Source organism: Mytilus californianus, unplaced genomic scaffold (assembly GCF_021869535.1).
Source record: "Mytilus californianus isolate M0D057914Y unplaced genomic scaffold, xbMytCali1.0.p SCAF_19, whole genome shotgun sequence".
NCBI lineage: Eukaryota > Metazoa > Mollusca > Bivalvia > Mytilida > Mytilidae > Mytilus > Mytilus californianus.
In genome coordinates this window covers 4,996,946-5,141,124 of record NW_026262667.1, presented here as the reverse complement: position 1 = coordinate 5,141,124, position 144,179 = coordinate 4,996,946, and the positions used below count along the sequence as shown (strand labels likewise).

Genomic DNA, 144,179 nt, shown 5'->3' with positions numbered 1-144,179 from the left:
CAACCGTTTAGGAATTAAGGGCCCAAAACAAGCATTTATCTAGTTTCAGGACAATAACTTGTATATAAGTATTTCAATTGCTCTGAAATTGTACCACAATGTTTAATACCACAAGTAGAAGGTTGGGATTAATTTTATGGGTTATGGGGCAAACAGTTTAGGAATTAAGGGCCAAAAAGGGGCCAAAAACAAGCATTTTTCTACTTTCTGGACAATAACTTGTGTGTAAGTGTATGGATCTCTCAGACATTGTACCACAAATGCAAGGTTCCATATAACAAAGGGAAGGCTGGGATTGAGTTTGGGGTTAATTGTCCCAAACATGTATGAATTAGGGGCCAAAAAGAAGCATTTTTCTAGTTTCGAGACAATAACTTGTGTTTAAGTGTATGGATCTCTCTGAAATTATACTACAAGATTCCATACTACAAAGGAAAGGCTGAGATTGAGTTTTGGGGTTATTGCTCCAAGGGGGTTTCAATAAATTGGGGGGGATTTTTTGTTTACAATTTTTTTAAAGGATTCATATTTTTTTTTCAAAATTTTTCAAATTTCGAATTTTTGAAGTTTCAAGAAGAAATCTTCGATTGCACAGTATTGCGCAATAGATTTGTAAGATCTTTGACCACAGTTATCTTCCTTTGGCCATGATTATAGTTGAATCAACTACAATCAATGCTTTATACAATGCAATGTTTAATTTTGACTTCCACTGATAAAACACAGATCAAGTTGAATTTGGGCAATGTCACTTTAACCATTATTGAGTTATGCCCCTTTATAAGTCGAAAGATTGCCAAATTTTTAGTTTCCATATTCTGTAACTTAAGTTTGCCCCAACCAAACATTATGAAACCTATACACAATATTCATTACCACAAAACTAAGATCAAGTACAAATTTTTTGTTTCCGTTTTCTAACTTTGGTTTGCATCAACCAAATGTTATGAAACTTATACACAATGCTTATTACTACATAATACAGATTAAGTACAAAATTTGGTGGCGACACTTTTACCATTCTTGAGTTATGTCCCTTTATAAACATAAAAATTGCTGAATTTTTCGTTTCCGTTCTCTAGTTTGTCTCAACCAAATGTTATAAAACTTATACACAACCGTTCCAGAGTTATGCATGTTTACAAATAGAAAAATTGCTGAATTTTTAGTTTCTGTTCTCTACTGAAGTTAGCCTCAACCAAATGTTATGAGACTTACACACAATGCTTATTACCACAAAACTCAGATCAAGTTAAAATTTGGGTAGCGTCACTTTTACCGTTCTTCAGTTATTTCCCTTTATAACTATATGATATGCAAGCGGGGGCATAATCTGTGTCCACATGTGGACACTATCCACATTTATTTTTCTAAATATACAAATGATCCACTTTTCGTCTATAATTTTTATGTTGTGTTTTTTTTTTTACTGTTGTTTCTCTTTTGGTCTTTTTCTTTTTTTGCCATGGCGTTGTCAGTTTATTTTCGACTTATGACCTCGAATGTCCCTTTTGGTATCTTTCACCACTGTTTTCCACATTCCGACTGAATTCAATGTAAAAAGTGACCGTCTTTAATGAGACATTTATTAGAATGTCTGACCGTAATCATCATCCCTTTGTGTTTGGCATTATTGTATTGCTTTTGTCTCAGAATGTGACAAAATTGTCCTGCTATTATGCTTTCATACAAACCCTAAGTTTTCTTAAAGGGAAGTATGAAGGGCCATGAGTACCATGTAAGCTAATGTTTTAATTTCATACTTTGAGCATTGGAGGATAAACTGCTAAAAAGCAAGATAAAAAGTAATATTAAAAGTCAAATAAAAACAGCACAAAATGAGTTTTATATCAAAACTAATACTAGAATAATATTTTAAAAAGGAAAAAAAACACTTTGGAGGTTTGAAATGTTTGACGTCTATGGTAGATCCCTCAGATAATGGGTTAGTAGGTAAACACCCACCTGACACCAACAATTTTATTATCATGAATATCAAGAGTGTAAGAAGATGAAAAATGGACATGTATGCATTAAATGTGATATCATCCCAATACAATAATATTCTATTATATATACAAATCAATAAATTAATCTATAAATCTATATATATCTTCTATATATACTGTATTTTCAGATTGGATGGTACAATGACAAAGTGGATAAAAGATTTATACTACCAGAGACCTATGATACAATTGGTTATCTGATCATTAGTACCCCTTCAATGTTTGAGAATGCTTTCTTACCATTCATCTGTAGACAAGAATGTACTGGTGTCAAAGATCCATTGGATCAGTGTGTCGCTCACTATTTTCAACAAATTAAACAGGTTAATTATATATACTTAAAACTTCTGCTTTTATTTTGCGTAACAACAATATGAACAATCAGCATGATTAAAATTTATGTGCACTGTCAAAGTTATTACCTGTAATAAAAAGCTGTTGCATACATGTAAGGTTGGGGTTGTCTTTGTTGTTCTACTGTGGGTGATACTACATCCACCAAAAAGCTGTTGCATACATGTAAGGTTGGGGTTGTCTTTGTTGTCCTACTGTTGGTGATACTACATCCACCAAAAAGTTGTTGTATACATGTAAGGTTGGGGTTGACTTTGTTGTCCTACTGTTGGCGATACTACATCCACCAAAAAGCTGCTGCATACATATAAGGTTGGGGTTGTCTTTGTTGTTCTACTGTTGGCATTACTACATCCACCAAAAAGTTGTTGCATACATGTAAGGTTGGGGTTGTCTTTGTTGTTCTACTGTGGGCGATACTACATCCACCAAAAAGCTGTTGTGTACATGTAAGGTTGGGGTTGTCTTTGTTGTTCTACTGTGGGTGATACTACATCTACCAAAAAGCTGTTGCATACATGTAAGGTTGGGGTTGTCTTTGTTGTTCTACTGTGGGTGATACTACGTCCACCAAAAAGCTGTTGTATACATGTAAGGTTGGGGTTGTCTTTGTTGTTCTAGTTGTCTGTTAGTATTTGTCTCCTATGTTATTGACATAAACTGTTTGTATTTGTCCCCTATGTTATTGATATAAATCGTTTTAGTATCAAAGATATCAGTAATTCTTGTTGTTTTATTTATTCAATAAATTTGAACATTTGGGAAACTGTTTAACGTCTGCACTTGTAAATACAATTTTTTTTTGACAATTGAACCAATTACACAAGGAAAAGCAGTTTTATTTTGAAATGGATGAGCAACAATACGACAGCAATCCAATGACAAATAAACACCTCAAAAAGTCATCTATGCTAATAATAACTGTACAGTTATATAATAGTTTAAAACAAATAGTAATCCATAAATAAGTTGTAAGAACTCATTCAAGATGTAAGAAACTGTTTTACCTTACTGTTAAAGGGTTACATTTGGAACAATATCAAACAAAACTAATTTTATTTTTATTAAATTGTTTGTGTACCCGTATGTTCTGTTTAAATAAAGGCTATTGTTGTTAATAAGATAAAGTTAATCTTATTTTTCATTATATTTGTTTTCACTTATTTTTTACAGAAATTTCCAGATTATAACATAGAGTCAATACATGACTATGAGCTTCATCCAAACCACAGACCAAAAGTTTTGGTACAGACTGTAGCCCATGTGTCTGGTGCAGCTTATTTTTATCAAAGATCAGATGTTTCTGAAGATCCATGGGACACAAAAAAGGTAATCTTTTATATCCTACCTTCTATTGATTTTAAAGAGTTCAACTGGTTGTGCGATGTCATGTAATGATTGTGTATATTCAATACACAGCGTTTACCAGAGTTATTGTTCTTGATATAAGATGGCATCAGTTAAATGTTCAAAGTAAGGAATAGATACCGATACTTATGTTTTTCTGGAAGTATCAGATATTGGGTAGGATATAAATATAACATAATTCATCAGTGGCCTATATTATCTTTTTAAACGTTAACTGAAAAGTTATTAAATCTTCATGGTATGGTCTTCGTCAAGTTTCAAAACCTATGTATGTTGTGTGCAGTTACAATTGCCAAAGACCTTTTACTGATTTAACTGGTTGGTTGTGTCAAGCAAACTGCAATTTTGAATAGATGTACAGTAACACAATTTTTAAATGGTGCAGGCCTAACAGCTAAAACTGATGAAGGCTTAACAGCTTAAACTGGTGAAGGCCTAACAGGTTAAATTTCTTTTATAATTGGCTATTCAAGATAAAAAAAAACTTTTAAGAAATAACCCCAAAGTATCTTAGTTCAAATACTATCCATTTTAATTCAAAATTGATGTTCTACAATGTGAATCAAATCAAAATAAACATAGGCAATTTACTATATATAGAGTTGTAGATTTATAGTTAAATTCTTCAATAAAAATAGGATTAAAGAATTACAATTCCTTTAAGTTTGCATACTTTTGGTCTAGATTGATGTTTATTTTCAAACCAACTTATTTTTTGTTATTACAGAAGATGTGTGGAGTTTGTATTCATCCACAATATGGAGGCTGGTTTGCTCTACGAGGTGTTCTTATATTTAAAAACATTGAATGCCCAAGTCTCATTCAAGAAAACCCAATAGATGTCATTCCAACTTGTGAAAAGAGAATAGAACTTTTGGAAAGGTTTAACTATAGTTGGCAAGACTGGACTTACAGAGATTTAACAGAAACTGTTGAAAAATACTCTGATGACCAAAAACAGTATTTTGCAACTCCTCCAAAAGATAGAAAAGAACTAATTTTATCACTGAAGAATAAAATAAAACTACAAAGTGAAGAAATTAGAGGATCATAAATAATTTTCTATTATAAACAGTCTGTGATTAAACTATTATATTTTGTTTCCCCTTATTAAAGGGGTTATTCTTGCTTGTTAAATTGTTAGAGGATTTTATTTGTTGCTGTTTATCTTTTTATAATTGTTTATTTGGTTTAATTTTGCGACATATTGATATGGCTTATATTTTTTTACATTAGACATTAATATTGTTTTGGAATAGAACTTTTTTTGATAGCTCTTTCAAAATACATCTAGTGTTTTTTGCTTATCGCAAAACATCTTGTACTGGTTATAAAAATTTGTTTAATGTTAGAGGAATTTGTCATACTTATTTTTTTCATCCATAAAATACCACTAATTTATTTATTATCAGAAATTGAAATAAATATATATATTTGATATCACACTTTGTTTGTTTAATATTTCATTTATGTTTTCAAAATAGAATTTAATCATTGTCGTGCAACCACTTTCTATATTTAAAGTACAAATAAACCTATAAAATACCTATTTAGCTCTAAAATAAGGTCAGGAAGAACACATAAGTACCTGTTTTTGCACTTCTGAAATTTCTGGAACCAGTGCTCTCTTATATATAAATAAAGGTATGTTGAATTTTTCAGCACAAGCAAGGCTAAGGTATTGTTTTAACTTGAAATGACTGTCACTTTAATTGAACCAAAGACGAAATGGCTATGAAATATGGACAGAATTTAACATATAAAGCAATAGAGCCATGAATTAGCGGTTTTATTCTGTGGAAAATAATAAAATTTCAACAAGAGGACATATAAGTATAAATAGAGAGAAAACATAAAGAGGTCTCTAAACACAAATGCTCAATAATGGATTTAAGTAACTGGTTGTTTATCACTTACAATAAATATCCTGTCTGATGTTGTGACTTATGATAATGATCTATGTTGGATAAGGGAGCTACCATTTGATTTTTATGGGGGGGCTAGGATGAAAATTATTGTCCTGCATTTTTTTTAGTTGTAATCTCTGTCCTGCCTTTTTATTTTTTCACTCTATTCAGTCCTGCCTTTTTTTTATTAGTTTATCCTGACTTTTTTTTACATAAATTGTCATCCTGCCTTTTTTTTTTTTGCAAAGTGTCTCATCCTGCCTTTCTTTTACTCAAAACTCCTGTCCTGCCTTTTTTTCAAATTTCATCCTAGCCCCCCCCCCCCCCTAAAAATCAAATGGTAGCTCCCTAATTGATGATGCAGTTATAAATCCATTTGAAGTAATTATCTCAGCCTGAAAAATTGAATGATGATTGTGATTGAGAAGAAATTTGACACATTTCCTGTGATTCAGCTTAACACTTCAGGTCCATTTCCATTTTTATAGATATAATATGAAAAAGATAATTTAACATTTACAAATTCCTTCTTCACATATAGAGAGAAAGCTTGGTTAAAATGTCCTGTAACCAGTGCTGCCTAGTTAAATCACTGCATATCACATTTCAATTAGATCCTTAATGATATGAGTATAGACAACTTTTGTTGAGCCGTTGCAGAAAGCGAAACATTGGGATAGTGATCTGGCGGTGGCTCCGTAAACTAACTACTTAAAAGCCTAATATTTCAGAAGGTAGAAGACCTGGATGCTTCATACTTTGTAAATAGATGCCTTATGTTATGAAGTTTCCGTCTGTCATATTGCCATTGTCCTTGACCTCATTTTCATGGTTCAGTGATTGAAGTTAAGTTTTTGTGTTTTGGTCTGTTTTTCTAATCCTGTATGCAATAGGTCAACTATATTTTGTGTATGGAAATATCTTAATGTCAGTCTGGCAACTTTTAATTGACCTTGACCTCATTTTTACGGTTCATTGCTCAATGTTCAGTTTTGTGTTTTGGTCTGTTTTTCTTAAACAGCAGGCAGGTATCATCTGACCTTGACCTCATTTTCATGGTTCATTGGTCAATGTTAAGTTTTCCTAGTAAATTTGTTTCTTAGATACTATATGCTGCATGCAATAGGTCAACTACACGGTATATTTGATCCATGGAATGATTGTGAGGTGTACAATAACTGTACATGTCTGTATGGGCAGTTCATCTGACCTTGACCTCATTTTCATGGTTCATTGGTCAATATAGTTTTCATGGCGCGACACGTGAAAGTCAAATTATTTTGCGTGAAAATGTTCGAGCGGGACACATGAAATAACAAGCGCTATTATTACAATGATAAGCGGGATCCAGGATCAGACCCCCCCCCCCCCCAACCCAATGAGACCCCTTAGATGTATGGAACTATTTTATGGTGTACATGTATTTCTGGCTTGGTTTATCTGATCTTGACCTCATTTTCTTGGATCATGTAAAGTTTATGTGAAACTTTATATTTCGGACTATCAACATAAAATCAATGGTCAGTAAAGCAGGCGAGACATTTCAGCATGTGCACTCATGTTAGAGCAAATTGAGTATGCTTCAACTAAATTATTTATGCTAGTATGTTCTGAAACACTTGACACAATAAAAGAAGAATGTGTCTGAGGACATGAATGCCCCCACTCAAGCTTTGCAATTTTCCAAGTTAAAAATGGGCATAACTCTAGAACGGTAAGTGACTTACTGCCCAAATTCGAACTTATCTGCTAGTTTTGGTTTTTAGCATTGTGTATGAGTTCATAAAATTTGCATGAGGCAAACTTAAGTTAAGAGTGTGGAAACGAAAATTGGATGGACAGAAGGACGGTCAAGGGTAACACTTAATGCCACTGTTGCCTACAGCGGGGTCATAAAAAGGAGATGTGTAATTATTTCCAATGTGACAATTATTCATTACAGACAAAGATGTGATCAATGACAGATCACCGTAGAGCCTTTAAACAATGAGCAAAGCCCATACTGTATAGTAAGATAAAAGTTTGTTTGTTTTTTCACATTTGTTATTGTTTGGAAGAGCCCAATTTTGTTCTGCTATCATTTGACATTTTTACACGATGATCCATAAGTACATGTCATATTTCACAGCTTTGGATCTCTTGAGATTATTCATGAAAATGTACAAATAACCAAATTTGAGTCTTCCCATCATACAGGAATGCTTCAACTAAATGATTTGATATTTTATTAAAAACCAAGGCCAAAATCTATCAAACACATTTCATATTTGTGGCATGATTGAGCAGTGCACTGGATAATAGATAAATTTGATGTTTCTGACCAATAACTATTGCATGCTTTGAGAGAATTATTTGAAATTTTAGAACAATATAAAGTAGCACGAATTCAGGTGGAGTTTACATATTTCAAATTTGTTAATCATGAGTTATGCCCCTTATCAAAGAAGAAAATAATCAAATTTAGGGTTTCAGCTGCCTACAAAATCATTTCTAATTTTAACAAATTGATTGCTTGATGGCTCCAGTGGCAATTAATACCGGTACCAAGTCAGGCCATCTGGACCAGGTGTGTGTTGATGTTTGAATAATTTTTTCAGAATTTTGGTTGTTGATAATGTGGGATGTACTGCCCAGTATCTATGGTGATTCTTGTTATACCCATGATATGATATATTCAGGGTCACTATGGTGATTCTTGTTATACCCTTGGTATGATATATTCAGGAATGTAATGTCTCAATGGGATAAAAATGTGAGTTCACAAGATAACATAATGCAGGAAGACAAGTCATCCTACTAAGACGCATTATTTTGACTCCATGACTTCCTATCTTTCCTCTCATTACTAAATGTGTTGTGCTTGGCAAAGGAGCAGCAAATACAAATGTAAGTCTTTGATTTGACTTGTCCTTTACAGTAATAAAAAGAACTATTACACATATGTCAGATTCAACTAATATTAGACACATATAGATGTGATCTAAGTAATGGGAAAACGGACAAATCGTGAATTAAGTCTATATTTGACACATTTCTTGTTTTCATTTTCACAAATGAAATGATTTGCCCAAAACTCTCATCTATTGGGAATAAAGGCACCTGTTTCAAAGGACACATTCCTCTTCTTTGGTTGGTTATTTTCTTCTTCAAATTTTGGTCATTTTATAGCGAATTGGATTTGATACAAGTCTTATAGGTTCTGAGGTAAAATAGCATATATTTCTCAAACATGTTTGACCTAGTTCTTCTGTTTTTTCCAGACTAGAGAAGTATTAAAGAGCTAAGTGGCAGTATTTGTATTTTTGCTCTTTGCAAAATGTCAAACAAATATGTTATAGGTAAGAAACTGAAAGGAGTGAAATGAATTTGTATTTAGCTATATACAAATGTGCACAGCTATATCTATGCTTTCATGCTAGCTTCCTGCTTTGTGTACTTACCATCATCCATATGCCATAGTATTTTTTTATGAATTCTGAAATTATATGCAATATGGCCAAGATAATTACAGAACCTTTGTGAGTATGCTCACATACCCAACGCCCCCACATTGTCAAACAAAATCTCATCAGATTCCTAGGTTCAAAGACTCATAACTACTACAACAGTTAACTGATAAAAATTTCTTGTAGATATGCACATCTATACTTATGTCCTTATAAACTACAAAATTTCTTGAAATTCTGTAGTGTGGTTTCAGAGGAGTTGCGATGACAAACTGTTGCAGTAGTATAATTTAGGCTAAAATTCTAAGTTCAAAGTGGCTCAACTCCTAGAAAAAGTTTGAATCATAATTTCCTGTCGATATGCACATTTACATAGTATGTCCTTATTATCTACAAAGTTTCACAAAATTATTTTGTGTGGTTTCAGAGGAGTTGCAATGACAAACTGTTGCAGTAGCATATTTTGGCCAAAATTCTATGTTCAAAGGAGTACCACTCCTAGAAAAAAAATTGAATCATAATTTTCTGTTGATATGCACATCTTCAGAGTATGTCCTAATTAACTACAAAGTTTCATGAAATTCTGTTGTGTGGATTCAGAGGAGTTGTGAAGACAAACTGCTGCAGTAGTATATTTAGGCCAAAATTCTGTCGGGTATAATTCTTTAAGTCACATGAATTTTGTGCACATAAAACTGGTTTAAACCCACCAAATGTTGTACTCTGTTAGGCTATCTTGTGTTGTTGTTTGTTAGTTTGAGGTTGGTGTGATTTATTGTATTGTTCAATATTTTGGTTATTCCTGTTCTTGTTTTTATGAAGTAAAAGTAGTGATAGAAATACAATGGAATACAGACACTTAAAATTTATTATTTTATAACAGGTAATTATCACAGAATTATGCACAATGTAATGACTGATATTTTTGCTTTATTCACATATTTTTTTAATATAATTTTTATATTGTACTAATTATTTGGTCAAACATCGAAAATTGTAAGACGAAAAGCATGTTTGACCAAATTTCTCAAGTGAATTATCTCCCTTCATAATCACATTACTTCTTCAAAACAACAAAACAAAAAAAAGCAGAACAATAAAACTATTACAAAGCTACTACAAACATTTTATAAAATGTACAATTACACCTAATTGTCCTTTTTGAGACATTCAGAACTACCACCATTTAAATGTAAACTTCTCATTGACATGTATAGGAAAGGATAAATTGTATATAACATACATTAACATTATGAAAAAAATATAAATTCATTGTAAAGATATAATTTATAAAAAAAATAGTAAAATTTCTTATCACATTTCAACAATAATAAAGTCTTTTAAAACAGAAAAATAAATAAATACCTGAAACAAATTATACAACAATTTTCATTGAAAGGCTTTTCAAGTCAGCATATATTTTTTGAGCTAATTGCACAAGATCTGTTTTCATATTGCTTCTGAATAATTTTTCATCAATCAATGATCATATAAAGAAATTTGACTACTGAAGCTTGCAACTAGGTTTCAAAAGCTGACAAGAAATTTTTCCTGCTTTTATTATTTTTCACATTCATTTCAAATCTCATTAAGCTACGTAAACAGTTACACAGCTGTAAAAAAAATATTCCTAATTGGTACAAAATTTTGAAGCAAGTACATAAAGTGTGATCATCTTAAACAACATAACTAATTTGTCTATCAAATTATCGCTTTTCAAAATAAACATCTCTCATTTCTCTGTCTCGTTGGGAACTTCTATCAGCAATTCTTCGTATTAGAGGTGATCTTCTAGCCTCATGGTCAAGGAATGGCAGATTGATGTTATCTGAATGTCGTGTGGACATTATTACACTGTTAAAAATAAAAAAAGATTATTTTAGCATTTTTTTTTTAAATATGCATATAATGAATTTAGAATAGACTATATCCCTACAAGTATTACACCATATGTTTTTATGTCATTATAATGTCTGCTTCAGATTTATACAATTTTTACCTCTATCAATTTATTGCACAAATAATTAAATAAAAATAAAATAAAAGAACAGAGTTCCAATGTCCCCCGCGTTGCACATATTTTATATTTCCAAGGGGCATAACTCTTTTAAAAAAAGTCGATCATCCACCATTATAGAACTTGTTCAAGATATTGCTGATATTAACCTATAGTATAATTTTTTATAAAAACCTGGCAAGAATTGAAACTGTGAGAGCGCTAATGAGGCCATTTTCCATAAATTTAATATTTCCAAGGGCATAACTCTTTTAAAAAAAGTCGATCCTCCACCATTATAGAACTTGTCCGAGATATTGCCGATATTTACCTATAGTATTATAAGTTTTATAAAAATCTGGCAAGAATTGAAACTGTGAGAGCGCTAACGAGGCCATTTTCCATAAATTTAATATTTCCAAGGGGCATAACTCTTTGAAAAAAGTCGATCGTCCACCATTATATAACTTGTACGAGATATTGCTGATATTAACCTATAGTATAAGTTTTATAAAAATCTGGTAAGAATTGTACCTGTGAGAGCGCTAACAAGACAGGACGGATAGACGCCTGGTATTTCCATGTCCCTTGCAACACTTACACGGGGGACAAATATGTATAAAGCTTTTTACTTAGGTGTAATATTTTAGTCCACATATATTACATTGGGTGATATTTTTTATGTAAATGTTTGTTTTTGTGTCAAAAATATCTTGTTCTTTCAAGTATTATACACATCAGCAAAAGTTTGCATGATATCAAATAAAAAAGCTGTCTTTGTGTCAAAGGACAGTAAATTAACAAGAGCAACAGGAGGCAGATTCATTCTATAGTTTAGATACACTTTCATAAACAAATGATGAAGCAATCCACTGTTGGAGGCTTTGCATTTACTGTAGAACATTAGTACACCCAGAGACATATAATACAGTTTACACAGTAAAAATTGACCTTATACATGTGCTTACAGAGTTACTGACCATGTACAATCATATTTGTGACCTGTTTCTGTAGAGTTTTATCTTTGAATCATCTTTGACTACACAAAATAGTGCACATATATGCAATTTTTAAGTTGTCTGCTTCAAATTCAAAATTATTGATTTCTTCCCAAATTATTTTATTTTGAACACTTTCTGAGTTGCAGTACAAAGAGAACATAGCTGACTGTGCGGAATGGGCTTTGCTCATTGTTGAAGGCCGTATGGTGACCTATAGTTGTTAATTTCTGTGTCAGTTGGTCTCTTGTAGAGAGTTGTCTCATTGGCAATCATACCACATCTTCTTTTTTATATAAACATTAATTTTCTTAAAAGTTCAAAACATAAATTTTATTTTTACTTGGCATGAGACAGGATAGGAATGCTCTGAACAGCCTTGCATTCTTCCTGTTTCTAACATTATGCAAAAAAAATTCCGGGCGATAATGTAGTCTATATTTACTCCCAATATGTTGAAAGGCAGGGTACATGTGAATCCCCCCCTAAAAAATAAAATAAAAAGTACACAACTGGACAGGAGTTAAGTAATTCTGTTCTATTCCAATGCAATTTGTTGTACATTTTGTGTTTTCTCAATATATAGAAATGGCAAAGCAATTGTCTTGTAATGTGAAACTCCCAACAAATCTATTTCTTCAAATTTTTTTTCAAAAAGTGGATGTGATGCAAACAAATTATACACTAAGTAACAAAATGAAGTCAATTCCTATGTATGTTTTTTGCATAAGATTCTGTATTGATACACTTTTGTGACAGACTGAAAAAATATGTTGATGGTCCTGTGGTGGTCTGAGTGCTCATTTTGAGTGCTGGAGGTGATGAGTTAGGTCACAACATTATAAAACAAAAGTTAAAACAATGGTATTTGGTTGGCTCAGTATAAGAATAATATATATACACAGAAACTCTCAAAATTGTGCAAGAATTAGAAAAAAATCCCTCTTTTATCAATTTTATCTGATTAGTTTTTATCTAATCCCTTAGTTTAAATGTAAGTTTGATATTTGAACAATAAAAGACTTTGAATTGAATTGAAAGGTAGGAATTTATAAACAGCTGATTCAAGAATACAGTTAATTTTCAATTTCTGTCGATCTGCCACCTCATGACAGACAAGAAAGCTAATTGGGACTCAGCACAATAATGAGTATTATTTACCAGAAGCCTGACCTGTATTTTATTTCATTCAAGGTTGTTATTTAATTCTATTACAGTCCAAATCAATTAAGGTACTGTTACTGATGAAATATTATATATTCTACTACATCTATACTTTAAAATCGGATAGATAATGGATTTTTAATAACTTTAGCATAAAAAATCAGGACATGTATATAATGGTTGACACTATTCAATCAGATGTGTTTTTTAGTTTGAAGACAAACTTGTAACATGTAATATATTTAATACATTGTAACTGTCCATTTTATTTTAACAAAGAAGATAGAGTAGAAGAACAGAGCAAAGATCTGTGTCAGACATTGTACTCACCATGTGTGAACTGTTATCTCTTTAGACCATTACCACACACCACACGATCAAATCAGCGTGCAAACTCAAAATCACACACAGATGGTTAGCAAATAACAAATTACTCTTTGTGTTTTATAAATTAAAAGTTGTTTCCAGTGCTTTTGCAATGCCACACACAATGTGAATTCTTAATAAAAATTCATTGCATGTCAAATGCTCTTGCTAAAAATGTGCCATAAATGAAATATTTTGAAAAAAGCAAAAATTTGTGTGACATACTGACATATAATCATTTCCCACTTATTATCATGATACATGTTTTAGTAGCTATTTTTTAACACTTAAAATTCAGACTAAAATGAAAAATTTTTTCAACAAATTTTTGTTTAATTGTATGGGTGTACATTTGACTACATCTATAAACTAGGCATGCATACATGTTATATGATGTACATTTAGATTATATATATACCAAATTGTCCAAATTCTCTACTCTACTTTAAAGCGATTTTTCAAATTATTTTCTAAGCAGACACAAGAATAGTATATTATTTTTTTTTTACAAAACAATTAATTGAAAATAACTAGAAAGAGAAGGTCATTTCTCCTAAGAGTCTAAAATATTAGTGCAGAAATATGCACAGAAAACTAATTCTGCATTTTATATTAGTAACGTTTTAAGAGAATTTAGCTATATCATTGTATATTGGTCAAATTTAATTTTAACTTAAGTGCGGACAAAAAGCTACATACTACAGACTATTAAGGCTAAACGTAATAGAAAATATAAATAAACTCTAGAAAACTTAACAAATAATTGCACCAACAGCAAAAATTTCAACAACGAAAAAGAGAGAAAGACTGAATAGAACTAAAGCAAACAAAACATTAACAAAGTACTATATATTAATAAACATTAGCAAATCTAAACTGTCTACTGTTTGCCTTATTGAATTACCGTCTGACTTATCAAGTTGTTGTGTAGGATGTTAAACACACCAACTTACTAACTACTTTTTGCTAAAACAATAAGTATACACATGGTATCTCATTTCTGAAGAGTTCTTAAATATCAAAGTAATTTTATATAGAAAGCATCCAACTACAAATAACAGTCATACATAGAAATTTCCCACAACTTTTATAATACATTATTGTAATAGTCCATGTTTTGTCCTAATTTTTTTTAAAATCTTTTAGCTTTGCAATTTCCAACAGTCCTGTAAATATTTTTACTCATTCCTCAACTGTAATATAATATTTTATCATATTCCAAAAAGAAATAACACAAGAGAAAAGAAACCATGCAAGGTAAAGGTTATTATGTGATCAATATTAAGACATATAAGCTAAAGCTTTGTGCAGTTAATAAGCATACATTTATAAAACAAAGACAGCTATATCAATCAAGCAGTTTGTACACCCATAACTTACAACTTAACATTTCTACGTAATTGATCTTCAGCATCACTAGGTAAATTAAAGTGTGCAGTTCTTTTCACTGTTCCTGATTTGTCAACGTAATGTTCCCTATGTCTCTGTGCAAGCTGAAAAACAAGGAAAACTTAATAAGATATTTGCCAAACAGTATTTATTGTTATCATCAAACAATATTCATGTTTGTCCAGTTCTGAAGTTACAAATGTTACTTTATACATTTAATACTTAATTGTTAATAAAGATATGTCATAACATAATGTAAGTGGATGAATTAATCCCTCCCATCCCAAAAAGGTTATTTAAATCTGTCAACAACCTACAATGTACATGTATCTTTGTGCATTAATTTTATAACATAATGTCTTTTAATGCAAATTTTTTTAATGAAGATATAAAATAATTTTGTTTATATTGTATTCAAAAAGAATTATACCCTGTCATATGATTTCAATTCTTCTTTTCTATCAAAATCTACATTTGTTAAGGAATATTTAGGGGTTAATAGCCATCTGTCTCTTGTTCTTGATCTATTGCTAATGACTGTTTCTGGTCTGTGTGTGTAGTATGTAGGGAAGTCACCACCGCGACAGTAAGGGTCAGCTGATGCACTTAAAACTCGGGAACGGTAATCTTGAAAATGCTTTGTAGTCGCTTCTCCATATGTTTCACCATAATCATATTTTGTTGTTGGACAGTGGCCTTGGTACCTGTAAAAACATACAACAGTTTAAACATTATAAGGTATATTATTGGACTCTATATTGAATATCTGGGTCAAAGACATTGATAGAATCCATGTCCAACTCAACTCACTTATCTTGGTTTCACCCGGATTAAAACTTATATTAAAGCTGTACAAATATGTAAACTGCATGTGATGTGAAAAATAAATACAATGAGTGAAATTAACTTAATATAACCAAAAACTAAAAAATATTTTCAAGAATATAATTTTATTAGAACTATGTACCTTTTTTTAGTTGATATTTAAATACCTGTGAGGCTGTGTATGTAACGATAAAACATAACAGCTGCTAATATATTCAACCCTTTAAGTCTTGAAAAAAAAAGTAGAGCTTATTATAAATTATAGTCTGTGCAAAATTAGAATTTTAATTTTGGCCATTATAAAAAATATTCCATTGAAAATGCAGATCAACCTTCGTCGGTATAGTTTAACATAAAACAGAATCTCTAATTTAAAAGGTGTAGTACTGATGATTGATCCTCGATTATTGATGAAGATGTTAATCATCTTTCAAATGTATTTTAAAACGTAAAGAAAGAAATATCTGAATGTTTGCTTACCCAGGCATGAACCGTGGGGGTATAAAGGTTGCATTGTTTGTTGTAATCAGTGTACCAGCCGCCCTCGACATGATGACTTTTTAGATAGCGAAATTACAATGTGCAAGTTGTTTACATGCCGATGTACTGACACGTGCTAATATTACGCGTGTAAAGTAGTGCATTTTCATTTTCAGATAATCCTGTATATTTCATTTGAGGGGGTATTTTATAGCATTTTTTTCACTCATAACAATATTTTTAATTATTAATTTTTCAATTTACAATCTAATACGTTCATATAGGTTATATATTCATCCATTGCAATTTATGAACTACTTTCTTCGTCGCTAATAACAACATTGATTGTCGAATTATCCGTTTTCCTCATTGCACAAGGGAGAAAACTTCATAACAATATGCTTAATACCCAAACGTTTTCATGTACAATGAAGTACGTAAATTATTGGGGATTAGTGACAACCACATGAAGGGACTTGATACTTATAGAAGTTTTAGATTTTTTCATAGTGGACACAGGAGCTAGTTATTGACCTGTTAATTGATCTCCCATACATACAAACTGAGACTACTGTGTTATAGAAGACTCAGATAGAAATATTCTCAATGTAACTTGAGTTTTCCGAATAGAAAATAAACTCATTATACGGTACCAGGATGAAAAAATAAAATCTGTATACAATAAAAAAAAATGCAAGTTGGGTCTATTTTACTTGTTTAACCAGGAACATATGTATTAGATATACTGTTCTCAGGTTCAACATTAACTGCTTAACTATCTGGTCACTAAAGTCAGCAAAATTTTATTATCACTGTGCTTAAACGGCTGTGGGTAACTTAAGCCAAGTTACCCACAGCCCAAGATGGAGCCGCCTGGCTTCGGTAAGAAACTTCTATCCTATATAATAACCGGCAATACAATGAAACAACACAAATGTTTAGTAATTAAAAAGTTGTATCAATCTTTTAGGGAAACCCCTAAACATAAAAGGTGATAAAATACTGCAAAATAAACGATCACATTACGATTTTCGAAAACACTTAGGATGTCCGTAACTTGAAAACAACTTGTCCGTAACTTTTTTCAATATACCAATAGGGATGTCCGTAACTTTAACATAATGTCCGTAACTTTAACATAATGTCCGTAACCTTGAACATAATATATTATAGTATAATAGTCCCAGCTGTAACTTTCAAAGAATCGATATTCGTGGATGGATTTGATAATTAAACATGTTATAGAAATTGCATCAAATATATAATCAGAAAGAAAGTAGATTTCTAGTTTGATATAATTCTTTTGTGAATACCATGTTTTCTGGTATTGTACCCAGCTAATAAACTCGAATCTTTTTTTAAAATTACATGTGTTAGTTTATATAGTGACATAGGTACCATGTTCATAACTCAATCAGCCAACACAGTGGAACTTCGAAATTTAGCATAAGGAAACAATTTTGGGACGAAAAATCAGGACATGCAGCTTATAAATCTCACCACTTCCCACTGCAGATATCACAAATTTCAGATCAAATTACTCGAGGCTTAAAAACAGACATTAAAAGTAAACAAACGAAAATCATCTTTAAGAGAACAAGTTCAGATGTCAATCCTGAGCGGAAATACATAGACGGAGATGTCCAGACCCCTGAAGAATATATTTACGCTTTGATACCAAGTGTTATTGAATCCCTGAGGTCAATGAAACGTTTAGAAGATTTTAAATCTACCTTAATTGCTGTTATAAACGGACACATGTTCAACAATATAGCCTTCCATTTACTCTAAGATGTTGGCATTTTTTTTTTCATAACACTAGGTATAGTGGTGACCATACTTTTTTGGCTAACAATTCGGAAATTATTAAAGGAAAAGGTATCAATTTTGCCCGCGGCTAAAGGGCCAAGGACTCAACAGTGAACAATCTATAAAGCCAAAAGAATGTAAGATAAATTTCGCTGTACCATCAGATCCTGTTTTATGTAAACACTCTGCAAAGTATACTTTGGATGCTGCTTACCAAGTTTACTGGATTTATCTATCAACATATTATCCGAAAATCGGGAATAAATTGAAAAAAAAACAACGGTAAATCCGTAAATCTCGGGTCTGATTTTTTACAGCTATGTTCTCTTTTCTCTTGGTTATTTTGACGCATATCGTAATAGTATAAAACTAGGTAATAAATACGGGATTTGATAGTGTTTCTTGTCCTTTAATTGTTGAAATTATCAATCTTACAATTTTGAAAACAAAAGTTACCCACATTCGAAAATAAAGTTACGGACAGTCTGATTAGTTTTGACCATAAAGTTACGGACATCTTATGCATTTTTTAAAGTTGGCCTTGCGCTAAAATGAACTTAAAATTGACAAATTTATGGTAATGCTAAGTGTTTCTTTATTCAAGAATCTTATAAATATTTACATAGTGCATGAAAAACGTCGCAAAAAGAAGATTTTGTATCAATCATATATCAACGAGTTTAGAGCCCGCCATCTTGGGCTGTGGGTAACTTAAGTTACCCACAGCCGTTTAAGCACAGTGATTATGTTTATTCCCCGGCGATCGATTGCCGAAAATCAAAATATTTGCCTTAAGAAACAAAAATCCAACTTTAAACACAACAATAGCAACTTTATAATAGATTAATTGAATTGAAACAACCCGATGTCACCCTACAATCGGTCATCTTCAATGTTACATAATTTCTATCAAACCAAGGATTTGTATAGTAAGATCCTTGTTAAATCATATCCGGAAATCCGTGTGGCCTCTGTGGTTAAAAATAAAAGAGATGTCAGCATATGTTTTTGGTTTTGGCTCCGATCAGAATATATTCTATTTGTTTTGAATTGGTTATCTTGGAAACTATAATACATAGAAAACTATTTCAGCATAAAAAATTATCAGAAAGACAAAACCCTACAAATAAGTCAATGACCGAAATCGTCAGTCGACTTCTAGGAATTATTGTCCTTAAATGACGATGTCTCATGATCGGTTTTGGGGCTTTAACCTTGGAGTATTGCCGTTATAAGACTATTTAGTTATTGCCGTTATATGACTGTTTCTACCAATTTGTGCCGTTTGGATTTTATCTTGAAATCTTTATTAAATAAAAAGAAAAAGTTATCAATAAATATGCATGATCCCCAAACCGCAAAACATTTGAGTTAACAAGTCATCAAACTGAAATTGTAATGGACTCCTTATTGGAGCGCACTTGTTTGGGCTATGTGAGCTTTCCTCATCATCCGTCGTCGTCCTTTAATTTTACAAAAATCTTCTCTTTGGCATTGCCAATTGAAACCAAGCTTTATCATGTTAAACTGGTCCGCCATTCCATCTAAAATCTCCGCTCCGTTAGTGTAGCGTTAAATGAGCGAACACAACAGATGTCAACTTAAACAAAACTAGACCACAATCATTCTTGGGGTATATAGTTTAACAAAAATATGTACGATCATATATATAATAGCCATGGCTTTTATATCTATGGTACGATGATCCCACCTGCGGTCCGTGTAACACTTAATACAATTCAAAATTCTAAAAAGTTTTGAAATTTTAGTTTTTTGGATTTTTGGTCAAAGTTTTAAAATATAAACATTCTAAATTTTTGAAATTTTGAAAATTTCACCAAAAAATTAAAATTCGTTTTAAAATTTAATAGTTTAGATATTTAATCAGACTTTAAAAATACTAAACATAACGTGCAGTTTTGATCATTTCGCTTTTTAACAGTTTGAATTTTTAGATTTTTTATTAAAATATAACGGAATGGACTAAAAAGTGGGTACCTGTTACGGAAAGAAACGAAACGAAACAAAACGAAACAAAACGAAAAGAATATTTTTTGAAAAACTAGATTTAATACAAAACAAGAGGCTAACTTGTTTGATCTACAGGGTAAACATGAGAAAATATGTTTCTTTAAATCGGGGGGCTGGGGGGGGGGGGGGGGGGGGGGGGTGTAATATTTTGTAAAAAAAGAAATGATCGATTAGTTGTGGTTTGCTTTATGTCCAGTGTCAAATATCTCATGCATATTTCAGAAGAGAACAAAATCAATAAATTTAATAGGCACGTTGTAGGTCCTGCGCTAGTCTACTGACCAAAGTTTAATTAAAGGTAATAATTTGATACAATTCAACACAATAAAAAATAGAACAAAAAGAGTCAGACGTTGATCCTCTAAATAAATGATAATTGACCATCTAACCTTTCTTTCTATAAAGGAAAAAATACCTATATTATGAGCTGTTTATTTTTCTTATTCATTCTTAAACTCAATGTTGAAATGGCAAAGTATGTATAGCTATACGTTTTGAATAATATTGTATTATTGGATGATGAGTATCTACATGAAGATCATTTTTGAGGTGAAGTTGAAAAAATAGACAATTTCAAAAAGGTCCTACAATAGGGGTAGGCTGGGATGAAGGCAGACAATTTGAATTGGACAAAGACAGAAATTTCAATAGGTCAAAAGAATTAGCAAACAAAGGGCATAACCAGCAAGGTCGGGTACGGTCGGCCGTCGACCCGATGGTCCCTGCTATCCATCCGACACATTCCTTGTTTGCCATTCTGGCAGGGGAGGAATTTTCGAGATTTTCCAAAAAGTTCCGTTTCCCTTCGAGGACCCGCGGAAAATCTGTCAGCGTCTGGGTGCGGGTCTAACAACGAGCAGCGGGGGAAAATATACCATCTAGACAATTTTAATATAAGGGGTCCCACAAACTGCCTTAAGAGATGGCCCGCTACATTCATGCTTTAGTAATTCCATATGTAATCAACCAAATGTTTCACATGAAAGGAGGGGGCGGGCCCTTAGGGCCCCTGGATCCGCCTATGGTAGCACTATCTTAACATTAGTAATAGGCATTGGATTATTGAAATTTGAGAAAATAACAATTATCTTTATGGATTTTTAGCAGCAAATTAAAAAATATTGACAATATGATAACTCTTTACACAGGGTAACTTTAAAAGAATTATATACATGTATATATAATTTTATTTTCACTGAAAGCCCATTACAGAAAGATGTTTCTCAAAATAAGTATATTGTCTTTCTTTTAACAAAATTTAGATTTTACTTTGAAACAGGACTCAATGTTTATAACATATTATACATGTGACTTTTTGTCCGTGACTTTTTGTATGTGACTTTTTGTCTGTGACTTTCTGTCCTACATTCTGACCGTTATCATGACCAGGAAAAATGACTTTATACCTATTTATATGTAACAGGCTTTGCATCAAATTTAAAGAAACATTTCGATTGAACCATTAATCTTATCAAATAAGAAAATATAAAATGCTTTTCAAATATATTAGCAAACGATAAATGTATTGACTTTTCGGAACATTTAAAACTAAGACAAAGCTCTGGCATACTTCAAGTTAAGTCCGCGAATATGTTTACTTATATTTTATGAAAATATTTTAAACTACCAAGATATCGTGCATGTGGTTTTCTTTTTCAAATTATGTTAAATTGGACTGGGCAACAGGCTACGCATCTGAAAAGAGAGAAAACATCGCCTTCATAATCTTATGACAACACAAACAACATTATTTCATTACCAAAACTACCTTACCATCGAATCGTTAAAATGATTAACATTGTGTTGCTCCTGTAATTAAAACTGATAGCACGAATTATTCAAAATGCCCACTGCTACATATGGATAGAAGGGCGCTCAATGTACAGCGGCAACTATTACATAGATATTCAGGCTAAAAAAATTGTATGTGATATGTTTATGTAGTATGAATGTATTTATCTTTCACAAGACTATCACGCTGAGATGGACATTTCGGGTTTAACTCTTAAAATTATCCTGACTCCAAACTACTACTATTCGGTCTAACTCTTAAAGGTAGTGTGTATAGTGGATAAGCAGTGTAAAGCAGATACTTATACAAAAAAAAAATATTTGATCCGATTGGAATCCAATCCACAACCTCCCACATTCGAGGCGAGCACAACATTCATTGCGACACCACTGATTCAGTATTTCATCTACCGTTCCAATATGAATAAGAATATGTGGTATGAGTGCCAATGAGACAATTCTCCATCAAAGTCACAATGTATAAAGAGTCAACAATTATAGGTCAAAGTACGGCCTTCAACACGGAACCTTGGCTCACGCCGAACAGCAAGCTATAAAGGACCCCACAATGACTAGTGTAAAATACTTGGACTTGAAATCAATATCAAAAGGCATGCAATCGGGAAAAGACTAAAGATGATCATTCAAAATGTACATTCAAGATAGTAAGAAGCCGAAAAGCAAAATAAATAATCTGAATTCAATTTTGATGGAATACACGTGTTATTATTGAACCATTTGGTTGATTGAGTATTGCTTAACATACAGTTAAAACGTTTAAACCCGCTGCATTTGCTTGCACCTGTCTTTAGTCAGGAACCTGTTGTTCAGTGGTTGTCGTTTGTTGATGTGGCTCATAAGTGTTTCTCGTTTCTCGTTTTTTATACATTTGATTAGACCGTTGGTTTTCCTGTTTGAATTGTTTTACACTAGTCATTTTGGGGTCCTTTATAGCTTGCTGTTCGGTGTGAGCTAAGGCTCTGTGTTGAAGGCCGTACTTTGACCTATAACGGTTTACTTTTTACACATTGTGACTTGGATGGAGAATTGTCTCATTGGCACTCATACCACATCTTCTTATTTCTATATAAAAGTAGCGAATATTTACATAATCAATCTTACCACACTATTCGGCTTACTGCAAGTTGTTGGTCAGTTTTGACTGTTCTCCTAAATGACGAGCGCTTTATCAAGCAAGTGAAGTTTGGGCCAAAAGTGTAGAACAAACACAATTATAAAATGGGAGTAAACAATCCAACCTAGAATTACTTTTGTCCGTTACGACCAATAAATTCGAAATTCGCTGTTATCTTTTGATTAAGTGTGAAAACAAAATATTTCTGAATAAATTATCTGAAACGCTTATCTTCTATTAGAATTCTTTTGTAAAAAAAAATAATCTGTTTAACGCAGCCGTTCAAAATATGTTCAGAAATTGTGGTTTTATTTTTAATAGACCTATGTAAAACCTTAAAAATTTTCAGGATACGGATACCTCATGTGATGTCCGATTTGTTTAAAGAAATAAAGCCTCTTCTTTAAAAATTTTTTTTTTTGAAATTAAAAATGATTCAATTCGTTTTGTTCTTTTTATTCATACTGAAGAAGGATCATAATCAAACTGTTCTTTTTTTTTAAATTAAGTCTCCGCTTTTGAGAAATATTTACTTTTTTATTCATTTTTTCTCCGCTTTGATCCCCGTCTGCCTCTTGTTTTATTTTTTACATTGATTGTTGATTACAAATTTTCATTTCGTTTCGTTTCGTGATATTTCGTTTTGTTTCGTTTCGTGTCTTTCCGTTTTATTTCGCACTTTACAGGTACTCCAAACGCGACAATGATACAAATGTTCTCTTTTTGTCCTTTTTCTATTTTTAATATTGTAATCAAAATTTCGAAAATTCAAACTTTTAAAAAGCGAAATGATCAAAACTGCACGTCAAGTTTAGTATTTTAAAGTTTGGTTAAATATCTAAACTATTAAATTTTAAAAAGAATTTTAGAATTTTAAAATTTTAAATATTTGGTGGAATTTTAAAATTTACATTTAAAAAAAAAAATGGAATGTTGATATTTTAAAACTTCGAAAAAAAATCCAAAAAACAAAAAATTTGTAAACTTTTAAAAATTTTGAATTGTTAAGTGTTACACTATTATCTATTAGTCCCAGGAACAACAAGATCTTCTTATAGTGTTCATTTTTACCAAACATGTCGGGCAACTCCTAATTGGAGTCATTGTCCTTAAACGGCGATTTTCATCAATTTGTTTGCAATTTTGGCTTTTACTTTTATACGTGACTATAGTAGATAAAGTGAAACAATAAAAGGCAAACATGACCAGCAGGACAAGATCTTCAAATAAAACACTATGGCCGAAACTGTCAGTCAACTCTTTTAAAGAGTTATTGCCCTTAAAAGACGAATTTTCCCCATTTCTTTGTTTTTTTTGTAGGAACTGTAGTAGATGACAGAAACTGTAAACATAAAAAAACGACCAACAAGACAATATCTAAAAATAAGTAAACATGGTCAAAACCGTAATTCGAAAAACGATTTTATACAGAAATCATAGTAGGTACAGAAATCATAGTAGGTACAGAGAAACTGTAAGCAACAAACATGATCAGCAGGACAACATCTACAATCAACATGGTCGAAATTTTCATTCGTATCCTTGCAGGAGTTATTGCCATTGAAAGATGATTTCAACAAATGTTCGTGTTTTTGCAGAAACTATAGTAGAAAGAGAGAAAATGTGAACAGCAAACTTGATAATCTTTGATTAGTATATAGTTTATTGCATTGTGTTGTTTGTATTGTTCATAAGCATTAAGCTCCGTGTATAAATGTGCATTTCTTATTAAATAGATATAATGAGAGAAACTGTCAACAGTAAAAATGATCAGCAAATCAATTTTACAAATAAGTCAACATCACCTAAATCGTCGATGGACTCCTTATGGAAGTTATTGCCATTAATTTTTTTTTGGAAGGTTTAATCGATAGAGATTTTGAGAAACTATAAACGGCAAATATGATCTGCAAAATAAGATAAGATAAGATAAGAAAAAATTATTTTGATTCGGCATAAGTCCAATATACAACACAAGCTCTAAGGAGCTTTTGACCGAATATAAAAACATATGGGCGCATTGCATTTGCGCCACAAGGTTATATTTCAATTGCGCCAAAAAATAAAAACTACATTTGCGCCATTTTACAGGTAACATATAACGGAAAAGTTTAAAATATTTATTGCTACCAAGGACGGATCCAGGATTTTAAGTTAGGGGGGCGCAAACTTAAATTTTCACCGAGCAGAGCGAGGCGAAAATTTGTTTGAGGTAAAATTATTGAAATATTCTTTATTAAGCTGAGGACAAACCATGCTTTGCAAATTTAAGGGGGGGGGGGGGGGGCGCACGCCCGCCATGCCCCCACATGAATCCGCCCCTTGCTACATCGTGAATATTTTTTTTTAGTGTATTCCCCCTGGGTAACTAAGCAAGTTCATACTCATTTCTAATATAAAACTGAGTCACTTAGGTTTAAAACTATACAGTGTTCACTTGTTTGAGGTGTCAAGATGGACATTGTCAATTCTGAGACAATTAGGTCGTTAGTTTTCTCAATTGGATTGTTTCATATTTTTCATGTCGGGGCTGTTTATAGCCGACTATACGGCATGGGTTTTCCTCATTTTTGAAGGCCGTGCGGTTGCCTATAATTGCTTTCATCCACTTTATTTGAACTTTGGTGGATAGTTGTCTCATTGACAATCATACCACATCTCCTTATTTTTATATAGAGGAAATAAGTTTATTTTTTATGACCACACATATAGGTTATCCAGTGTACATGAGTACATCCCAGCCGTTGTAACTGTGTTTTAACATTTTTATTAAAAGTCTCTTATTAGGAACGTACTAGTGTATATATAGTGCTTTCATTATGGTTACGGTGACTGATTTCGGAGGAATATGTGTTTTAAAGTTATTATCAAAAGTCTCTTTTGAATAAAACTACTTTTTATACTATTTACCTGTATTTACCATAGGTACTTGTGGACAGGACAATTTTATTTTTTTTGGTGCTCTCTATATAATATATCAGTGACCGCTGTGGATAGTAAACTTTGAAATTGATATAAAAAAATAGCAAATACAAGTTATTTGTAGTATATTTATGTTCTTATAATACAGAAAAACGCGAAAATAATTGAAATTAATAGAAAACGAAAAAATAACGGATTTTAGAAAAAAAAGGGGGGGAGGGCCCAAAAAAAAAATTGTCCTGTCCCCAAGTACCTATGGTAATTACCTGTATTATTGGCGCAATTGAAATGTTTTATTGTGGCGCAAATGAAATGCCAATTGCCGCAAAAGCAAAGCACCGAAACATATACATAACATAAAAACAGTCTAAGATATAAACAACCTGTAATACAAAGTTGAATCTCACACATAGCATGCAATACAAATTTAGCAGCAAATTTAGAAGGAAGTAAAGCATGGTTTACCTATTTAAAAGTTTAAAATTTAGATTAAAATATGGTAACTATTTAAATAAATAGATTACTTTTATAAAAATAAAATAAAATAAATCATGGATAGTGTCCACATGTGGACACAGATGACACAACAAATGGAAGTTTTTAACGACCTTGACTGGATATACATCCCTCGCACGGTCGGCTCGGTGCCCGAAGGCGTTTGGTGAGCGTTTAAATAATTTTGTGCCATCGGTCAGGAACAGGTGGAGGACGCCATTTTGGTAGGCCGCCATCTTGGTTTTGTGAGTTGTTTTGGTTTTTCTTTTGTTGACTATTTTGATGTTATGTCTTCACAACGGCTGCTTTCAGGGCCAGATTGGTCAGCTTGGCAGCCCGCTAACCTCGATGATGGAGTACTGGTAGATGAGTCTCGGACGTAGTATTAACGATGACAGGAAGCATTATCAGGACCAAAGTCGTGAGACAGTGAGATGGTGGTCCATCATCTAACACCTAGGATACGGCCCTCGGACGTCACTCGGCATACCACTCCCCCATCCATAATGGGTTTTGGAGTGTATGTTGACGCGGGAATTAGCCCTACGCGGATTATAGCCTAACGTAGTCTGTACAGCGTTGGATTGGTTTCTGTCATCGAAAGTAGTAAGTCGTTGATCCATCTAACAGTAAACCCTCATCGAAGATAGCGGGTAAAGGAGAGCTGACCCAGCACGTCCGTTCAGTTGTAATGACTGAGACGTGATGACACAGATGATGCCCCCGCTTGCATGTCATATAGTTATAAGGACATAACTGAAGAACGGTATAAGTGACGCTACCAAAATTTGAACTTGATCTGAGTTTTGTGGTAATAAGCATTGTGTGTAAGTCTCATAACATTTGGTTGAGGCTAACTTAAGTAGAGAACAGAAACTAAAAATTCAGCAATGTTTTCTATTTGTAAACACGCATAACTCTAGAACGGTTGTGTATAAGTTTTATAACATTTGGTTGAGACAAACTAAAGTTAGAGAACGGAAACGAAAAATTCAGCAATTTTTATGTTTATAAAGGGACATAACTCAAGAATGGTAAAAGTGTCGCCACAAAATTTCGTACTTAATCTGCATCATGTAGTAATAAGCATTGTGTTTCATAACATTTGGTTGAGGCAAACTAAAGTTAGAAAACGGAAACAAAAAATTTGTACTTGATCTTAGTTTTGTGGTAATGAATATTGTGTATAGGTTTCATAATGTTTGGTTGGGGCAAACTTAAGTTACAGAATGGAAACTAAAATTTTGCAATCTTTCGAACTATAACTATAAGGGGCATAACTCAATAATGGTTAAAGTGACACTACCCAAATTCAACTTGATCTGTGTTTTATCAGTGGAAGTCAAAATCAAACATTGCATTGTATAAAGCATTGATTGTAGTTGATTCAACTATAATCATGGACGAAGGAAGATAACTCCAATTTTAAAAAAATACTTGATATTTAGAAGAAAATAAAAAATTTGCAATTTTTCCATTTATAAAGGGGCATAACTCTAGAACATTTAAAGTGACGCCACCATAATTCAAACTTAATCTGTGGTTTGTGGTAATAAGCATTGTGTATAACTTTCATAACATTTGGTTGAGGCAAACTAAAATTAGAGAACGGAAACGAAAAATTCAGCAATTTTTCCATTTGTAAAGGGGCATAACTCTCGAACGGTAAAAGTGACGCCACCAAAATTCAAACTAGATCTGTGTTTTGTGGTAATAAGCATTGTGTATCAGTTTCATAACATTTGGTTGAGGCAAACTAAAGTTAGAGAACGGAAACGATAAATTCAGCAATTTTTCCATTTGTAAAGGAGCATAACTCTAGAACGGTAAAAGTGACGCCACCAAAATTCAAAGTTGATCTGTGTTTTGTGGTAATAAGCATTATGTATAAGTTTCATAACATTTGGTTGAGGCAAACTAAAGTTAGAGAACGGAAACCAATTTTGGAACGGACGTACGTATGTACGTACAGACGGACATAAAACTTAATGCCCCCTCCGCTACGACCGGCGCATTAAAAGTTTGGAACTATAGTATATGCTTTGAGATCTCGAAATTTCAAAGAACAAAATATTTTCAACATTCATTGATCACCCAATTTCTGGAAATATGTGTCAGAAACTAAAATTTAAACATATGAAAATTCTTGAAGAAATACATCAATACTAGTCAAAAGCAACAAAAAGCAACATGAATAATAAACTGCTCAAGAGTTATCTGCAAGCAGAACAGCGACATTCCAAAGCAGAACAGCGACATTCCAAACCGTTCCAGAACTGAATAAAACTTTTAAAATGTGAAAAACTATTTTTGCAAGGCTGTTCCATAAAGTTGCGGCAGCAAATTTGAAAGATTTTTTACTGCAACGGGTTGACATTACCTGTGGAACATCCAGAATATTTACATACCTGAAAGAATACTTAGATTTTTAACACTCACCAAATTTTGTAAGCTCACAAGAGCTATATTGTTCATAATCTTGGAGAGTTTCTAGAGCCATTGTTCTCATCCGTCTGATCTGCAAGGAGGGTAGCATAGCTTTATGTAAGAGGTCCTCGTTGGAGCTACTAAAATCCTCGCACAGAAAACGGAGCGCTCTTTCTTGCACCTTTTCTAGCTTTTTTGAATTTTTCTTGGTGCAAAACTAGTTCTACCCAAATTGTTAATAATCTCCTTATACATGTAGGAGGTATTGTTTTTAAAACGACCATTTTTACCTTTTATCAATTTCGGGGATTTCCATGAAAACTATAATAGAGATAAACTGTAGACAGCAAAGATGATCAGTAAGACAAGACCTACAAGAAAATCTAGGTGAGTAATTTAGGTTCCTGGAGGCTGATGGTTTTCTATTCAACATTTTTGATCTGCCACTAATGAATATGAAAATATCTTATCTTTTTTATCTTCTTTAGACTGATGATAATGTTTTGCTGTTTCTATCCTTGTTGTTAACTTAGTACTACTCAATTTTCAGCAGCCAATATTTGCTTCCAGCAAGAGATAACATAGTTTTTGTTTCAGCTATTAAACATTTTATTTTTTCAGTGTTAGTCACCCTTCATCCCAGTCAACCTACTTTGCAGAACCTAACTTATATTTTAATTATTAATTTGTTCTCGTCCTTGAAATGCATGGATTATTTGCCATTTGACATTAAGCAAAAATTAATGAATCAACATTAGACAAAATATTTTTTTTCTAGAAGAACTGGGGTTTTATTAAAAAAATCTTTGAACCATGCCCTTCAGATATTGAAAAAGGGTGCTGCCTTACACATGGACATCTACACTGAGGGTCATTTGAGAGATGATTTCAATTTCTTATTTTGAAATTTCTATTTAATACTACAACATTCCAGAAGCAGCTGCATAGTTTATGTTCCCTATTGATACTGTATTCCAGAGCTTGAAGGTTACAACTAACAAGGAAGCTACTAAACCAGGGGTTCTTATTAGTAAAATTCAAGTTATTTCTTTGAAAGTTTAACAGGCACCACAAAGGATATGTTCTATTTGTTGTTGCCTCAATCTGGTCTTTCTGAAAGACTTGCATAACTTAATTTCACTTATCACCAGATTTCAACTTGTCATTAACAATGCGTTGGGTGTCAATTAGGTAGCAAGAACTGCTGAACTTCTGTGATTTTAGTTCCCACAAACAATTTTTGGTGTGGGTTATTATGTTTAATCTTTGGTGTTTTGCATACTGTTTACTGTGAGTTTTTATTTTACCTCAATGTTGTCTTTCTTCCAACATATTTTGTATTGTCCTTTAATATCTTCACATAGTATCTAAGAAACAGACCTTACCACAAAAACTTTACCTTGACCACTGAATCGTGGAAATGAGGTCAGTCAGATGGTCCCTGCCAGACAGAAATGTACACCTTAAAAACATTTTATACACCCAACATAGTTGATTTTTTCTTAAAGTTCCAATTAAGAAACTGATCTCATCATGAAACTGCATGGTTTTATACTATCTAAAACTGACCTTATCACAAAAACTGTGGTTTCATAGTATCTAAAAAAACTGACCTCATCAAGAAAACCTCATGGTTTTATAATATCTAAGAAACTGACCTCATCATGAGAACATGATAGTTGATCTTTGAAACTGAAAAATGAGGTCAAGGTCAGATTAACCCTATCAGATGGACATGTGTATCTTACAACATGCAAGAGATAAAACATGATTATCCTATTATTAATGTTCACTGTCTGAAAGAGTTAACAGGGCTTACAATAATCCTATTATTAATGTAAACTGACCAACAGGGTTCGTAAAGGTTTCCTTCACTCTATAATACTGTCATAAAAGAATAAAATAAAATTTCAAAGAATGCTTACAGAAACTGAAAGGAAAGGTTTGGATATCCATAACTACTTTCTTATAATTTGATAAAATTATGCAATTTAAAACAAATGATTGTTTATTTTTCTTTCTTTCAAGAAAACAGTATGATGAATACAGTACATATTGAATACAAACATTATACAAAAATTTACATGCAAAAAAGACATGTCATTCCCTTCCTTGGCAGTCTTGCAGTAGTTGTTAAAGAACTGTCTGAAAAAGGGTTATTCAACTTATAAGTAGAGCCTATTTGAGTCCTCTGTAATTAATATAATAGATTTGAATTTCTGTACTGTGGATCTATTATTATTTAAGGAATGACTGTAATTTTTTTTCTGTCTATGAAGAAATAACATCAAAAATGTGGTGCACACTGAATAACCCGCATAGCGGGTTATTTTAAAGTGTGCACCACATTTTTTATGTTATTTCGATTGATGACGTCACGGTCACATGACAAAAGTATGTCTATGAGCTGATAAACAAAACAACGTCAGCCAATCAGAAGACGTGTTACATCCAAAATTAAATTATTCATTATTGGTAAAGGTTAACCAGGAATTTCAGTGATAAAAAAAATAGGAATTTCCTTTAGACTTGTATTGAGAATTTGTCAAAACCAGAGAATCAAGTATCCATGACAACAGAATCTCTCCTTAATCCACAGAGTTTGGTACAGATGAAGATAAATAAATCCACAGTATCTGCATTAATTATTTTATAAAAGATTTCAAAGAAGTATTACAATGTCTTCAAATGTGTTTCATTTATATATGAAGAATCTTTAATATTCTGTAGTATAAACCATAAAGGTTACTATTACCTCTTTATTTTTACAACCTTGTGGCTATGAAGCCATAGAATAAATATACATTTTATATAAATATAACATATAATAAAATTAAACATAGTACATATGGAATTCAACAAGTAACAATTTGTAATATATAAACCAAATTCTAATGTAAAATGATAAAAATATTTCCAAATAAAATGCTAAAATTAGGAAGTAAAACATTTCTATCTGTGAAAGAAAACTATTTTCAAGCAAAAAAGAACACATAGCATAATTAGCTAGAACAAAAATTGTCATTTACTTACAACTACAGAATCAAAAACATTCCCATTTATGTTTTGAACCAAATGAAAAGTTTCAAACAGTCAATCCTCAACAAATTATATTACATAATTTACATTGACTGAACAACAGTAATATCATTACCGTAATAGGAAAACAGCATTGATCATTGAAAATTATATTTATAACTGTTAAGACAAAATACAGTAGACTCCACCTAATCGGATATCAGCTAAACGAATATATCGGCTATTGTAATATTATTTCAAAACACCAAACCCTTCCCTATATGTTTAATGTTAATTTTATCGTGTAATCGAATATCGGATATAAGAATATATCGGCAAATCGGATAAGAATATTCAGGTCATTTTGTTCAAAACCATGCACAATCGGATATTTCCAATGTTTTTCTGACAGGAAATGGACCTGGAAGTTACGAATTTACAATCTTGCAGACAAGAAGATTTTGTTTTTACTAAATAAAAGGAACTATTTCTTAATAAATTGTTGTCTTTAATCATTGTCTTCCTATGTCATGTGAATTAGATGCCCTTTTACTTCAAATGGTTTGAATTTATTTATAAAATATGCAAGACTCAGTTGACAAGTTGACGTTGCTGTTTGGAGAATTTTGATTAACTCTAAATGTTCACAGAATCAGAAATATAATCTAAACTGAATGTACCTCCTTCTGAATAATTTATTGCAATATAAATATAAATCCCTTTTGACAAGAGAAATCTGACTTTTGTCAGATATATTTTTTTCACATGTGCAAAAGTAACCACATGTCATGGATGCCATTTTGGATGTTTACAAATTTGTGAGAAAGCCTCTAGAACTATGACCTAAATATAAATAGTCTTAAGAAAACATAAACTTTATGCAATAATATTTTATCAATCATGATTATTTTCATAAATTTAAATTTGATTATTTAAAGAAATAAAATTATAACAAATACGATTTTAGTTTGGAGATTCTACACAGACATGCTTAGATTTATTTATAGCCAAATTAGTTTACCTGTGTGATAATGTAAATAATGGATATTTATAATTATTTGCTTACAAAACAAATAAAGACAAACTATGGATGGTAGATAATAATTCACATAAATATTTCAAGACATTTGATTTATTTTAATAAATAAAGGATTTAAAAACTGCAAACAAATTTAATCATTACATAATCAGCTGATAATTTTTTACACAAACATCGTGGTGATGTAACTGATAAAAATCACTCCATCAATCCTCCAGCCCTTTCCCATATTTAGCAATTGTCAGGGTTAGTAACATCTCAGGACTATATCTACTCATTATTGCAGAATATTCAATGAATATACATTCATCGTCTAATTGAATATATCGGGTAATCGGATATTTTTAGCTGACATTTTGGGTATCCGATTTGCCGGAGTCTACTGTAATACAAAAAGGAAATTTAGTACATTGTAGTATATTACATGTAGAGATTTTATATCTCTGCATTAATCCAAATTCAGTTCCTGATAGAACCATATTAAAAATTATAGCATCAAGGTTCCATGATGCTAAAATTCCTCAAACTTATTCTGATGTATCAATATTCCGTGAAACTGTTATAAAATCAAACAATTTATACAAATAAAAATGTCCAAATAAAATGTCGAAGAATACAGTTTTCCTTTTCATGTGACTACAACTGAATAAAAAACTTGTATCTATATATAAAGAAAAATCCAGGAAAAAACCTGAGAACACACAAACTATTGCATAGAATATATACATATAATGCTATAATAAATGAATCCATTCTTAGTTTGAATGTAACATGGTCAGACAACATATAAGAAGAAAATGTGTCTACAAGATACCTATGCCCTCAACAACAACATGAGTTTTTGTATAAATAAATATCAACTAAATGTAGGTTATAGTGACCTAAACATTGCTGACTATTTTGTACTATAGAAGATTGAAGAATTGCAATGAAACTGAAAAAAAAACAAGAATGGTATACTTGAGAAATTGAACTAATTTGCTGATAAAGACAGTAAATTCAAAATATCAAAGGTGACATTACATATAATTACTGAATAATTTTCAATATTAAAATTTAAATTTTGAGGATGCATTTTCTGGATTAAAAAAAAATGAATACCATTATCTTGTTAGACCATTAACTGTGATTATAAACATGTTAAAAGAATGAGTCTTATTGACAAGTTTGTATAAAAATATTGTATATTACATTTCTGTTAGTAATAATAAAGATAACATTGTATAACTATTAAATGCTACAGAGTCTATACAGAGAACACTATTACAGTTGTCTGATGGATTGATTGTCACTTCTATCACAGATCTTTTTCTGATCATCAATCGATTCTACAGCCGAATTCTAAAGGAGCTGAAATGAGGAAGAAATAACCAATATAATAGTTATCTTAACAAAAAATTATAGCTCTGAAAACAATCTCATTCTGTTAAACCAAATCTTAGGCCAATCTAGATCAGTTTCTTTTTAGCCAAAGATAATGTTAGATACATTTAAAGGAACATATTCAGTGGTTGTTATGTCATATCTTTTAATAATTTGATGTTTATGGCAGTTTTTTTTTTTTAAAGTTTCTTTAATTTATTCCCTACTTTTTTTAGACTTGAGACCTTTTGAAACATGACATATATTGCAGACACATAATGCCTGTAATTTTTTGAAGGCTGTATGTTGCCGACTAGATGTCTTTTGGGTATTGTTATGAGGTTGTTGTCTCATTGACATATATATTTCGTCCGGAAAAGGCATGAAATATTTGCCACTGGATATTAAGCAAACATCAATCCTTCAACCATTGTCAGACATATAACCCAATATATATATTTTCTTTAATTATACATAACCATTTCATATGCATTCCTATAAAATGCATTAGGTGAAGTCACGTACAGATATATATTCATGATTACAGAGTAAGCATTATTTATAAGGTTACATATATTGACTTTAAAACAAAGTCATATAAACTCACTTCACAAAATCTGGTGCCTTTGATATCACATGTTCAAACTCAGCAAAAGACAGGGAATCATCATCATCCAAGTCAGCTTCTTCAAGAATCTAGAAAAGTACATGTCATTTATTATAAGGCAATCATGAACTGTCAAAATAGAGATACCAATGATAAATCAAAGTGCTTGTGACCACTGAAGGGCAAAGATTGCTTCATTTTGCATTTTTCTGAATTTTTAAATAAAACTTTGAATTTTATTTTGCTAGGCAAATAAGAAATTTGAGTTGGAGTCATATTCCTTTGTTCATGATTGTACATTAATAGTTTAACCTTTTTTTATAATAGATTCATACACCATGCATTACTTATGTAATTTTTAATGAATAAATGTTTTCTTGACAAGTATGGTAATTCAAATACACATCATATTGTAACTTAAATATCAAAGAATAACATATCATCATTAAACTTCATGACATTGACTGGATAGGATCTAAATAATGATCACTTCACTGCACTATTTTGTTTGAACTAAGGTAGTGATCAACCTTGGAACATATAGATATCAAGCCAGTACCATAGGGTTTTGATTGCATTTCATGCAATCATTATCCAAAAATAATCCATGATTCCATGGCCTGTTCTGTCAAGTTTTAACAATACTGTTTAAGAATCCTGTATAACCAACATGCTGAAAAGGGCCTGCTTTACTCCCTTATAATTTGATATTAATTTTAATATAAAATTCTGCTTCGACAGGTTTTCAATTTAGAATGAGTACAGTTAATTTTCCATCCATAAATTTTGACATTATTAAGAAATACGGTTTCAACTCCCTTGAACAAACTTGACCTTAGCTAGATTTGGCTATCCTTAGTTTGTCATCTTATAGCTCCCCATCTTTTTGGAGTACTTATGCATCCTAGGCTAAATTATTTGTCTTTGAGGGTTCCTGATGAAGGTCAATCCAGAAAAGCACTTTGAATACAACTAATTTATATTTATTTTTTTAAGACAGGTTTCAGTGTATAACAACATGATTAACCATATGCCAATGTTTAGAAAAAATATGCACACTGGTCATTTGTATCTGTAGTATTTGTTTATAATTTACATGGTATACATACATTGTCAATCAGTTGTTGCATCTCATCTTTACTCAGGTTTTGTTCACCTGTCAATCTGTCTACAACTACTTTCAAGTCTTCACTGGAAATCATGTCATCTTCATCAAAATCTGAAATAGTCAACTCATTTAGCCCAAATTGTCTTTGTGTAATTAAAGGAGTATAGTGTGTTGATTTATCATTAAAAAACTGTATCCTATATGATGTTATATTCCACTTACCAAATGTATAGTAAAAATTAATAAGTCTCTTCTTCTTAAAATGGCTTTCATTACAGTAAAAGAATTAATTGCAAATCTTTGCACCTTCCAAATCTACAATTGCACTGATATACAATATTACATGAGTGAAGTGAATGGTAAGTAGATGTATTATTGCTATTATGACTATATACCAAAAATCAGCAATTTACCATAATTACATGTACTTACACTAAAGTGAATCTTTAAAAAAACTAAACATTATGTGCTTACAAAGAACCATCAATGATATTGATACAAAATTTACACCTTTGTCTTGCTTTGTGATATCATCACAGACCGAAACAAGAATGTGTCCATCGTACACGGATGCCCCACTTGCACTATCATTTTCTATGTTCAGTGGACCGTGAAATTGGGGTCAAAACTCGTTTGGCATTAAATTAGAAAGATCATATCATAGGGAACATGTGTACTAAGTTTCAAGTTGATTGGACTTCAACTTCATCAAAACCTACCTTGACCAAAAACTTTAACCTGAAGCGGAACAGACGGACGAACGGATGCCCAAAAACATAATGCCCCTATGTGGGGCATAAAAACATTATTCCTTTTTCAAAAATCCTTTGCATTTGTAGCAATTGTCAAAATCTTTTCTTGAGGTTTTTTAAATTGAGACGAGTATTGAGTATATAAGAATGATAAAGTTATTATTTCATAACTCAGGCCGTTCTTGGATTTGCACACAAATTTAACCATACACTATCACATAATATGTGTATGTATAATGATTGAGGTAATTGTTAAGTGTGTTAAAAGAGAGATGGAAGATACCAAAAGGATATTAAAGTTATGACAAACCGACAAGGCCATGGCACTAAACTCCTAAGTTTATGACAAACCGACAAGGCCATGGCACTAAACTCCTAAGTTTATGACAAACCGACAAGGCCATGGCACTAAACTCCTAAGTTTATGACAAACCGACAAGGCCATGGCACTAAACTCCTAAGTTTATGACAAACCGACAAGGCCATGGCACTAAACTCCTAAGTTTATGGCAAACCGACAAGGCCATGGCACTTAACTCCTTAGTTTATGACAAACCGACAAGGCCATGGCACTAAACTCCTAAGTTTATGACAAACTGACAAGGCCATGGCACTAAACTCCTAAGTTTATTACAAACTGACAAGGCCATGGCACTAAACTCCTAAGTTTATCACAAACCGACAAGGCCATGGCACTAAACTCCTAAGTTTATGACAAACTGATAAGGCCATGGCAAAAAACCAATAACAACCAAAAGATGAATAACAATAAACAAAACAAAACATAGAAAACTAAAGACTGAGCAACACAAACTCCACCAAAACCAGGCTTTATCTCAATTGGTTAGCAGATCCTGCTCAACATGTTCCTCATGTAAGCAAAAACTTGGGGGATAATTCTAATCAGTGATGTCTAATTAGAAGAAAAGAGGACCAGGTTGTGGTTAAGACAATAGGAACATATTCCATGTCATCTGTGAAACAGATATTCCATAACTGTCAACCAACTTGTGATGGCATTTGTAAAATTTTCAAAGGGATGACTTCAACATCACCACTTGGAACCCTTGCTTTAATAGTTTCCTTGTTAGCAAAAACCCTTTATCAAGGAAATATGATAGGAAATGCAAGCTCTGGAATGTTGTGTTAACTGGGAGATATACTAGTATACCATACTCAATATGCAGGTGCTGCTGGAATGTTGCTACATAGAAATAGAGAGTTCAAAATTAAGAAGCTGAAATCATCTCTGTTGTCGTTTTCATTTTTCATTGTCAATTTTTAGATGTAATTCTTATTTTTCAAAATATGAAGCAAACTTGACTGTATCTGTTGTATCTTTTATTTCAAGTTCAATGGGATAGATGCGTTCAACATAGTCACCAAACTTTGAATGATTTAGTGAGAGGACATCATCTACATACCAGAACATGAAGTTAAAGGATAATGCTAGCTTCTTTTCATTCTTCCTAAGAAGCTCCTGTATGGAGTCTGCCTGATATGAATAAAGGAACAAGTCGACAAGAAGAGGAGCACAGTTGGTTCCCATGGGAATACTGATTGTTTGTTGAAAAACATGTCCTCCAAACATAACAAATAAGTTGTCCATCAAGAAATCAAGCATCTTGATAATGTCAGTTCAGAGTTTTTTGGTTTGAATCACAGTGGTTTTTTAGTATGATTTGTCCTTCCTTGTTAAATATGCCAATTAAATATATATACCAGATTTTTTTTATCATAATATGTATATACAGTAAGACAGAAATGTATTGTTGCCATACCATAAATTCTGAATGCATATTCAACCTTTACATTCTTGGGTGCACCATCACTGAACACAGACATCATATCCAGGAAATCTTCAAATTTCATGTTTCCATCTCCGCTTGAGGAGAAAACTTTTACAATTCTGTCACTGAAAGGGTTAACCTAAAAGAATATTGATACATTTTATTGGACTGGTTTAAACACTGTATGAAACTTATAAAACAAAGGAAAATATGTAAGCACCTTATTGCCAAATGCAATATAAAAAAGGGATGTGGTATAATTGCCAATGAGACAACAGTTACTATCCACTACAGTCCAAATGATGTGGATTTAAGCAACTATAAGTCACTGACATTGTAGTCTTCATCAATGAGCAAAACAAATGTTATTAAACTGACAAAAATTGTCTAAATATAATAATTCCACAAGCAGAATAGACATTATGTCATACCCGATAAATAAAACAACTAAATGAATGAACATTTACTATATGTATAAATAATAGGAGCTATAGCTGTTTAACAATCAGACACTATACAATATTTAAAAATTGAAATATATCAGTGTATTCATTTATTGAACATATTGTTACAATGCATCTATCATTATTACTAATAAAACAATTTGTCACAAACATCATTCACTGGTTATCTATTACAAATGACGATTGCATTTATGGTAATTCACCTTTAACGCCCTTGATATATATTTAATAAAAAAATCACTAACAAAAAGTCATCAGAAATTGTCCTGATTTTTAACACAAATGGCAATTCTCAACAAATAAATCTTGTGTATACTGCATATCCATAGATTATTTCATTTCATTATTTTATATCAATGCAATACATAATATAAAGATATGTCTAACTTTACTCCATTTGTTGAAGGTTTTAAATATTGAGTTGAGGAATAACTTTCAGGAAGAACCAGTGTTTGCCAAAAAATTAAAATAAAATATGTGATAATGTTCAGTACAAATTTTCAGGGCAAACTTTTTGCCAAACCTATTGTACATTAAAAGCTGTATATATGAAGTTGAACAGCAGCTGCACTGAATTTGAAAGCTACATATTCTTGTCATTTTGTAGAACGACAGTATATTTATACTGTTACCTTTAATTCTGGTAGTTTTAAAATCTTCTCTTTATCCAGAATTGATGTCTTTTTAGTATTTTCATCAGCGCTGTTCTCATATAAATCCTTGTATCTCTTAAAAACACTGGGGAACAAAAAAAAAAGTATATATAACTTATAAATAGAATTAATGAAAATTTGTATCTGATGCATGTCCTACTTATTTCAGAAATTGATTTTTAATGAAAAATGAACATTTGCTACAGTTAGGTTTAAGATTTGTATATCATGTATATTTTTTCTTCTGCACATATCTTCAAATTTTGAGACAACATCACAAACTAATGTGGTTTGTGCTAACATATTCAATTATCTTATCAAAACTAAAACAAACAGAAATGAAATGTGCTAATACAACTACATACCAAATATCATTGACTTACCATAAGTGCTTCCCCATATTCACAAACTTAAACAAATTGTTGAAGACACCCCCAAATCAGGTATGATTATAAAAATAAGAAGATGTGGTATGATTGCCATTGAGACAACTCTCCACCCGAGACCAAATGACATAGAACATGTAGAAGTTAACAACAATAGGTCACCATACAGCCTTCAACAATAAGTAAAACCCAAACCCATGTCCTTTTTAATTATAAATTCAGTGTTAATATAAGTAGTCTTTCTGATTTACAACTTTCCTGAATAACTTAGATACAATTTGCTTATCACTGAAGACCATTTACATGTATCTCTTAGACATTGTTATATTGCTGTCTCCTTGACATTAGGTATCACACATATCTTTCCATCTAAGGTATTTATAAGAAAATCTTGAGATGATGAACATGTAAGGTTGCAATCTAACTGTGAATTTAAAGATAAAGAACAGAAATAAAAGTACTGTCCCTTTTCTTTTGGACTTTTACATGTGAGCATATTGATTTTGTGTCATAAATTGTTTCATCAATAACATTATATCCATTTTTTTTATTGCAATCTGCATCAATAGAATGAAGTTTAATATTTTCAAACAGCTAACAACCAAACCTTTTGATTTAGAAAGAATGTGCCAAATATTGGATACTCAGATTGGATATTGATGTTAATGATTTAGCCAAATATTGGATATTGATGTTAATGATTTAGCCAAATATTGGATATTGATGTTAATGATTTAGCCAAATATTGGATATTGATGTTAATGATTTAGCCAAATATTGGATATTGATGTTAATGATTTAAAAGTTTCTATGAAATTAACCACAGTCCTTTAGATTCAGATATAGAAAATTAGCTGCTATTCTGTACTATCAATGACAATGAGACCTTTTATCAAATTAAGTACATGTAGTTACAATTTCTTAAAATTTTTCTGTTAAAAAGTCAAGAAAGATCTTCCTTATCAAATAAACCACAAAATGAAGTAATGAAAATAATTGTATTAATGGAAGGATCATCCATTTTATTGACATTTTTCAGTGAGTTATCATAAGGGTCCTCTGCAGTAAAGTAAATTGGTATTAAAAGCACCAAAAATGTCACGGCTAAATTGATGTCTGACAGAAGAATCAGGGTTCTCAATAAAGTTAATTCTTTATAAACACTGTAATTAAGGATGACCTTTAAACCAGGAGTAAATACATAAACAGTACTTACTGAAGGATCTCTTTCTTAGTGAAATATGTCAAATCCTGGAAGAAAATATAAAACATGCAAAAATGCATCTGAACAATGATAATATGCATTCTAATATATTTTATTTGAATATAGAGAAATGTAGAATTTAGCACTGTAACATCTCGTCTAATATGAAATTTCTTTTCACAGTTAAATTTTCAAATGTGAGGCTGTGTTAAATTTAACTTTTTAATACTGGTTAAAGAAATCAGAACAGTGTACTGGCTGGTCATTATCGCATATGATACAATTTTGACATGCCTTCATAGCTATTGAATATTCATGACTTTATACATAAGAACAGCACGTGTAGCCAAAACTGGGAGTTGTAGATCTGTAGCTTAAATGTATATATGACATGTAGTTTATGAAATAGAAAATAACAACTGAAATAAAGTTTTAAATTATTACAAGCCAAGCAAGTAAAACAAGGATCTATTCGCTGTCACAAAAATATTGTCCGTTCATTGTACATGTTGTAGGTAGAAAATTTTGTATTTAATGCAGTAAGATTTAATTCTTATTTTCATAAGAGGGGCCAACCGCCTTGGTGGTCTCGTGGTATTCACCTAGAGTGCAGGAAATTGTGGGTTCGAACCCCAGCCAGGTCAAACCAAAGACTTCAAAACTGGTATTTGCTGCTTCTCCGCTAAGCACGCAGCATTAAGGAGTAAGAGCAAAGACTGGTCAGCTCGGAGTCAGAATAATGTGTCTGGGTAAGGTGACATGTCTTCCTACAGACTGTTACCTTGTGAACTAGCACATTAAAAATCCAGCTCAGCGTGTAGGTCTAGTACAAAGCAGGGTTAATATTCATATTACATTAACATGTTCTCGTCCTGAATATACATATTAATTTGCCGCTGGACATTAAGCAGCTATCCATGATCATCATGAGAGGGGCCAGTTTGCAGACCTTTATTCAATGTGATTAAACTCCTTTTCATAAGTGGGGCGAGTTGGTAGTCCTCAATGCAGTAAGATTTAATTTTTTTATTCATAAGTGGGGCGAGTTGGCAGACCTTTATTCATTGGGATTAAAATCCTTTTCATAAGTGAATACGGAAGTTCCGGGACACGGTTTTTAGTTGAATCTGTCATGTGACCTCCATCACCACGTCACCAAAATGTTGGCATCGTCACTTCCAACACATGTTGAGCAAACAGGTGAAAAATTTGATTTTATACTGCACAAAATATTTGGGAAATTAAAATCTAATAAGATGGTCACCCTCCCTCAGTCGTACGGGAATCAAGATTACGTACTTACAGAACATAAATTATTTCTATACTACCCTACAGAATTACGATTCTGAAAATGCTGGAAACTATTAATAGAGCAGGGATACAGACGCGCCTTCTATCTGGTAAATGACGTCATAAATTGTGTGAAATTGACGATCTTTTCCGGTGAAAGACATGATTCCAGAAATTGGCTGACCTTCATTCTTCAGGATTTTACTCTGTTTCATAAGTGGGGCGAATTGGCAGGACTAGATTCAATGGTATTTTACCCTTTTTCATCAGTGGGGCGAGTTGGCAGGCCTTTTTATTCATTGGGATTTTACTCTTTTTCATAAGTGGGGCGAGTTGGTAGCAGGTTGGGCGAGTTGACTTGCTTCTGTTCAAATGAATGATTGTGTCATAGACGGGTCGGTCTTTTCACCACCGAACACCCAAAAAGACCACTAACTCTTAAGAAAAACAGTAATGTTACACAATAAAACAATAAAATCGATTAAATTAGGTAAAATTTAATCCTATTGTCCTGTTTTTCACATTTTTTTGTGCATTAGTGATGTCAGAGACATACATGTGTATATATGTCTCTGGTGATGTTAAGGTTGAGAATCAAACAAAAAAAAAACGCTTCCGGATCCAGCAATATTTTTTCGGGATTTACACTGTCTGTATTTCATTGTATATTATCTTATGGTCTTTACTTTTCAATTATTAGAAATAAATTGTTCAAATAAGTTAAAACATTTTATTTAATGTGAAATTATCACAATAATTATATTTAAAAAAATGTTAGACTTGAAAGTGTACTGTTCTGACAACAGCCCGCCAAGACTGTTCTTTTTGGTTCTCTTGTTATCATTTCTTATTAATTTGTGTATATATATGTATAAACATATTCATACTCGTTCAGAAGGTAAGTCAAATATATAAATAAAGAGGAAAACAATATATTTAGGTGTGTTAGATGGTATTTTAATGTGTTCGGTGGTGTTCAGCGGTGGTGTTCAGCGGTGGTGTTCGGTGGTGAAAAGACCTACCAATAGAGAAATGAATTAAATGAATTTGTGCACAGTGTCAGTGCCAGTGGTTTTATTTAACAGGTTGGGAACAAACCCTCTACATGGTGTTTTTACCTGTATAGAGGGATAATCCTTCTATAGAAGGATACAATTATACCTTTATAGAGGGGTATTTTTGTTTAGACTGGATTTAAAGCAAAATAGGGCAGATTGGCATTTTCTAGTTATATTGGCTATAATCTATAGCATTGTATGCATCAATAAATGCACTTTATTAAAAATTGGGATGCCCAGTTTTTTGCTAAAGTGACAAAACTTGAAATCTATTGTATAGCTATCTGAACACCTGATCAACAACAAAAGGGACAGTTGACCTTTAAATTTTATGTTAAATCTAACAATAGAAATTCTGTTCAATGAGGCATAACTGAGTAGAATTTACCTGATCATCACAGCTTTCAATTATGATGAACAATAGATTGTATATTCAGACAGTTTAGCAGTAAACTGGGCATGTACAAATTAAATTAAGTACATCAATTGATGCATACAATACTATAGATGATAGCCAATATAACTAGAAAATGCCAATCTGCCTCATTTTGTTTTAAATCCAGTCTAAACAAAAATACCCCTCAATAGAGGGATATTTTTATCCCTCTATAGAAGGATTATCCCTCCATACAGGTAAAAACACCATATAGAGGGTTTGTTCCCAACCTGTTTTATAATACATGTACTATTTGTGTTAAGAGTTTTTAATATAAAGTGTGTGATTCTCTGCAAAAAGAAGAATGCCATAAATTTTATGGTCATTTACTTATTTTGAAAGCTTTTTCAACATATATACATAATACATGTCATCCTATCTTTTGACTTGTGTATAAAAATAGACAATATCGTGACGTTGAATTTAGGCTCATTTTTTTCATTGAGATTCTTTCAACTTTACTTTAAATCAAGTATACCTGATAATCGGTCAATTCTTGTTCTGAAAACACGCTATGTGAGCTTCCCATGCTTTTGCAATGTAAATAATACAAATTTCACAGCCTAACTTGACAAGTGATTGTTTTACTTGGTTCCTTCTTGTGGTAAATTTAAATTTTCGATTTGCAAACAAAACGAAAATACAGAACAACCAACTGTAACATTTGTTTTACATCATTTCACGATAATAATTCTTTACAATTAAATATTTTACCCAATTTATTTATTAATTTGTATTTTTCATATTGTTTTGGAAGATAAAAAAAACTCGGACGTCATTCAAAATGAAACTTCGTTTTGTAAATAAATTTTATTACAAAGGAAAAGGGACATGACTCATGATCAGAACCAAAACAAACGTCATATTTATTTTATAGAAATATTTGAGGAAAAAACTAACAAAGAAAGGCAATGTTTGCACAAGTTCCACCCAGTCACCAAGGTAAACACAGTTTTGTCTCCAAAAAGAAGTATAACCCTTATTGGTATTTACTATAATTTAGTGGTCAGAGCACAGTCACTTGTTTCTGTAAAAAAAATAAACACCCACTGCCTTTAATAATATTAATACAGTACTTTTCTACAGAAACAAGTACCTGTGCGTCTGTTTTCTGATTTATCATTTCTAGCCCTTGAACCTAACTGTTTGAAGTCGTTCTGTGCCAAATTGTTCTGGCCCCAGTTTATCTGGCCGATGTTTTTTTCTCGCATGTTTCATCTATGCTTGCCGCCTTTGTTTGTGTCAGTTAAAGAAGAGGGTAGTAATGGGGTGCCCTACATTACGAATGACGGTAACATATTTTTGTTGAAATAACATTAATGATAAATATTTTACTCTATTTGATTCTCACGGTAGCTACAAAATTAGATTTGACGAATGACGATAAAAAATTAGGGATCATTTGAAGCGGTATCCGGTCGTTCCGTCCCCAAACCGATCCGGCCCCAAGTCAATCCGGCTCAAAGTCGATCCGTCCCAAGTCGATCCGGCCCACGTCGATCCGTCCCTACGTCGATCCGGCCCCATAATAAAATATGAATAAACTATATTGACTTTGGAGGATTTTGTGACAAATTTTAACAGTATAAATGGAATTTGTAAAAAGTATCGTTGATGGATGACAACAGGTAAGTGAAGTATTGGAGTACCAGTCAAAGAGTTATTTTACATCGATACGAAAATGAGTGTGATTGTGTCTGTTTGTATAGCAGCTTCAACATATTTTAATATGAAGTTATTTTCCATGATAACTTTGAATGTCATGGCGATTTTTATTTTATTTAATTCACACACAGAATAACTAAATAAATATTTACAGTCCAATGGAACCTATAAAATTTAACTCATCATAATGACTTGTTTAATCAAATCATTAGTCTATAATTGGTTTGTTTATTCAACAATTGTCTAATGATTGTGAACTAAGGTAATGCCACTCGTAATCACTTAATTCAATCAAATCCTGATTGATTAAAGTTACGTAATCAACAAGGTCTTTATAGTTTGATCTTTTGTTTGGTGTTATGTGTTATAATAATTAATTGTATTTTTTTTTCAGGTAACATCAGAGGCTTCTATAATACATGTTTTTTTTTGTAATATCGAATGTAGTCAATATATTTTTTTTTTAAAGTTGACAATATTTTGAATAGTTGTGTGTAGATAAAAAACAAGTTACATGAGTATCCATTATTCTTTATTGCAAGATAATAACAAAATAATTACACTGAATGCACATTTTCACTCTCTAAAATATAATATCAGCATTACTATAATATAACAATAAATTCATACACACTAACAAACACACTATCTCTGACACTCACATAAATATATATAACTCTTAAATCATTTACACTAACAGTTACACTGTCACTTACATAATATAAAAGGGGTCACACTTGCAACACTACAATAACATATACAGTAACTATCATACGCAGTACATATATATATAGAACAACTAACAGCACTATAACTGTTCAATTTGATTAGCTCACCAAGAAAAAACGCACTATATTATCCTAAACATAAAGAATACTCATTAAGCATTTAATAAATAAATGTTATATAAACATATAGATTGTAGCCATATATGCACTAACATAATACAAGTCATACAATTCACTCAATGTCAATTTTTATTTAAATCACTCGCTGTCAGTGTCTTCTTCTGGTTCTGGGTCTGGCACAGGAATGTCGTACATGTGTCCGACGGCACGAAGGAAGAAGGAGGTGGTGATGGTACCGTCTTGAAGTTGCTCCCATAGTGAAGAGAGGCGTCCCTGTGACCGTTGATACTTGGTCACTGTGTATCATCGCCACCGGAAATTGGGTACTAACGAAGCGGAGAGAAATGGAAAAAAAAAAGACTTGTTAAGATCACAGTCAATTGAAAGAAAATGCTAATTACTGCTGATTGATGTTGATGTCTGTTGATTGTACTAAATTTTGTTATATACGTTTTTATTATAATTATATCCATTAATTTTAAAAACTTGTAATGAAAACATAATCAAAATAGTTGTTTTAAACTCATCTGAAGAAAATATTTGTCAAAGGCCATTTTTTTTTACCGTACACCTTTTACATTATAATAAAATTCATAAACATTTATGAATTACAATTAATATATATCTTTATTTTTATTCCTTATAGATATATTTTTTTATTGGGCCGGATCGACTTTAAATATGGGCCGGATCGACGTTGGGCCGGATCGACGTGGGACGGATTGACTTGGGCCGGATCGACGTGGGGCCGGATCGACGTGAAAGCTTTGAAGCTAACGGTAGCGAAAACAGGACGTTTGAAGAAAAAGGACATTCCTACCCTCAGAGAAGCTGAAAATTTGACCAGAGTAACTTTCCCTGCATTTTCCAAGATTTATCACTGCTTAAACGTTTCATCAATTATACTATTAATTAACATGACTATAATGAGTATTCACTAAAATTGATATGTAAACTCTTTTTACCCTAAAGGTGAAATAACATTTTACCAAAAAATATGAGCCTTTTTTGTTGATTGACAGATCAGAAGAATGTACATTTTAAATTAAAATCTCTGTTTTCATAATAATTGAATTGGTGAATCATACATGTATTACCTTTTGACAACACAGCAATAAGTGACATGTTCAAAAATGTTAATTTACACAGATATTTGTGCAAATATGCCTAGCTAAGAATGCTCTGTTAAACCATCACAAAAATGATCGCAACTTTCTCAATTTTTAGAATGCTGCAATGTATATAATTTACTTTCCTTGAGAGTTCTCAGAATTATGTGCATTTTAGTTTGTATTATTCGTATTTATTTGTAATGTATTTATTTGTAATCAATGATCTGTCATTCAATCAAGTGTACATGTATGTTGTTTATAAAAGCAATACAGTTAAAATTTAATCTGCCAATTTTGTCATCATATTGCGCGAAAAAAAAACCTGATATATGGTACATGTATGCTAATTTATGTTCAAAAGTGTTTTTAATACTCACCAAAACTCCAAATTAGTAGTGGATTTTTAAGGGAAATTTACATAACTTTTTCTTGTGCAAATTGCCACTTTCCCATAGCAAATACCTCACAAAACTTGGGGCCGGAATGGTCTGATATAAAAAATTAGAAAGTAAAAAATTACCAGTTTCTTTTTCAATGAAACTACAATGTACCCAAATACATGTAGATAGTTTTGATTTTCATAATTTGAGTAAGAGTTACATGTATTTACCTTAGCCATTGTGTTGGAGGTCAGCATGCAGATTTATTTTCATAACTCATCCAAATTTAACTTGTCATACTGTCACAAGACTTGAGGTTCATCAGATGGAATTGATAAATATGGCTGTGTTTACACCACAAAGTATGGTTAAAAGCTCAATAGAACATACGTTAAAGTCTTTGTTTATAAATTTAGTAAACCATGCCAGCTCCGAATAAAGCTTATTGTTATATTAATTAGTATTACAGACAAACCTGTGTACAAATGAACCTGGAAAAGTTTCTAAGGCATGGCAAGAACTAAATAAATAAAATTTAAATGCATTTTATTATGTTTCAGAAAATTAAAAACTTTCCTAGACATTCTTCTTTGAACAGTTGCTGAATGTTATGTATTTTAATTATACTGTAATTATTTTATATTACAGCATCATCAAACAACTCAGCTCTGTATGAGGTAAAAGTGAACTTAATAAATTAATATAAGAAAAAAGAGATGTACGGTAGTAGGATTGCTAGTGTACACAACTATCCACCTAAGTTAAAATGACTTAGATGTGAGCAACTATAGCTCACTGTATGACCCTCAACAAAGAGCAAACACAATACCATACAGTAAGCTAAAAAATGCCCTCTGACAGGACAAAATGCAAAACATTACAAACAAGAAAAGCAATGACCTGATTTATGTACAAAACAATAAATGAAAAACACATACATGGATGATAGACAGCAATAAACAACAGCCGCTGAATTACAGGCTCCTTAATTGGGAGAGGCACATACAAAATGTGGCAGGTTTAACATGTTAGCAAGCCTCCCCTAACATGGGACAGTGGTGAAACAGCTCATAAGAACAAGTATTTTTTATTATAAAACTACATATTTTAACATTTTATCAAGAAAATAATCATATTTTTAATGTACATGTGGCATAATTTTTTTTACATTTTATCAAGAAAATAATCATATTTTTAATGTATCACAATTTTTTGTATACATGTGTATGGTTGACATTGTTATAATTCAAATTTACTGTTTTTATACGACCGCAAAAAAAATTTTGTGGTCGTAAATTGGTATGACGTCGTCGTCGTCAGGCGTCGTCCGAAGACACATTGGTTTTCGCACTCTAACTTTAGTTTAAGTGAATGGATCTCCATGAAATTTTACCACAAGGTTCAATACCACAAAAGGAAGGTTGGGATTGATGTTGGGGGTTATGGTACCAACAGTAAAGGAATTAGGGGCCAAAAATAAGCATTTTTGTAACTTCCAGACATAACTTGTGTGTTAGTGTATGGATCTCTCTGACATTGTACCACAAGGTTCCATATCACAAAAGGAATGCTGGGATTGATTTTGGGGGTAATTGCCTCGAAATTTTAGGAATTAGGGGCCAAAAAAGGGGCAAAAAACAAGCATTTTTCTAGTTTCATGACAATAACTTGTGTGTAAGTGTATGGATCTTTCTGAAATTGTACTACAAGGTTCCATATCACAAAGGGAAAGCTGGGTTTGAGTTTGGGGGTAATTGCCCTAAACGTTTAGGAATTTGGGGCCAAAAAGGGGCCAAAAAACACATTTTTCTAGTTTCCAGACAATAACTTGTGTTCAAGTGTATGGATCTCTCTGAAATTGTACTGCAAGGAACCATACCACAAAGGGAAGGCTGGGATTGAGTTTGGGTGTGATGAATCATAAGGGGGTTCAAAAAATTTGGGGGGGGATTTTTTTTTTTTTCCTTTTTTTTTCTTTTAAAATTTTCCATTTGAAGTTGGTTATTTCTGATTTATATTTAAAAGCAAATAATAATGATATGGTAGGAGATACACACCAAACAGGATGTGTAAATTATTATATAATAAGTATTGTGCAATAGAAAGAAATTTTCAATTGCACAGTATTGCACAATAGCAAGAAATCTTCAATTGCACAGTATTGCGCAATAGCAAGAAATCTTCAATTGCACAGTATTGCGCAATAGCAAGAAATATCCAATAGCACAATATTGCGCAATAGCAAGAAATTGTCAGTTGTACAGTATTGCGCAATAGCAAGAAATATTTAATTGCACAGTATTGTGCAAAAGAAGATACTTCGTATAAATTGCTTATTTCTTGACCAATTTCAATGGGGTTTTATTCTTGAATTCTTGGGGTTCTTTAATATGCTGAATCTAACCATGTATTTAGTTTTTGGATTTTTGGCCCCGTTTTTAAATTGGTCCACATTGAGGTCCAAAGGGTCCAAAATTAAACTTTGTTTGATTTCATCAAAAATTGAATTATTGGGGTTCTTTGATATGCCGAATCTAACCGTGTATTTAGATTCTTATTTTTTGGTTCCGTTTTCAAATTGGTCTACATTAAGGTCCAAAGGGTCCAAAATTAAACTTAGTTTGATTTTAACAAAAATTGAATTCTTAGGGTTCTTTGATATGCTGAATCTAAACATGTATTTAGTTTATGGGCCCAGTTTTCAAGTTGGTCCAAATCAGGGTCCAAAATTAAACTTTGTTTGATTTCAACAAAAATTGAATATATGGGGTTCTTTGATATGCTGAATCTAACCATGTATTTAGATTTTTGATTTTTGGGCCCCGTTATCAACTTTGTCCACATTGAGGTCGAAAGGGTCCAAAATTAAACTTTGTTTGATTTCATCAAAAATTGAATTCTTGGGGTTCTTTGATATGCTGAATCTAACCATGTATTTAGATTTTGGATATTGGACCATAATAGGTGAATGTCCAATTTAAAATTTTTAAGTTCTTAGACCACATTCATTCTGTGTCAGAAACCTATGCTGTGTCAAATATTTAATCACTATCCAAATGCAAAGCTGTATCAAGCTTGAATGTTGTGTCCATACTTGCCCCAACTGTTCAGGGTTCGACCTCTGCGGTCGTATCAAGCTGCACCCTGCGGAGCATTTTATTACAATTTGTATTTATGGAAATATTGTTTGTGCTTAATAGTACTAATTTGAACTGTGGAAGAAGCTTGTAGTTGTTTTTATACGACCGCAAAACAAATTTTGTGGTCGTATATTGGTATGACGTTGGCGTCGTCGTCGTCATCGTTGTCTGGCGTCGTCTTCGTCCGAAGACACATTAGTTTTCGCACTCTAACTTTAGTTTAAGTGAATGGATCTCAATGAAATTTTACCATAAGGTTCAATACCACAAAAGGAAGGTTGGGATTGATGTTGGGGGTTATGGTACCCACAGTTAAGTAATTAGGGACCAAAAAGGGGCCAAAAATAAGCATTTTCTAGTTTCCAGACAATTACTGTGGAACGGTGTATGGATCTCTCTGAAATTATACTACAAGTTTCCATACCACAAAGGGATGGATAGGATTTGCTTTGGGGGGTTATGGCTCAAACTGTTTAGGAATTAGGGGGAAAAAAGGGGGAAAAACAAGGTTGTCCTGGTTAATGGACAAATACTTTAGTACAAAACATAATTTAAAACAGTGTAAGGGAGATAAATCAAATACATCATTGAAATTACCTCCCTTACACTGCTTTTAAATTATGTATAAAGTAATGGTTAATGAACAATTAAGATAATTTAAAACAGTGTAAGGGAGGTAATCCAAATACAACGTGTTGGTTACTTCCCTTACACTGCTTTTAAATTATGTTTAAAGAAATGCATATTTATAAAGGAAGACCAGTAAAAATATCTGCAAATGTTGCATCTTTTTTTTTTACAAAAAAATCCATATGAAAGATTTGACACTATATTTTAAATTCTATTATAAAATAGATTAAGTTAGCACTATGGTAAATTTAAATGGGTAATTATGGTTGCAAACTCCATTGGAAATTTGAATTGAGATGATGACCATATCTTGAGGGAAAGAATTTTTTTGGGGAAAAAGGGGGGGGGGGGGGGTAAAAAGAAATTGTGGGGGGTCTCATTTCGGATTTCAGAAATTAAAAAGAATTATTCTTCAAATATTTTTTTTTTTTCAAATTTCAAATATTGAAAAATTTCAAGAAGTAATCTTTAATTGCACAGTATGGCGCATTAGATTTGTAAAATCTTTGACCACATTTATTTATTTGTTATGCCGAATCTAACCTTGTATTTAGATTTTTAATTTTGGGTTCCTTTCAAATTGGTCTACATTAAGGTCCAAAGAGTCCAAAATTAAACTTTGTTTGATTTTAACATAAATTGAATATATGGGGTTCTTTGATATGCTGAATCTAAAAATGTATTTAGATTTTTGATTTTTGGCCCAGTTTTCAAGTTGGTCCAAATTGGGGTCCAAAATTAAACTTTGTTTGATTTCAACAAAAATTGAATATATGGGGTTCTTTGATATGCTGAATCTAACCATTTATTTAGATTTTTTATTTGTGGACCCTGCTATCAAATTGGTTCATATTGAGGTCAAAAGGGTCCAAAATTAAACTTTGTTTGATTTCATCAAAAATTGAATTATTGGGGTTCTTTACTATGCCAAATCTAACCGTGTATTTAGATTTTTAATTTTGGGGACTGTTTTTTAAATTGGTCTACATTAAGGTCCAAAAGGTCCAAAATTAAACTTAGTTTGATTTTAACAAAAATTGAATTCTTGGGGTTCTTTGATATGCTGAATCTAAACATGTGTTTAGATTTTTGATTATGGGCCCAGTTTTCAAGTTGGTCCAAGTTGGGGTCCAAAATTAAACTTTGTTTGATTTCAACAAAAATTGAATATATGGGGTTCTTTGATATGATGAATCTAAACATGTATTTAGATTTTAGATTTTTGGCCCAGTTTTCAAGTTGGTCCAAATTGGGGTCCAAAATTAAACTTTGTTTGATTTCAACAAAAATTGAATATATGGGGTTCTTTGATATGATGAATCTAACCATGTATTTAGATTTTTTATTTGTGGGCCCCGCTATCAAATTGGTTCATATAGAGGTCAAAAGGGTCCAAAATTAAACTTTGTTTGATTACATCAAAAATTGAATTATTGGGGTTCTTTGATATGCCAAATCTAACCGTGTTTTTATATTTTTAATTTTGGGTCCCTTTTTTTTTAAATTGGTCTACATTAAGGTCCAAGTGGTCCAAAATTAAACTTAGTTTGATTTTAACATAAATTGAATATATGGGGTTCTTTGATATGCTGAATCTAAACATGTGTTTAGATTTTTGATTTTTGGCCCAGTTTTCAAGTTGGTCCAAGTTGGGGTCCAAAATTAAACTTTTTTTGATTTCAACAAAAATTGAATATATGGGGTTCTTTGATATGCTGAATCTAACCATTTATTTAGATTTTTTATTTGTGGACCCTGCTATCAAATTGGTTCATATTGAGGTCAAAAGGGTCCAAAATTAAACTTTGTTTGATTTCATCAAAAATTGAATTATTGGGGTTCTTTACTATGCCAAATCTAACCGTGTATTTAGATTTTTAATTTTGGGGACTGTTTTTTAAATTGGTCTACATTAAGGTCCAAAAGGTCCAAAATTAAACTTAGTTTGATTTTAACAAAAATTGAATTCTTGGGGTTCTTTGATATGCTGAATCTAAACATGTGTTTAGATTTTTGATTATGGGCCCAGTTTTCAAGTTGGTCCAAGTTGGGGTCCAAAATTAAACTTTGTTTGATTTCAACAAAAATTGAATATATGGGGTTCTTTGATATGATGAATCTAAACATGTATTTAGATTTTAGATTTTTGGCCCAGTTTTCAAGTTGGTCCAAATTGGGGTCCAAAATTAAACTTTGTTTGATTTCAACAAAAATTGAATATATGGGGTTCTTTGATATGCTGAATCTAACCATGTATTTAGATTTTTTATTTGTGGGCCCCGCTATCAAATTGGTTCATATAGAGGTCAAAAGGGTCCAAAATTAAACTTTGTTTGATTACATCAAAAATTGAATTATTGGGGTTCTTTGATATGCCAAATCTAACCGTGTTTTTATATTTTTAATTTTGGGTCCCTTTTTTTTTAAATTGGTCTACATTAAGTTCCAAGTGGTCCAAAATTAAACTTAGTTTGATTTTAACATAAATTGAATATATGGGGTTCTTTGATATGCTGAATCTAAACATGTGTTTAGATTTTTGATTTTTGGCCCAGTTTTTAAGTTGGTCCAAGTTGGGGTCCAAAATTAAACTTTTTTTGATTTCAACAAAAATTGAATATATGGGGTTCTTTGATATGCTGAATCTAACCATTTATTTAGATTTTTTATTTGTGGACCCTGCTATCAAATTGGTTCATATTGAGGTCAAAAGGGTCCAAAATTAAACTTTGTTTGATTTCATCAAAAATTGAATTATTGGGGTTCTTTAATATGCCAAATCTAACCGTGTATTTAGATTTTTAATTTTGGGGACTGTTTTTTAAATTGGTCTACATTAAGGTCCAAAGGGTCCAAAATTAAACTTAGTTTGATTTTAACAAAAATTGAAATCTTGGGGTTCTTTGATATGCTGAATCTAAACATGTGTTAAGATTTTTGATTATGGGCCCAGTTTTCAAGTTGGTCCAAGTTGGGGTCCAAAATTAAACTTTGTTTGATTTCAACAAAAATTTAATATATGGGGTTCTTTGATATGATGAATCTAAACATGTATTTAGATTTTAGATTTTTGGCCCAGTTTTCAAGTTGGTCCAAATCGGGGTCCAAAATTAAACTTTGTTTGATTTCAACAAAAATTGAATATATGGGGTTCTTTGATATGCTGAATCTTACCATGTATTTAGATTTTTTATTTGTGGGCCCCGCTATCAAATTGGTTCATATTGAGGTCAAAAGGGTCCAAAATTAAACTTTGTTTGACTCATCAAAAATTGAATTATTGGGGTTCTTTGATATGCCAAATCTAACCGTGTTTTTATATTTTTAATTTTGGGTCCCTTTTTTTTAAATTGGTCTACATTTAGGTCCAAAGGGTCCAAAATTAAACTTAGTTTGATTTTAACAAAAATTGAATTCTTGGGGTTCTTTGATATGCTGAATCTAAACATGTGTTTAGATTTTTGATTATGGGCCCAGTTTTCAAGTTGGTCCAAGTTGGGGTTCAAAATTAAACTTTTTTTTATTTCAACAAAAATTTAATATATGGGGTTCTTTGATATGCTGAATCCAACCATGTATTTTGATATTGGACATTGGACCATAATAGGTAAATTAACAAAATTCAAGTTCTTAGACCACATTCAGAAACCTATGCTGTGTCAAATATTTAATCATAATCCAAATTCAGAGCTGTATCAAGCTTGAATGTTGTGTCCATACTTGCCCCAACTGTTCAGGGTTCGACCTTTGCGGTCGTATCAAGCTGCGCCCAGCGAAGCATTTTATTAACTTTTGGTGTTACTTGATTTGATTATAAAACAAACTTCAACAATTATGATTAATGTGTTATATTAATTGAACTTTAATAGGAGGTAAAGTTATACAGAACAGCAAGGGATAGAGAAAAGTAAGTTCAATAAAAAAACATCTAGTAAGCAATTTTTTTATTTGCATTTGATTCAAAGTACATTTTTAGTTTTGGATGCAGATATTGTATTTGTGGTAGCTTATAAATGAAGAGGAACTTAACAGGTTAAATGTAGAAATAAAATGCAAATACTGTAAAATAAATGATATAAAACAGTATTAAAAGGTATCTTGATTTTGTTTCAATTTTGAGAAGGGTCAGCTTTATATGTGAAACACAGTCTTTTTACTTGTTAAGATACATTTTACTTTTCAGGTATGACAATATGGCAGATTTATATGCTGTGATCAACACACTGCAGAGTTTAGAAAAAGCTTACATAAAAGATGCTATCCAGGCAAAAGAGTAAGTGAGATCTTTACCCAGGTTATATTTTTAAAAGTTCTTGACTTTTATATTATAATAAGATAACTACTTATTTCTTTTATTTGTACAAGTGTACAATTTAAACTGACATTTCAATCAAATGATATTAGGTAATTTAATGGAACAGAATGGGTATCTCCATCTACAAATCAGTGTTCAAAAAAAATCATTGGTCTTCCTATGGTTTTTAAAGTAGAGATAATTGGAAAGAAATTTATTGGAAATGATTTTATTACAGATACACAGCTGCTTGTTCTAAACTGCTGGTACAGTACAAAATTGCTTTTAAACAAGTACAGAGTGAATTCAAAACAGTTGAAGAATTCATGAAAAAATACAGGGTAAGATATAATCTTTTAAAAATTTTAAACAAATAAATTGTTTCAGTTGAGTTAACAAGCAGATATTCTTCATTTTTCAATCATAATCAATGTTAACTTGATCAATCAAATGAAATGAACAAATGAATGTAATTTATTTCAGAAATGTATGCCCTCAATATCCAATGAAAGTTCATGAAGCTACACACAGAAATGAAGTTACTGGGACTTGGATCAAACATAACTTTCACTTTTTTCCTGTATTTTGTAGCATTCACAGATGAAATAAATTGCACGTTTCTGAGTAAACCCAACATTTTAAGAAAGTATTATTGAATACTAAAAATAAAGCTTTAAAATCTGATGAAAAACTTGTCAAATTTTATTTTCATTATTTTTAGCTTGACTGTCCTGCAGCACTAGAAAGAATAAAAGAAGATCGACCAATCACAATTAAAGATGACAAAGGCAATACCAGTAGATGCATAGCAGATATTGTCTCAGTATGGATTTTTTATAACTCGCTATATTCATTATTAATAAGCATTTTATCAGCAAAAAACAGAAGATGAAGTATCAGTTAATTTTTATTGCAGACTGAATATAACTTACATTGTCAGTTCGTTTAATGTTAGAATATTGAAATTACCTTGAAGTTTGACAGACTTGTTATTTCTTATTTTTTGGTCAATTATTTTCTGTCTTTATTCTGTCACCTATTTACTACATTATGTAATGACCAGGGTAACATTTTCAATTAGACTATTCTTCTGTTTATGTCCTACATTTTCTAGTACATGTATATACAATAAAAGTCATTATGACCAAATTTCATACTTTTTCATATTGGGGAGTATATCTTACTTACAACAGTTTAAAGTTTGAAAGTCTCCAAGAAACATTCAGTCCAATTTTGTTCACACAACATTGTTTCTCTCTTTTCAGTTGTTTATTACAGTCATGGATAAATTAAGATTAGAAATCAGAGCTATGGATGAGGTAAATACAATTAACTTTAATATATGGCACATCATTTGTAAAACTATTTGCATTTTAAAATTTTAGGTGGCCAATTTGTCAAAGTAGTTCAGCTACAGTAACCACTAGGTATAGCCTGTCATTTTGAGTTACAGCACTGCTTTGTGAGAGGTGTGTTGAACTCCAATCTTAAGTGAGAAGGATTGCATGTTTATCCTGCCGATGGTCCTTGGTTCTCTCTGTATGTTTCAGTTGCCTCCACAAATTAAAAATGGCTTATCTAGCCCAAGCTAGTAAGTTACAAATCTGATGAACCATTGGATAAAGAACAGATAAGAAGGAGAGAAGAATGTACTGCAGGAATCTCATGATATGTCAGATTTATTATCTATTATATATATATCATGTAACACATTCTTTAATAGTTTGGTGTGGTTTGTTGGTCAAATTTATGTTTCAGAACATAATTTCATATTTATTGATTCTGTTTTATCTATTAAATATTACGTAATTATTTATACACATTTGTGAAACTTTTGAGTGCTGTTTTCTTAATAATCAATATGCACTTTTTCACAGATACATCCAGATCTGAGAGAACTGAATGAGACAATGAACAGACTGAGCATCCTGCCAGAAGACTTTGAGGGAAGAGATAAAGTTAAAAAATGGTAAATTTACTAAGTTTGATATTAATGAAATGTAGGTAAGGTCAATTCCCAGTTTGAGGAAGAAGTTTTAAAATCAATGTAACAGAAAAATAGGAAATATACTGATTTAAAACTTTACATATCATTGATGTCTGTTATCTCAGGAAATTAGGTATGACAGTTATTTGCAAAGTTTCTTGGTGATCTATTTCAGTTCTTTAATAGTGAGATATTTTAGTTTGCTTTGTTATTTTATTTCATTACCCAAGTAATTTTTTTTCTTCTAAAGTATCTTTCATAGGTACTTCCCACATAAATATCAAAGATAACAAGTATGCTTTTAGGAAACATATGCATCTCAATTGCAAACAGAAAACTGTGGATTCATTTATTTAGGTAACATGTGCATCTCAATTACAAACAGAATACTGTGGATTTATTTATTTAGGAAACATGTGCATCTCAATTACAAATAGAATACTGTGGGTTCATTTATTTAGGAAATATGTGCATCTCAATTACAAAAAGAATACTGTGGATTTATTTATTTAGGAAACATGTGCATCTCAATTACAAATAGAATACTGTGGGTTTATTTATTTAGGAAACATGTACATCTCAATTACAAACAGAATACTGTGGATTTATTTATTTAGGAAACATGTGCATCTCAATTACAAACAGAATACTGTGGATTCATTTATTTAGAAAACATGTGCATCTCAATTACAAATAGAATACTGTGGATTTATTTATTTAGGAAACATGTGCATCTCAATTACAAACAGAATACTGTGGATTTATTTATTTAGGAAACATGTGCATCTCAATTACAAACAGATTACTGTGGATTCATTTATTTAGGAAACATGTGCATCTCAATTACAAACAGAATACTGTGGATTTATTTATTTAGGAAACATGTGCATCTCAATTACAAACAGAATACTGTGGAATCATTTATTTAGGAAACATGTGCATCTCAATTACAAACAGAATACTGTGGAGTGTTTATTCATTTATTTTGGTTGGTACCAATTTTTGTGGATTGAGCAAAAATTGTATTTTCGTGGATATTTGATTTTGTGGTTTTGCCAAAGTCTGCATACAAGCCTAAAGAAAATTGGAACTTCATTGAACATTTAAATTGGTGGTTCTCCTTTACCCAGGAAATCCATGAAAGTTGGTTTTTCATGAATAACAATGAGTCCACAGTATATACCTAATAATGTTTAGTTCTTAAAACAAAAGACAAATGTAGCCTTTGTTTATTATTACAATGTCTTTGTATATTTTTAGGTTAGATACATTGAGTGGAATGTCAGCACATGAAGAGTTAGATGATGGACAAGTTAGACAGATGTTATTTGACTTGGACAGTGCATATAATGCATTCAACAGAAACTTACATGATCATTAATCTATTCTCTTGTGTAATAATTATTTATCTGTATGATCTGTGAAGAAAATATTTTACCTTTCAGAAAAAAAGAATTTCTCAATAACTTTTACTCTGTTAACATTTGTTGCAGCTGAAATGTATTAAAATGTGAATTGATAAATTATATCATTGTGATATTTTTCTATGTTTGTTTAAAAAGAATACATTTTGATGTCACACATAATTACAACTGTGATGTGATATATTGACATATATTGATGTGTGAAAGTATTTGATTAATCTTTACCTTTTTGTTTATTTTATCAGAGGAAGTAATAAAAACTTTGAAATTTATTTTTTTAATATTGAACAGTGACTGGTTAGCGCTGACAATTTTGAAACTATGTACAATGTCATTATTCATAAAGTTAAATCAGCTTTCAGTTTTGATGAATTTGTTTTAGCAGAGTTATGAGACTTTATTTCATAAAAGAGGCTTTTTTTCTCCAAAAGTTGCACAATTACTAGTTTTCATTGGCCAGTTCTCTTATTTTTTAACTCACTTGATCCAAATGGTCATTTTGCAACTCTCATCTGTCCTTGCAGCTATTAAGTTAATATATTTTATATAATTGTAAACTGAATTGTTACTGATCACATATGAGTTATGTTTTGACTGACCTACTTTTGACATAATTATGATCATTGAACTCATTCAATTTAATGAAATGACAGTTTTTCATCCATCATCTGCCATCCTTGCATATTATATTAATTGATAAGTCACATATTACAGTGGAGTTTCATTGTGGTTTACCAAATTTTGATATTTATATATTTATCGATTTGACTTATGAATTTTGTTGAATGTTTCTTTCAAGCAGCATTTAGTATGAAATACTATAAACCATTAAGAATATTATTTCATGAACTTCTCCTTTAAAACCCTGTAACGCTTCAAACAGACATGATACCTAGGTCCTTCATTGCAAAAGTTATGCTATGAATTATAGATTTTTTGGAGCCTCTATTTTACACAGTTTCGTTTATTTAATGATAATTCAAACCACAATAATTTATACAGTGAAATTATTTGTTATTAATATATTGTTATGTAGAGATTGTTAGATATACTTATGTAAATATTTTGTGCAGTATCATGTGAGTTGTTTGATCTTTCAACCTTGTGTCTGAAATAAAATAAAATAATAGAAAATATTTAATTTCTGTTTACAGCAGATATTGTCTCCAAATTTTGTGGAAAAAAAATAATATAATTCTTTTCAAATTTCAAAGATAATTAGCTGGTGCGGATCCAGGATTTTAAAAGGGGAGGCCACCAGCAAAACAACTTTATGAATAGGACTTGTAAAAATTCTGCATTAAACATATATGTAGAGCCATAAGGAGTAGGCACCTAAATCAGCAACTAATTAGAACATGTAGTGACTACAAATGAAGTTTTGAGTTAAGATTTCTGTTTTTAATAATAATTTTCATCATGATAGTGATAAGAAAAGAAATAGAAACAATTGCCCCTTATTAAGCACCTTACTTTCGATTGGACAAAACTTGCTGCAACAAAAAAGAAAGAAATGAATTATGGAGAACTGTATAGTTTTTCATTTTCTTTGTTGATAGAGGACAGTATAAAATACTTTGTCAGCCGTTAGGATTAGAATTTTTTTTTAAAGTTTTGAAAAGTGCAGCCCTTGATAAACAGAGAAACAGGCAAACTGTTTTTATAATTTTCAAATATTCTGAACTAACCAGAAATATTTTAGTTATTGACATTTGTGCTCATAAATCTCTTAGAATATTGTCTGTTTTTAATGATGTTTTGTAATTGAAGCTGCTTGATAAGGCCTTGTATGGTCAAAACAATTTTTATTATCTTCAATGACTAGTTATTGGAATTTTGTTAGAAGTGTCTTAAAAAGATTGAAAAATTCCTGTAGATTTTTATTTCAGTTTGAATCAGGCTATATAGTGGTTATACTTCTTATAATCTCATTACCACTGTTTTAAAACATGTTGATATGTAAAAAAAATGTCAACTTGAATTGTTATGTTTTAGAAAAATTGTGACACACATATTTTATAATTTTCATATAAAACTTTTTGACAAATAAGTTTTTTTTGTGTTTTTCCAAAAGAAACTTTGGAAAAGCTAATGATATTTATATTAATGAAATCACTGTCATAAAATTATTCAATAAAACAACATTGTAATTTGATGTAATCTTTTGAAATGATACTTCCAGAGAACTATCAGGTATCAAGGGAAACATGATATGGACATTCTTACTTCTTCTGATGTTCTTCTTTGAGTCAAGGAGCCTATGTGACCAAGTGGTCTAAGTAGTCAAACTACTATACCACTAGCCTGTCAACACAGAGGTTGTGAGTTCGAGCCCTGCATGTGGCAGGTGTGTTCGACTCCAATCTTAATTGACTAGGAGTGTCATTTTTCCTGCAGAAGGTCCTGGTTCTCTCCTGGTACTCCAACTTCCTCCAGCAATAAAAAGTGACTGCCAAGAAATTGCCAATAGTGCTGAAAGTGGTGTTAAATGCCAATAAATCAATCAATCAATCTTTGATTCAACTTTTGCAAGATATGTTTTATGTATTTTCCAGAAGAAAATTTCACAGTGCAAACTGTTTTCAATCAGTTAAGATGTCAAAGAACCCAATTGAATGTATGATTGCTATTGCTAACATCAACTACTATATATTCTACAGCAGTTCTTTGCTTGACATATTATGAATAAAAGGATATTGTGGATGTAAGTTAATTAGACAGTAACCCAACAACACTAATAACCAAAAGATATCTAAAGGGTTACATACAGTCTTCAGCAATAGACTGGTGTCTATATCAATCTCAAATTGTCAAGATATGTTGTAAATAAATTTAACCAGAACTGTCAAAGATCTGCCACCAACACATATTACTGGTATATTCAAATAAAAAAAATCATTAAAAAATGACTTAAGACAACAACTAATGAGGTTCCTGACTTGGGAAAATTTCAATTAAATTTTATGAGGACACTTCATGAACCTGTAAACTTTTTTTTTGTCTTGAACAGTAGTATTGAACCAACAACTATGGCTTTGTTAGTTAGTACACCTTAACCTTGATTTCAAAGTTATGTGCCATCCTTCATTTCCTTGTTCAAGTTTATGGTCTTCCTATTGGTAGCTGAACTGTGCAAGTTGTTTTTTTGTGTTTTACTTTTATGACATATGATCTGGATAGGCAAAGTGGCTGTGTGTGTGTGCATAGTTCAGCCCTACCACATGTGCCTGTACCATCTTTAGTTATCTGGACAATGTGTTTTTTAAGTCTCCCAAACATAGTTTGGAGACTTATTGGTTTTGCTCAGATCTTATTATTATTATTATTAGCTCACCTGGCCCGAAGGGCCAAGTGAGCTTTTCTCATCACTTGACGTCCGTCGTCCGTCGTCGTCTGTCGTCGTTAGCTTTTTATACGACCGCAAAAATTGAAAATTTTTTGGTCGTATATTGGTATGACGTTGGCGTCGTCGTCGTCGTCGTCGTCGTCGTCGTCTGGCGTCGTCCGGCGTCGTCCGAAGACACATTGGTTTTCGCACTCTAACTTTAGTTTAAGTGAATGGATCTCCATGAAATTTTACCATAAGGTTCAATACCACAAAAGGAAGGTTGGGATTGATTTTGGGGGTTATGGTACCAACAGTTAAGAAATTAGGGGCCAAAAATAAGCATTTTGTAACTTCCAGACAATAACTTGTGTGTAAGTGTATGGATCTCTCTGACATTGTACCACAAGGTTCCATATCACAAAGGGAAGGCTGTAATTGATTTTGGGGGTAATTGCCTCAAAATTTTAGGAATTAGGGGCCAAAAAAGGGGCAAAAAACAAGCATTTTTCTAGTTTCATGACAATAACTTGTGTGTAAGTGTTTGGATATTTCTGAAATTGTACTACAAGGTTCCATATCACAAAGGGAAAGCTGGAATTGAGTTTGGGGGTAATTGCCCGAAACGTTTAGGAATTGGGGGCCAAAAAGGGGCCAAAAATAAGCATTTTTCTAGTTTCCCGACAATAACTTGTGTTCAAGTGTATGGATCTCTCTGAAATTGTACTGCAAGGTACCATACCACAAAGGGAAGGCTGGGATTGAGTTTGGGGGTGATGAATCATAAGGGGGTTCAAAAAATTTGGGGGGGGGGGTTTTTTTTTTTCTTTTTTTTTCTTTTTTTCCTTTTTTTTTTTCTTTTAAAATTTTCCATTTTAAGTTGGTTATTTCTGATTAATATTTAAAAGCAAATAATAATGATATGGTAGGGGATACACACCAAACAGGATGTGTAAATTATTATATAATAAGTATTGTGCAACAGCAAGAAATTTTCAATTGCACAGTATTGCACAATTGCAAGAAATCTTCAATTGCACAGTATTGCGCAATAGCAAGAAATCTTCAATTGCACAGTATTGCGCAATAGCAAGAAATATCCAATAGCACAATATTGCGCAATAGCAAGAAATTGTCAATTGTACAGTATTGCACAATAGCAAGAAATATTCAATTGCACAGTATTGTGCAAAAGAAGATACTTCGTATAAATTTCTTATTTCTTGATCAATTTCAATGGGGTTTTATTCTTGAATTCTTGGGGTTCTTTAATATTCTGAATCTAACCGTGTAATAAGTTTTTGGATTTTGGGCCCCGTTTGTAAATTGGTCCACATTGAGGTCCAAAGGGTCCAAAATTTAACTTTGTTTGATTTCATCAAAAATTGAATAATTGGGGTTCTTTGATATGCCAAATCTAACCGTGTATTTAGTTTTTTGATTATGGGCCCAGTTTTCAAGTTGGTCCAAATCGGGGTCCAAAATTAAACTTTGTTTGATTTCAACAAAAATTGAATATATGGGGTTCTTTGATATGCTGAATCTAACCATGTATTTAGATTTTTGATTTTTGGGCCCCGTTATCAACTGTGTCCACATTGAGGTCAAAAGGGTCCAAAATTAAACTTTGTTTGATTTCATCAAAAATTGAATTCTTGGGGTTCTTTGATATGCTGAATCTAACCATGTATTTAGATTTTTTATTTGTGGACCCGCTATCAAATTGGTTCATATTGAGGTCAAAAGGGTCCAAAATTAAACTTTGTTTGATTTCATCAAAAATTGAATTATTGGGGTTCTTTGATATGCCAAATCTAACGGTGTATTTAGATTTTTAATTTTGGGTCCCGTTTTTAAATTGGTCTACATTAAGGTCCAAAGGGTCCAAAATTAAACTTAGTTTGATTTTAACAAAAATTGAATTCTTGGGGTTCTTTGATATGCTGAATCTAAACATGTGTTTAGATTTTTGATTATGGGCCCAGTTTTCAAGTTGTTCCAAGTTGGGGTCCAAAATTAAACTTGGTTTGATTTCAACAAAAATTGAATATATGGGGTTCTTTGATATGCTGAATCTAAACATGTATTAAGATTTTAGATTTTTGGCCCAGTTTTCAAGTTGGTCCAAATTGGGGTCCAAAATTAAATTTTGTTTGATTTCAACAAAAATTGAATATATGGGGTTCTTTGATATGCTGAATCTTACCATGTATTTAGATTTTTTATTTGTGGGCCCGCTATCAAATTGGTTCATATTGAGGTCAAAAGGGTCCAAAATTAAACTTTGTTTGATTTCATCAAAAATTGAATTATTGGGGTTCTTTGATATGCCAAATCTAACCGTGTATTTAGATTTTTAATTTTGGGTCCCGTTTTTTAAATTGGTCTACATTAAGGTCCAAAGGGTCCAAAATTAAACTTAGTTTGATTTTAACAAAAATTGAATTTTTTGGGTTCTTTGATATGCTGAATCTAAACATGTGTTTAGATTTTTGATTATGGGCCCAGTTTTCAAGTTGGTCCAAGTTGGGGTCCAAAATTAAACTTTGTTTGATTTCAACAAAAATTGAATATATGGGGTTCTTTGATATGCTGAATCTAAACATGTATTTAGATTTTAGATTTTTTGGCCCAGTTTTCAAGTTGGTCCAAATTGGGGTCCAAAATTAAACTTGGTTTGATTTCAACAAAAATTGAATATATGGGGTTCTTTGATATGCTGAATCTTACCATGTATTTAGATTTTTTATTTTGTGGGCCCGCTATCAAATTGGTTCATATTGAGGTCAAAAGGGTCCAAAATTAATCTTTGTTTGATTTCATCAAAAATTGAATTATTTGGGTTCTTTGATATGCCAAATCTAACCGTGTTTTTAGATTTTTAATTTTGGGTCCCGTTTTTTAAATTGGTGTACATTAAGGTCCAAAGGGTCCAAAATTAAACTTAGTTTTATTTTAACAAAAATTGAATTCTTGGGGTACTTTGATATGCTGAATCTAAACATGTGTTTAGATTTTTGATTATGGGACCAGTTTTCAAGTTTGTCCAAGTTGGGGTCCAAAATTAAACTTTGTTTGATTTCAACAAAAATTGAATATATGGGGTTCTTTGATATGCTGAATCTAACCATGTATTTTGATTTTGGACATTGGACCATAATAGGTAAATTAAAAAATTGAAGTTCTTAGACCACATTCTTTCTGTGTCAGAAACCTATGCTGTGTCAAATATTTAATCACAATCCAAATTCAGAGCTGTATCAAGCTTGAATGTTGTGTCCATACTTGCCCCAACTGTTCAGGGTTCGACCTCTGCGGTCGTATCAAGCTGCGCCCAGCGAAGCATTTTATTTAAATTGGTTCATGACTGCCTTTTATAGCTTGCTATAGAGTTTTATGGCTTTAAGGATCATCGTTGAACATTGTATGATGACCAAAAGTAGCTAGCATCTACATCATTTGGTATTTGGTGTATAAGTGTCTCATTTGCAATTATACAACAACTCCTTACTTTAGCTCACCTGGCCACAGCAAGACAAGAAATATGACAAGGACAAAACTGTTGGTTAACTCTGTAAAGGAGTAATTGCCCCTAATTGATGATTTTTACCAATTTTAGTGTTTTTCCTTTTAATTCAAAAACTATAAAAAATAAAATAAATGGGGAATGTGTCCATAGGGACTCAGATGATGTCCCTGCTAGCATATAACGTTATAAAGGACATAACTCACTAACTGTATAAGTGACGCTACCAAAATTTGAACTTAAACTGAGTTTTGTGGTAATAAGCATTGTATATACATTGCATAACATTTAGTTGAGACAAACTGACAGAAGTTGGAAATAAAAAATTCAGCAACTTTTCTATTTGTAAAAAAAACATAACTTTTGAATGGTAAAGGTGACGCCACCAAAACTCATACTCAATCTGTGTTTTGTGGTAATGAGCATTGTGTATAAGTTTCATATCATTTGGTTGAGTCAAACTGAAGTGGGAGAACGTAACAAAAAATACAGCATTTTTTTTCATTTTTAAAGGGGCATAACTCTTGAATGGTAAAAGTGATGCCACCAAAATTCAAACTTGTCTTGTGTTTTGTGGTAATAAGCATTGTGTTCAACGTTTCATAACATTTTGTTGAGGCAAACTAAAGTTAGAAAACCGAAACCAATTTTGGGACATACGTACTTACAGACAGACAAGGGTTAAACTTAATGCCCCCTCAACTGCGGCAGGGGCAATAAAAAAATTCAGAGCAGAAATGATCATGAGGACAAGATTCACAAAATAATCACCAAAACAAAATCTTCAGATATTTTTTTTAATATTCAAAAGAAAATGTATGTTTTTTTTTGGGGAAAACTCAGAAGTACTCCATTTAAATGTTATTGCTACTAAATGTTAATCAAACAAGTAACCATGGTAACACTGTAAGCGTACTTTCATTCCGCCGTGTATTTATTCCGGGTGACTGTTTTTCACTAGAGAATATTGGATGTAAATAGTGTGAAAGCATCGATCTTGATATTGTTGTTTTGTTTATATTAGACCGGTTTATTGTTTACATAGATAAATGGGTTAAAATTAAAATAATTTTTAAGGAACCAGTTTAATTAATCTGAGTCAATCTAGTAAACAATATTGATGATGACGAGGAGGATATTTTTAGAACTCAAAATACTTTATCAATGATCAGGACATTGAACTTGATATAAACCAAATTTAAAGAGCAGATTTGTTCTAACGTAAAGTTTCAATCATAGAAGCATCCTTTGATATTGACAAAGAAGATATGATTTTATATCCAAGTCGACCGAAGAGCAAATACACAGAAAAACTTCGGCAATCCAATAAATACAAATATTACAATTAGTGACAATTTAAAAGCATATGATTTTATAGATTTGCATAGAAAAATTATTTAAATCTTATTCGTTAATAAGCATTATTGTGTTATCGTGTGTTCAAAATGAGTACCAATCACCTCATCAATGTATGGATCTAAAGCAGTAGTGTAATTAATCCCGGTATAAAATAACTAGTGCAATCATTCCGGTACAAAATCACTAGTGTAATCATTCCTGGTTCAAAAACACTAGTGTGAACATTCCTTGGATGAAAACTCTCCGCTTTTTATATAAATCAGCTATGCAAGTTTCAAATACACTAAAAAACTATTAAGCCACATTTAATATATATTTCCCCTTCAAAAAACCCTTTTTAGAACCTTATAATGACTGGTGGATGTTTTACACTGGACCCGGATAGAAAAACCTAGTGACTTTTTGTTGGTGGATAAAAATCACTGGGGATTTTCTTCCTCCGGATAAAGTACACTGGCGGAATCAAACCACTGTTACAACTACATGTAGTATGTTAATTTGGATACTGTTATTTTGTGTATCATACTTTGATATTTTTATATTTTACATCAGATTTTAGTAAATTTAATTCTAAGTAATTAATGAGTAGTTTCTAGTCATGCATCAGTGGTTTTATTTATTGTAAGACTTCTTTCTTCATGGCTCAGTGAATGTTGATCCATTGAGTATTAGTTTACTCTCTAGGTTTAACTAGTTTGTGCTATGAAAACTCTATCTCCTTTATGATAATTGGTTCATTAAGTCATGTGTCTATTTAGGAGGGAAATTCTTTTGTTTAGTCAGACTTATATTTTGAACTGATTGGAGCTGTGCTGTTCCTTATATAATTTTATTCAAATTTGGTGGACATCTTTGATTTTTTTTCAAATAAGGTCAGTGTTCCATAATTAATACCTCACATGCCTTCTAATATACTGATATGAATTAATGTATTACATTAATGATTTTGTATGAATGGTCAAAATGAATGATTTCAGAATAAAAGGTTCAAATGAATGATTATTATGAAACACAAAAGCACATATTTATAAATTATTGGTTCAATCCGATAAGTCTAAATAATCATTTTATAAGAATTTATGCCAAACAATATTTGAATATCTCGGTTATTGCCAAAAAAATTAAAAGTAATTATGTATTGGACCCCCCTTTTTTTGACATTTAATGTAAATGAATGGGGACATATGGTTGAAAACCCCCTCCCCCTTTTTATCCTGGGTTGGGATCCCCCCCCCCCCCCCCCCCCCCGTATGTAATTGCTGGATCCGCCCCTGGAAACATTACAGCTTAAAGAAACTTCAAATTGCAAAAATGATCAACAAGACAATATCTACAAACAAGTCAAACTTTAACGAAATTAAAAACTACTCATTATTAGAATTATTGACTGTTTAATGATGACTTTTATCATTTGTTTTCCTTTTCTGGAAAACAATAATAATATTTTACATTTAACTATTATAGATGGAAAGCCACTTTAATAGCAAAAATGATCAGCAAGACAAGATCTACAAATATGTCAAATTTTGCCAAAATCGTGATTGCCCTTATACATGTTATATGACAAGTTTGTACAAACCAACACACTCCCTAGAGCCATCTCGTTGATATTGTCATCTTAAATGAACAGAGTTATCTTTCTTTGTACTGATTATTGATATTGCAGGGTCAGATTTTTATTATACTACCAAAACTACTCAGTTTTGTACAAATATTCTAAAAATAATATGCCTATTTATTTATCCTAATTGACATGTTTTTATGTTTTGCAGGAAATTTCAAGAATCTTCATGGTTAAATGCATAGAAAGGATATTTGAAGAGAGCCAATGACATAAGGAGAAGCAGTTATGAATTTTGAAATTGATATAAAGGAGAGGTCATTCATCACAGAAGATTTAATCAAAGTTTACAGGTAGGAGACTTGATCGGTTGATTTTTATCAATAGTCATAAATAAAAAAGATGTGGTACTATGATTGCCAATGAGACAACTATCCCTGAGAGTCCAAATATTGCAGATTTAAGCAATGGTATGTTACTATGGCTTTCAACAATGAGCAAAACCCATACCATATCTTCAGCTATGCATCAGCTTAGACATTGCTTGTTTACTGTAATGTGGCAAATGTTTAATGCATATTCAAGATGATATAAAATGTTAATAGATGTAAATAACTTAAGTAGCTTCTAAAAATTTTGTAAAAATTGTTGGAGAGGGGAGGAACTAGCTATGGACGAAAGATAGGTGGTGGTGGCAATAAAATTTGCTTTGCAACAAACCATCTGCAGATTCTTCATATAAAAAGTTGTTACACAGGAGACGACCAGTTATTGAATAGAAATAGAAACATTTGCGTTCTTGTATTATCACTCAAATTTCCAGATCAGATCGAAATTTTTCTGTTAAATATATTGGTATGCAATCCTATACATGCTATAAGCATTTGCTCATCTCATTTCTATGGAAATTACATTGTACTGTTCCCTCATCATAGTTCATAATCTATGAAAAGTTAGTATCAGAAAAATGTAATTAATATAGGTTCAAGTTTGTGCTTTATCCAGTTTAGAGGGAACCGCTTATAAATTTTAGTCAATGAATGGTAGTTTTGGTATAAAATTGTATAAGAATGATTAGCATTGGTATTTCTTGTCTTCGTGGAAATTATTTAACCCTACATCTCAGTCTTAATTCATTGACATTGGCTACAGAATGTTTGCATTGTCACAAACAAAAAGAAGACATAGGTCTTATACTTCTTTGGCATTATGGTTTACATGTTTTATGAACAATTGCCATTTGATATTCAGGAGTAACTTCAAGATATAATTTTTTTTATTCATTTTCCATATTCTACATGGACTATTGGACTAATATTCATAAATTTCATATTTTACCTGGTACTATTATACTCATCAGTTTCTAGGGACAATATTTTGACCCCACTGTTTAGATTTGTTTTTTACTGAAAAAACATATTGGCATAAAGGGACATAACTGATCATGAAGAATGGTAAAAGTGATGCTACCCAAATTTGTACTTGAACTGAGTTTTGTGGTAATAAGTATTGTGTATTATAACTTTCATACCATTTAGTTAAGGCAATCTAAAGTAAGAGAACTATATGACCTCAAATGCATTGATCGTTAAAAAAAGGGGGGTTCCAACCCCAGCAACCCTCCCCTGGATCTGCCATAATGGGGCCTCGGTGGCTGAATGGTCTAAGTAGTGAAACTACTGTATCACTAGCCTGTAAATAGATATAACAGTGATATCATACTTTAACTTTGTTTAAACCTGTTTATTTACTTTTGACTTTAATTATTTATCCCTTGTAATTTTTTATTAACTGTGTATTTGCATTCAGGTGTCACAGGTCAAATTTATTTGTTCATTATGTGTTAATTTACGTTTTTTGATTGAGTTAAGCCTTCCAATTGATATTTTATAGTGTGTTTTTCTATGTTGTGATGTTATACTATTGTTTCAGAAAAGGGAGAAGGTTTGGTACCATTAAAACGTTTAATCCCGCTGCAAATGTTTGCACCTGTCCTAAGTCAGGAATCTGATTACAGTAGTTGTCGTCTGTTTATGTAGTTCATACGTGTTTCTCGTTTTAATATAGATTAGACCGTTGGTTTTTCCGGTTTGAATGGTTTTACACTAGTAATTTTTTGGGGCCCTTTATAGCTTGCTGTTCGGTGTGAGCCAATGTTACGTGTTGAAGGCCGTACCTTGTCCTATAATGGTTTACTTTTATAAATTTTTAACTTGGATGGAGAGTTGTCTCATTGGCACTCATACCACATCTTCCTATATCTATATAAGAAGTTATCCCTGGCTCAGTATACTTCTAGGATATTGATTGTTTAACACGCGTGGTTACAAAACCCAATGCCGCTGGGTGTTGCTAAACCATATACCGGGCACTTCAGTGGCGTAGCCAGGTTCTGTGTGCAGTGCACGCAGAATCTGTCGATAAGAGACAGGGGCCGCTGAAGGCCCCCAGTGGGTCCAAGGCAAAGCTCTGGTAGGGGGCAGGGGGCGAAGCCCGCCTGAAGCTCAGAGAATTAAGTAAGCACAAAGAAGAATTTTGTTGTTGGAAATTTATCTGTTCTGTCTAATTTTCTTTAGAATTATATGTAATGACAGGGTCCAGTTATACCTCGATAAACGGACATGAGTGTTGGACTGATTCAGTGACTACAATTTGTTTATAAACCAGTATAATGCTGCTCTACTAATTTGCCTATTGAATATGCTAGAGAACTCGACGGAGACAATCGACCTTCAAAGAGTGATGCAAACAATTTTGTAATATATGTAGGCTGTAACATAATATTATGAAATAGATAATACATTGGCTTAGTCATAGGCCCGATCATTGCTGGTTTTTGGCCGCTATGACGACACCAAAGCAGTCAGCTGATTATGAACAAGTCAATACAGAAAAGGTGTACAAATAAAACCAATAGTTATGCATTTTTAAGATTGATTAGTACGAGGAAAAGGAGTCTGAAGAACAAATCATGCGGACTCAAAACAATCCAATTATTCAAGTTTGCTTGACATACCGATAAATGGGAATAAAATGAAATGGTTACACGCAAGCGAGACAGCATTTTATCAACATAGATAAAAAAAAACGTCAAACGATATTAACAAACGTCCTCCAACAATGGACAAGTGTCTAAATAATATATATCAAGCTCTAAACCGGCCAGAGCAACACAGTTGTGAATACAATTTGCAGAGACTATAAAAGATCCGTCATTGACACCAAATTTCAAAAAATGACAAAATTATAAAGATAGAGTGACTTCCTGACTTCATCTTGGGTAAAGCACATAATCATGAAGCGATGTGAAACGAATTTTTGAAATCGGTATCCTCCAATTTTTTTCAATGTGAATTAACGAAATTGTGGTGTATATATAAGACAGCAACCAAAAGACACACAAAAATAATAAAAGACGTCTTAGAGTTCAACATCTGGTTTTTATCTTGTTAACTGATAAGTGATTTGCAAATAACAACAATTTACTGGTTTCATTTAAGCAAGCAACATTTTTCTTTGTTTGGTATTATAAAATATGTCAACAACTTCTTTTCAAATCAATTTCAAAATCAGCATGAATGTGCAATAGTATTAGAGAAGATAGCCATTATTGTCCCATTGTATATCTAAGATAGGTTTTAACCCGTTTCAGTTGCAGTTGTTGGTGGCATCGTAAGAAGAAATCTACAGTATACATTAGAATGCAGTTCTTTGTTTGTCGTTTCCAATGTTTCATATAATTGATCTGGTATCTTTCAACGAGCAACATATCTTTGGATCTCGAGAGGCTCATTGGCGTGATATATATACGCAACTGATCTTCGCGTTTTAACTCTTTAACATTCTGTGGAATTAGAAGGTGGGCGAGAAACATTTCCTCTGAATTAACCAGTCAATCGGTCTTTAAATTTGTTTAGAAGATGGTATATGAACTGATGTAACTGATGATAAAATATGGAAAAGTTTGGGTATTCTTATAAGTATCGATGAATAAATTGTATTTATCGATACTCCCTCACTCTCACACTCTTTCACAATCATTCTTTCAAAAAAAAGTCTTTCAAAACTTTTTTTTTGCCTGTTTGTTTGTGCACGCAAGTGCGTCGTTGCGTCAATAGTAGCTACGCCACTGCACTTGAACGTTGCTACCCAGTTTTCCTTAATTCCATGTTTGTTCCTTGTGAAATATTGAATTCTGTATATTATTCATTATGTCTAACAATGTTAGTCTTTTATGCCAATCATTTGCACTCATTTTTAGTAAATGCATTGCTTGGCTGCCACATTCAGTGGTGTAGCTACCTAAGGCTCGACTAGGCACGTGCCTATACATAAATTTGCCAATTATATACCCCTTTGGAATAAAAAAAGAAATACACATTGTAATTCTAATGCGTATTATTATTTATACGGTGCCCGTCCGTATTCAAACACCGATCTGTACCCTTCGGTGCATAGGATTATTTTGATTTTATTGACAATGCCCGTTTCATAGGCAACTAGTGAAAGATCCTTCAGTGCGATGCGACGCATCAAGTCCTAATTGAGATCGGAGATGAGCGACTTTCTAATCTATCCCTTCTTCATACCCACCCACACCTCAATGTTGAAGTTGATGAGAGTATAACTGATTTTATTGGCAGAAAAAAAACGTTGACTTGACTTTGAATAAGTGTATCATTGACTTTGTGTATGAAACTGGATCTGAAAGTTATTCATAAAAGTTCAGAAATTTTAGATTTGTTTAACCAATTTTTCCCCAATGAGTTAAAAGATTTGTTTGAAAAAGTTGAAAATCGTTTCCCTTGACCCTCTGTGGGCCTTAAGCTTAAAATAGTCCAAACAAATTTTAGCCTCGCTCTCTGCACGCTAATAACACTTGCAACAACTCTTTGAGGGGTCTGCTGAAAGGCAAAATATCTGTCCCTATCCAATAACGATCAATAAACCCTAATTTTCCAATGGCATTTTCAAAAGTTCAGACCTTCATCCTGGACGACCCCTATTACAGGACCTAGTGGCTAACTGTTGTATTTACTAGTATCGTAAATTTGTTTTTGTCCTGATCATGCAAAACTATTTGCCACTGGATGTTTAGCAATAAATCAATCAACTATCGTCCAGTAATCTCAGATATGTGTGTAATGACCACATTAATTCAAATTCCTAAGCAGGTAGGGATTTTACAGTAGAGGATACAAGAAAATATGAATTTCTTGAATATTGTTACGATAGTATGAACAGAACAGAACTTCTGCATTAGGCATCGACTGTGTGTGTGTTTGTGTGGCTGGGGTGAAGGTTTAAGAATCAAAAGATCAATGGTTCAGGTTGATGTCTACCCCAAAGCATAGTATTATTATATAGTAATCTCAGAGTTTACGTGCCTATTTTTAGCTCACCTGGGCCAAGTGAGCTTTTCTCATCACTTGGCGTCTGTCGTCGGTTGTCCATAAACTTTTACAAAATCTCCTCCTCTGAAACTACTGAGCCAAATTTAACCAAACTTGGCCACAATCATCATTGGGGTATCTAGTTTAAAAAAATGTGTGCGATGACCCGGCCAACTAACCAAGATGGCCACCATGGCTAAAAATAGAACATAGGGGTAAAATGTAGATTTTGGCTTATATCTCTGAAACCTAAGCATTTAGAGCAAATCTGACATGGGGTAAAATTGTTTATCAGGTCAAGATCTATCTGCCTGGAAATTTATTGACAAATCAGACACCCCGTTGTTGGGTTGCTGCCCCCGATTTAGTAATTTTAAGGAATTTTGCAGTTTTTATACGACCGCAAAAAAATTTTTGTGGTCGTATATTGGTATGACGTTGGCGTCGTCGTCGTCGTCGTCGTCGTCCGAAGACACATTGGTTTTCGCACTCTAACTTTAGTTTAAGTGAATGGATCTTTATGAAATTTTACCACAAGGTTCAATACCACAAAAGGAAGGTTGGGATTGATTTTGGGGGTTATGGTAATAACAGTAAAGGAATTAGGGGCCAAAAAGGGGCCAAAAATAAGCATTTTTGTAACTTCCAGACATAACTTGTGTGTTAGTGTATGGATCTCTCTGACATTGTACCACAAGGTTCCATATCACTAAAGGAATGCTGGGATTGATTTTGGGGGTAATTGCCTCCAAATTTTAGGAATTAGGGGCCAAAAAAGGGGCAAAAAACAAGCATTTTTCTAGTTTCATGACAATAACTTGTGTGTAAGTGTATGGATCTTTCTGAAATTGTACTACAAGGTTCCATATCACAAAGGGAAAGCTGGGTTTGAGTTTGGGGGTAATTGCCCTAAACATTTAGGAATTTGGGGCCAAAAAGGGGCCTAAAAACACATTTTTTTCTAGTTTCCAGACAATAACTTGTGTTCAAGTGTATGGATCTCTCTGAAATTGTACTGCAAGGTACCATACCACAAAGGGAAGGCTGGGATTGAGTTTGGGGGTGATGAATCATAATGGGGGTTCAAAAAATTTAGGGGGGGATTTATTTTTTTTTCCTTTTTTTTCTTTTTTTCCTTTTTTGTTTCTTTTAAAATTTTTCATTTTAAGTTGGTTATTTCTGATTTATATTTAAAATCAAATAATAATGATATGGTAGGAGATACACACCAAACAGGATGTGTAAATTATTATATAATAAGTATTGTGCAATAGCAAGAAATTTTCAATTGCACAGTATTGCACAATAGCAAGAAATTGTCAATTGTACAGTATTGCGCAATAGCAAGAAATATTTAATAGCACAGGATTGTGCAAAAGAAGATACTTCCTATAAATTGCTTATTTCTTGACCAATTTCAATGGGGTTTTATTCTTGATTTCATGGGGTTCTTTAATATGCTGAATCTAACCGTGTATTTAGTTTTTGGATTTTGGGCCCCGTTTTTAAATTGGTCCACATTGAGGTCCAAAGGGTCCAAAATTAAACTTTGTATGATTTCATCAAAAATTGAATTATTGGGGTTCTTTGATATGCCGAATCTAACCGTGTATTTAGATTCTTAAATTTTGGTTCTGTTTTCAAATTGGTCTACATTAAGGTCCAAAGGGTCCAAAATTAAACTTAGTTTGATTTTAACAAAAATTAAATTCTTAGGGTTCTTTGATATGCTGAATCTAAACATGTATTTAGATTTTTGATTATGGGCCCAGTTTTCAAGTTGGTCCAAATCGGGGTCCAAAATTAAACTTTGTTTGATTTCAACAAAAATTGAATATATGGGGTTCTTTGATATGCTGAATCTAACCATGTATTTAGATTTTTGATTTTTGGGCCCTATTATCAACTTTGTCCACATTGAGGTCAAAAGGGTCCAAAATTAAACTTTGTTTGATTTCAACAAAAATTGAATTATTGGGGTTCTTTGATATGCCGAATCTAACCGTGTATTTAGATTCTTAATTTTTGGTTCTGTTTTCAAATTGGTCTACATTAAGGTCCAAAATTAAACTTAGTTTGATTTAAACAAAAATTGAATTCTTAGGGTTCTTTGATATGCTGAATCTAAACATGTATTTAGATTTTTGATTATGGGCCCAGTTTTCAAGTTGGTCCAAATCGGGGTCCAAAATTAAACTTTGTTTGATTTCAACAAAAATTGAATATATGGGGTTCTTTGATATGCTGAATCTAACCATGTATTTAGATTTTTGATTTTTGGGCCCCGTTATCAACTTTGTCCACATTGAGGTCAAAAGGGTCCAAAATTAAACTTTGTTTGATTTCATCAAAAATTGAATTCTTGGGGTTCTTTGATATGCTGAATCTAACCATGTATTTAGATTTTGGATATTGGACCATAATAGGTGAATGTCCAATTTAAAATTTTTAAGTTCTTAGACCACATTCATTCTGTGTTAGAAACCTATGCTGTATCAAATATTTAATCACAATCCAAATGCAAAGCTGTATCAAGCTTGAATGTTGTGTCCATACTTCCCCCAACTGTTCAGGGTTCGACCTCTGCGGTCGTATCAAGCTGCGCCCTGCGGAGCATTTTATTACAAAAATCTTCTCCTCTGAAACCACTGGGCCAAATTTAAACAAACTTGGCCACAATCATCATTAGGATATCTAGTTTAAAAAATGTGTCCGATGACCCCGCCAACCAACCAAGCTGGCCGCCATGGCTAAAAATAAAACATAGGGGTAAAATGTAGATTTTGGCTTGTATCTCTGAAACCAAAGCATTTAGAGTAAATCTGACATAGGGTAAAACTGATTATCAGGTCAAGATCTATCTGCCCTGAAATTTCAGACAAATCTGACAACCCGTTGTTGGGTTTCTGCCCCTGAATTTGTAATTTTAAGGAAATTTTGCAGTTTTTGGTTATTATCTTGAATATTATTATAGATAGAGATAAACTGTAAACAGCAATAATGTTCAGCAAAGTAAGATCTACAAATAAATTGTGATGACCAAAATTGTCAGTCGACCCCTTTAGGAGTTATTGCCCTTAATAGTCAATTTTTAACAATTTTTTGTAAATTTTTGTAATCTTTTACAAAAATCTTCTTCTGTGAAACTACTGAGACAAATTTAACCATACTTGGCCATAATCATTATTAGGGTATCTAGTTTAAAAAATTTGTCCGATGACCCCGCCTTCCAACCATCATGGCCAACTTGGTTAAAAATAGAACATAGGGGTAAAATGCAGTTTTTGGTTTATATCTCTGAAACATAAGCATTTAGAGCAAATCTGACAGGTGGCAAAAATATTCATCAGATTTAGATTTATCTGCCCTGAAATTTTCAGACGAATCTGACAACCCGTTGTTGGGTTGCTGCCCCTGAGTTAGTAATTTTACAAAAAATTTTCAGTTTTTTGTTATTATCTTAGATATCATTATAATATCTAATATCTAATACAATTAATTATGATTTAAACCTTATTTTACATGATTTCCAAAGCATCAGTAAATACAGGTGAGCAACACAGGCTCTTGAGAGCCTCTAGTTATTATTATTATTATTCTCACTTCTTTTTCTTCTCCTTCCGCCGCAGCTGTTCTCCAAAAACGACAGTCAAATTTACTTAAGATTCCACAATATGCTAGACTAACATGTCTTGTGGTGCAATCAGGGTTTTGTGTGTGCATTGGGGTCAATAAAGGAGTACTTTGAGGGGCCAAAAGAAGGTAGGGGTTTACTATAGAACCCTATGGGATTTTATTTTTTTAAATGTTCAAATGATTATAACTTAAGAACAGTTAGTGATAGGCACATGGGGTCTTTAGTAATGACCATAAGAACATATGGCCTACTTAAAGGTCAAAAGGTCAATTGTCAATTATGACCATGACCTTTGACCTTGAACATTTTTTTTTTTCATTTTACACTAAAAAAAAATTAAAAATTGGAGAATCTATTTTGGACTATGTTTGGGAGACTTCGTACCAGCATCCTGTTACAATCATTTCTTGTTCATTGTTGTTTGTTTTTGCATATTTATTTTCTCAGAGGATTCTTGTTGGTGTTAAGTATGGTCTGTTCTAAAGTTCAAAATTTATGGTAATTTCTGTTAATTGCTTAATGTGTCACATGAATATGTGGCAGGGTTAAACTTGTTTTATCTCAACCTAACCCCTTATGTCAATCAGTGGATAACAAAAGGTACAAGATCAACAAAATAATGATAAACAATAAAAAATATATAATGCTGTATCAAAGAATGCTTTAGTAACTGAGAGCAAGCTAAAAAGAGTTAACCTGCTGATCAGAAATCATGTCTAATATCGGTTGCTGTTCTTCAAAGAGTATATTTATAGCAACCTGATAAACAGTTCAGAAAGACATAGTCTTGATCAATGCCCAGAACAAACTAAGAAAATTTCAATGCAGGAAAACTTAAAATATATTTTAGTATTGTTTCAAAATAATGAATAAGTCAATTGATATACCAGACATAATGATTGAACAACAGCATAACCATAACCTTTATCAATAAGTCTATTAATCCAAAGAAAATTTTATGAAAAATTCCTTAACTTGTTTGCTTTAAAACGATATTACCTTAATAAAGCTTGAAACAAATACCATCATTTTTTATTAAATTCTCCAACAATAAATCACTATATTTTTGCATCCCTTTTTGGTTATGGAGATTACCATGAAAAATTTTATATCACTTTCAGAACTAGAGGCTCACAGGAGCCTGAATCTCTTTCCTTACAAAAATATTCAACATTAAATCATTCAGCAACAGTTGTAGCCATCTTTCGTACAGCAAGTAGGTGTAATCCCCCCCCCCCCCCCCCCCACCGAAAAAAGAAAGTTAAAAAGATGACATTTCAGTCATTAAAAGACATTCTTTTTTTCACTTATTGTATTTTTAAACAATTGATGGAAATTGATGCCAGCGACAACTTTGGTCTCAAAACTCAGATTTACTTCTGGGTAAGTTTATTTTCTTAAATGCGAAGACATATTAGTTGAAATTTTTACTGTGGTACCAGAAAGTGATTGAAATCATGCATTCATAGTGTGACATTATTTTTAAAAAAAGTTTAAACAGGGCCCCACAGCATGTAGATAAGTAATGTGATAAGATTGGGGCTATTCCATGTTCATGTAATGTACACAGGGGTTAAACTAACTTTTTGGGGATGATCATCAACATACGTTTTCTTCCATGTTCACGAAAACCTTCTAGTAGTGAATAATCCGGCCAAGTGACTTGAAAATTCTGAACCAATAGAAACATTGGTAGATAATTTCATTCTGATTGTTGAAAAGTGACACATTTTTCTCCATCTCTTATTATTTTCGAGATATAAACTAACAACAATACTGCCCGTGTTTTTTATAGGAATAACGGCCCTGTATGTTGATGGATAAAATCCCCGGATACTATTTAAAAACATGATGTCTTTAGGAATCTTCAGATGATGTTTGGTTACATTAGCTTCAGTAATTTCAGAGAAGATTTTTAAAAAGTTAATAATACAAGACGACGAACCAGGTGATGGAAAAGGCTCACTTGGATTTTCTGACCAAGGTGAGCTACATAGGACATTGGTCACTATTTTTGTTTATTTAAGTAAGAATGATTTGAGGTGGAGCAATTTTATTTGCATATTTAGAATAAATGATATATCATCTAACTATCTGCAGGATGTGTTTTGTTGTGTCATAAAGAAGTTTTGCTGTACACTGATTAATAACAGTCAAGGGGTAAATTTACAATAAGAGAGACACATTTAGCCCACATTGGAATACCATTCACTGGGTGCTATACTTTATCCCAAAATCAAACATTTATACTATCAAGCAAAAGACTTAGAGATTATAACCATACATTTGAATGTCCAGTTATACTATTGTATTTTTTAAAATAAAATTGAGAATGGAAATGGGGAATGTGTCAAAGAGACAACAACCCGACCACAGAACAGACAACAGCAGAAGGCCACCAACAGGTCTTCAATGCAGCGAGAAATTCCCGCACCCGGAGGCGCCCTTCAGCTGGCCCCTAAACAAATATATATACTAGTTCAGTGATAATGAACGCCATACTAAACTCCAAATTGTACACAAGAAACTAAAATTAAAAATAACACAAGACTAACAAAGGCTAGAGGCTCCTGACTTGGGACAGGCGCAAAAATGCGGCGGGGTTAAACATGTTTATGAGATCTCAACCCTCCCCCTATACCTCTAGCCAATGTAGAAAAGTAAACGCATAACAATACGCACATTAAAATTCAGTTCAAGAGAAGTCCGAGTCTGATGTCAGAAGATGTAACCAAAGAAAATAAACAAAATGACAATAATACATAAATAACAACAGACTACTAGCAGTTAACTGACATGCCAGCTCCAGACTTCAATTAAACTGATTGAAAGATTATGTCTTCATCATATGAATATCAGGCACAATCCTTCCCGTTAGGGGTTTAGTATCATACCATCATAACATATATGAGAAGAACATAACCCGTGTCATGCCAACAACTGGTTTTTAAATAAATGTGTTTAGTGCCGATGCAAAGACCCTATAAGTGAATCAATATTAACGCCAAAATATGCAATCTTTAATGACCTGACAACAGTATCGTAACTATATCCCTTCTTAATAAGTCTATTTAAAGGTTTTGTTAGTTTCAGAGGTGAATACTGACATTTTTGTGCTTTATAAAGAATATTTCCATAAAAAATTGGATGTGAAATACCTGAACGTATAAGAAGTCTGCATGTTGAGCTATATTTACGAATGATGTCCTTATACCGATGATAAAATTTAGTAAATGTTTTGACTAGTTTGTGATATCGAAAACCCTGGTGTAATAATTTTTCAGTAATACATAAATTTCTCTCGTTAAAATCTAAAACATTGTTACATACACGAGCGAATCGTACAAGTTGAGATATATAAACACCGTAAGATGGTGACAAGGGAACGTCACCATCTAAAAATGGATAATTAACGATAGGAAATGAAAAATCATCTCTTTTATCATATATTTTAGTATTAAGCTTTCCGTTAATGATATAGATATCAAGATCGAGGAAAGGGCAGTGGTCATTGTTAGTATTAGCTTTATTTAAAGTAAGTTCAACAGGATAAATTTCTTTAGTATACATACTGAAGTCGTCATTATTGAGAGCCAAAATATCATCCAAATATCTAAAAGTATTATTAAATTTGTGTATCAGATGTTGTTTCGATGGGTCTTTACTGATTTTTGTCATAAATTGTAACTCATAGCAATACAAAAAAAGGTCCGCAATAAGTGGTGCACAGTTAGTCCCCATTGAAATTCCGATAACCTGACGATATACGGAATCTCCAAAGCGAACAAAAATGTTATCTAGTAAAAATTCAAGGGCATATATAGTATCAAAGCATGTCCAATTCACATAGTTTTTTTGTTTATTGCTACTAAAAAATGACCTAAATGAGTTTGAACATATATATTCACATTCTGACTTTTTAAATGCCCATTTAATTAGGTGTGTGAATTTTTTTAAAAGTTTATTACTGAAAAGGTAAATTGTAACAACTGCAATAGATATAGTTATACACAGATTTACCAAAAGACTATCTTGTTAAATATGAAAATTTGTCGGTGACAATTTAAGATTAAGATTGAATGGTAGTGCAGTATGCAGAGCAGAAAAACATAACTGTCAATGGAGACAACTATCCATCAAAGACTTCCAAAGAGTTTTCACTCTTCAGATATAGTTTAAACTAGCGGCTCTAAAGAGTCTGTGTCGCTAACCTATAGGTCTATGTGCATAATCAACAATGGACTCTCTCCAACATTGTAGACGAGAATAAAGTTCATGACAAACAATTTTTTTTATTGATCTTGTATTGCTGATCATTTTGTCTGTTTAGTTTCTCTCTGTCTTCTTTAGTTTTTGCTCAAAACACAAAAGAGTGTAAAAAATCCTCATTTAAGGGCAATCACTCTTATGAAGAGTGACAGTCTACTAACTATACCGGTAAAATTTGACTTGTTTGTGGATCTTGCCTGACTGATCATTTTTGTTATTTAAAGTTTCTATTCATCTATTATAATTTGTATCATAAAAAGCAAAATGTAAAACAAATGTAAAAATCGTCATTAAAGGGCAATAATTCCAATAAGGAGTCGTCGGAAAATTTCCTCGATATCGTCTTAAATGTAGATCTTGTCTTACTGATCATTTTTGCTTATTTAAGTTTCTATCTATCTATTATAATTTTTAAGATTTAAGGCAAAAACAAACAAAAAAATGGTAAAACTTGTCGTCAAAGGGCAATAACTCTAATTAGGAGTCGACTGACGATTTCAACCAAGCAATACTAATTCGTAGATCTTGTTTTGCTGATCATTTTTGCAACTTAAAGTTTCCTTCCATCTATTACAGTTTTCAAGATAAAAGGCAAAAATGAAAAAAATGGTAAAATTGGTCATTTAAGAGCAATAACTCCTATAAGAAGTCGCCTGACAGTTTTGGCGTCAATGAACAATTGGTAGACCTCAACATTCTGAACATTTTTGCCCTGTCAGAATTTCTCTATTTATAACAGTTTTCAAAATAATAGACAAAACTTGCATTTTACCCCTATGTTTTATTTTTAGCCATGTCGGCCATCTTGATTGGCAGGCGGGGTCATCGGACACTTTTTTAAACTAGATACGCCAATAATGATTGTGGCCGAATCAAATTTGGCCCAGTAGTTTCAGAGGAGAAGATTTTTGTAAAAGTTAACGACGACGACGGACGACGGACGCCAAGTGATGAGAAAAACACACTTGGCCTTTCGGCCAGGTCAGCTAAAAACGGTTTAACATAAGCTTTGTCAAAACGGTTGTAAAGAAGATTACTGAGAAACATGTGAATTGAACTTTTACAGGATTCAGATATAAAACGAAACTTATATAATGTTTCTTGTGTAATTCAGGAATTCAATACAAAGTTGTAACTTGTGGTGTTCAGTAGCATCTTTAAGTTCAGTCGACGATAAAATGTGTTTATCTGCAACCTTATCTTTTGTAAGTACGAAAGTACTCGATTTTTTTATCTCAGTTTTTGTATTTCCTAATAGTACTAACGACAAACAGCCACAACATTGTCGGCTGCTTTGTCAGCGGGCACATATACAAAACGTTGTATAGATTATTTAATTTGTTTTTACGTCTGGATATTAAATTAGAACTATTTTGTATAAAATTACTCTCGATTTTTACAGTCAATAGAACCAGTCCAATGTCAACGTGAACAGAAATAGAGGTATAGTTTAAAATTAGATTTCTACTAAGAAGAAGCCGGATTATCCAGAGAGAACCACCGACCATCATCACGAAAACTTGCAATCCTAGTTAATTAAGGTGGGAGTCTTACGTACCGTGCTACAAGCGTATCGAACTCACAAATTCACTGTTAACAGGATAGTGATAACTGTAAATGAACTACTTAAACCACACTACCACTGACGCCCCAACTAAAATAACATTTATTTCGCATATACAATGATAAAATAGTATTAAAAAAAACTCATAAAAGATATCATTGGACAAATGTGACTAGATTTTAGTGTATTTCAGTGAAAAATTGAAACAATAAAAAAAGAAATAATGTGTGACTGCATCGTTTAGTAATGCCTTTCTTTCCCTTGTGTGTTTAGCATTAAAAAAGAATACAATTTGTGAAAATTTCCTCTTGAAAGCTTTTAAATAAAAAGAAAATGAATAAACACAATTTAATTGTCTGCGTGTTTCAGTATATTCTTCCTTAAATAAATTCAACTAAAAGAATATATGTAAATTGGAATCGCAAGGATCGTGAACTATAAACAAAAGGCAGTTTCTATATCCGTATGCAACAATTCTTCAATATTAATCGCCTTTGTTGTACATAAGTAAGTACACAAATATCAAATACTACTGTAATCACACTACTTGTTATTCACCATTGCCGCTGTCTGTCCTTTGTAACTTTTTCCTACGTTCACTTAAACAGTTAAACATTTCTATTTAAATATGTATGCTTTAAAATGATGTCTGCAATTTTTGGGAAACGAAGCTGTACTATTAAATGACATACATACTATTTGTAAGAAAAAGTTGTGGACTGGTTCCATCGTCGAGGGTATGCACATCAGCCTGATAACGTGCAATCATGGTCCTAAACTTACATGGAGTATCAAATGAAAATATTTTTTCATTTCATATGATATAACTTAATTTCGCATAAATCTATATAGCAGCAAGTACCTCGGTTGCTTACACATTTATTCCTTAAATCATCTTGAAATCATTTCTTCCTTATATTGAAATTTCACAATGTCCTGTTGATGTTTCGCAACTAATGACGCTACCACATATGAAAATTTATCTAAAAACGAGGCGGAAGATACCAAGGGGACATTCAAAACTCATCAGTAGAGATAAACTCACATCACCATGGCAACAAACGAAAGTCGACGAAAAGAGTAACAAGTCCACAAAACACTACATAGAAAACAAAACTAAAGACTGAGCAACACCAACCCCACCAAAAACTGGTCGATCTCAGGTGCTCTGGACAGGTGAATAGATCATGCTCCACTAGTGGCACCCGTCGTGTTGTTCATGATAAGTACACATTCGATGCAATGACAAACTGGTATTTAAAACCTCTTCAAAGATACCAGGCTTTTAAACCTGAGACTTCTATAGCACTCAGTCAAAACTAATACGTCATATGCTCGTTCCGCCTGCATAAGACCCCGAGGACACAAAACAAAAGATTTAACATTTTGCAAGTTTTATTTAAAAAAAATAAAATAACACACTTGGAATGTTGTAACATAGCGAGGCATCTATACTAGCTTTTTATAATGAAGCAATTTACTGGACTAATCTTATCACAATCTTCCATTTTCTTTGATGAGCATTTGTTAAATTATACTTTATTTCTTTAGATAAGCATTATTTACAGACGTAATAATACAAGTTAAGATATTGAGTTATAATGCAACATTGTTTGTAATTTCAGTTTTGAGTGTAAAGACCTTATCAGAATATCGTGTGCACATATAAGGGATCTATAAAGATGTAGCAAATGTAATGTTCCAACTTCTAGAATATCAACATACATAGTAATTAATGCATAATTGAAAGGAGGATATATTTGCAATTTTAAGGTTAAAATATAAAACGAAGGGTTAAACTTCAGTCTGAAGAACTGCATTTCTGAAACTGTAAGAAATGAGACCAAGGAAATTTGGAAATTAACATCATCTATAGGTATACGTATTTGTGAGCAGTTGTGTTATGGTATTTATAAAACCAAAGAGCATGGTAAAATGTGTAAAATATTCTGTCTGAAAACGGAAGTCCTGAAACCTCAGATGCACCGTCCGTCTAACCATTGGCAAAATGTTGTCCACAATGACATAATTGTCGCTGAATACCGTTATATTATTTAATGATGCAATATCGTTGATACTCCGAGAAGCTTAACATCAAATGGTTATACTTCACTTTCACATCATTGACCACTTTATATTATCTTGATGGTATCATTCGGGTTTGCTTCTGAAAATTAAGCAGGAAAACACGGAAACTACTTAAAATGTAAATAAGAAGATGTGGTATGAGTGTCAATGAGACAACTCTCCATCCAGGTCACAATGCAATGTGTAAAAAGAAAACCATTATAGGTCAAAGTACGGCCTTCAACACGGATCCTTGGCTCACACCTATCAACGACCGTAATGTATCAGTTTTTAGACAATTATACGGCAAAATTGTCAATACTTTTTAATTACCATTGACTTCTGAAATACGGAAAACTAAACAAGAAACAAACCAAAGTCATTCAAGCGTGATATGAAGGTTATAGTCAACTTATTACTGGTACCATGAGAAATCAAAGATTTTAAGCATAAAAATGTAGGACACAGTGTCCCAAAATTGGTTTACTATACTGTAATGTTGACGTATCATTTATAAATTCACGAAACTTTTTTTTAAGAAATTGGAAATTATTGACTGAAATCCAGTTTTGAACCAAAGGAAGGGTGAACCCGTAAAGACCCTAACATCATAAAAAAGACAAGCTATTCCATTTTCTTATTCAAGTATCATGTGTTGAAAAGGGTACAGATTATATTTCAAACTAAGTATTCTCAATTTAAAAAGTAATTCGCCTGTTGTATTTACTGCATGAAAAAAAGGATATTCGTGGAATAGAAGAAAGCAAAGAGTGAAGATTTAAAAAAAAAATAGTTTAAATACTTAAAACTTTTTCTAAAATTAAAATAGTTTTTATAATAAAAGCTGAGTTCATTTTGTTTGTGTTCCTCAGCTTTATATCCATTTGGCTTTTGAAAATCTGATTATTAAAGTCTTTTCATTGCATTACAGCCATGCTTATTATTGGTTTCAATCAATTTACAGTGTACATTTTAAATACACAATGTATATAATTACACAAATCATTATTATATTACTATTATCTGTTAATAAAAAAAAAATGAAAAAAATAAATATTGAGATTAAATATACATTTTATGAGATATTTCATATACTCAAATACACAATGAGAGTAAATGCATGCATTTCTTTAAAAAAAAAAATGTGAATATTGTTAATATTAAAAAGCACTTTCACACTTTCGTCACTTTTATTATATATGTGGGTATTTGTGTATTTTGGTGTCAATACCTATGGACACAAACTGCTTTTCTTCATATAGAGCTATGTGTATTTCATTCTAACAACTAGCAGTTTGCACAATATTAATGAAATTTACAACCTTACTTTGTATCTAATGACCATGACAAATAAAAAGCACCTTTTAAGCAAGATCTCAGATCTCTAATAAGAAATTATGGCACATTTCAGATAATTATTCCACTGATCCCAAAAAGTCTATTATGTCAAAAATATATTCCGTAGATAATGATGCTTGCCATTGATTTTATAATTAAAATGGTTTTTATTAACGATTAACCGAAACACACAATCAACGGTAGGCACTGTAATAATAAATCTTCGAAAGAAATATATTAATAATAGAAAATTATCATTTTCAAATGATAGGAATATTTTCTATAATTATAAGTATGAAGAAAGCAAAATAATGTTTAGTCAGATCATTATTTGTGAATGGCTTCTAATCCTCTCAATACTGATGTGTCCTTATAAAGCCTCGGCATAAACCTCTGAAAAAGAAAACAAATATTTAATTGTGGATGCCACTTTAACACATGATCACAGTTAAGGTAATCATAAGTCATGGATGTACCTTTTGTTTGTCGTTACAGGGTACAAAAACGTGAGACAGAATTGTCTTGTATCATTATGTCTCAGATATTTGAAACCTCGATTTTTATAACAAGTCAGAGCTTTTACTCTATCCGGCAGATGAGGAACTTAGCGTACCAACTAGGGTGGGAATTACACATCGAGTTCCGTCATTGGTCATGATTTAGTATGTACATCTGTGTAAAATCTCGGCTTTTGATCGCTTTTAAATTTTGTATATTTCACAAAACTCCCACATTGTAACTCCGTCAGACAAACTTGGCCTTAGATGTTCATTCCATTGAGTATATATGACATACATATAAGTTCTCAGCTACGTTTTGGTTCTGAGCGTTCATGATGAAGGTTAAGCTAAAATGCACATCGGATATAGTTAAAACTAAAGGTTTTGCTTTTCTTGCTCATAAGTTAGTGTTTAATTTATTATTATTAAAGAACGAACATCCATATAGTTGAAGTTTGATAGACTTGGTTAACTTCATTATTTGAAAGAAAAAAAAAACAGGTGGTGAATTTAGTTTCATAGGAGTCAAATATTTGCAAGAGAAGATAAGATAAGAAATTCATTAGTGTAAATCCAAACAATGGAATTGTTACTAAATAACAAAAAATAAACAATACAAACATGAAACATTGACAAACAACATGCCTCCTCCCAAATTAGCATTTAAATCACTGTATTTAGAAATAGATAAAGAATAAAATTCTGCCTACCTCTTTTGTATTTAATAAAATACTAAGTTAACGAAAAGAAAAAAAAAGAGAACTTTTATTTATATACACATAAAACTATACATGTAAAATTCATAATTCATGCACTTTTATGTATGTTTCTATCATTATAACAATAACAATAATCTTCAATATGTTGCATTCTTAAAAACAAAATATTATGAAATCTGTTTTCATTTACTCCTTGAATTAATTGATTGATTGATGTTTGCTTAGCGTCCAGTGGCAAATATTTCATTGATGTTCAGGACGATTTTCATTGAATCATTAAAACAAGAGCATGACACAAATGGTAATTACAACAATAGCTTGTTGAAAATATACCATAAGTATTTTGATAAACACGAGAAAAGTTTTCATATTTAGAAAAAAGTTAAAATTACCATCTTGTTCTGGTAGGTCTTCATAGTCTTCTCCATCCTCAGCAAAGCTGAAATTTATAACAAAAACATAATGGTTATCTACCTTAGACCAACAAGTGTTATTTATTTCAATCTTTCAAACATTTCCTTTTTTCATCGAAGTTTCTTTAAGTATGATAATAAATGTTTGAAGAGATAATACTTACTCTGTCTGTGGCTTCTGGGAAGTTAGCATCACCTGGAACAGTTCAAGAGATAAGACTATAATACTTACTCTGTCTGTGGCTTCTGGGAAGTTAACATCACCTGGAACAGTTCAAGAGATAAGACTATAATACTTACTCTGTCTGTGGCTTCTGGGAAGTTAGCATTACCTGGAACAGTTCAAGAGATAAGACTATAATACTTACTCTGTCTGTGGCTTCTGGGAAGTTAGCATCACCTGGAACAGTTCAAGAGATAAGACTATAATACTTACTCTGTCTGTGGCTTCTGGGAAGTTAACATCACCTGGAACAGTTCAAGAGATAAGACTATAATACTTACTCTGTCTGTGGCTTCTGGGAAGTTAGCATTACCTGGAACAGTTCAAGAGATAAGACTATAATACTTACTCTGTCTGTGGCTTCTGGGAAGTTAGCATCACCTGGAACAGTTCAAGAGCTAAGAATATAATACTTACTCTGTCTGTGGCTTCTGGGAAGTTAACATCACCTGGAACAGTTCAAGAGATAAGACTATAATACTTACTCTGTCTGTGGCTTCTGGGAAGTTAGCATCACCTGGAACAGTTCAAGAGGTAAGACTATAATACTTACTCTGTTTGTGGCTTCTGGGAAGTTAGCATCACCTGGAACAGTTCAAGAGATAAGATTGAGTATGTATGATTTCTCAAACTTATATATAACAAATTAGTAAGATGTTATGGTGAACATTTCAATATGTCTATTTTACTGATGAAATGATGAATTAATAATTGTGCTCTTTAAGATTTTACTGGAATGTGCAAATGCATTTATTTTCTTATATTCTGATAAAACATTTAGTGTCAAAAGAAATCTGAATGACTTGAAAATAGGAAAGTGAAATTGCTAATAAACATCCATGTTAATGACCACATCTTATAATGTTTGTTTTTTTTCAGTCATTTAATATCAAACATCGATACTTTATTAACTAAAATATAAAAAGACGATGTTATGGCATTACCAAAATTGTTTCACATTTGATCTAAATAATTAAAAAGGAACATTGATTACAAATCAATGACAAAGAAACTTTCGGGAATTATTTCCAAAACATGTGATACAAGTGGAAAATATTAATGAATTTAAAATATTATAATCAAACTAATATAGGTAGTTTTTGAGTAATACGATTTTCAAAATGTATAACCAATCCGGTCAGTGTCATCAGCCAAAATGTTGAGAAAATGGATGAGGGATACAAAGAAATGACTTTACCATAAATATGTACATTCCATGTCATTTTTTTCTTTTCAAAATTCTTAGATATGTATTTTTTCAATCATTTATAAGAAAGAAGTTGAAATAATATGCTTTTTTGTTCTAAAAAAAGAGAAAAATCCCAAATTTACAAAATTGACAGCATGGTCAATTTGACACGAAAAAACAACAAAATTTTATAAAACTTTCTGATATGAAAACCAACATATATATATTTTTTTTAAATTAAATTTATTCAGGTTGGTCCACTTCATCTTTAGTGAAAGTATGAAAAAAGTATAATTTTGAAACTGTGATTTTTTTCATGATAATTGCCCAAAAATGGGTAAAAAATTATGAAAATGGGAACATCATTAAAAATGGGATACCTTATAATGGCCGTAGGAAGAAAAGAAGTGCACCACCATATGAAATTTTCTTCATCAATTACTTTCTTACAGTCATATAAACCCAAAAATCAGGTTAGGACAAAAAGTTTACTTGTAGGCTCCCCAGAGGTGTACATCCTTATAACAAAAGATATATAAGGGGCAACATACGGTCTTTACACCGGTCTATTGTTAAAGACTGTATATTGCCCTTTTGATGTATTTTGCTTTTTTCAATTCAGGTAAAACAGAAAACAAAACCTCCATACAAGTAAAACATTTAATAAAAACACTGTACACAGATACTTGCTCTTACTGGAAGCAAGTTAAAGGTTCTTTCAAAACGGCAAAAAAAAAGGAAAGGGAAAATTTAAAAAGAGTCTAAGAGAGGAAACGTCATAGCCAAAATAGAGAGAAAAAAAGAAGTCCACATAAATTAAGAATTGAGCGTTACGCCATACCCCCGAAGAAGAAAATAGAATTAAAACAGTTGTGAACTCAAGTGCTTCGAAAAGGTGAGCATTTTCTGACAATACATTACACCTGGTCTGCTGACATGATAGTCCAGCCGTATTAGCAGTTTTGATTTAAATATCATACAAAAACGCCATGTACATTGCAGAAAAAATAGGATCATGTGCAATGCTATTAGTAAATGTGTGTACCGAAAATAAAAGAAACACTGTAATCTTTTTTAAAACTGAAAATAAGCAAATCGTTGAAATATTATACAATTATAGCCTTAGTAGGAGGTCGATACAAGGATATATTGACCTGAAAGAAGTATATTGACTGAGGACGAAGTCCGAGGTCGATACACTTCTTTGGGTCGATATATCCTGTATTGACCTCATAAATAGGCTATAATTGTTATATTATTAATTTCCGACCATATTTGTATCAAAATCGTCATTTGATTTTGTTGTAATTTTATAGATATGATATTGTCTCCTAGACAATAACAACAGATTAGTTGTTATTTCATTTACTTTTTTTATGTTTTTTTTTACATGTTATGTATTTGAAGATTTTTTTTCTTCAAATAATCGATCATAGATATTTGTTTATAAAACTTTTAACAATATCATGAATCTCATTACATGACGTCACAAAGTATATCGGTTTTTAGATATTCTAAAAATAACCGTGCAATATGCTTTTTGCTGTGCAATATGCTTTTAGCTATCCGCCGTTTTCTCTCTACCTTCGAAAATATAGTTTAACATGTGACTATCCCTGAACGAATCAAATTAGTTAAAATATACGAATTAATAATATTCAAATATATAAGACGTGATGATTAGACAACACTAGTGTACATGTAATTATATATATAACCTTTAGCAAAAGTCTATAAAGTCAAAATTATATATACTAGAAGAATACTTCTTATAATTTTTTGCCTTATAAATAGTTTCACCATTAACAGCTTGGTTTAACATACAACTTTTGTTTTTATTAAAATCAAGTTCCTGCAATTGGAATAACACCTCTAAATAAATACATGTATATACTTATATTTGGGATAGAACAAAAATAACATATTTTTTTTTTATGATATATGATTCCTGTTGTAAAAGTGTTTTAGTAGTGAAAATATTATGTCACTAAAATGAAATCGATAACGTCACTGCAAACATTCGAATGTACAACCAAATGAGAAATAACCACTCCATAAGGACCAAACGGAAAGGAAAATTAACAATAGGAAAAGTCGTGCAGCGTGTCGGTAATTTTAGTTTAACCTGAGAATTAAAATATCTTAGTGTTTAAAATTAATAGCAACCACTTATAACTTATGGATATAACAAGAGTAAATTCTGATAAATGAATAAATTGACATATTTAAAAAAAAAATGTGATTACACAGTGAGACTATGTCGTATATAAATGTCATAGTTTTGTGGGAATTTCTAAACACTATCTGTAGATATTAGACAACGTATTCTTTGTATCTTCCCATAACCATTGTGCTGTATGACTCGATGTGTGTATGGTTTTTATATTCACGAAAACTCTTGGTTGAATAAGTTTGATTGATGGAATGATTATTATTCGCGTAACGTCCAGTGGTAAATATACCGTGCATATTTAAAACGCGAAAACAAAACCCCAAATAAATCCTACAAGATAAGCCCTGAAAAGAAGACCGATAACGTCAACTGACACTGGAATAAGAGGGCATATTAGATAACGTCAACTGGCACTGGAATAAGAGGGCCTATTGGATAACGTCAACTGGCACTGGAATAAGAGATTGGATAAGGACAAGAAGTATGCATTTCAGCAGACCACTCACGGACCCCTCAAAGATTTGTTACTTTGATTTCTATATAAGCAGAGAGCGCGATACTCTCCCTACACCTCATTCCGACCGACGTTACTACGTATTTATAGCATCTGCTTTACTTTCGGATGGGAGAATTCCAGGTGACCATATTTTTATTCTCCAGTCACCTCTTGTGAACATGATAAGCCAGAAGTAAATTCCAAACCAAGATGTTATTTATTCAAGAAGCCATTATTGTACATTTAGTTACATTTCCAAAAACCAGAGAAAATCGTTGCAGTACGATTATGATGTTTCTGAAATCGTGTGAAGTGTTAGCAAATGAGTTGGTGACTGATGGATTGTTCGACATTTTATTTGAGCATCTGCTACATAGCTTTCGTGAATTTTTTATAAAAAAATGTTGAAACTGATACAAAAGTTTCTTTCGAAATCTGGTTATACACTCATATGTAACTGATTGGTATTATGTACAGCATGTTATAATTACTTACACTCAACAATTATTTCATCAATTCTATAAAAAGATTATATATTATTTATTTCTCAACTTGAGAGCAATTAAATATATACTTCATAATATTGACTTGTTTATCTTTAGATGACAAAGACACTGAATTGTTTTCTATAATGAACGAACAATCAATTCAAGTAGAAAAAAATCCAGTTGCAAAATCATAAAAATCTTTTGTTTTTTCTGACCATTAAATGTTGCTGCGGAAGATTATTTGAATTTAAAAAAATTATATATATCGGGATTGCCCGAGATTCCGACACACATCAGTAAAATACTCTCAGCGGTTCGACACTACACAGTCATCCCAAAATTCGGACATTGGTTTATACCTTTGGTTAAAAGTGTTCATTATGTAATTAAATCTTTTGTCCTATCTTACACGGGTGTTGTTGGTTTTTGCACACAGAATAATTTTCGTTCAAGGTTTTATGGCGTGCTATTTACTAAGTCAAATTGAAACGATAATCGTCTACCATTTATCATAAAACTTTATATAGTTTTGAGTTTTATCAAGAGGCAAGAAAGAACACTAAAGTTAGACTTAAAGACATTATAACAATGTGCTAAACACGAGGTTGATGTTAACTGTATATACAATACCAAATAGTAATTGTTGATGTATCCATTCTTTATCCGATGTCCGAAGTAGAGTTACAGACTAATGCGGTGTTGACAAATTGAAGCAATAAAAAAAAAATTAATAAAAAGAAAAATGAAAATAGCATGTATGAATAAAGCAAAAGCAAAGCTTACACTACGTATGAGATTGTTGTCTACCTCGACATTATTCGAGTCCACATAACCAATTGTATCTACAAAGACAGATTATTTTATTAATTTGAAACCAAATATGTTTCATATGTCTTTTGCACATTCTATAGTATACGTTTCAAATTTTTACCTTATCTGTTGCAATATAGCAACTGTAACTGCATTTACATCAAGATGTCGTTAAATGAAATTGGATACCCGCTTTTCAATAACATATGATCAAATCGCTGAAAGACCCCCTCTTAAATTATTGAAAACTATCATTCTGCATTGAAAAACAATATCTTGGTGTAAATAAGATACACCCATTTGGGCTAACGCCCTCAAGCCCACCGTGTATCTAATACATATTTTGTAAAATTTTACTAGTGATGTTTTACATAAATCTGATAAAGGGCTTCACCTGGCCCGCATGATACGACCGTAGCATGTCAACAAGGTAGAGTTGAACAGGACTATATCAAAGTTGAACGTAGACAAAAGTATTGGGCTTTATTGAGCCAGTTACCTTTCGGAGACAGTTATTGTAAATACAACAATTATCTCTTACACTACTGAATACGTACACCAAATCTAATGAAAAAATGGACTTTTTTCAGTGGTTGTCGTTTGTTGGTGTGGTTCATAAGTGTTTCTCGTTTCTCGTTTTTTTATGTAGATTAGACCATTGTTTTTCCTGTTTGAATTGTTTTACACTAGTCATTTTTGGGCCCTTTATAGCTTGCTGTTCGGTGTGAGCCAAGGCTCCGTGTTGAAGGCCGTACTTTGATCTATAATTGTTTACTTTTTATACATTGTTACTTGGACGGAGAGTTGTCTCATTGGTACTCATACCACATCTTCTTATTTATATTTTTCGGAGTAATAAGATGAATGGAAAAAAAAACGCATCCAAATCAGACTTACAATGAACAAAATACAAGTGTTAGCGCAAATCCCCTTTTAAACCTTAAATCGCAAGAACCATAGTATGATCTAGATCATACTTGATTAAAATACATCGCTATGAAATACTAGCTGCGGAACCGTAACTCTAATTGTCCTTATTATATTATTAATGATTTGTGCAGATGGTCCGTAAATTGTCAAAAAATATCATAAGGACCTATAAGCTACGGTTCCGCAGCTAGTGAAATACATGCATCGATTTTCACATGGAATTTAAAGGGGAAATTCAAATTAGATGTCATAACTAAAGTTACCTAATTTAAGTAATGGTCCGTTTTGAAACATATTATACAGTACACGGTAATAACAAAAGTTCATATCTCAAGAAAAAGTGTGGCATTTAAAACAAATGATTCAATTTAATTTATATGTGTACTTGATGAAAAAGTTGTCCAATGAAAGTTAGATACTACCTTCATTGTCCTCTAATTTGACTAGCCATCTTCCTTTTGGGGCTCTTTTATCCATACATATAATTATAACTCTTTGGTCTTTTGTAACTGTTAAGTCTTTCCCCTTTCCTTTGGCATCTTCCTTAATAGCTCCTTTAGTACTACATTCTTCCAGCTCGCTTAGCTCAATCTAAATCACGATAAATAACCAAGTTGAATGTAGATATATTGAAATGTTTTATTTCCATTAAATGGGCTCACAAAGAGCAAGCTCAGCATATTACAATATGACATTATTTAAACAACAACATATAACAATTATGTAGTATACATTCAAAGAAAAGAAAAAGAAGTTTGAAATGAATGAACTACACACACATATAAATAAATATATTTACAAGTGTAATACCTCCTTCTCAGGCACACCCCAACATGTAAAAGCGCTTTTAATAAATTGGCAATTTATTGGATAAAATTATGTAACTTAACTGCAAAAGCCACCAAGGGACGGTGCTGCACGTCAAGGTTGGAGATAGACGCACATGGTATACATGCATGTAAATAGACAATTTGATTAAAATATTATGAGCAGTTGCACAAACCTGGCATGTCATCCTCGTGTCTGATGCAGAGGGGTTAGTGGTATATATATTAAAGTGATCGTTGAACACATAGTGAAAAAGCCTATACCATTTTGCAGGTGATTTAGAGCTTGACTATGCAGTATTGCTGTCTATATTATACTGATGAAGACTGTATACATGTTAGCCTCTAGATGTTATTAGGTTATTTTGTTGTAAGGTTGCTGTACTATTGACATATATCCCATATCTCCGTTTCTTCATACACTATCTTTTTAATATACATAATACATAATATTTTTATATCAACACATCTAACATTTTGTTCAATTCTAACTAAAGTCCTTTCAGACAGATGATTGATCAATTGGTGTTTGCTTTACGCCGCCTTTCAGACAGATTAGCTAAAAGTTTTAATTATTGTTAAATTATAGCAAATTTTCCAATTGTCTCAAATAAGCTGCGACTCAACTTAATTGTACTTGTATAGTTTTTATTATTTACAAAAAACAATTAAACTTATATATAATTTCGATATAATAAATTGGTAAAAAAATACTAAAAATAAACTGTGGAAGTATAATTCCATTCGAAAATGTACAAGTCGTCCTTCAGAACTTTTTTGTTTGACAAAATACTTATTGGCAGAAGTTATAGGTATTCTTTTGTTGTTAAATATCAACACTATTACAAGTAAGTATTTAGCTTTTTTTTTTTTATATCAATTATGATATTTTTCATAGTCTGTACTTTTTCTTTACTTGATTTTTTGCACTATTCTATTATTGACACTGCACTGCTTCAGATACACAAATAACGACATTACTGTATGAAAGCTATTTATAAATACACTGGACGATATTGAGAGTGTAAAACTTCAAATCAACATACTCAGTACTTGCAGCATTCCTCGGTACGATATTATATATATCATTTTTTTATTTTTGTTTGCTATTTATTCTGTTATACCAATAATATCAAATAACGTGCTTTTTCGGGTATTGTACAAAAGTATTTACAAAGATTGGGTAGTGAATGTAATCACATAATCATATGATCGATCTTTTAAATACATGATTTAAAACGGCGAACTCCTTTCTGAAAAGTAAAGTGTACTAAAACAATTGAAATCCATGACTATGAGATGTATCTACTCACTTTTTTCCTTTTTGTATTTACCTTGAATTTACTTTTTAAATCTTTTGCTCTTTTCTCTTGTTTTTTCCTTTCCTCTTCTTGTTTTTTCTACGAAACATCATAATTATTAAAAGCAATTACTTGTCAATGTCTGTAATATTTACATTTTCACTTAACCTTTTTACCTTGCAATTTGTTAAGCTATTTCTATGATAATGATTAAACATTGCATCGTTAAATGAATTTATAATTATGAAAAAGTATACTATTTGTGTTAATAGCTATTTCCATTTTAAGATAAAAAAGGGGGAGATATTTCTAAATTTTATGTAACCAATATCTAATGGATACTGAGAAACAACCGCCCTTTTAAAAAAACCAAGTACATATGTATATACATATTAAGCGGGATTTGCACATTTTGCTATGATTCGTAGGAATAGAAATGATGTGGTTGAAATGCAATCAACAATACCTTTTCTTCTTTTTCTTTTTTCTTTCTTTCCTTTTCTGAAAGTTGTTCTGTTTTATTATTATCATTCGAAACTGTATTGTTATTAGTTTTCTCCTGCAATTTTGCCACCTCACTGCAAAACAAAATGATTTAAGAACCTTTAAGCATTTCATATTATTGTTTTAGAAGTTTGAATTTCATATACAGCTCAACCAACATTTCTAGCTACATTAGAACAAACTAAAACATTATTTAAAACGAATTTCTAGGCAAATTAACAGAGGAACAACGTACGTAATAACGTCGTCAAGTGGCTCGTACAGTTCACCATCAGATTCTGGATCAGCTTCTATAACATTGGACTGAAAATTAAAAAGTAGAATCATATCAGTTTTATGCTTAAATCAAACTAAATAACGTTTAAGCAGTTTCGTCAAATAAACGTGTAATTAAATTTTTATATTAATTCTTAACAAACGTGTATTGTTTTGCACCCCAAGAGATAAACTAACGGTGTTTAATGACAAGACATGAGTCCTTATCATATACCAAGGTCACCCAAGTTATATCTGAACTTATAGACCTGCTGCATTACAATCTTATATCTTGATAAACACAATAACAAACACTAACATATAAACCAATTCTATTAACTAACAAATTTCTGACTTGAGAAATCAACATCCTGGTACATCTTTGATGACTTTCTACATTTATTTTACATTCATAGCTTATTTTCGTAAGTTTTATTACAAAAATAGAAAATTAAAAAAAATACAGCAGATATAGTCACATCCAAAGGTATCGAAATACTGTTATATTAAACGGAACTTTTTTCTTTAATCCAAATATATGGTACCAGAAGTCCATTACTAGACGAAGTGGTCTAGTAATGGACTTCTGATGGTACCTATATTGCCGTATAAAGAGTGGAGACATCATACTTATCGATGAAAACAAAACGACCGTCAAAAGAACGCAATTTGTTAATGTCTAAATTAACACTCCAGAAATACCATTTGTTGTCTGTTTAGAATTCTGTGCTTGAAGAGCTTATTGTTGAGAACTTTTTGGCCCATTAACATGAGTTTTGTAAAAAAATAATTAACAATGAATACATAGACGGTGTTAGTTAACTAATTAACAATGAATACATAGACGGTGTTAGTTAACTAATTAACAATGAATACATATAGACGGTGTTAGTAAACTTGTCAACAAACCAGAAATACTGCTGAACATTTACAGAACTTGATGGAAACTTACAAGCAGGAGGCCAATACATATATTGTGAATACTTTAATCTAAAGATTCAGGTTTTTGTTGAGAACGCTGAAACATTAGCCATATTAGAATGTTTTGTTGTACGCTTTTTAAAATGCTACAAAGAATATTATACATTCTGAAATGATGAACTATAACATGTAAATGGAGTGTACTCACCGTTGATACCGGCTGTATGGGTGGCTCGGGCAAAGGTTCCTCTACAAATACAAAAACAGTTGATTATACTGAAAAATATCATCTGAAAGCAATACCAAAAAAGGAGAATCTGATAATCGATCTAAGGCATTGCATTTGTGTGTGTGTGTTTTTTTTATTAGAAACTATACTTTTCTTTTTTCATCAGCAGCTTGTTCGGGTCAAATTTATAACCGTCAGGTCAAACGTCATGACGTCGGCGATAAGTCCGGGTGAATAAAGTTTAATACGCATATTCAGTAATCTGACATATCTAACTTTGACTTTACATCTTTTAAACATTTCCTTAATGTATATAAAAAGCGTTATATTGATTTGGAAATCTTAAACAGGACGATTTTAACATAGAAAAATAGTTTTCGATTCCTGGTACATCTATCATTTTATCTTTTACTCGAAACATTTTTATTGCTTAAAATGTACGATACGTTTTTAAATATCAGTTTGTATACAAAAGGTATTTAGAAAGACATCTACACTTTTTTTTTTACAATTAAGAGTATTTTTCAACTTTTAAATGGACCAACTTATAACAAAAACAGCAACATAGAACTCAGTTTCTATTTTTTTTTTTATCATAACACTTATTTGGATCATCTTGAATTTATACATTTTCTATTCAACAAATCATATCGAGTTTCTTGATGTAAAAAGACACAACAGCTTAAGTGCTACTCAGTAAAATTACTACACAGTCTAAATTACAACTATAGAAGCTCACCACCTCTTTATCGACATATTACGGCTTCATTTTTACAATCTAAGGGTAAAGAAATGTAGCTAGCTGTACTTCTCCTGTCCTTAACTTAAACATTTCCTGAAGGGGTGAGTAGAGAGGGGGAGTCCGTTTAAAACCGTGGGATATATATATATATATAAGTTTAAATTGAAAACAACGTTCAAACCTATGATTGCGTTGGATAAAAACCGCAATTTTTATACGTGTGCATGCAAAACAAATTTCTTGGTAGAGGGGTCTAAATACAACACAAACAACATTTTCCAAAAGACCAAAAAAGTGAAAAAGTATATTTTACGGATGTTTTTAAACCCTGCTGACTTCCATTGGCGATTGCCAAATAAACGGATCACAAGATGTAACAAAATGGATCTAAATATATATTAAATGACTGAATAATAGCCAACGATAGATCTAACGTGGCGATGGATCATATAATTATGATACAGTACACTACAAAATATAATATATAACAAGTCTAAAAGGGTATTACATCACCAAAAAATAATAATAAAATGAACAAATGTTAAATATTTCGGATAACAGATATCCTCCATCAGTATGATCACGATGTAAAATGAATCATATCAATCTAGTCTGATTATAAAACTATAACAATCTTGAAATTTATACAATAAAACAGTCAAAACTGAACATCATATACACGTCCGATGGAGAATGTCTGTCTTAAAGTTGTCACATGTTTAGACGTGTATAATAAAATTAGAATTTGATGTGGCGGCATGGTAATTTACATTATCATCCTTTGCGACCGACAAAGTAGCTGATCTGAAAGGTACATCATCTACTTGCCACTATACATCATGTACTGTGTTACAACCCTAGATAATGCCGACGAGGAAAGGCATTACATCGACCACTGAAAGCTATACCTTTTATGTAGCCTAGGTGGTCGAGTGGTCTAGGCGCGCTGGACACGGTGCAGGCGGTGTTGCCACCATGTCACAGAAGCAAGGGTTCGAATCCCGCTGAGGGAAGAACAAAAAGTTAACGCAAATTTGAAGATTTGACATTGTTGGGCTAAATTTGAGACAAGTTATATATATATATACATAGCATCGTCTGATCGGTCCAATTGTTAGGAGAGTACACGTTGCCGAACTACTAAATCAATTTATTGTACATTTGTTCTTGTCCTAAATATTCATAAACATTGGTCTCTGAACATTAAGCAAATAATAAACTTTCTTTAATTTTACTTTTTTTTTACTTTTTATTTAAAAATTAAGACATTTTAGGCTTTTACTGAAGATCAATTTTGAGCTGATGGAGAGAACATTATATTTGAAATTGAAATGAATGTAAACAAAACGTCAGAAATTTAACATGGAAACGGACATTATCAAAGTGCTAGATTATATGTGTTCGTTTGGTGGACATGTTTGTCAACAGAATATTGTCGGCATTTCTATGAGAACTTACTTTACTCCTCTTTTTGATGATTTGTGAAGCAAAATATAAAAAAAGAACAAAGCATTATTCTTTAACTCCATGTTTCGCTATATAGACATTGATCCCTCACTGAATAATTCAAAGTTTGGTGAGTTTGTTGTGTTTTGTAGACTCATGGTTGTTTGTGTATTCGTTTTTTTTTGCCATGGATTTGTAGGTCTCTCTTCTACTTATGAGGCTGGTATCTTCCTTGGTCGTATCTTTTGAACATTGAAATAATGGATAATACAGATACAACTTATAAGTCTAATTCATATATTGACTTAAATCTAGAAATTGACAATTATGACATGTTGAGAAAACTTGACGACAATAGATATGATTTTAATTTTCCATTTCTATTCAGCAACATTCCATAAGCGCCTTCTTATAGAGAAATATATATATCCCAGTTGAAAACATATTCCACAGCAAGTATTTCCTCGATATATTGTTGCTTCTAACAAGGCAGCTATTGAACAAGGGTTCCCATTAATAAAGCTGAAGTCACCCCATCGAAGAGAGTAGGGACAATGAGGCGAATACCGACACTTTTTCCATTACTGAGTGCAAAAATCAAAGTTATCATTACATGATCTTAAATTTGCCATAGCAATAATAAATTTTATATATGATGAGTTACCATATCAACAAACCATGGCAAAACAGTTTGTTTTGTTAATTTTGTTAATTTTTCTTGTTTTCATCTTGTTTTCATATTCATGCATATTGCAATAAACAACAGCCTAATATCTAAGGGGTACTGTTAGTAATTAAGTTGTATGGAACGTAGAGAATATAACAAATGAGTCATAAATGAATGGGTACTATACACTCACTACAGAATATACATGTAAGAAATAACATGCAGAAGAAACCGTAATATTGTTGTTATAAGACTCAAAGAACAAGTTCTAGAGGAAAAGTATCCGTGCGTTAGAAATAAAAAGCAACGAAACTGTTGTTACTTATTTCTTTTTTGAAAATCATGTCACCAATGAAGCATATTAGAGTGGCATCAGATAGCACTCTTTAAACTACAGTAAAAGTAAGAATTTAAAGTAAAAATGGTTTAGGCCGAGATGATTATTTCTGTTTTATTACCAGAATGTCGGCTAGAATGCATGCTGTTATAAATGCGAGTTCTGATAGGTTCAACAAGAGAGCTGCAAATCATGCAGCAATTGAATTAATACTATACCTTGAATTGGAATACATGGAAGTTCTACATAAAATACCCATTTTATTATTAAATGTGCATTAAACTATATTGATATTTGATATTTAAAATTTTGAACTGATATATCATGTTAAGGTGGTACCTAACACTACAGGGAGATAACTCTGTAAAAATCAGCTAAACGTTTTAATCACGTTGTATTGTTGTAGGAAATATTAAGCTTCTCAATGATCAAAATTAGTGTTTGTCAAACTGCTATATAACCAAAGAAATTTTTCTGATAAAGTGGTTGGTTCAAATTTTTTGAAATTTTTATATTTTTGTCAAAGGGTCAAAGTAAACATTTTGTCAAAATTTTAGGAAAATTAAACGAGCCAAATTAATATTAGTCAAGGTATTGGGTTCCACCGTAACGAGGGGTATTCGGTTTATAAGTGTGAACACAATTCATCTGACATTAGAAAATTCATGGAAAATACACTGGTTATTAAATCCAGGATACTTGAATGAGTTGTAATTGTTGTATAAAAATAATTGCAAACGTATCTGACCATTTCTACAAGTTCTACATAATTAAACGAAACAAAATTCTGTGATTTAGCATGATGCTAATTGTTGAGATTAATTTACCAACCAGGAAGGTTTCCACGCCTTGGTGGTCTACCCGGAATAACGGGTGGCGGTGCTTCGTCACTTTGAGCACTAATTCCATCATCATAAACTTCATCACATTCTTCGTCTTCTGTCATAGGGGGTCTGTAATACATAACAACTTAAATTACTGATTATAGAACATTAAATTTTAGCGTAATTGAAACTGCTTTATTTTTTAGGAAAAAAAAGTGTCTTGACCTAAGGTTAAGCCAGACATTTACACACATTCCCCTTACCCTAATAATTTAACCAATAATAATGGCATGGCACATTGAAAATATGTTTTACCATTATTTTTTTTTACATAGAATTTGATGTTAAGCGAATATCTATCAATATTGCAAAATATCTCATGCGATTGGCTTTATATTTATTTAGGAAAAAAAATAAATATTTCCAATGGTCATTTTTTTGTGACATGTGTTTGCATCAATGCTGATTTTGAAACCATCAACAGTTTACGAAAATGTGTGAGTAATGTATAAAGATAAAGATTGGAGCACTTACATCATGGATACAGGTCTATTCGTTGATTGACGTGTAATCTCAGGAGGGGGAGGAGGGAAGTCTGCACCGGTACCATCATCCGGTAATTCTTCATAAAGTTCTTCATCCATTTCGACAAAACCTCCGGACGGAGGTCGCTCGGATTCTGGAATGTATAATGTTATGATGTTATGATGTTATAATGCAAAGTTAAAGAAAAAGAAAGTTTTATCAGGTCGATAGTTTCAAAAGTTATTTCCACTAATGAAATCACAGAATCAAAATTTATATTTGTCTCTATTCCCATTTCTTATGCTTTAGTGCAAACTTCATGGACCCACGAAACTACCGACCAGTAACTCTTTTGTCGTCCATGATAAACCTGTGAATACTATATTGAAAAAGATATTTTGTAATTATCTTGATGTAATTTTAATCACCAATGAAAATCATGCAGGTTTTACAAAAGAGTTCTCCACCGATCACATTTTTACTTTATATTCTTTTTAGATTTAGAAAAGAAGAAAATATATTGCGTTTTCACTAGTTTGATCGTCTTAGATATGCATGAAATATTTGCTGAACGTTAAGCATTCACAAATCAATCAATCAATCATTAATTTGATTCTGTACATAATAAGTTGCGTTTATATGAATAAGACAAAAGGAAAGTTCTTCGGAGTTATTCAGAAGATGTATGATAATGCGAATTCACAATTATAGTTGGAGTTGCACAAAGATAAAAAACTTTCAGTATTTGTAAAAAAGGATTTACCAACATTTTGTTCTGCTAAGATTAAAAATAGGGGAGAATCGAAATTCTTAAATTATTCTAAAAACCAAACAGAAAAAGGAAAAAAGAATTTAAATAAATATATAAGAATTTTATGAAGAAATGGCTCACAAAAGAAAATGGAACAGACAAACATGCTATACAAAAATGAGGAAGCTTGTATGGTTTTCTGTAGGCAGCTCGGAAAATCAATTGTCTATATTATGTAAATCAAATTTCTTTGATAACGTAATGACAATTTTTTTTTATGGTTTAAACTTTCGGGGAATTCCAAATTTTTACATTTAAGAATAGGTACATTTAATTTTTGTAAAATGTTTATTACTCAAACAGTCAACTACAAATACATTTGTCTATAAATTTTCTATAAATGTTGAAATGCACATGATCAATTTCTTGAGGAGGATCATAAATGCAAATAAAACAAGAATTTATAACTATTCTTCACTTGTTTCATGGATTGCTTTTAATTAAAAACTAGATGTGTCGTAACGACACGAATTGCTCCGCTCGCAAAAAAGCTTGAAGCCATTTTTAGGAGTGGAAATTTGAGAATGAAAGTCTGTATAACTGTTTAGTATTTTCTCGAAATTTTCAAAGTCCAAAGCCCGTAATTTCGGCACAAATCAGTGGAGCGGAACCAGACATAAACTCAATCTGTAACTCTTATTAGTAGACTCACATACAAAAAAATCAGCTCAATATGTGAAGGTGTTTAGAAAAAAGTCCGTATAACTGCTATATTCGTGAAATATTTAAAGTCCAAAGCCCGTAATTTCGGCAAAAATCAGCGGAGCGGAACCAAACGTAAACTTGTTTTGTAACTCATCATAGTAGACCCACATACTAAAAATTAGCCTAATATGTGAAGGAGTTTAGAAAAAAAATGTCCGTACAAGTTTTCTTGCGGAATGACGGATAAGGGTAAAACTATACAAATACGGTTTTGAAATAAACGTCTACTACAACCAATGTTGACCAATGTGTATATGTAATTTAATATACAGCACAAACAACATTTTCCAAAAGACCAAAAAGTGAAAAAGTATATTTTAACAAAACGCATTTGACTAACAGGTCGAACAACTGATGTTCTTAAACCCTGCTGACTGCCATGGCGATTGCCAAATAAACGTACCACAAGATGTAACAAAATGGATCGTATTTTAATACCAAACAGAAAACAATAAACTTACGGAAAAGATGTTTACCGCAAACATGAGGTGCAAAAATTTGTAAACCATATCCGGATTTCGACAATTAATGTCTTTTCAGTGATATTAGGAATTGAAACGGTATTTGGAAGGCCATATAATTTATCTCAATTTAGGATAGACTCTTGAATTTTGAAGAGTCGAAATAGGATGAACGGATCATATAAACCCGAAGGAAAATATAATACAAGCCGAAACGCAAAAAATATAAACAAGTCTAAATTGAAAACAAAGTTCAAACCTATGATTGCGTTGGATAAAAACCGCAATTTTTATACGTGTGCATGCAAAACAAATTTCTTGGTAGAGGGGTCTAAATACAGCACAAACAACATTTTCCAAAAGACCAAAAAGTGAAAAAGTATATTTTATCAAAACGCATTTGACTAACAGGTCGAACAACTGATGTTCTTAAACCCTGCTGACTGCCATGGCGATTGCCAAATAAACGTTTCACAAGATGTAACAACATGGATCTTAATTATTAATTTATTACCAAACAGAAAACAATAAACTAGCGGAAAAGATGGTATACCGCAAACATGAGGTGCAAAAATTTGTACACCATATCCGGATTTCGACAATTAATGTCTCTTCAGTGAAGTTAGGAATCGAAACGGTATTTGGAAGGCCATATAATTTATCTCAATTTAGGATAGACTTTTGAATTTTGAAGAGTCGAAATAGGATGAACGGATCATATAAACCCGAAGGAAAATATAATACAAGTCCAAACGAAAAAATATAAACAAGTCTAAATTGAAAACAACGTTCAAACCTATGATTACGTTGGATAAAAACCGCAATTTTTATACGTGTGCATGCAAAACAAATTTCCTGGTATAAAAATAGCGCTTTTTATCCAACCCAATCATAGGTTTGAACTTAGTTTTCAATTTAGACTTGTTTGTAATTTGATATATACAGGTTCCAGATACATGTGTTTAAAATGTTGAATTTGCGACTCAAAGACCAACTAAAGCAGGATATTTTCTCATATATAATAGTTTTTATCGGTGTTCCCACTTGTCTGTGTGTATCACTCTGCATATTCATATTGTAAAAAATCAGCTGCTCGACACAATATCTTTTATAGATTTTACAATATCAATATGCAGACAACCTGTAATTCAGTGCATGCCGTTTGTTGCCGTCTATTACATCGTTTTTTGTTTATTGTTTTGTACATACATCAAGCCGTATTTATTTTTTTCGTTTCAATTGTTTTAAATTTGTCATTCGGGGCATTGGCTTGTTATGCGGTATGGGTTTTGCTTATTGTTGAAGTCCGTACGATGACCAATATATTAGTTGCTAACTTCTACGTCATTTGGTCTCTGGTGGAGAGTTGTCTCAATGGCAATCATACCACATCTTTTTCCCAAAAATGCGGCAAATTTGTTCCTTCGGTATTATAGCAGATATATCAGTGTAGATTTAAGTGTGAAAGTCATAGCTTGACGATTGAGACAGGAAAGTTGAACGGATCTGCAAGAAATCATACCACATCGGGGATGAAAACCACTTCTAAACTTGACTTCTTCTTTTGTAAGATGTTCACACATGCATGCAATCGAAGAACTGTTCTACATATATTTTCTTCCTTCTGATTTTCTAGTTAATGAGAATAAAATATTCGTTCATTTATCCATTTATCCATTCATTTGAATAACTAAGGACATATTGCTTACAACAGAAAAACAAGAAGAAATAGAAAACTTACCCTCCTCTGAAGACAGAAATTTCTTCTTAAAGTTCTTTTTGTATTCTAAAACAATAGTATCCAAATTTATATCCAGTATCTTCAATGGCTTAGGAGGAGGTCTATTGGGACTATCTGAACTTGAAATTTCAACTAGAAAAAACTTTTTGTTATCTAAATTTCTTGTAAAGGACTTTCTTTTGATAGATTTCCCTCGTTTTATGTTTCTCAACTGAGGTTCACTGTCTGTTTGTTCATTCTCACTTTTTTGTCCCATACTTTCTTTCCGTTTTTGTATTGCACGCATTAATTCAGATTGAGGATCCCCTCCGGCAGAAGGAGGTGGTCCGGCAAAAGAAAATGGTTTTGGTTTGCTTGGAGAAATAATCTTGTCGTGTTCTGTAGAACTCGTGGTACTAGGTTTCCGTGGAGTTGGCGGAGGCAGTTTACTCTCGGGTTTTATTGGTGTGGTTGGAGGTTTACTATCAGACTTAACAGGAGAAGGCAATTTTGGTTGAAACATTCCAGAGATCACAGCCTTCTTCTCTGCAATGTCTACCTTTTCCGGCATTAATGGTTTCACAGGCTCAGCTTTACCATCAGTATTTTCACTATCACCCTGTTGAAACTTTTTTAAACGACTAGCTAGTCCTTGTGATGGTATATTTTTGTTTTCTAGCGGTTTTATACCCACATCCGTTTGTTTTTGCCATGGCGGCTTCGGACTAGGTTTATCGTCAATTCCAGGTTTGTTTTTAATACTGTTGAATCTTGACACAAATTCTGAATTAAGTTGTACCCCAGAAGTACTATTTTTCACAGAAGAAACTACATCTCTATTTTTGTTTGCAATCTCACCAATGGTTTTCTTTGGTATATTATTATTGTTAGGTGGGAAATTGACATCTCCATTTGTAGCCACGTCTGACCGTTTTGGTGTTGGTGGTTTTGCTGCTGGTTTAGATGGTAATGAAGGTTTTGGTCCTTGCATGGCTGGTTCAAAGATGGACTTTATACGTCCTACAGCACGTCTGTTTGTTATACTCGTTCCATCGTCATATATGTCTTGATCATCATCCTAATCAAATAAACAAAATATCTAAGTTTTAAATACAAACACTGTAACCTTTGGTTGGCAATTAAAATAAATACTGTGTTTAACTTATTTTTTTTAGCATTTCCGGCTCCAAAGTTGTATTTAATTCAATGGTACAATTGAAATATAATTTCCTTTGAAATTGAACAGTTTCACCAGGATTTAACTTAAAATGCAATTTAATAAAAATTGGCAAACAAAATAGAGCACAAATATGTGTTTATAGACCAAGAGTAAAACAATTCTGTTTCAATGATGTGCAAATCTACATCATGATTCTATTCAAAGTTTATAGAAGTACAGTCGGTTGGCGTTTTTTTTTTTTTCGTTTGAACATTTCATTCTTTCTGTATATTTTGCATATTAGATTTAAGGTGAGTCCTGTGGCAAAATAATTCATATTTAACTGTAAAACGTCGCATGAGAATTATATTGTTCTATTACCTATTTTTTTTTAAATATGCCTATATTTTGTACACAGTATAATACAACTATGTTCTATCTGTATGATTATAAAAGTAAGGAGGTGTGGTATGATTGCCCATGAGACAACTATCCACCTAAGTTCAAATGAAATGGATGTAAGCAATTATAAAAACCCATGATGTTTCATATATAGCTTTACTCCTTTGTTAGCATTATGTTCAGTATTAAACTGTTTTTACTCCTTTCTCATTTCCTGTACTCTGCTCTATAATGTTCTATCTCCATAGCCAATATGATATCTTGGCTTGGGTCACATCGAAAAAGTTGAAAGAGGTCAATTTTATAAAGTGTCAATTACTTGGTGAGTTAATTCATTATATCTTCCTTCTAAATGTCAGAGATTGTTTAATTTTCTAGGAAAACAGATGTTGTAACTTGACAAATAATATAAATAGATTATTAAACTGAAGAAGGATGCATTTCATTATCAAATAGCGATTCATCACTATAATATATGAAAAAAAAAAAAACAAACATACTCTTAATATATTTTTTTATATATGATATTGGAATAGCAAAATCAAGTATGACAGTCAACAACAACATTAGATTTAAAAATACATCTGTCTCGAAATATTTCATCTTCATTGGAATAATATGGGTAATATTATGAATTTTTCATGATTTTATGAAGAACCTTATTCATACACTAGTAATTTTTGGGGCCCTTTATAGCTTGCTGTACGGTGTGAGCCAAGGTTCCGTGTTGAAGACCGTACTTTGACCTATAATGGTTTACTTTTATAAATTGTGACTTGGATGGAGAGTTGTCTCATTGGCACTCATACTACATCTTCTTATATCTACTTTCTTTAAGTTGCAGTGACACGTCACAGTGGTGTTCCTATAACAGTCATAGATCTGCCAGATTTAGTAATCATTCCTATATTTTCTTGTTTTGAACTTGAAGAGCTAATAACTATTGTGAATCAGACCGTTTACCAAATAATGTCTGTGGAAAAACTTTCTCATTCCCTTTATTTGTGCAAGAAAGATCTAGAGTACATTTTATTGCATTCTAGTTGTTTCTGTTGTTTGATATATCATTGTCCTATTAGTTACGACGACAGCATAGCTAGTTTAGACCTATTCGTGTTTGTTATATCATTGCCCTATTACGACGACAGTATAGCTAGTTTAGACCTATTCGTGTTTGTTATATCATTGCCCTATTACGACGACAGCATAGCTAGTTTAAACCTATTCGTGTTTGTTATATCATTGCCCTATTACGACGACAGCATAGCTAGTTTAGACCTATTCGTGTTTGTTATACCATTGCCCTATTACGACGACAGCATAGCTAGTTTAGACCTATTCGTGTTTGTTATATCATTGCCCTATTACGACGACAGCATAGCTAGCTATAGTTTAAACCTATTCGTGTTTGTTATATCATTGCCCTATTACGACGACAGCATAGCTAGTTTAAACCTATTCGTGTTTGTTATATCATTGCCCTATTACGACGACAGCATAGCTAGTTTAGACCTATTCGTGTTTGTTATATCATTGCCCTATTACGACGACAGCATAGCTAGTTTAAACCTACTCGTGTTTGTTATATCATTGCCCTATTACGACGACAGCATAGCTAGTTTAAACCTATTCGTGTTTGTTATATCATTGCCCTATTACGACGACAGCATAGCTAGTTTAAACCTATTCGTGTTTTTTATATCATTGCCCGATTACGACGACAGCATAGACAAATGTTCTATAACGCTTACGTTTTACCTCACTTAGATTATTGTTGTTCAATATGGGGAAACTGTAATAACTTTCTATTAGATAGTTTACTAAAACTGCAAAAGAGAGCAGCAAGAATAATTTTAGACGAACATGATTACACCAAACCTTCAAGCGAATTATTTCACGAATGTAACATTGTGGCGATTACACAAAGAATTCATTATCATAAATCATTACTAATGTATAAGGCAAAACATGGCTTAGATCCAGAATATATGTCCAGTCTTATTTTATCAGCTTCTGCAAACCAAAAATACAATACGAGATTTTCGTCCTCAGATAATTTTATAATTCCAAAACCAAATACAGAGTTGTATAAGTCTAGTTTCTCGTACAATGGACCAAAAGTATGGAATGCTCTTCCTAATTCAATTAAAAAATCAAACACAGTATTAGAATTTAAACATAACTACAAATCTATGTACTTTTAACATTACCATGATATTTGTACTGTAATGCCATATATAATAATTGTTTATTGTATTTAAATTGTATTACATCTTTATTTATCATTATTATTGAATATGTATTGTTTATTTTTAATGTAATTATTATTGTATTAAGAGAGCCTTATTGAAAATTGGTGTAATCCAAATGAGTTACTCTCTCTAAATAAAGATCTTATAAATATTATTATTATTATTATAGTTTAAACCTATTCGTGTTTGTTATATCATTGCCCTATTACGACGACAGCATAGCTAGTTTAAACCTATTCGTGTTTGTTATATCATTGCCCTATTACGACGACAGCATAGCTAGTTTAGACCTATTCGTGTTTGTTATATCATTGCCCTATTACGACGACAGCATAGCTAGTTTAAACCTATTCGTGTTTGTAATATCATTGCCCTATTACGACGACAGCATAGCTAGTTTAGACCTATTCGTGTTTGTTATATCATTGCCATATTACGACAACAGCATAGCTAGTTTAAACCTATTCGTGTTTGTTATATCATTGCCCTATTACGACGACAGCATAGCTTGTTTAAACCTATTCGTGTTTGTTATATCATTGCCCTATTACGACGACAGCATAGCTAGTTTAGACCTATTCGTGTTTGTTATATCATTGCCCTATTACGACGACAGCATAGCTAGTTTAAACCTATTCGTGTTTGTAATATCATTGCCCTATTACGACGACAGCATAGCTAGTTTAGACCTATTCGTGTTTGTTATATCATTGCCCTATTACGACAACAGCATAGCTAGTTTAAACCTATTCGTGTTTGTTATATCATTGCCCTATTACGACGACAGCATAGCTTGTTTAAACCTATTCGTGTTTGTTATATCATTGCCCTATTACGACGACAGCATAGCTAGTTTAAACCTATTCGTGTTTGTTATATCACGACGACAGCATAGCTAGTTTAGACCTATTCGTGTTTGTTATATCATTGCCCTATTACGACGACAGCCTAGCTAGTTTAGACCTATTCGTGTTTGTTATATCATTGCCCTATTACGACGACAGCCTAGCTAGTTTAGACCTATTCGTGTTTGTTATATCATTGCCCTATTATGACGACAGCATAGCTAGTTTAGACCTATTCGTGTTTGTTATATCATTGCCGTATTACGACGACAGCATGGCTAGTTTAGACCTATTCGTGTTTGTTATATCATTGCCCTATTACGACGACAGCATGGCTAGTTTAGACCTATTCGTGTTTGTTATATCATTGCCCTATTACGACGACAGCATAGCTAGTTTAGACCTATTCGTGTTTGTTATATCATTGCCCTATTACGACGACAGCATAGCTAGTTTAAACCTATTCGTGTTTGTTATATCACGACGACAGCATAGCTAGTTTAGACCTATTCGTGTTTGTTATATCATTGCCCTATTACGACGACAGCATAGCTAGTTTAAACCTATTCGTGTTTGTTATATCATTGTCCTATTACGACGACAGCATAGCTAGTTTAGTCTTCTTCTTGTGCCCTTATGTTAGCCATTTAACGAAATCAACATGTTTGGATTTATCAAATACAGCAATTTCAGCAACTTGTTTTCTTTTACAACTGCCAAATCTAGAGTACTTAGTTGGTGTAGACTTCATTGTAATGTTCAACTGTCATAAGTTGACCAGTCTTTATAGTCATTTGATACATGCAGTGACTCCCCTAACTATACTTTATTTTATACATTACTTAAACTTCATAGACACATTGGATATATGTGGTATTCCTCTTTCAATAGAATAAATAGATGAAATATTAACACAATACTATACAACATCGTATTCTGTTCACTTAAGCGTACGACCTGATGTCAATAAAAATTAATTCCACGAGTTTGTTTGTTTTAATTACACAGATTTGACATATTATTTGTTTAATAAATACTAGTTCACAGTCAATTCTTTAAATGAATGTAGAACAAAAAAAAAAGGACTATTACATGCTATACAAGACACAGATGAGAAAAAACTAAACTTTTTTTTATAGAGGAACCATGCCCAACAAATACACGTCTTGCAATAATAAATAAAAATATACTAATGAAAGAATTAAAGAAAAGTACAAACAACTTACAAGGATCATATGTTAATAGTCATGTATCTTTGTGAGGGAAATGTATGGTTTTATTGACTTTTGAAAAAATTGATATTCACTGAGGCCAAAATAAAATCGTATATCAAACAATTTAGGATAATTATACATGTAAAAGCACGTGAAGTTTTCCAAAATCCAATTCATATAGAAAAACCTGCTACTATAATACCAATATTGAATAATTGTTATAAGTGTTAATAGTGACCAGAATAATAATATATGGTAATGAAAACAATAAAGACAGTGAAGAAAGCAAACAAACAAGAAGAAAATGAAAGAGACAAACAAAAAACTGGAAACAAAACATACGTAAACGTAACCGTCAGTCTGGAAAAAAAACATACGGAAACGTAACCGTCAGTCTGGAAACAAAACATACGGAAAAGTAACCGTCAGTCTGGAAACAAAACATACGTAAACGTAACCGTCAGTCTGGAAAAAAACATACGTAAACGTAACCGTCAGTCTGGAAAAAAACATACGGAAAAGTAACCGTCAGTCTGGAAACAAAACATACGTAAACGTAACCGTCAGTCTGGAAAAAAAACATACGGAAAAGTAACCGTCAGTCTGGAAACAAAACATACGTAAACGTAACCGTCAGTCTGGAAAAAAACATACGTAAACGTAACCGTCAGTCTGGAAACAAAACATACGGAAAAGTAACCGTCAGTCTGGGAAAAAAGATACATCAACGCAAAGGGAAAACAGTTGAAAGTAAAAGAATAAAAAAAAAGATTGCAAAGACTGTTAAGGCCACTGTAAATACAAGTGAAGTGAGAAAATTTCTGGTAATAAGAAACAAAAAGATAAGGTATCGCACTAGCAAACCAAATTCTAGAAAACAATTATCATTTGAGTACACCTTTTACAATTGCTGAGGTTCCATTCAATTAAGTTAGTAGCTTCAACTTGATTCATCCATACCATGTCATGTGAAATACAAAAAAAAGCTTATTCGGATGAAAGTTACACAGAGGTCTCTGTTAGGACACTAACAAGGAAGGCAAGTGGTGGTGATTCGAGTAGTTTTATTCCACCTTAAATTGTCAAACTTGTCAAGCCTCCTATGCTGTCGAAAGAAAAGATGACCGATATTAAGTCGATATGACAATATATGCAAGCTGACTACCGTACAGGGCTATTTTGAAGAAAAAAAATGTGAAGTAACATAGGGGAAGCTCACCTGCGCTCCGCGTAAGCGCGTTCTGATTTTGTGACAATTTTGATTTTTACAGAATTTTGTTATATTCAAAAGTTTTCATGTGAAAAACTGTTTGGAGCTTAGTTCTGAAATAAAACATTAAAAACAAGTAAAGAACAACTGGATTTCCAACACGGTTTTTTTAATATCAAGTTAAAAATCCTGAGTATACCATGATATGGTTATTAATATCGACATTTGTGTACTAATTGTGTAGATTTTTTCTGTTTGAATTCCAATATCAGTGTAAGAATCAACTTTTTCATTCTTTTTTCGGTCATAAAATATTCTATCTCTAATATCTGATTTCAATTTTTTATCTAATGAATAAAATGATTATGTCATTCAACGCATTTACACGACACCTAGGCCCTAAATGGGCATTTTGTCTTTTTAATTTGTAGCTTACGTTTCATATAAAACAATAATTAACTTATAAAGGAACAAAAATAAACAAAGACCAGTATTATTCCTGGGTGACGACAGTTGTTTATATGTGAAAAGGTCCTTTAATAAGAAAATCACAAAGTATGTTAAATCTCTTCAGACGTTTACAATACATTTGTTTGTCAGGTACCCAAAAATTATTAAATACGTTGAGGGTTGAATATGAACTTGTGATACAGATTTCCAACCAAAAGGGCATAATCACAGTATCAAAAACCCACTTAGGTCTACTTTACTTGAAGGAATTGCATCTTTAGGTTTTTTAACATAATTTTAAAACTGTAAACATACCAATACCGAAATATTGGCTACTGAGCCAATGATACCCTTATAATAATTCATCCACAGCGATACCAAATATTGGCTATTGAGCCAATGATACTCTTTAGATAATAATTCATCCACAGCGATACCGACCCAGTGGTAGTAATGTACAAAAGAAAATAATGAGAGAAGACACCAGTGGCACAATAAAATAAACAGCTGCTCCATAAGCGCATGATACGCCCGTCGTCTTGTGTGTGAATTTTTATGCAATAATCATAAATAGTTTCTGACATGCGAAAACCCTCTTTTTTTTACAAAAAACTCAATATCTGTAAAATAAAATTTTGAATCAAAACCAAAAGTATACAGATCTTTAGATTAATATAACTAAGAAGTGTGTAAAATTTTAAGCAATAATCATAAATCGTTTTTGAGATACGGCGCGACATGTGAAAAAAAACACACACCTGTTTTAGTTACTAAGTCCCGTAACTCAAAAAGTTGTGATCTTATTTTCACCAAAAAGTATACAAATCGTTTGACCATCATAAGAAACAATTATGTTAAGTTTCATGAAATTTGGATAAGTCGTTCTCAAGTTACGGTGCGACATGTTTACCGCGGCCGGACAGACAGACGGACAGACGGGCAGACGGACAGACGGATAGACGGACAGACGACATTTGTATACCATAATACGTCCCGTCAAAATTTTGACGGGCGTATAAAAATCATGTCGAAGAAGGACGAAATGATAAAAACAACAAACTTTCTGATTTAACTAATTTTTCAGCAACACGAACCACATTAAAAACTCATGTGCTACTAAAAGGTAATCAGTTGCTGGTCTGCTTGTAACGCTCGTCGTAATGCTCATAAGAACTGTTGATATTAAGTAATGTAAATAAATTATGGTGAATATGTATCTTTCCAATAGTGACAATGCACAATTGCGAAGCACTGTCTAATGAAAAAAATCATTGTCCAGTTGTTCAGGTTTTTTTTTTATTTGCATGAAAACGTCAAATTTGGTCAAATAAGTTTCTACCCCAAAATGACTTAATAGTTCCATTTGTTTTCATTAAAACAATGTGCTTTTGAAATGATAAAAAAATGCTTTTTAAATTTGGCAGTCCGAAGCACTGGATTTACCTTAAAAAAAACTTTAAAATCTTAAAGTCAAGGATGTATGAAAACGTGAATACACGAGGAGCTATTTGAGGCCAAAAATAAAATTAGAATTGTTTGATGTTGCCTACCTACCCAACTTAAAAGCAGCCTACCTGAATCATGTAACTTATGTTGTTGACCTAAAAATAGAATAAAAATAAAATCCCTTCCTCCCTCCCTACCTCCCTACCTATAAGGGTGGCGTCACCAAAAGGGACTAAACCTGTATTACTATTTATGCAATGCAGATCCATGAATCTCTATTTAATATTTAGTTTACTACTCAGGCGTCTTTCCAAATGGATACCTTAATTTTTAAAATACGGGAAATGATTAACATAAAACATTATGAAGACAGTGGAACGATTGATTGAGGACTGTTTTACTGTCAAGAATGGCTGCCTTGCACTACAAAAACTTTTCGTTATATTATATCAGTAAGTATAACAAACAATATAATGTGTTGATCAGACAACATTGTTCAGTAGTAACAGGAAGGTGTAAAATAATCCTAGCTTCCTTTTCAATACGATGTGAAACACTGATGTGGGAAATGTTAATTTGATGGAATAGTTTACCTTCTACCATATAAAGAAAAGAAGATGTGGTATGATTGCCAATGAGACAACTCTCCACCAGTGACAAAATGATGTAGAAGACTAGCAACTATAGGTCACCGTACGGCCTTCAACATAGAGCAAAACCCATACCGCATAGCAAGATATATATCAAAGGCTCCGAAATGACAAATGTAAAAATTTCGAACGAGAAAACTAATTTCTGTTTTTTTAGAATCCTAAAAACATTTATTTTATAAAAGCAAATGGGATATTTTTTGACAACTTATCATATTAATTTTTATTCATTTGATTTCTCATGTTCTTTACATTTGCTGGATTTTTCAAAGTTCAGTACTAACACATTTCAGTGACAAGTTGACATACACATGTTTACCCGACTTAATTACTTATTACATGATATTTATGTACACTATATCATCATGTCTGTAAACCTGCCCCAGTCTTAATAATTATTTGTTTATATAAAAAAAATGGTATTATTATTGTTATTAATAAGGGATTCAGTGACCATAACGATTAGAACAGTATGTATGATTTTTCCCTGACATAGAAGTGTTAACTCATCAATTAAAAATGTCATAATACATTTGATAAAGACAAAAATATGTTACCCATGCGTTTGATATTACTTTCTTTAATATTTAGTGCGGTTTACTGGTTTCTTTGAAAAGGAGTCGACGTAAGTTTTATTACTGAATGGCGGAAATAAATTATTTTTGAAGAAGATTTTTACGTAATGTATGATATATAAAGATACTTACAAATTTTGCCTTTATACGAGTTGTCCAAAAAGGTTGACAATATCATACATTAGTTATTTCCAACAGTAAACACTTCCTTGTGTGAAATGATTCATTCGACCATGTCAGATAGGTAAATATACATATACATACGGAAATGTTACTCGATGAACGCTGTCACAAAATCCCTAAACTATAAATAAAACATTTTCGAGGAAACCCTGTACGAGTGTATGAGTGAAATGTGATACAGCACTGTAGATAACAACAGGTACATTTATAATAAAAATAAGATGTGATATTGGTCATTTTTTATATTTTATAATGGGAATAGGAAGAAAAGAACGTTTTAAAAAAAGTTAAGTAAAATAGCAGTGTTTTTTAAGGTTAAACTTAAGGTAAGTTTCAAGACATAACCATATGTACACACCACAAAATCAGCAGCGTATTTAGTATATTGTTTCTTGTGAAGATGGACCATTCACAGGTGTTGGGGGAATGGACCCCCCCCCCCCTTTTTCTAAATCCATATATATACATGTATTCTTATATTCTTTTTTTTCCACAAGCTTGTGGAAAATAAGAATATAGGGGCATTATGTACAAACTATACTGTTATTGTAAAATCGTATGGATAAGAGACACATTAAATAAGAGAAAATAAGTTAAATTATCAAGGAAAATTTACTGAAAAATATATCAAACTCTCAAAGGGCCGGGTTGCGCACAGAATGTTTCTTAATCAATGGAGAATGCTCTATACTGAATCCTTTCAAATATTTCAAATATGAAATATTAAATGCAAAAATTTCTGAAACAACTCCTTAATAGCAGGTGCAAAACTTCAATATATAGATTTCGCCGGATAGAAATCAACCTTATGCAAATGAATATCAATACATTTGAAAGGCTATAACCGTTTGAAAATTGAGTTGATATAATAACTCTACAAAACGAACCAACATTCATCTTTTATTTCATATTTCAATGTTAAAAAAAAGTCTTATGTACATGTACATGTATACGTGCACTTGCATAAGGTCGATTTCTATTCGACACAGCTCATATGTGCAATTTTCCTGTGAAGTTTCAGGGATCTGGGATGAAAAATGTAGGAGTCTATTACACAAAACTTGTAACCTCTTTCATAAACTTTGCTGAAAAAATACTAAGTTCCCAAGTCTGCAAAAATTGGAAGAAAATCTCAAACAATCAATAATAGCAGGTTCACAACATCAACATATGTGCAACCTTCTTGTGGTGAAGTTCCAGGGATCTAGGTTGAAAAATTATAGTTGATTACACAAAACTCAATTGCTTTATCCCGCCCTCCTAACATCACCATACTATAAACCAGTTTCGGACTTTGTCCAACCCGGCCAATATATATATGAAAAAAGTTATATATATATTAAATAAAAAAGAGTCCATTACCCAAGCGTTTTTGGGACCATTGAAATGTCTAGTGCTTGATACGTGTATCTCTTTATGTAGGTCTTAAGTAAAGATGAAGTTCTTATTTTAGTTGCAACAGACATCAGTCACTCCTATGTTAATGTATGAGGAAGTTATTACATAAATTATTTACACATAAGTCCACTAGATCCATATGAAAACTTCTGTGATCCACATTATTTAGTAAACTAGTACAACCGTATGAACTTCTAGTTGAAAAAAAAAAAACAGCGGATGACAAATTATGAGGACATTTTTTATTTAAAGCAGAGCTCTTCCTCACAAAAAAATAATTCGTTTCACATTAAATTCATACTAAACTAAATTAAATCATTAAGATCACAATGAATTCAGTTAAATCTTGACGGTCACGAATACTTATATATAAACAGGAGCCAGTTTGATAGTGTATACATTTACTGTTAAAATTTAGATTTCATACATACATAACACTAATGACGTATGGGGTATATACATATGGTTAAATAGACCTTTCCCGTCCGACAGTAAGACAGATGATGATTGGGATGTATAGATACACAGTCCCGTCTGATTGTATCAGGATGATGATTTGGATGTATAGATACACAGTCCCGTCTGATTGGATCAGGATGATGATTGGGATGTATAGATACACAGTCCCGTCTGATTGGATCAGGATATTGATAGATGACCGTTAACACTTCGTAGCAAATTAAATTCATATTCTGGACCAGAACATATTAAGGTGATATGAATAGGAACCCTGCTTTGTACTAGAACGACACACTGCGACGGATTTTTAACGTGTTAGTTCATGAAGAAACATTACGTTTTATGTAGCCCAGCAGCATCTGCATCAAATATCTTTTGAGTTGATACACTAATCAAGAACTTGTGTTTCCTGTCCTGATTTCCTTAGAAGATTGCTGCTTACATTGACGCTATTGAATCAATGGATCTTAATGGTAAGGCTAAAGCAGTCTTTGAAGGCCGTGCGGTGACCTATTGTTGTTAACTTCTACGTCATTTGGTCTCTGGTGGAAAGTTGTCATATTGGCAATCATACTACATCTTCTTATTCTTATATTCGAAAGCCGTAGACTCCATCATTATTTGGTTGATCGTCATGGAATAATTGAGTCAAAGATTACCATGGATATTATATGTTTTATTTTTCGTAGCCACAACTCTGTCATTTCCTTGTATATGACAACATCGAATGCGAACTACCACCGGTTTTGTACCATGAGCAACACGGGTGCTACTAGTAACCTTGGAACTGCTCTACTTTTTCGGGTCACCTGAGTTCAGCGACGGATTTTCGATGGGGAACGTGTTTTTCAAACTTAAGTTTTCTTTTTAGTTGTTCGAGGATTTTTGTTTGTTTGTTTGTTTTTCATTTTTCTTTTGGTCACGGTGTATGCTGTCTTTCATAGACTCGTATGTATTGTCCCTCTTGGCATTTTCGCCAACTTTTATGACAATAAAATTAAAACATTGAAAATGTGCTTCTAAATATAGAGCAAACCACATTGAGAGAAAGTTTAACAATGCCTGGTTTGTTTCTGTTTTAAACTCTATGATGACTGGAGAAAGTAATACAATGATTATAATACTTTTCATCAGTTCTCACCATGATAAGTTTTTTCCTAATTTATACATGCTCTAGGAAATGATTTAATAATGTCGCATTAGTGTCGTTGTCTGACATTTATTCATAAATAAGCTATAGCTCTCAAATTTCACGTCTTATCTATTGTAAAACTGTACAACTTCCGTGTTATGATATTGTTGTTCAGATATATACAATAAAATAAACTCAAATCCTTACCTCGTCCATTTTGTGTTGTTATAAATGAAACTCTATATACAGGATATATTTTAGTGATAATCCAAAAAAAATCAGAAACTATTCTGTATCAAAGTTTCAGACCGCATCATATATACAGTTTAATCTACGTCCTTTTTAGTACACTTGTAATTGTCCCTTCCGGATGAGATATAAGTGACTATTGAGTACGACATCACACATTTTCAGATGGAAAGTAGAAATACTTCACATTTAGGTGGATTTAAATATAATTTATATGAATTTGTTACATTAAATAAATCCGATTAACATAATCAGGAGTCTAAAATTCAACTTTTAACTTCCTTCTAGGCCATGTGACCAAATCTTAAGGTAGGTAAAAATGTCATTTAAACCTCTGTTTGTACCTGACGAATATCTCGGTACATAAGTTTGTTAACTTTTCAATCGACCCGATGACACACACCAGTCAAACAGATTCGAAACAATCACGTACTACAAGTTTTTACCTTGTAAACTTGTAAATGAAAACCAATTTTAAAACCATTTCGAATTCAATTAGCCCCAACTTGAAAAAAGTATGGTGATTCTAATTAGACTTTACTTTCTCCTGAAAATATCTATACCACTGGAAATAGACCAGTCTGTTTAGTTTCAACGATTTAGTCTTGGTATTGAAAGATTTAAGTTTTAAGTTTATCAGAAATGAATTCGTTTTATTAGAGTTTTTACATACACAAAATATGAAATGTCTGAAATGCTATACATATTTCATTTAAACAATAACATATTATTAAAACCTGACCAGCCTGCCTCCCGTGAATTATTTATTTAACTTAGCATACCCAAAGATAGGCGTTGGAAATGAAAACGAGAGTCAACACACGAAAGTAAACGAGATATTAAGAAAATATATATAAGTGTACCTAGTATAGGTTTGCTGACTCCGTGAACTAATCCTGAATGGAGACCACCACAGACGGTTCGGTCACAATAGTATCTGCATTCAGTGCTGAAAATGATCGAATGATCGACCTCATGTAACGCGTTAATAAAGTGAAATTTAGGTATACTGGGTTTTTACCCTTTTGTTTTATTTATGCTTACAACATCGGGTTTAAGAAGAAAGAGAGTACATTATTTTGAATCTTGACAACTAGGAATTAATTAGGTCCCGTGAAAAAATGGTCAAGTTGTTTGAGAGGAGAAGAATATTGGAAGTACTTTCCCAGAACTCCGTAAGGTCAATGCAACTACAGTTGTCAGGGCCGTAAATTATGTGGAGACATGTAGGCAGTTGCCTCCCATTGCAAGCCGACCAAAAATATAATAATCGATAATAAAAATGAATTATCATTTGAGAGTTCTTATCTTGACACCGTATGCCTGTCATGACACCGTAGAACATCTATCGTGCCCCGTGACCTCTTGAACATGCATGTCAAACCCCATTCACAAATTTTATTCATCATGCTTCCAAAAAATTGTCTATGCATTCGTCTTCACAATCCACAAAAAAACTTATCACATAGCTTTTCGAATCAGTATAACAAAACCTAACGCAGAATGAAAGCTGGACCTTTTTTCAATACTTTTCAAATGCAAAGTAGAACATTTTTTGTACCCTTTTGGTTGTACTGCCTAAATCTTGTCCTTGTCAACAGTTGTCAAGTCAGTCGTAGATTTCAAAATAATGGTGGCAATTATAGGTACAATCACGATTACCAGGTCATCAATGCGTCGAGTAAGCGTAAAAATTTAAGAAAACCTGTTATGAAAGATAAATGCCAAGTGGCCATTGAATTGAAGTTGATTCATGATCAAGGAGAATGCCTATTGAACCAGGACAAACAGTTCCTATCAACTCTTGTAGAATCTCGATAGAGATCACAAACGAATACATAAGATTGGCTGTTGAAACACTTTGAACAGGTTCATGATATAAATGATATGAACCACTATCGACAAGTCAGATAATTATTAAGGCGAAGTACACATCATTGGATGATATATCGGATTTTTACGAAATTCGGCATGCATTTAAATCTTGTTAAACTGCATTTGAATATTGAACAAATGGTACATGTTATAGATATTTCATATCTTTTGGCTAGGTTTGCGGTGTTTCTTAAATTTTACCATAGTTTTTGGTAAATCCCCCGGCAATTACCGCTCGAGACGACATATAGATTCTAGAGATACAACGAACCAGAGGTATTTATTACATGTCTCTAATAGAGTTCTACCTACAAATTTAGAGGTAAAAAGTGACGGAAAAAAATGCATTTTATTCGATTAAAATTGTGATTTCTCATAATTCCGTCAACATTATTTGTTTTAAATTATATATTATCGCTGCGAACATTTTCGGTTTAATGGTGTGAAAATATCAGGGGTCACCAGATCATTTCTGAAATCTTTTAAAATCATTTTAAAGTTTGCGTGATGTATGAAAAAATATGATGAATTACGATATTACAGCATGACATTAAGCTTATTTTGTTTTTCGACGCTTTTGTCACTTTACATACCGAGACTGTAATTGATTTTTGACTGAACTTGAAAACGAATCCGTGTAATTCTGTGGCTGGAATTTCGAGAAATTCAAGGTGTATACAATATATTTTATCAATGTTTTTTTACATTCATTCTATACCGATTTATAGATCCTTTTCATAATATTTTATTAGATATTATATCTTAAAATATACACAATTCACTTTTTAGATATTCAGACGCAGTTCAATGAGTTACAAATACATTCAAAATTTTATATAAAAAATTCTTACTTGGGTAAGAACGCTGTCCATAGAACTTGAATCTGAAAATGTGACCTTGTGAAGATTCATATCCAAGTTCGAACACTAGGTATATCATATCTCCAGATACGAGAAATTAGGAGCAAGTTAATAAGAACAAAATTATGAATTTGACACATAATGGTCATAAACTAACAATGTTCAAAATATCTTCACTAAACTTAAAAAGACAAATATTAGAATGTGAATTTGGTATAATAAATGAAATTATCAGTGATATAGAGTGCAGTTTCAATTATGACGTTTGACAGGTTTTTTTTCTGAAACCAAGTCAAAATATCTCCAGGGTGAGACAAACAAGCAAGATAAAACATAAAAAACTTCATATCATATGGGGATCTGTAAGTTCCCAAGCCCCCGCATATTCTAATGCCTCCTATTATACAAGTTCTAGTTTACGGCCCTGGTTATATATATATTTTAAATACTGTTGTATACACGATTATGTTTTGTATATTATTTGTTATCAGTATACGTGTATTTATTATATGCCACCATCACACCCCATTATATCTAAATACAATGTATACATTCCATTTCAAAACTTTGCTACTGTTGATAATCTTTACTTGATAATCTTTTTCTAGATTCTGATTTTAGAGTAATGGGCTTTACAAATACCCGCGACTACCATACAAGTTTAAAATTCTAAAATCAATCAAACATTATCTATTCAAAAGGTTGTATCAAGTAAATGACGCTCGCTCTCAGGGCAATCGACAAATTATAAACATTTGCTCTAAATATTATCCGTTTAGGAAGTACTAGTTAATTAGAAATACCACATATTTTCAGAAATATATACATACGTATAACAGCCTGAAGATACACAAGTGAATACAGAGACTGTAAAACGGAAATAAAAACGAAAGACAACACTATTTTCCCCGTAAACATTGCATTAACTAAATCGAAACAATTTATCATATGGGTAAAAGTAGTATTGTCTTAATTCAAATGTACATATTTGAACCGTAACGTCTATATCAATACTGGCTATCATATTAATTTATTCCCAACAAAACTTCTAAACCCAGGAAAATTCACATACAACAGATATATTACATTTGTTAACTGATTAATGGCATACACAGCAGAAATATCATGGCAGTTTCCATTTTTATTGTCGCTAGTTAGACACATGTTCTAGTTGTCGACTTTTTGGCTGTAACAGGTGCTCCGTGTGGTATCTCCAATCCATTCAAACAGAAAAAGTAACTAAAACAATAAGAAATACAAACATTTCAACAGAAGCAGTCATGAGTATCTGCTATATAATCCGTATACAAATGAATTACACACACATACACACATCGACGGACTAGGTTTGTCAAAAATTACAATTTTTCACATGAAATTGTAACACTAGATCATTTCAGAATTGACACTGGGTTTTATTATATAACTGTGAGAATCGATTTTTTATTTTACTCGTCTGAGATGTTTTAGAGTTTGGTTTTGTTAAACAGTCTTTTTTTCTCATTAAATGATATATATCAATCTGAAAAACATATTTCTGTCTCAATTTTGCATAAATTAATACAATTTTCCAAAATATATATAAATTATCATAAAATCATTATAAAAATAAGAAGATATGGTAATGATTGCCAATGAGACAACTCTCCACCAGAGACCAAATGACGTAGAAGTTGTTTTTTGTTCAAGAAACTTTTTTTAATAAATAATAATTTCTAATAAATCTAAAAGGACCTATTGATCTTTAAGTGCTCGTTTTATATATATATCGTTCTTTGAATTGCTCCAAGCGATCCGGGGGCCTTGGTTGACGAGTGGTCAAAGTAGTTCATCTACTGTATCACCAGCCTGTTAACACTGATGTTGTGAGTTCGAACCCTGCACGTTGCAGATCCGTTAGACTTTAATCTTAATTGACTATGATCGTCTTGAACATGCATGAAATATTTGCCGCTGGACATTAGCTTGCAACCAACAATCAATCAATAATTGACCAGTTTCCTTGCTAAGACAGGTGGTTCGCTCCGGGCTTGCCGGCTTCCTTCGTCAACAAAAACTGACAGCCACGATATTGCTAATAGTGTTGAAAGTGGCTTTAAAATACCAACAGTCAATCAATCAATATAAGCGACCTAACCTCAATTCAATGATATTCCTCCTTGAAAAAATGTTATTATAACTTATTGTGGAATGAATCATTCACATGTCCTAAATTAATTAATTATCGTGATTGTTTATTTAAATTAGACTTAGTAATACAAAGAAAATAAATTCTCTAGACCTAACTTACTTTCCTCCTATTTCTCCAGAGGTAACCTCCAATGATATAGCATTATACCGAGTTTCTCCTCCAAACATGTGAAATAAACTCTTCGGCCTTTTCACATATTTAATATAAACACTTTCTATTTCTCCAACCTCCACCGATGATATAATCATTTTGCTGTAGGTTTTGTATTTGGTAATTTCATCATCCCTACAAAGAAAAAGATGAATACACTCCTTGAAGAACACAACAACACGACATTTGTCAAGAAATAGTAGTTTTAAAAGCAAAAGAAACTTAATATTTTGGCTTCATGTTGTAAACAAAACACTATTAGCTTAATTACTCTGATGCATGACATTTGCTTCATTGACTATTGTTTTCAAGATTAAAAACAACAACATTACTTGATATATTCCAGCCATCCTGTGTTTCCAAAATTGCCTTTTATTTGGATGTTGATTGTTCCGTAAGTAGTTAGTGAACCAGATTCTAACTTAATCATGTAATGAAAACCTGGAAATAACGAAAATTTCATTACTTCATGTTGATATTATAATCTGTCAATTGTTTTATATTTTTTGCGCTGAAATGAACTCAAAGTGGCAAAAAGACGATTATAGACATGCTGTTTATCATAAGTATAACTACCCTTTAGACTCAACAATAACATTACAGGATACTAGATACAATATCATCTGAACGAATGATATCATAAGTATAAATAAATCCCCTTTAGACTCAATAATAACATTACAGGATACTAGATACAATATCATCTGAACGAATTATATTCTATTTAGTGGGTTTTGGCCATTGAACATATGTGTGCTTAATTTGATTAGACCTGTTAATCATGATGTACTACTATTTGTTTTTCAGATACTTGATGTAAGCTGTAAGGTTGTCGGAATGCGAATATATATGTTCAAACTCTTTTAGGTAATTTTTTAGTAACAACAAACAAAAGAACTATGTCAATTGGACCTGCTTTGATACTATAACTGCCCTTGAATTTTTACTAGATAACATTTTTGTTCGCTATGGAGATTCCGTATATCGTCAGGTTATCGGAATTCCCATGGGGACTAACTGTGCACCACTTATTGCGGACCTGTTTCTGTATTGTTATGAGTTATTTGAAATTAATTTATGACTAAAATCAGCAAAGACCCATCGAAACAACATCTGATTCAAAAATTTAATAACACTTTTAGATATTTAGATGACATATTGGCTCTCAATAATGACGACTTCAGTATGTACACTAAAGAGATTTATCCTGCCGAACTGACTTTAAATAAAGCTAATACTAACAATGAACACTGCACTTTCCTGGATCTTGATATCTTTATCTTTAACGGGAAGCTTAATACCAAAATTTATGATAAAAGAGATGATTTTTCATTTCCTATTGTTAATTATTCATTTTTAGATGGTGACGTTCCCTTGTCGCCATCTTATGGTGTTTATATATCTCAACTTGTTCGATTCGCTCGTGTATGTAACAACGTATTTGATTTCAACGAAAGAAATCTCTGTATTACTGAAAAATTATTACACCAGGGTTTTCGATATCACAAACTAGTCAAAACATTTACTAAATTTTATCATCGGTACAAGAACATCATTCGTAAATATAAATCAACATGCAGACATCTTATACGTTCAGGTATTTCACATCCAATATTTTATGGTAATATTCTTTACAAAGCACAAAAATGTCGGCATTCACCTCAAAAGCTAACCAAACCTTTAAACAGACTTATTCGGAAAGTATATAGTTACGATACTGTTGTCAAGTCATTAAGGATTGAATATTTTGGTATTAATATTGATTCACTCATAGGGTTTTGCATCGGAAATAAACACATTTATTCTAAAACCAGTTGTTGGCATGATACGGGTTATGTTCTTCTCATATATTTTATGATGGTATGATACTTAACCCCTAACGGGAAGGATTGTACTTGTTTTCATATGATCAAGACATAATCTTTTAATCAGTTTAATTGAGGTCTGGAGCTGGCATGTCAGTAACTGCTAGTAGTCCTTTGTTCATTTATGTATCATTGTCATTTTGCTTAGTTTCTTTTGTTACCTATTCTGACATCGGAATCGGGCTTCTTTTAAACTGAGTTTTACTGTGCGTATTGCTATGTGTTTCTTTATTCTACATTGGCTAGAGGTATAGGGGGAGGGTTGAGATCTCACAAAACATGTTTAACCCCGCCGCATTTTTGCGCCTTTCCCAAGTCAGGAGCCTCTGGACTTTGTTAGTCTAGTATGTTTTTTAATTTTAGTTAATTTATATGTTTTGGAGTTTAGTGTGACGTCCATTTTCACTGAACTAGCACACAATTTTATTTAGGGGCCAGCTCAGGACTACCTCCGGGTGCGGGATTTTCTCGCTGCATTGAAGACCCATTGATGGCCTTCGGCTGTTGTCTGCTCTTTGTTCGGGTTGTTGTCTCTTTGACATATTCCCCATTTCCATTCTCAATTTTATTTTGGTGATCTGAGATCGTGACGTTCAGACTATGTATGTTGAGACACATAAACTGTAAGGTTTTTGATGATCTGATATCGTGACGTTCAGACTGTGTATGTTGAGACATGTAAGCTGCAAGGTTTTTGGTGATCTGAGATCGTGACGTTCAGACTATGTATGTTGAGACATGTAAGCTGTAAGATTTTTTGTGATCTGAGATCGAGACGTTCAGACTATGTATGTTGAGACATGTAAGCTGTAAGATTTTTGGTGATCTGAGATCGAGACGTTCAGACTATGTATGTTGAGACATGTAAGCTGTAAGGTTTTTGGTGATCTGAATTCGTGACGTTCAGACTGTGTATGTTAAGACATGTAAGCTGTAATATAAGTTATCTACGTTCATATCGTAGATATGGATATTTTAACACCCTGAGGTATCCAAGTACACCCTGAGGCGCAGCCGAAGGGTGTACAGGGTACTGAAGGGTGTTAAAATATCCATATCTACGGATATGAACGTAGATAACGAATTTATCCCCGGTCTCAGTCTAAATCTGGCGATTTTTAGAGAAATTCGACCACAAAGTTTAACGTGAAAGCAACGTTTTTTTCATTTTTTAAATATCTTTTATTGAAATCTGGGAATTTGACATATTTTTAACGGGGTGTAGGGTACTACCTTTGGTAGAACCCTACAGGTAGACAAATATAAGACGTTTTTAAACTAGAGACAGAGAAACTTAAATGGGTCGAATTTGGCGCGCAATGTTGTGAGAGTTATATCATAAACGGTGTGACGTCAACGTGGGTCATTTGCATAGCTAGGTCAGTAGTACCATTCATTGACAATGTGGCTGCATAGTGATGCATTTGCTAAAATGAGTGCAAGTAATCGATACAATAAGATAAAATCGTTAGTGGATTACGTATTTAATTATACAGACATCATGGAAAATCTACAGAATTCGATATTTCATAAAGAACAACAATGGAACTAAGGAAAACGCGCGTGAAATTCCCCGATGTAATGGGTAGCAACGTCCGGGGATATGGGTTAGCAACACCCAGGGGCTATGGGTTTTGTAACGACGTGCGTTAACCAATCAAACTCCTAGAAATATACTAAGCCGGGGATAAGTTTTTTTGTGATTTGAGATCGTGACGTTCAGACTATGTATGTTAAGACACATAAGCTGTAAGGTTTTTGATGATCTGACATCGTGACGTTCAGACTATGTATGTTAAGACACATAAGCTGTAAGGTTTTTGATGATCTGACATCGTGACGTTCAGACTGTGTATGTTGAGACATGTAAGCTGTAAGGTTTTTGATGATCTGACATCGTGACGTTCAGACTGTGTATGTTAAGACACATAAGCTGTAAGGTTTTTGATGATCTGACATCGTGACGTTCAGACTGTGTATGTTAAGACATATAAGCTGTAAGGTTTTTGATGATCTGACATCGTGACGTTCAGACTGTATATGTTAAGACACATAAGCTGTAAGGTTTTTGATGATCTGACATCGTGACGTTCAGACTGTGTATGTTAAGACATATAAGCTGTAAGGTTTTTGATGATCTGAGATCGTGACTGTATATGTTGATACCTCTTGATGTATATTGGTTATTTGTGTCATTTACTTATAGACTGCAAGAGGGTCGTCATGGGGTACCTTCATGACGAATAACGGTAAAAAATCTTGCCAAATGACGTTAACGGTCATTTTTGGTACATGACGATAAAATGTACATTTTCTTAGTGATGATAAAAAAAATCGACTGATTTTGACGAATCACGTTAAATTCTTTCCAAAAACAACGTTAACGGATATTTATTTGAGACCTAGATGACGTATCACGATAAGGATATTCTGACGAATCACGATAAAATTTTAACCAATTTGACGCTAACGGTAGCCGAAAATTACCGTTTGACGCCTGACGGTAAAGGACATTCCTACCCTCATGCATCGCCTTTTATTCTTACACAAAAAAAATTAAGACTTTTTTTTAATCAAGAAATATATAAAAGACAATTGAATTTAAGTCATATGAATGTCCGATTCGTTATTTGGTTCAAAATAAAAATATTCTGTTCTGATGTGTATATGCGAGGTAAAACTAGTTTTGAAAATCTAACTTGACAGAAAACAAATAAAAAACAAACATGGTCACAATTGTGAACGAAAAAAAGATTTAATGAAAAAAATCGATGCACATTGCATACTTTTGAAATTGTAATCTAGCCGTGTCGATTGCTATACATCACCGCTAAGATAACAACGGTATAACAAATTTAAAACCGAAAATAAATTTCTCTATATGCGTTAGATGAAACATTTACATCAATGATTCGAACATTTTTGTACTGTTATATACTACTAACCACAAAATGGAGACTTCTCTTTCGTGTTAAGAAAGAGTTTTCCACGTGCTCGATACATATCTGCATAGTAACCAAGCTGTGAGCAGCCATTTGAACCACACGTTAGACAATTTCCAGCATTAAAAGATTCCTGAAACAAAACATTGGTGCATTATAATAACATTTTCATATGTAGAAAAATCAGATACAAACAAGTTGGTTTTTTTCAGCTTTATTTAATGGTACAATAACTCTAACGCCATAAAGTGTCCTTTTCCAATATATCAAGGACCATAACTCCTGAACGGTAAATGTGTTGAAAATCGTCAGTATCAAACTTGACCTCCATTTATCATCAGTATCAACATATTAAAATTTGAAAAGCATTGGTTGAACGGTTCATAAGTTATTGCACGGAAACTATTGACAGCCAAAAACCCCGACAAAAAAGGCTTTTCTGACAATCAGTGCATTCAAAGAATATCAAGACGGCTTTTCGAATATATCATTGCACGTGGTTTTACGTTAGTATCTTGCTTATTGAAAACTTGGACAATTGCAACATGGCTTGCCTGAACAATATTATAAAAGTGAACACAGTTTTGCTTTAAACCCATCTAAATCTTAAACAGTAATTCCTCTTAAGAGTTTGATCCGACTTGTCCGGGATCGGGTATGCAGACGGGTCTATTGAAATGTACAAAAATATGATAACTTTAAAGCACTTTCATGTACATAAACATCATTTTATTAATCCTTGCTTTTAACACAAAAAATACAGTTCCTTAAAGAAAATATTATTTCCAAACTTTTTATATAATTTCTGACATTTAATGGTTTATGGATGCATGGATGTTTTTCTGATTTTATATGAACTTATTTTTACTTATCAAACTACAATTTTGGTCGAACATTTTCATATTTCTTTTCTATAACAATGGTTAACTGGGTATAGATATATGGTCATCCCTGGACTCTTCCCGTCTGACAGTAAAACTCTTGACAATGTGGAGCTTCCGTTTAACTGAACGGGGGTGTACATCTTTAAGTATCATTAGGTAGACTATTGCAGGGCATAATTTCTCCTATTTATGCAGCACTCTCATTTTCAAGAGACAGTCCTCCCGCCCTTCATGTCTGTCGACCTACCTATTGGAGAATGTTTTTATTTGTTCTCGTCCTGAGTATGTATGAAATATTTTTAATACACAACTTGAAGCAGGAACTGCTTATCCTTACGGGGCAACCGAGTTAACGAAAAGATAAAAAACCAAATACTTCACTCCAATCAAGATTGACCAACACGAACCCCACGAAATAACCGGGATGAACTCAAGAGGTAAGAAGTTCTTGCTTCACTTCTTGAACCCGACGCGTTTGCTTTTGACGAATAAAAAACTTGTGATAAGACGTACTAATATATTACTTATACTGGTCAAAGATTTTAACTCCATTTTAAATTTGAAAGACTTTGTAGACGAAAAGAAAATGATGAAGAATTCGCGTCAATATTTGACTTATAACAATGCAGTCATGTCTTCTTGTCTTTCTTTAGCCATTCGGTCGTTGTGTTAAATCTTACAGAAGAGTTACAAGGGTATGCTGTGAATGGACATGGAGTGTTGATTGATTCTGTAAACACTTCATGAGATCGGGAATGGCTACACGAAACCGCCTCAGCAGCACCTACAAATTGTATAGAAAATAAAATGTCAAATTGTTGAGTATGTATAAATATATTTCAAATAAATTCATAAAGAACACGTTCCAGTAACATAATGTTTCTTAATTATCTGTAAGCGCTTTCTGCAAATATTAAGAAACATATATATATATATAGATATAGGAAGATGTGGTATGAGTGCCAATGAGACAACTCTCCATCCAAGTTACAATTTATAAAAGTAAACCATTATAGGTCAAGGTACGGCCTTCAACACGGAGCATTGGCTCACATCGAACAGCAAGCTATAAAGGGCCCCAAAAAATTACTAGTGTAAAACCATTCAAACGGAAAAACCAACGGTCTAATCTATATAAAAACGAGAAACGAGAAACACGTATGAACTACATAAACAGACGACAACTATTGTAATCAGATTCCTGACTTAGGACAGGTGCAAACATTTGCAGCGGGATTAAACGTTTTAATGGTACCAAACCTTCTACCTTTTCTGAAACAATAGTATAACAACACTATAAAATGTCAATTGGAAGGCTTAACTCAATCAAAAAACGTAAATTAACACACAATGAACGATTTAATTTGACCTGTGACACCTGAATGCAAATACACAGTTAATAAAAAATTACAAGGGATAAATAATTAAAGTCAAAGGTAAATAAACAGGTTTAAACAAAGTTAAAGTATGATATCACTGTGAAATTTCAAACAATTTTTTAAAAATCATAACTTTTGAAGAAACCTGCGTCATATTATACACAGGTAAATGAAAATAATTTTGTTGTTAAGTATACTTCTTCTTCTGTGTGTATAAAATCTTCCGTTTAGGAATACCAAGAAATTTCTTTGATATCAATAAAACTAATCCAACACTTGGTACATATGGGGTGAATATCAACAATAAAAATATACAATTAGTGATAGATAAAATTCCTGTACAGGTGCAAGAACAGCATCTAAGGAAAATATATATATGTGTAACTGGAATGTGTTTTTTTTCTGAATTTATTTTGAAATATACACGACTGTACCAAGGATTATTTACTACTATCATATATACTAGTATAACTTACAATCAAGAAGCAAGAACAGTTTTAACAGTGCTGTAATGTCTAGCGCTTTCATCCATCTTGGGACTTTCAAGTCTATAGAGTTTTCATAAACAACGTCGTTAAGGGAAGATATATATATATATATATAATGATTGCAAAATTAATGAGGTTGGACCTTTTATAATCAAAACATGAACACAGTCTGATTTTGAGAATAACAATTACCCAGGAATTATCAGATTGATGTAAAATATTGCTGAACTATACTTGCAGAAGAAAACCATGTTTAATCACCTCTGTCATACACGGTCTTTTAATCAAAGTCACTTAGTATAAAAGCGACCGAACCATATTTCCGATATTTTTTGATCGTTAAGAAGGTGAAGGGTTTACGTCTATTCTTAAAGTAATTCGTCTAACAAACCTTTAAATCCACCACCAAACAAACCGCTAAATGCGCCAGAAATCTGGTTTGGACAACCCGGCTGTAATTTCCCTCCGTTTACATAAAAATCTACATGTCCTGAAACCTGCATTAGACCTGCACCGCCCTGACTAAAAGGAGCTCCGTTAGTGTGAATAACATCTACAAACTGTGCGTCTGTGTCGTCTAGTCTAATCTGCATTGGATGATTTTCAAAGTCTGGTTCAGCCGCGTCCATACCTGAAAGAATACGTATACATGCATGAATTAGACACATGTTAGACATGCACATACAGAATGTGGCGGGGTTACACAAGTTTGAATTAGACATGCACATACAGAATGTGGCGGGGTTACACAAGTTTGAATTAGACATGCACATACAAAATGTGGCGGGGTTAAACACGTCTGCAGGCGCGCCAACAGTCCCCAACATAAAAATTAGCTGAAAAGGGCTTGACTCATCAGATCGATACAAGGCACAAATACAACTAACAAAAACACAAAAGACACAAAGAACAGATCTGAGAGTTACTTGCAGCTTATTATAAACCTTTGAGGATAGTTAACCGATGTCAGTTCTAACTATCATAAATTAATAAGTAAGGTACAGACACAACTACATGACAGTGAACACCGACGGAAGTGTCCGAAGGGAAATGAGGTGTGTCGAGAGGGCAACCAAATCAAGGGGTGTACAGGTAACAGTTTTACGTTTAATGTCATATATCTAAGCATGCATAAAGTCAGTTACAATGAAACAAGTGAACAGTTCTCTGCAACCATATTTTTTTTGTAACCTTGAAATATTTATCAGGCAGGTGGGACCGGTGCAAACCACAGTTGGAAAAACACATTTTTAATCCACTTCAGGCATAGGGTCTCCACTTTTTTCACCTTTGGCGACAATAGGACATGAAGATTTATTCAAACTATTGCTATCAAACAAAAAATTGTATTAACTAAATATCCAAACAAGAAACATTTGTACAATCAATAAAATAGTTTATATCATAAAAACAATGTAAACTTATATTTATTTGTTATATTTAAAAGTATAGTTTGTTTGTTAAAATATATTAAATTAAGAATACATGTTGCTAAATTTTTTTCTCTCGGTATACATGTGCTTTATAATAGGAAACACACTTAAATGATATTTATTATAGTAACTATTTGATTGGCAAATTTTATTAATGTTCAAGTATGACATATCTGCTCTTTATTTTTTGGCTTAAATCATCTTTAATATATTATCATGGAAATACATGATATTTTCATATTCATATAAATTAACTCATTTTTAACAATTTGCAGACAAAATAAACATGGACATTAAAAAGCAAGTAAATGAATCATCAAATGAACAAATTAAATGAAAAAACCTCTTTCAAGGTAAATAGGCAAAGTTGTACAACATATACATATATCTTATCTGATGTAATTTTCATACCTTATTAAACATTCCACTTTAATATTTCATAAATGTACGAACCGTTCTTGCATGATTTTACATGTATATAGCTTCATGATTAACAAATGAAATGAAATATTCATGACAAAAAAATTCAACAAAAAGAGGCAACTATAATTGGAGTACATACAAAATTCAAACTCTTCTATTCTTCAAATTTAGCATGTGTAAAAGAGTATATTTCTTTATAGGGAGCTAATATATGTTTACTTCAATTTGTATTTTTGCAAGTTTTACATCACATCTACAATAGAAACACTTTTAATTTTTAAGGTCTACTCAAAGTAAAAAAATCAAAAAATCGTGTATTCAATTTACTCTTGCGAATAAATATTGTGACCTGGAAAAAGGGGGGAAACTTATTTGGCAATAAAACTGCTACTCTATCTGATGAGCTTTCTCTCTCTCTCTCTCTCTCTCTCTCTCTCTTTATATATATAAGGGTTTGGATGGGGTGGTTCAATTGTGTATTCTTTAACTTTTTAGGTAATTTTTCTCTATTCTTTATATTTTTTGTCCATTATTCTCAATACTTTATATTTTAGCACTCCATTATTCTCTATTCTTTATTTTTTTTGCCGATTTTTCTCTATTCTTTATATTTTTGTCCATTATTCTCTAAACTTTATATTTTAACACTCCATTATTCTCTATTCTTTATATTTTTTGGCTTTAATTCTGCACTCCCCCCCCCCCCCCCCCCAATTATTCTCTATTCTGTAAACCCCATCCAGACCCTCATATGTATATATATAATCAGTAACTGCTGTGGATAGTTAGCAATTGATGGTAATCAATTATATTTTTAGTATACTAATATAAATCTACTACAGAAAAACACCAAAATAATTGAAATCAAAAGAAAACTAAAAAATAACGGGAAAAATGGAGGGCAAAAAAAAAATTTCCTGTTCCAAAGAACATGTGGTTCAGCTGTGTGTGATAAAACTTACCGGAAATACGCGAGAGTCGACCATGAAGCAGCCATCCTGTAAAACCAGCTGTATGAGCACCCAGGCTGTGTCCAATAAGATGTATGTCTGAAAATTTAGCACCAGCATGATCAACCATCATGTCTATAATCAAACGAATCTGTGTTCCCACCATTCTTGTATTAGCTACAGCTTGATCATAGTTTGGGAAAGCAGCACCAGGTCCCCATGTTACAACGACAACGTTCATATTTTCCTATGAAATTTTAGGATATAGAGGAAAAGTTAGTTTAGTGAAAAGTATATACATTTTAGGGGTTGTCGCATGTTTTTTCATGAATCTTTTTCAAGGCCAATAATGCGGGATTAATCAATGCAATGCATGTACGTGTAGTACAATATAGATAACCCAAATAATTCAGTCTTTATAGAATGAAAACTAAAAATTCAGCAATTTTTTCATTTGTAAAGGGCATAACTCGGTAAAAGTGACGCCACCAAAACTCAAACTTGATCTGTGGTGATAAGCATTGTGTATAATTTTCATGACATTTGGTTGAGGCAAACCAAAGTTAAGAGAACGGAAACCAATATCGGGACTTCCGTACGTACGGACGGACGTACCGACGGACAAAGGTAACACTTAATGCCCCCTACGCTGCGACGGCTGAGTTTTTGTGTGTAAATCGCATTACATAAATTGCTTGATAAAGGAATTAGGTATTGAAAATTCACTTGGAAACTCAACATATACCTCCACGACACTTACCAAATAGAAAATCCCGAACAAAAGGTGCGACGGGGGCATAAAAAAGCGAGTTTTTGTGTGTAAATTGCATTACATAAATTGCTTAATAAAGGAATTAGGTATTGAAAATTCACTTGGAAACTCAACATATACCTCCACGACACTTACCAAAGAGAAAATCCTGAATAATCATAGGTCTGTCCTATATTCCTTTGTAATCTAATCATAGACGAAGAACTAGAATTTCCTTCACTCTGTTGGATATCTAAGTTAGATAAGTATCCTTACAAACTATTAAAATAAATTTTATGGGCAATCAAAGCCGGGCTGCAGTACATACTCTAGGGGCGGTGTGAATCAGAAACTGAATAATTCCAAAGATCTGTTAGAGTACATACAATCTTAGTCTATTTAACTTGCAATAGTATAGAAACATTTGACTTTTCTACCCTTTACACAGGTATTTCCAATGCAAAACTTAAAGAGAGATTGAAAGAATTGGTCCAACTTTGTTTCATAAAAAAGACTGATCAACGTAGATACAAACACCTTGTTAAGGGTTGGATAAATCTTACTTCGTAAAATAAAATCATCCTGATTCAAACAAAAAATTCTCCGAAACCGACAATGTCAAGATGCTTGATGTCTTGGTTGATAACATATTTGTTATATTTCGAGGAGGTGTTTTTTCAACAAACAATCGACATTCCTATGAAAACCAACTGTGCTCTTTGCTTAATTGTTTCTTATACACATGGGACAAACTTCATACAGGAGCTTCTTTTAAAGAATGAAAAGAAACTAGCATTATCTTTTTACTTCACGTTCCTCTATAAAGATGATGATTGACAATAAGGGTTGGTTAAGAACAAAACTTTACGACGAAGGAGATGATTTCAGCTCCCAATTTTCTATACTTTCTGCATTTCTATTCCAGCAGCGACTGCATATGGAGTATATAATTCACAATTAATACAGTATTTCAGAACTTGCGTTTTCTATCTTTATTTACTAGATAGAGGGTTTCTGCTTACAAGGGAGATATTAAACCAATGATTCTAAGTGATAAAAGGTGAAGTCATCCCTTTAATAATTTTACGGACGCTATCACGAGTTGGTGGACCATAATGGAATATCTGTTTCACAGATGATGATGGGATATGTTCCAATTGTCGTAACTAGACTTATCACAAAATGTGTACTTAAATGAGCAGAACACGATGGGTGTTAAATGTGGTGCATAATCTGCTTACCCTTCCGGAGCACCTAAGATCACCCCCGTTTTTTTGGTGGGATTGATGTTGCTTAATCTTTAGTTTTCTGTTGTGTTTAGTAAACTGTTGTTAGTCTTTTTGTCGATTTAATTTTTTTGCCATGGCATTGTCAGTTTGCCTTCGATTTAGGAGTTTGAATATCCCTTTGATATCTTGCTACTATCTTGTAATTATTGCGATTTTCACATTTTAAGAATATCTGAATATATCAGCTGCATTGATATTAAAGATTTTTATATTCAATTTTAACACTAATGACTGTCACTAATCATACCATGATAAACACTCTGCGACATTGTACTCAATGACTAACATGTATTGAAATAGTGATAGTATTTTTTTTTTAACAAATCATTTTAATCTTACGTTTTGAAACGGCGTACCCAAATGTTTTATGATTTCCACTTGTAATGATTTTTAATACTACTAATTCTGCACCTACCATTTTCAAAAGTTCGTCTTTCATTTGATATATCCACGGTGTCTTAATGGTATTACTAAATCCATGAATGATAAACTTAATCTTAAGGCCGGGTTTAAATGGAGATTTGGTTATAGTACCCAAGTCTGTGAAATTTAAGAAGTAACCATTCTGTGGGTTACTATTGGTAAATATCTGCATTTGAGTTCCAACTTCTTGTGGTGACTTAGGAAGATTTAGTTTTGCATTATCGAATGGTGGAAAGTTGTCAAAACAGCCAACAAAAGGATAGCATTTCGTTTTGTTTTCGTTAATCCTTGGTGTGGTGACCGTTACTGTACTTGGTCCATGACTCTGTGTCGTTTTTTTGGTAGCTTCTAATACTGTAGTAAGACTAATCACTGAAAAAAGAACACAACCCAAGTTTTACTGAATAGCAATGTCTCAGAAAATGATAATCTTAAATATATAGCTAATGTTCTACCACTGCATTCAGCTGAACAACATTTAGAAAAAAAATGGTTTCAAATATAGCTATCGTCAGTTGAGAATTTTGAAAATACAATGTATGATCAAATATTGGCGCGTATTTTACTGAAACGCAACTGCCGTGTTATTTGATGATAATCTGTATTTACCATACCCTTACACGATGCACTAACAGTCTATTAAATTGTAATTCAAATTCTATTGAAAATGAAATGCACTTTCTTCTGGAATGTCCTCTTTACAATAACCTCAGAAGAGATATGACTGATTATATAAAAAAATACCCCAGTTTAGTTAATTTAAACAGAAATGATCTTTTTACATGGATCATGAGTAATGAAGATAGCAGTTTTTTATCTATTTTATGTTCATACCTTGATAAAGGCCTGCAACTTAGAAAATCAGAAAATTAGTTAAATAGATAGCAAAATTATCTCCCCTTGACCACTGACCCTTTCCTCATGCATTTGAACTATTATTTTATGTTTCTTTAATCACTCTGTAATGTTTATGTCATGCTGTTATTAATGTTATGCTCTTAATGGGCCCTTTAATTTGGAAAAATAAAAATATTGTATTGTATTGTATTGTATTGTATTAAATTGTAGCCTCGAAAAACTGTAAGCTATCACAAGAAATTTAAAACATGAAAACGAAGAAAACAATTAAAAAAACGCAAAGAAACCCCAAAGAAAACGAACTTAAAAACAATTGCGATATTTGGTGTTAGAAGAGTTTTCATTTTACAATTACAATACTGCTGCATGAATGAGAAATTATTGCTACCTTTTTAAGTACGTTAATCAAAAATCATAACTTCTAAAATACCTACAAAAAGGACTTTTATAAAATATATATTCATAAAAGCAAAAAATAATCATAATATGTGCTCACCAATTATCAAAAGGGAATGAAAATTGTTCATGTTCTCTCCGTCCTGTAAGTTCACAAGATGAATATCAAATATTAGAGATAAGAGAGTCCTAAATTGTCAGCAAGGCAAATATATAGAATCCGTACTGATAATGACAAATGAATGACAAACTGCATAGGAATGTAAAGTTGAGGCTCACTTGGCTCATGTATTACAAGGACGAAATCTAAGTTCCAGTCGTGTTATCTATATAAACATTTTACTTATATTGACGCGGTTTGTACAATATCCAGGCAGCTTGGCAGACGTCGGGATGACAACAAGGGAGAACCAGCTCTCATTACATTAATTTACCCGTACTAGTGTCATTCTCTAGCACAAAAGGTATCAAAAAATTACCTGTTTGCACCACCGAATTAACCCGACTGGTCTCTGGAGACATACTTAAGGAACTATCAATGATACTTAATTTTAACCAATTTCTCTAAATACAAATAATATATTCAACGGCACTGAAAAATAGAATAGTGTTATTCTGAAGGCCTCAGTGGAGATTAGTATCCTTCCTAACAGTTGTTACTCTCTTTATATAAAATAGAATCGGGGTTGTTGTTTAAAATGTTTTAGTTAGTTTTAATATATTTATAAACTTTTTGTAGACCTCTGTATTTCCAAATATGAAATTTGGAATCGTTCTAATTTGGGGGAAACGACAAGATAATTTTTTTTAGAGTTATCCCTCTTAGTGCATAATATAAAATAAATATTTTGTGTGATATATATACCTGTTGCCCAGCGGTTGTCGATCTGTTCTATTTAAGAAATAATTTCATGTCATGCTCTATGATGCCCATTTTAACACGAGCAAGCATTATATTTGTAAATATCTTAGTATATATTCATTCTTTACAACGAATGACATCGAGGTGTAAAATGTTGACAAATAGGCTCATGTCTGTGATATTTGTTTTTCGTAAAATTTAATAAGGCCATTAGTATTTTCGTTTGAATTGTTTCAGGCCCTTTTATATATGACTATAGTGCATGTTTTTTTTCTTCTCATTGTTGAAGGCCGTACCATACGGTGACTTATAAAAGCTTACATTCACGTTATTTGAACCCTGGACTGGGCTGCTAGAAACTTTTATCCACTGAACTGTTGACCAGTGAATAAAGCATGTTGAAATCAGTGTAACTTATCCAGTGGACAAGTCTTATCCATTGGTCAACTGTTTTGAGCAACTAAGTACTGGTAGATATTGATTTCATTGGCAATCATACCACATCTCCTTATTTCTATATAGACTAAAACGAAACAGTGGAAACTCGACTCCTGTTACATTAGAATCGAGTGATACTATAGGACAAATCACAAACAAAGAATTTGAGTGTACACTGGCGTAGGAGCCGGACGAGCAATATTTTGCAAAACAAAACTTTTGAACATAAAAAAAAGAAAACGAAAGTACACACTAATTAACTCGTATCAGAAAAGTTTTTTTTTCAATTGCTCATTTCAGTCCACTCCCACCGTATGGGAGCGACATCGGATATTGGTGCTAGCTGAAGCGGAGAGAGGTTATTAAATTTTGCAATCACAGGTAAGAATTCCAACTATTTATGCATTTGTAATATTTGCACGTGTCTAACGATTGAATAATAATATGCTGGCAATTCTGTTCTTCAAATCATTTAGGAATGTTAGACATCAACGTAAATAAATCTGGAGATAGAAAACTACCATAGAGAACCGGATAAACGTGGCACCGATAACTTATGATCAAGAAAAGTAGCCGGTTTAATGCTTGGTTTAAACAATATTTATTCAGATAAATCAACATTAAACGATATTATACAAATGAAATAATATTAAGGATTCAGAAACAAGCAATTTGCTTTTACAAATCTGTCTCCTTTTACAAAAAATAATACACTTATTGGACAATACATAAATATAAATACTGGCATGCTCTGTAATAAATATATCAATATGAAAAAAGGTGAAAGAAGAAGAAGAAGAAGAAGAAGAAAAAAAAATAATTAATGAGAAAAGAAAAAAAAAAAAAAAAAAAAAAATTATAAACATGAATTATTGTAATCTATACGGTGTGAAATGCTTGGGTTTCTATTGAATGATGAAGCATTAACATCAAGGGTTAAAACGTTTACTTTTAATAATATATTTCTGCACCAAACTAAATAAAAGACTATTTTGCTCATCCGAGAGTACCGTTGATCCAAAAAGCAAAGTTTTTGTGTTAACTTGGACAGGAAGAACTGAAACAGAATCTAATAGTTCATGTCTTAAATCAGTGTATATGGGACAAGATAACAGGAAGTGAGAATTTGTTTCTACATCACCACAACGACAATTTGGAGAGTCTACCAAATTACGAACGAATAGGTGAGAATTCAATGAACTTGAATCCATTCTTAAGCGAGCATGAAGAATTTGACCAAAACGATGTCCTATATAATAATACGCTGGGACCTTACAATTTTGGGTACTAATTTGTTTTTTGAATAATGATAGAGATTCACATTTTCTTATGTTTAAGTTAAGAGTGTTCCATAGTTTTGTTGTTGCTGGGATGAAATATTCAGAATATAAACGGGTCCGAGTATTGACTTGTGTAATATTATTTCTTTGTCTTGTATTATGATCATGCCTACTTCCTACTGAATCGGGCAATAAGTCTCTTAAATACTCTGGGGTTTTATTATTCAAAATTTTGTGATAATGAATTAATCTATGATTGCGTCGTCTTTCAGATAATTTTTCCCATCGAGTTTCAACATATAAATTGTTTATACTGGTAAGTTTAGTACCCCCCGTGACGATACGCGCTGCGTCAAGCTGAATATTTTCAAGTTTAGCAATCAAATTCTGATTTTGAGAGTCCCAAACGACATCGGCATATTCAAGAATTGGGCGAACAAATGATATGTAAATTTTTTCAAGTGTAAACCTATCAAGAACATTTTTCATTTTTCTCATTATATTTATTCTTTTATACGATTTAGAAACTATGTATTCAATATGGTCGTTCCAGGATCCGTTGTTAGAAAAAAAGACACCTAGATGTTTGTGTTTACTTACTGTTTGTAGCTCTTGGGTATTCATATTTAATGGAGGATGAAAGGGTCTATTTATTTTTTTTGAAATTATCATACTTTCAGTTTTTTGGGCATTAAAATTCACAAGCCATTTTTTTGACCAATTATAAATCTTATCTAGATCGTTATTTAAAATTGTAGCTGTTTCTGTTGGATTGTCAACCATAATATACAATGAAGTGTCATCTGCGAATAGCTTAATTTGAGCTTGAATGTCTTCTATTATATCGTTTATAAATATCAAAAAAAGGAGAGGGCCCAGAATGGACCCTTGTGGGACGCCTGCATTTACAGGTAACCATTCGGAACTTGAACCGTTAATAACCACCCGCTGGACTCTATTTGTAAGATAATTTTCAAACCACCTTAGTAAAGAACCCGATATGC

General features: G+C 32.2%; 6 protein-coding genes across 25 annotated transcripts in view; 2 read left to right on the top strand and 4 right to left on the bottom strand.

The window, feature by feature from the left end:
- LOC127727128 (cyanocobalamin reductase / alkylcobalamin dealkylase-like) overlaps positions 1-5,169 on the top strand; it is an 11,327-nt gene extending 6,158 nt beyond the window's left edge. Inside the window, exons 2-4 of the mRNA XM_052234570.1 lie at positions 2,138-2,332; positions 3,537-3,692; positions 4,459-5,169. Coding sequence (XP_052090530.1) covers positions 2,138-2,332; positions 3,537-3,692; positions 4,459-4,785 — 678 coding nt within the window. The 3' untranslated portion in view covers positions 4,786-5,169. The remainder of the gene's footprint in view (positions 1-2,137; positions 2,333-3,536; positions 3,693-4,458) is intronic.
- A 4,765-nt stretch (positions 5,170-9,934) lies between these two features.
- Positions 9,935-16,457, bottom strand: LOC127727132 (protein FAM166C A-like). Its single transcript, XM_052234574.1, has 4 exons — positions 16,303-16,457; positions 15,428-15,701; positions 14,989-15,101; positions 9,935-10,938 (listed from the first exon to the last, which is right to left on the bottom strand). Exons 1-4 carry the CDS (start codon positions 16,371-16,373, stop codon positions 10,791-10,793), a joined length of 606 nt encoding a protein of 201 aa, XP_052090534.1. The 5' UTR covers positions 16,374-16,457; the 3' UTR covers positions 9,935-10,790.
- A 14,445-nt stretch (positions 16,458-30,902) lies between these two features.
- LOC127727134 (calcium and integrin-binding protein 1-like) lies at positions 30,903-44,694 on the bottom strand. Its single transcript, XM_052234576.1, has 7 exons — positions 44,558-44,694; positions 41,308-41,342; positions 39,685-39,790; positions 38,580-38,727; positions 36,048-36,157; positions 34,939-35,027; positions 30,903-34,319 (listed from the first exon to the last, which is right to left on the bottom strand). The coding sequence occupies exons 1-7, from the start codon at positions 44,606-44,608 to the stop codon at positions 34,298-34,300; spliced, it is 561 nt and encodes a 186-aa protein (XP_052090536.1). The 5' UTR covers positions 44,609-44,694; the 3' UTR covers positions 30,903-34,297.
- A 202-nt stretch (positions 44,695-44,896) lies between these two features.
- Positions 44,897-61,714, top strand: LOC127727131 (vacuolar protein sorting-associated protein 28 homolog). The gene is made up of 9 exons (XM_052234573.1): positions 44,897-45,021; positions 48,733-48,761; positions 55,724-55,761; positions 56,038-56,127; positions 56,387-56,489; positions 56,870-56,971; positions 57,414-57,467; positions 58,026-58,117; positions 59,396-61,714. Exons 1-9 carry the CDS (start codon positions 44,991-44,993, stop codon positions 59,514-59,516), a joined length of 660 nt encoding a protein of 219 aa, XP_052090533.1. The 5' UTR covers positions 44,897-44,990; the 3' UTR covers positions 59,517-61,714.
- A 23,856-nt stretch (positions 61,715-85,570) lies between these two features.
- LOC127727114 (FYN-binding protein 1-like) lies at positions 85,571-121,739 on the bottom strand. 20 transcript variants are annotated; one of them, XR_007993780.1, is made up of 15 exons: positions 121,397-121,738; positions 107,836-108,892; positions 104,127-104,271; positions 103,600-103,721; positions 102,987-103,010; positions 99,556-99,596; positions 98,407-98,474; positions 98,134-98,245; positions 97,701-97,766; positions 95,962-96,130; positions 94,583-94,641; positions 89,871-89,970; positions 89,210-89,256; positions 88,809-88,830; positions 85,571-87,991 (listed from the first exon to the last, which is right to left on the bottom strand). XR_007993780.1 is itself a non-coding variant. In XM_052234534.1 (15 exons), exons 1-14 carry the CDS (start codon positions 121,403-121,405, stop codon positions 88,820-88,822), a joined length of 1,962 nt encoding a protein of 653 aa, XP_052090494.1. In that variant the 5' UTR covers positions 121,406-121,739; the 3' UTR covers positions 85,571-87,991; positions 88,809-88,819. The 20 variants fall into 20 exon arrangements, 18 of the variants coding, with proteins under 18 accessions (XP_052090494.1, XP_052090496.1, XP_052090495.1 ...); XM_052234534.1 differs by lacking the exon at positions 89,871-89,970 and adding an exon at positions 90,007-90,038 and having other exon boundaries at positions 121,397-121,739; XM_052234536.1 differs by having other exon boundaries at positions 89,939-89,970; positions 121,397-121,739.
- A 3,562-nt stretch (positions 121,740-125,301) lies between these two features.
- LOC127726995 (pancreatic triacylglycerol lipase-like) lies at positions 125,302-141,117 on the bottom strand. The gene is made up of 9 exons (XM_052234367.1): positions 141,075-141,117; positions 139,334-139,713; positions 136,891-137,125; positions 134,464-134,703; positions 132,886-132,989; positions 131,325-131,454; positions 126,847-126,955; positions 126,464-126,649; positions 125,302-125,412 (listed from the first exon to the last, which is right to left on the bottom strand). The coding sequence occupies exons 1-9, from the start codon at positions 141,115-141,117 to the stop codon at positions 125,328-125,330; spliced, it is 1,512 nt and encodes a 503-aa protein (XP_052090327.1). The 3' UTR covers positions 125,302-125,327.
- Positions 141,118-144,179: the final 3,062 nt, after the last annotated feature.

Excerpts from the sequence above, each read along its gene's own strand:
- LOC127727134 (XM_052234576.1), bottom strand. The coding sequence starts at position 44,608 with ATGGGAAGCTCACATAGCGTGTTTTCAGAACAAGAATTGACCGATTAT. Across the intron at positions 36,158-38,579 it reads ATATGCATTCAGAATTTATG|ATTTTGATGAAGATGACATG; the intron begins GTATGGCAACAA and ends TGACTATTTCAG. Across the intron at positions 34,320-34,938 it reads AAGGCACCAGATTTTGTGAA|CTCCTTTAGAATTCGGCTGT; the intron begins GTGAGTTTATAT and ends TCCTCATTTCAG.
- LOC127727131 (XM_052234573.1), top strand. The coding sequence starts at position 44,991 with ATGTTTGCACAAGTTCCACCCAGTCACCAAG. Across the intron at positions 48,762-55,723 it reads ACAACTCAGCTCTGTATGAG|GAGGTAAAGTTATACAGAAC; the intron begins GTAAAAGTGAAC and ends GAACTTTAATAG. Across the intron at positions 56,490-56,869 it reads AATTCATGAAAAAATACAGG|CTTGACTGTCCTGCAGCACT; the intron begins GTAAGATATAAT and ends CATTATTTTTAG.
- LOC127727132 (XM_052234574.1), bottom strand. The coding sequence starts at position 16,373 with ATGTCGAGGGCGGCTGGTACACTGATTACAACAAACAATGCAACCTTT. Across the intron at positions 15,702-16,302 it reads CCCCCACGGTTCATGCCTGG|GTACCAAGGCCACTGTCCAA; the intron begins GTAAGCAAACAT and ends ATGTTTTTACAG. Across the intron at positions 10,939-14,988 it reads TTACGTAGAAATGTTAAGTT|TGTAATAATGTCCACACGAC; the intron begins GTAAGTTATGGG and ends TATTTTTAACAG.
- LOC127727114 (XM_052234529.1), bottom strand. Across the intron at positions 103,722-104,126 it reads AATAGACCTGTATCCATGAT|ACCCCCTATGACAGAAGACG; the intron begins GTAAGTGCTCCA and ends TATGTATTACAG. Across the intron at positions 98,246-98,406 it reads CCACTTGACGACGTTATTAC|TGAGGTGGCAAAATTGCAGG; the intron begins GTACGTTGTTCC and ends TTTGTTTTGCAG.
- LOC127726995 (XM_052234367.1), bottom strand. The coding sequence starts at position 141,117 with ATGTCTCCAGAGACCAGTCGGGTTAATTCGGTGGTGCAAACAG. Across the intron at positions 131,455-132,885 it reads CATACCCTTGTAACTCTTCT|GAATCTTTTAATGCTGGAAA; the intron begins GTAAGATTTAAC and ends GTTTTGTTTCAG. Across the intron at positions 126,650-126,846 it reads GGATGGCTGGAATATATCAA|GGATGATGAAATTACCAAAT; the intron begins GTAATGTTGTTG and ends TTTTCTTTGTAG.